The 140105-nt window shown below is 44.7% G+C and overlaps 7 protein-coding genes and 1 non-coding gene across 28 annotated transcripts; 4 read left to right on the plus strand and 4 right to left on the minus strand.

Moving 5' to 3' along the window:
• The first annotated feature begins 961 nt into the window (after window positions 1-961).
• Window positions 962-9768, plus strand: PARP2 (poly(ADP-ribose) polymerase 2). Of its 3 annotated transcripts, none has more exons than XM_019430559.2 (16): window positions 962-1086; window positions 2083-2244; window positions 2536-2606; window positions 3202-3252; window positions 3461-3557; window positions 3967-4042; window positions 4674-4776; window positions 5759-5918; window positions 6178-6316; window positions 7624-7687; window positions 7766-7900; window positions 8171-8298; window positions 8453-8552; window positions 8917-9015; window positions 9256-9380; window positions 9499-9768. In XM_019430559.2, exons 1-16 carry the CDS (start codon window positions 1056-1058, stop codon window positions 9656-9658), a joined length of 1701 nt encoding a protein of 566 aa, XP_019286104.1. In that variant the 5' UTR covers window positions 962-1055; the 3' UTR covers window positions 9659-9768. The 3 variants fall into 3 exon arrangements, with proteins under 3 accessions (XP_019286104.1, XP_019286101.1, XP_019286103.1); XM_019430556.2 differs by having other exon boundaries at window positions 967-1098; XM_019430558.2 differs by having other exon boundaries at window positions 967-1098; window positions 2536-2597.
• Window positions 9769-9872: 104 nt separating this feature from the next.
• On the minus strand, window positions 9873-54906 carry TEP1 (telomerase associated protein 1). Of its 14 annotated transcripts, none has more exons than XM_053889220.1 (55): window positions 53918-53939; window positions 50976-51563; window positions 49468-49650; window positions 49022-49156; window positions 48106-48267; window positions 47551-47712; window positions 46711-46785; window positions 45219-45340; window positions 44852-45009; window positions 41604-41713; window positions 40836-40926; window positions 40418-40604; window positions 35966-36134; window positions 35214-35372; window positions 34957-35034; window positions 34048-34178; window positions 33675-33734; window positions 32613-32771; window positions 31764-31940; window positions 31417-31537; window positions 30708-30832; window positions 30332-30445; window positions 30109-30226; window positions 29755-29949; window positions 29460-29635; window positions 29217-29373; window positions 28925-29104; window positions 28384-28476; window positions 27957-28089; window positions 27650-27800; window positions 27269-27402; window positions 26971-27059; window positions 26600-26714; window positions 25720-25963; window positions 25404-25527; window positions 24468-24592; window positions 24244-24343; window positions 23876-24031; window positions 23517-23729; window positions 23112-23265; window positions 22793-23005; window positions 22047-22207; window positions 21692-21805; window positions 20384-20491; window positions 19886-20018; window positions 19729-19805; window positions 19222-19354; window positions 18947-19083; window positions 18672-18796; window positions 17238-17381; window positions 16990-17086; window positions 15971-16076; window positions 15660-15865; window positions 15452-15556; window positions 9873-10190 (listed from the first exon to the last, which is right to left on the minus strand). In XM_053889220.1, exons 2-55 carry the CDS (start codon window positions 51537-51539, stop codon window positions 10131-10133), a joined length of 7818 nt encoding a protein of 2605 aa, XP_053745195.1. In that variant the 5' UTR covers window positions 51540-51563; window positions 53918-53939; the 3' UTR covers window positions 9873-10130. The 14 variants fall into 14 exon arrangements, with proteins under 14 accessions (XP_053745195.1, XP_053745196.1, XP_019286090.2 ...); XM_053889221.1 differs by lacking the exon at window positions 9873-10190 and adding an exon at window positions 12488-13693; XM_019430545.2 differs by lacking the exons at window positions 9873-10190; window positions 53918-53939 and adding exons at window positions 14779-14998; window positions 54773-54906.
• Window positions 54907-66794: 11888 nt separating this feature from the next.
• On the minus strand, window positions 66795-76189 carry KLHL33 (kelch like family member 33). Of its 3 annotated transcripts, none has more exons than XM_019430649.2 (5): window positions 76050-76189; window positions 74965-75738; window positions 69637-70561; window positions 69358-69525; window positions 66795-69250 (listed from the first exon to the last, which is right to left on the minus strand). In XM_019430649.2, the coding sequence occupies exons 2-5, from the start codon at window positions 75716-75718 to the stop codon at window positions 68698-68700; spliced, it is 2400 nt and encodes a 799-aa protein (XP_019286194.2). In that variant the 5' UTR covers window positions 75719-75738; window positions 76050-76189; the 3' UTR covers window positions 66795-68697. The 3 variants fall into 3 exon arrangements, with proteins under 3 accessions (XP_019286194.2, XP_019286193.2, XP_019286192.2); XM_019430648.2 differs by having other exon boundaries at window positions 76022-76189; XM_019430647.2 differs by having other exon boundaries at window positions 76009-76189.
• A 16611-nt stretch (window positions 76190-92800) lies between these two features.
• Window positions 92801-99115, minus strand: OSGEP (O-sialoglycoprotein endopeptidase). The gene is made up of 11 exons (XM_019430592.2): window positions 98792-99115; window positions 97123-97242; window positions 96772-96947; window positions 94880-94975; window positions 94707-94756; window positions 94481-94559; window positions 93848-93913; window positions 93644-93734; window positions 93342-93417; window positions 93147-93245; window positions 92801-93002 (listed from the first exon to the last, which is right to left on the minus strand). Exons 1-11 carry the CDS (start codon window positions 98904-98906, stop codon window positions 92963-92965), a joined length of 1008 nt encoding a protein of 335 aa, XP_019286137.1. The 5' UTR covers window positions 98907-99115; the 3' UTR covers window positions 92801-92962.
• A 294-nt stretch (window positions 99116-99409) lies between these two features.
• APEX1 (apurinic/apyrimidinic endodeoxyribonuclease 1) lies at window positions 99410-102075 on the plus strand. 3 transcript variants are annotated; one of them, XM_019430590.2, is made up of 5 exons: window positions 99410-99524; window positions 99863-99988; window positions 100207-100394; window positions 101012-101204; window positions 101346-102075. In XM_019430590.2, the coding sequence occupies exons 1-5, from the start codon at window positions 99434-99436 to the stop codon at window positions 101861-101863; spliced, it is 1116 nt and encodes a 371-aa protein (XP_019286135.1). In that variant the 5' UTR covers window positions 99410-99433; the 3' UTR covers window positions 101864-102075. The 3 variants fall into 3 exon arrangements, with proteins under 3 accessions (XP_019286135.1, XP_053745205.1, XP_053745206.1); XM_053889230.1 differs by having other exon boundaries at window positions 99473-99555; XM_053889231.1 differs by lacking the exon at window positions 99410-99524 and adding an exon at window positions 99562-99709.
• Window positions 102076-102229: 154 nt separating this feature from the next.
• PIP4P1 (phosphatidylinositol-4,5-bisphosphate 4-phosphatase 1) lies at window positions 102230-106096 on the minus strand. Of its 2 annotated transcripts, none has more exons than XM_019430594.2 (7): window positions 105595-106096; window positions 105053-105243; window positions 104558-104664; window positions 104014-104119; window positions 103755-103807; window positions 103564-103654; window positions 102230-103072 (listed from the first exon to the last, which is right to left on the minus strand). In XM_019430594.2, the coding sequence occupies exons 1-7, from the start codon at window positions 105734-105736 to the stop codon at window positions 102929-102931; spliced, it is 834 nt and encodes a 277-aa protein (XP_019286139.1). In that variant the 5' UTR covers window positions 105737-106096; the 3' UTR covers window positions 102230-102928. The 2 variants fall into 2 exon arrangements, with proteins under 2 accessions (XP_019286139.1, XP_019286138.1); XM_019430593.2 differs by having other exon boundaries at window positions 105574-106095.
• An 18371-nt stretch (window positions 106097-124467) lies between these two features.
• Window positions 124468-133471, plus strand: PNP (purine nucleoside phosphorylase). The gene is made up of 6 exons (XM_019430595.2): window positions 124468-124600; window positions 127948-128117; window positions 131508-131611; window positions 131805-131980; window positions 132091-132281; window positions 132847-133471. The coding sequence occupies exons 1-6, from the start codon at window positions 124590-124592 to the stop codon at window positions 133062-133064; spliced, it is 870 nt and encodes a 289-aa protein (XP_019286140.1). The 5' UTR covers window positions 124468-124589; the 3' UTR covers window positions 133065-133471.
• Window positions 128936-129086, plus strand: LOC128773381 (U12 minor spliceosomal RNA). Its single transcript, XR_008417632.1, has one exon. It is a non-coding gene; the product is annotated as a U12 minor spliceosomal RNA (small nuclear RNA).
• Window positions 133472-140105: the final 6634 nt, after the last annotated feature.

A 140105-nucleotide genomic window follows, 5' to 3' on the forward strand; every position in this document is an offset into this window, starting at 1 on the left:
TTGTAACCCCCAAACCCAGTAAGGTCCCCAATAAATATTTGTTGAAGTAATGAATATATAAATATCTCTGTATCTATACATATAATGAAAATCACCAACACCAGGGTTGCCAGGTGTTATCGGTAAGAATAAAGACCCTCACATTCAGAGCGTCTGGGATGGGGGGCAGGGATCTGAAGTCTGTTATGCTTGTTAGGTGCACTGCCCTCACCCTCTGTGGGGCGGTGGCACCCAAATATCTGAGAACTCCTAATGTCATCACCAAGTACCTTTGTAAAAGCCAAATGACCAGGTTTCTCCGGTCTTCAAAGTCTCCCTAGATCATTAGCATTCCCATAGCTCCCCTGACCCTTGTATCCCCCTTTCTTCCCCTAGCCAAAGTCAACTTTCTGAAGCTTTCACTACTCAAACTTCCACTATTAGAGCTTTCTATTCTAGGATTTGTAACTGTAACTTTCTCCTTGTCCCGCTTTATTTTTTTCAAAAGGAGGACGGGGGAGAGTAGTCTGAATTGGGTTATGAGGCCCCCCCGTTGGGGGGTACCTCACCTCAGCCATTGAACTCACTTCGCCGGCCGTGAGTCTTTTCCAAGCTCCGGCTAAGAAGGCATCCGCCAGGCCCCTCCTCGAGGGCGGGGTCCATGGCATCTCCTGCCCAGTCTGCCCTCGCGCGGAGCCCCGTTCTCTGGGAACTCACCTCCCCGAACCTCAGGGAGGACCCTGTTAGGGCCGCTTTTGGCCCTAGTCTCAGACCTTCCCAGGGGACATGGGGTAGAGTGACTTAAGGCACTCAGCGCGTAGCCCCACCGATGAGCTTCCCTCCGCCCTATGGGAAAGGGTGGCCCCGCCGAGCATTTATAAGACTCCCATACCTAAAGACATTTCTCAGTTATGGTGACTTCCCACAACGCACAGCAACATGCAAATATCGAGGGGTGTACCGCCCCTGTCCTTTGTAGACGTCTTCTCTCCAGGACGCACGCGCGCTGTATTCCCGCCTTGTGACTAGGCGGGCGATTCCTGGGAGAGGGTTGATGACGCCCAAGTTCTGGCTTCATGGCGGCCCGGCGGCGGGGAACTCGCAGCGGTAGGGCACGAGGTTCGGAGCACATTGTAGGGGGCTAATGCTGGAGGGGCGGGGAGTCTGAAGGGAACGGGGCCCTCTGCCCTAGCCCCTCCCCTTCCGTCGCCCTTTGACCCGCCCTTAGCTATCAAGCTAGTTTAGGTGTAAAACTTTTAAAATTTCGGTTCTCAGACCTTTTTGGATTACAGAATTATGAGAAGGGCTTGCTTGTAGACATCTAATAACTAACAGTGCCAGCACTATTTTAAACACCTAATGTCCAATTAAAAAAAATTGAGGTGCATCATTATGTATCACTAAGAAAGGAAAAATGCTTCCAACTAAAACGTGATTCATTGCTTATATGTCATCCACTGTAGGATGCATACCAGTTTCAGAGATAGTAAAATTCAGGTTTTAGAACTGATGAGCCATCATACTCTCTGTGTATTATGTTTTTAAGTGCGTAAGTCCATCCTACAAATTATATACTATTTTTGTTATCCTCTGGATTTTACAGTGGGGGCAACTAAAGTACAAAGAGATGAAATAACTTCTACAGGGTTTCACTGCCAGAAGAGACAGGGCTAGGCTTTAAGCTAGAGACAAACTCCAGAGCACTCTACTAACCATAATCTCATACCACCTTAGTTTGAGGATAGGTGTTGAGAAAGTTTGGGGGCACGAATAAATAGAGATAAGCAGGCTATGAGACTCTTGCCTTAGGCTATGAGCTCACAAGAGCCCGTGGGGCTCCATTTTAATTTAATTTAATTTAATTTAATTTAATTTAATTTAAGTTTAGTTTAGTTTAGTTTATTATTTGGCTAGAATAGCAGTTTAGGAAGTGATTTCTAGACTATTATCAAGAATAGTGGTTTGCAGGTATTATTTCTTTGTATATTTACAAAACCATCTTGAGCCATTTCTTTAAAAAGATGATGTTTTTTCAAACTAGGGTCGTGTTCATTGGGTACTCATTCTTTCTTTTGGTTCTTTGCCCATTCTTTGTGCCCATAGCTTCTGTAGCATTAAACAAAGCTGGAAGAGTTAATAATAGCAACGTAGCTACAGAAGACTGGCCTCCTGCAAAGAAAACTCGAAGATGCGAAAGGCAGGGGGTAAAGAAGGAGCCTGTGACTGAAGGAAAGACCAATAATGACAGGACAGAAGATAAGCAAGGTCAGCTTCAAATGGTAGGCCAGGGAGGCTAGCAAGAGTGTCTATGGGAGGCTGCGGGTGAGGGATGTCTTATTCTTTCAACTCTTCTTCCTTTCTCAGAGATATAATTAATATTCTATCCTTTGGGTGTAGTACTCATCTACTTTCTCGGAATCTTCAGTTTCATGTAGTTTAAACAGCTTGAGAACTGGGCAGATCAGGGTTGCTTGGGAAGGGCAAAGTTAATTATGACATGATAGCTATTTTCGATCCTCATGTAAGTAGCTGTAGTCTGTATCTGTCTTTCCTCAGAGTCTGTGAAGACTTTGCTGTTAAAGGGAAAAGCTCCTGTGGACCCGGAGTGCACAGCCAAAGTGGGGAAGGTGAGAGACTCCTCTGCGCATTGGTTTCTCAGAAAGCAGTTTTTCATTTGTTACTTGGATTCTTGTCCAGAACACTGCTAGGATTCATTTTAGGAGTCCTTTCCCAAATACTGCTTGTGATTAATTTTCTCTAAGGCTAAGAGATGGAAGTGGTGGAGTTTGGGGATAATAATCAGGGTATTTCTAAATTCTGGGGTTGTCATCAGCTTCCCACACCTCATTCTCTTTCTCAGTTAGAAAATTATACCATTATCAAGGAAGAACCATCTCTGTTCTAATGAGAAACTGCCCTGGTATGGCATGAGTTACTGATAAATGTGAAAAGGTTGTGAAGAATACAGAAAAAAGGCTTCCTTTGGAGGTTTTAACTGTCAGAATCATTTGTTTTTCTGTAATTACAAAAAAAGCAACGTGTTTTCATTATAGGAATAACAGGTTATGGGGAGAAGAACATACTTTGGCATTTCTTTCCTTGGAAGATGGCTGTTGGCAGTGCTGGAGAATGACATCTTGAGGCAGAAGAAAATTTAGTGTCACTTAGGATCTCATTAGGGCTGAGACTATACTGATGTCAATTTTTTCCTTCTCTCTCTAGGCCCATGTGTACTGTGAAGGGAAGGATGTCTATGATGTCATGCTAAATCAGGTAAAGGGAGGAGCCATTCTATTTATGGCAATTCTTCTTGATAATTACTGATGACAGTGTCCCAATGCCCAGATCTTTCATTCTGAAGTCCCTTATATTAGCCTTTTCCTTATAGCAATAACTGGTACCTGTGACCACGGAAGAGTCATCGGTTTATTGGCTTCCATTTGTAAACCTCTCTCTTATGTTCATATTTCTCTCATCATAGACTAATCTTCAGTTCAACAACAACAAGTACTATTTGATTCAGCTCTTAGAAGATGATGCCCAGAGGCACTTCAGTGTTTGGATGAGATGGGGCCGGGGTAATGACTTTTATTATGGATCTTCTGATTGGTCATTCAGAAACCCTGAAGCGGCTTAGTGAGTAACCAAAAGATCCCCTGGGTTTCAATTGGTAGAATGGAGGCTCTGTAACCTGGGAGGGGCTTGCAAATGGAATAGCAAGCATCCTCATTGGAAAAACCTAGGGCAGCCTATTGAGGCTGGGAGTGTCCTGCAGTTGGTCTGCTAATGCTGCTCAGGGACTGTGGCAGTTAGCAGGTAACTAGTATCAACAGGATCAGCTTCCTGGATCCATTCACCTTTCCTTCTCCCCTTCCTGCCCATTTGTCACATGATAAGCAGGGAGACCTTAGAGAGCTGGCTTGTTTCGAGAGAGAACTCTTCTTGGATTGGCAGGAAACCATCTTATGTGTGGCACTTACTTTGCAGTGGGGAAAATGGGGCAGCACAGCTTGGTGGCTTGTTCAGGGGACCTCAACAAAGCCAAGGAAATCTTTCAGAAGAAGTGAGTACCAAAAAAATACTATTCTTCTTGGATGTGTCTTCTTTAAGAATTTTATAGGAAGTGTGATTTGGCCTCACTGTTAATGTATTTCCACTGTGACATTCTGTGACTGAAACACCAAACTGCCTCTTTAGTTAGTGATTATATCACCTAATGTTGAAATTGACTAAAAATAGAAGAATCTAATATAATTAGCACATGACCAACAATTAAGGAAACTTGGGAAACCCAAGTGGGTAGGATGAGAATATTGCAGCTAGAGTTTTAAAAATTCTTTCACTATGATGTGGATGCAGAGCTTTCTGGAGTCTCTGAGAATCTTTCAGAGACAGGTTGCAGATAGGGATCTTTTGTCTAAAATCTCAATGGCTTATGTGGTATTTTGGGGCCTTTAAGAAGCTCAAGGACCCTTTTTTCCCATTTTTTTGTTCCCTTTGTCTCCAGAGCTTTTCTTTCTATTCAGGATCCTAATTTAGAGTCCAGATTTGTGGGAACTTGGGTATAAAAGAGTTCTAAGAAGTTTGGGGGTTGGGGGGAGACATAGTTTGGAGATGTTCTAAGGAAACAATTATAAGCCCATTCCTAGTAGACCCTTATTTGTAAGATATTCTCACCATCATGGATTCTACAGATTCCTTGACAAAACAAAAAACAATTGGGAGGATCGTAAGAAGTTTAAGAAGGTGCCTGGAAAATATGATATGCTAGAAATGGACTATGCCACCAATGCACAGGTAAACCGACTACACATTTGGGGAGAAAACTGCTTCCTTTTAACCAAGGTGAAGTCTAACAGAATGGCTTAGATCAGGTCCTAGACTAGAACAGACCAGGGTGTCTTGAGTCTTGCTGTTCACCACCTAACTGAAGATAACAGTTACCTCAGGGATAACTTTCACGGATCTTTGTAATCTTAAAGGGACTATAGAATGAAGATAGAAAATGCTGTCTAGTCTCTACTGTCTAGTATGGTTCTTATAAAATCTTAGGTCCTGAAGTTTAATGTATGGATCCAGAGAGGAGTAATATATAGTCACAGTGATGAAACTGCATTTAAAGTTGTCTTCACTTTTGGGGCGCCTGGGTGGCTCAGTCGGTTAAGCGGCCGACTTCGGCTCAGGTCATGATCTCGCGGTCCGTGAGTTCGAGCCCCGCGTCAGGCTCTGTGCTGACAGCTCGGAGCCTGGAGCCTGTTTCAGATTCTGTGTCTCCCTCTCTCTGACCCTCCCCCATTCATGCTCTGTCTCTCTCTGTCTCAAAAATAAATAAACGTTAAAAAAAAAAAAATTAAAAAAAAATAAAGTTGTCTTCACTTTTGGTTATATACTACCAGTATATACCATACCAATAAAGAAAATAATAATAATTTTGACAAATTGAGTTGCAACCAGGATGCTGAAAACTGTTACATACAGTATCTGAAAAATGTAAAAGTCTTAGTCATTTTAAGATGAGAAGATCTGAGACATAGTAGCTGTCTTTACATACTTACCAGCATATTAGGAGAGCCTTTTAGACTTATTCTGAGTGTTTAACTATGGGAGGCAGATGTAGGAGTCACACTGAGTACTCTAACTACATTAATAATGGAATGAACCTGTGGTCTAGCAAAGGCTGATTGATGTTCACCTGCCAGGAATATTGTAGAGCCATCCCTTGTAGGGACCTCAAAATAGATACTTTCATATTTTTCTTTTCTTTTTTTTTTGGCTGTAGAATGAAGAGAAAACAAAAAAGGAATCTCTTAAATCCCCCTTGAAACCAGAATCGCAGCTAGATCTCCGTGTACAGGAGCTGATAGAGTTGATCTGTAATGTCCAGGCCATGGAAGAGATGATGGTAGAAATGAAATATGATACCAAGAAAGCCCCTCTCGGTAGGACTTCAGATTCTATCCTACATTCCCTCTCTATATTTCCTAGTTCCTTTCATGGAATATTTAGTCACCTTCATGATTTAAAGCTTGCTGATAGTATGAATGAAGAACAGGAGATCTGGGGTAAGAGGTAGTATGAGGGGAGAGAAGCTGTTTTGAAAGTTGAGTGGTGAGAGTCTTTGTTGGGTAGGCATGTGAATACAGTTTACAGGGTAAGACTCCACGTGTGGGATCTGATGCTCTTTGGCTGGGCCTACAGGGAAGCTGACAGCGGCACAAATCAAGGCAGGCTACCAGTCTCTTAAGAAGATTGAGGATTGTATTCGGGCTGGCCAGCATGGACGAGCTCTCCTGGAAGCATGCAATGAATTCTACACAAGGATCCCACATGACTTTGGGTAAAGCCTGTGCTGTTACTTCTCTTTGGTCTTCTACCTAACCATATACCCTATATCACTCAGCAGCAACTATAATTTTTTTAATCTTTCATTTCTAATGAAATGATCATCTTGGATAAACACAGAGCCAAAATAATTTAGAGATAGCCTATTTAGTCGGCTTACAAGTTTGGAATGCAAACTCCTGACCTGATTACAACCATATTTTCTGACCAAATGGAAGTTACCCAAGAGAATATGGGTCTAGCTATCTAACCAACAAGTAAAATACCTTCAGACATATAACTCCCTAATTCAAATGATTGTAGGTATAATACATTTTATCTTTGTTGATGCTATATTCTGGTGTTGATTCTGTTTTTATTCCTTTCATTGCTTTATAGAGCTCTGTGACCTAAAAATAACCTTAAGTGGTCAACAGGTCTACTTCTGCTTCTAGACAGGACTATATCCAAATTATTCTTTATGGATATTGATATAAAGATTCATCTATTATTTAAAAAAATATGGGAAATAACAAGTGTTGGAAAAGATGTGGAGAAAAGGGAACTCTCATACACTGTTGGTAGAATTGTAAATTAGCACAGCCACTATGGAAAACAGTATGGAGATTCCTCAAAATACTAAGAATAGAACTACTATATGGACCAGCTATTCCACCTCTGGATATTTATCTGAAGAGTATGAAAACATCAATTTGAAAAGATATGTGCATCCCTGTGTTCATTGCAGCATTATTTACAATAGCCAAGATATGGAAACAACCTAAGTATCTATTGACAGATGAATGGATAACAATGTGGTATATTTATACAATGGAATACTACTCAGCCATAAAAAACAATGAAATCTTGCCATTTGCCACAACATGAATGGATGGATTATGAGACTGTTATGCTAAGCAAAATAAGTCTACAGAGAAAGACAAATACCATGTGATTTCACTTATGTGGAATCTAAAAAAAACAAAACAAAAACTAATTCACAGATACAGAGAACCAGACAGAGGAAGGTGGTTGGGGGTGGGCGAAATGGGTGAAGGAGGTCAACAGTATGGTGACGGATGGTAACTGGACTTGGGATCACTTTGTAGTGTATACAGATATCAAGGTTATGTACATAACCTCTCTTCATATATTTATATATTTGGAACCTCTCTTTATATATATACAGATTCTCCCTCGCGTGGAAAACCCCAGTTTTTTATACTTATTTTCTAAAGGACCTATCTTTAGTCTGTTACTTTCAGTCACGTGCCTTCGGTCACACATCAGAGAACTGATTATGAATTATATCTCTGTTCTTAGACTCCGTACCCCTCCATTAATCCGGACAGAAAAAGAGCTGTCAGACAAAGTACAACTACTAGAGGTGAGACATGTGTAGATTGGGAAGCATTAACTCTGTTCCCAAGTTCCTACACATTGATCCTGCGTCTCATCTTGCCAGGCTTTGGGAGACATTGAAATTGCCATTAAGCTTGTGAAGATGGAGCTGCAAAGCCCAGAACACCCATTGGACCAGCACTATAGGAAACTACATTGTGCCTTGCACCCTCTAGACCATGAAAGTTATGAGTTCAAAGTAAGAAAAATGATCATGTATTTTCCTGCCTTTAAGACCCATCCCCCTAACCCCACTGTTCTCTGAGTGCTTCTGGTTAAGAGCAAACTTTTACATAGAGCAGAGTTTTTGTGTACCAGGAACTGGGGAAAGTACAGCTCTCTCACTGCCTTGTGAGACCATTAGGGAGCAGGAAGTCTGCCGGTTTTTACCAGAAGCCCCAAGGTTCTTCAGCTCAGTCTGGTCTCTTGTACAGTCTGTATCAGCCATTTCTTTCATTTTTTTTCACAGGTGATTTCCCAGTACCTACAGTCTACTCATGCTCCCACACACAGGGACTATACCATGACCTTGCTGGATGTTTTTGAAGTAGAGAAGGAGGGTGAAAAAGAAGCCTTCAGAGAGGACCTTCATAACAGGTCTGAGTTTAGCTTTGGGTTTGGGAAAACATTCCCTTGCCTGAAGTGTGGTTATGGGACCTCTGGAAAATGGCAGAAAATGGCTTTTTTGTGCTTATGGCCTATCCCTGCTGGAGAGCAATAGAGGGCAATAATAGTAATGGCTTTTCCCTAGGATGCTGTTGTGGCATGGTTCCAGACTTACTAACTGGGTGGGAATCCTGAGCCATGGGCTTCGAATTGCCCCACCTGAGGCTCCCATCACAGGTTACATGGTGAGTAGAAATTGAATCCTGGAAGGAAGCTCAGGGTAAAGGATAACAATAATTTTCGCAGTCCTTTTTTTTCTCTTGTATTTCTAGATTAGGATTCTTCCCAAGAATTAAAACAGCTCACTAAAAACCCTAACATTTCTTACCTTTTCCCTCTTCCTTTAAATTCCTAAAGATATCCCATCTACCCCCTCAGAAAGAGAGACTCACCAATACATCTGCCTTCTCTGGAACAGAACTGCAAGGAGAAACGGAGAAGGGTCTATATAGTGTTTAAGATAATGGCAACATAGGGTCACTGGTATAGGCCTCCTTTCTAACACAGTGGGTTAAGCAGCTGACCTTCATGGCTGTTGATATATTTCAGTTTGGGAAAGGAATCTACTTTGCCGACATGTCTTCTAAGAGTGCCAATTACTGCTTTGCTTCTCGTGTGAAGGATACTGGACTGCTGCTTTTATCAGAGGTGAGATGAACATATTTATGATCTCTAGTTTGTTATGAGTTCCTATTTTTCCAAAGAGAACAGTTTGACTCCGGAACCAGGAGGTATACCTGGGAGAACCTGAGAGGGGACCAAGGGCAATTTTCATTCTGTTCCTCTGCAGGAGTAGGGGAAGAAAGTACTGATGGGATTTTCTGTTTGGCCTTAGAGCCATCCACTTCTCAGTAGGATGTGGGTGTTAAAAGATCTTTTGCTTTGCAGGTAGCTCTAGGTCAGTGTAATGAACTACTAGAGGCCAATCCTGAGGCAGAAAGATTACTTCAGGGCAAACATAGCACCAAGGGACTGGGCAAGATGGCTCCCAGTCCTGCCTCCTTCATCACTCTGTAAGTATTCAGTCTAGAGGGCCAGAAGTCTCCTTTTGGTCAGATAAGACTCTCTACTTTCTGTATTCCAACTTTTGACACTGACGCCGATGTTGACACACTTTCTTCTACTTGGCAGGAATGGGAGTACAGTACCCTTAGGACCAGCAAGTGACACAGGAATTCTGAATCCAGAGGGTTATACCCTCAACTACAATGAATTCATTGTCTATAGCCCCAACCAGGTCCGCATGCGATACCTTCTAAAGGTACGGTTTAATTTCCTGCAGCTGTGGTGAATGTCAATCGTAAATAACCCGGATAAGATGTGATCTTCAAACAAGAAAATGTGTAGTGTTGTACTTTTGACTTTTCTGATATTTTATGTAATAAAAATAGCACAAATCTACCATTGGCTTCTTTGGGCTCAACTTCTCCAAATACCTATTTCTTCTCACATTCGTACTTCTTCATTTTCAGGACAGAAAGTACCCATTGCTCTATGTATCCCACAGCTAGCTACAAATTACTCAGGATCCTGTTTCTTCACAGAAGAATAGCTTCTGTGCATTGACGATGCTAATGGATAGTGATGTTTTTCCCCCACTTAATTCAATTTTTATGCAAACTGAAGTTTGTTGGGTATTCTTACAAGAAGGGTAGAGACAACAGAGGCCAAATTGTTCCCTTGTTCCCATCCAAATCTTCTAACTTGACTTTTTCCCCCATTTACCAACTGCAGACCAGGTCTCCCACCACTTATCTTAGGATTCAGCAGATGTCCAAAAATCTGGAAGCACTTAGAGGACTTGTCACTAAGCCTAAATACATCTCAGGGAGGAAAGGAGAGAATAGAATGAATTTTGACATACCCTGTTCCATTTAAGAAGTACCAAAGTCCAGGTCAGATCCAAAGACTTCCTGATTATTTGTAAACACATGCAACACAGACACACACACACACACAAACACAGACAAAACCATACTTCACTAGATAAAAGTGAAGGTTATTTAAATGAAAACAGTAGCCTGTAACTTTTTAGAGATCAGATTACCAGTCAAAATTTAAAATGTACATACCCTTTGACCTAAAAACCACAGATCTGCATGTTTGTATAGATGATGTCAGTGTAGCGTTGTTCTATGTAAAAAAAGATCCCTAGTTAAATATATTCACTCATTGAAATACTGTGCTGCTATTAAAACTAGACTACACACTTCCCCAAAAAGTAAAAGAGAGTATTTCCCAACTCATTCTATGAGGTAACATGAAACCAAAACCAGATAAAGTTATCACCAGGAAAGAAAACTATAGATCAACTTCCCTTAAGAGTATAGATGCGCAATAAAATGCTACCGAGCCTAAACCAGTAACAAAAAGGATGATACACCATGATGAAGTGAGATTTATCAAAGGAATGCAAAGTTGGTTCAACATATGCAAATCTATCAGGGTAGGACAAAAGTCACATGACGATCTCATGAGATACAGAAAAGGCATTTGGCAAAATCCAACACCCTTTCATGATAAACATTCAGCAAAGACTGGAAAGGAATTTTTAAAAAAAATTTTTTTTAATGTTTATTTTTGAGAGAGAGGTTGAGACAGACCATGAGTGGGGGAGGGGCAGAGGGAGAGGGAGACAGAATCTGAAGCAGGCTCCAGGCTGATCTGACAGCACAGAGCCCAACGTGCGGCTCGAATTCATGAACTGCAAGATCATGACCTGAGCCAGTTGGACACTTAACCAACTAAGCCACCCAGGCGCCCCCTCAAAAAAAATTTTTTTTAAGTGATCAAAATTAACATCACCAGTAAGAAGTCATGTTGATAACATGTGCTTCAGATATGATATAACAAGAAGGACATATCATATCTTTTATTCTTCCCTTAAATCCACAATCTTAGTTCACTCATGAAAAAACATGAGACAAAACCAAACTGAAAGACATTCTACAAAACACTGAACCAGTATTCTTCAAAAGTGTCAAGGTTATAGAAAGACTGAAAAACTCACAATTGGCGGAGACTAAGGAGACAGGATGAGTAAATGCAATGTATTCTGGACTATAGAAAATGGGAAATCTAAATGTGGCTATGGAAGTTGTTAGTGTTAGAGGAAGCTTGGTGAAAAGTATATAGGAATACTCTTCTGGAAATCTTAAATGATTTAAAAAAAAAAGGATTAAGAGCCATTTTACTGGAAAAACACCAATGCCAATAGGTTCTTTAGGGGTATAACTGTGTATCTGGTTCCTGGTTCTCCCCAGTACGAGATAGGATGATACCTCTCTCCCTTTTGACAGTGGGTAGGGCTATGTGACTTGCTTTGCTCACATTTACAAAATATGAGTGGAAGTGATGTGTTTTATTTCTAGACTGAAGACTTAGAGCCCACAGATTTTGTTTGTTTGGTTGGTTTTTGCCACATTTCCTTTTTCCTGCCTTTGCAGTCACTGAAAATGTTAAGCGTGAGCAAAGTAGAGCAGAATCGCTCATGAATCCTTGCTGTGGCATGAGAAGAAATAAATCTTTGTTATTTTAAGCTGTTGAGATTCTGGAGTTGTTACCATAGCATAACCTCACTATCCTAACTGACAGAAAACACATCCATTTTCCTGGACGGAAAGATAAGGTATTTGAAAGAATATCAGCTCCACATATATAAGTTTTTTGAAAACTGAAGAATTTAGCCCAGATTTCATCTGACCAATTAAATAAATACCAGTAATGAAGACATTTTTGAGGAAGAGTAACAAGGTAATACTTGCACTATTGGGTCAGTAAAAGAACAGTCAAGCTAGACTTACTGAACACTTAGCACATCAAATGTTTCACCCACCGCGACTCATCTAATTCTTACAATATCCCCAAGAAGTAGGTCCCATTATTGTTCCTATTTAATAGACAGGGAAAGGGAGGCATGGAGATTTGAACTCAGGCAGGCTTTTTCCAAGTTTATGCTTTTAGCCACTTGGGTACCGGGTTTCTCTTAAATAGTGTTTCTCAAACTTTCTGTGATGAAGGACCAATTGTTTCTTTGTTTTAATTTCTGGTCTGTCATGGAACAACACTTTCATAAAATTTAATAAAAATGAGGAACTAGGAAAATGAAGTGAAAAGCATACAAACTACAAGCTTCAGTTTTTATTATTAAATTTGTCAGATATATAAGATTACTGTTCAAATTTCTATAACAATTTCTAAATGCTTACTCTCAATTTCTGTACTTACTGTGAACCACTAATAATTTGTAGACTGGCAGGGCACCTGGGTGGCTTAGTCAGTTAAGCGCCAGACTTCAGCTCAGGTCATGATCTCACGGTTTGTGAGTTTGAGCCCTGCGTTGGGCTGAGCCTGGAGCCTGCTTCGGATTCTGTCTCTGCCCCTCCCCCACTCATTCTCTGTCTCTCTCAAATATAAAAAATAAAACAAAAAATAATAATAATAATGATTTGTGGACCGGCACTAGTTTACAAACTAAACTTTAAGTAGCTCTGCTCTCGATTTGAAAACAGATTGTGAATAGATAGGTAGAAACATGTATAAAAATTTGGTATATGAAAAATATATTTTTGTGGATGGGTAGGAGAAGACTGCTCTGATGTCCTATGATCCCACAATCCAATAGCTATAATTGTGGAACTCATCCAGATACTAGGAGACACTGAATTTCTTCTTAATGATAAGAACTCAGAAGATGTTTAAACTAAAACCTCAACTCCCTTGGGCACATACTTACTTTTACCTAGAGTCTCTTCTTATTGTCACTCATAGCAAGTATACTCTGACCTTGCCAGATACAAGGTCTACAAGATAAAATAGGTAGAAAAACCCCTTCAAGGAGGCCTGGCCAACAAGGCTGAGTCTATTGAGCAAAGGTCAAGTTAGCCTTTTAATTTTCTTTATCTCCATTCCTCTAGCCTTCGGTGGGGTGCTTTTGTAGAATTTTTAAGCATGGAAGACAGACATCTAGGGCTTCCTCCTGTCCTTGGCCCATGCTTTCAGAGGAGGAAAAGGCCAAAGATTGAAATCAGCAACTTTTAGGATGATGCCATGCCATGGATCTCTAGCGTTTCTAGGTAGTATTATAAATCATAAATTTCAAAAAACCTTCATTTGGACTTCTAGTCACAAGGTGTATGGAGGAGGTGGTCTTGAAAGTATTTTTAGAGTCCTTGCATGAGGCACATGAGAAAAGACAGAAGCATGACCTATGATTAAGACATCAGCTGATGGCATTTCTTATGTCTTTATCCTCTGGCTGAGGGAGACCATGAGGCATTGGTAGAGGTAAGGAAAAAGTCCCTCAGGTGATTTCTCCATGTAAAACCTAGAATCAAGGTGCAATGAGAACAAAACTCAGTACCCCTCAACTCCCCAAATCCACAAAACTCATTTCTAGGTCAGAGTGCAGTGGTATTTCTTTAAGAGAACCTTACCAACCAGGACAAAATCTTGGCTTCTCATATACAAGTCCTTGAATTCTTGGGACATAGATCTTTAACCTTTCCCTAACCCTTAGAAAGGGCCTCAGGGAACTTCCTCTCCCATAAGATAGAATTACAGGAAAATAAGGTTCTAGAGCTTAGAAGGATCACAGTCCCTGGTGAGTCCATTGGTATAATTATTCTACCTTTTCATTTGTTTTAATCTGTGTGAACTTCAATTTGAGAGATACACTTTTGTGATTTCTTCCAAGAATGCAAATTACTATATTGACAAATGTATGTAAGTCAAATGGCTGCTGCTGCTCTGTCAGAGGGTGTGAAAACCAGAAGTCTCGTTGTAGTTTCAGTGGCCTGGCTTTTCATCTCTTAGCTGGGTAGGTAGTTCTGCATAGAAGACACCGTTTCTATGAGTGGAGCCTAATGTTCTCTCTAAATGCCCTAACTGGGCACTTTCAACTCACTCTTCCTTCCTTTATGCTTTCTTCTTTTAGTTTTTTTTAATGTTTTATTTATTTATTTATTTATTTATTTATTTATTTAGGGAGAGAAAGAGAGAATCCCAAGTACACCCCGCATTATCAATGTAGAGCCTGACACAGGGCTCGATCTCATGAACCGTGAGATCATGACCTCAGCTGAAATCAAGAGTCAGATGCTTACCCAACTGAGCCACTCAGGCACCCCTCTTATTCTTTGTTGACTAAGTGAGAGGTCTTCAGCTCTCTGTTCACACTAAGTGCTGTGCAACATCACTCATCCTTCCTACTGGCAGGAATGGTATCTTAGGATCCTGGGGTTAGCAAATGATAGAAGATTTCTAAAGCCTGGTTTCAAAGAATGTCTACTATAGATTTGGTTCTTTTTCTTGCAGTTCTAATAAGAATTAATGTTAAATCAGAAAAAAAAAAACATTAGAACTCCCATATTCTTGGTCCACATCCACTTCAGAGCATAGGCAAGACTGCACTTGAGGTTTTCTGACACTTTATTTTTAAAACTTAATCAAGAAAGTAGCCACTGGTATCTTCAGGCTTTGCATCTCTAGCACAGTGGTGTCTCTGCCTTCATTCCCAGGACAGAAAGTACACATTGCCCTGTGTGTCTCCCACTGCGAGCTCCAGGGTGGAGTTAGGGCCCAGCCAAGGTTCCAGGCAGCTCACAGCCCCTTCGCATTGGAACAGGCCCAGCTACAACGGGGAACAGAAAAGGGGGAGATAAGGGCTACAAGCCTAGGGCCTCCTTACTAACTTGTTTATCTCTCACATTCATGCCTTAAAAAAAAATTTTTTTAATGTTTATTTTTGAGAGAGAGAGAGAGACAGAGTACAAGCAGGGTAGGGGCAGAGAGAGAGGAAGACACAGAATCCAAAGCAGGCTCCAGGCTCTGAGTTGTCAACACAGAGCCTGACGTGGGGCTCAAACTCACAAACAGTGAGATCATGACCTGAGCTGAAGTCAGATGCCTAGATGACTGAGCCACTCTGGTGCCCCTCACATTAATGCCTTTAATCTGGAAACAGGTCAGTTGCACGTCATAGCAAAGACAGAAGAAACCAGATTTTTGATCTTTTGTACACTCTTTGCCTAAGTTTCCTCTCTTGTGACATCCTTTAGCCCTTCTTACACATATATGCACTTACCAGTTGCATACTGGGTCTCTCCCACAGCTTAACATCTCTGTCCTTTGAGGCTGTCACCAGCAGCCCTGGCAGCACATGGAGAGCCGTGACAGAGCCCGAGTGAATCTTGGAGGGAAAGGAGAAGCGGTATGGTGAGCTGTTAGGAAGCATCAGTCTGTCAGACCTAGAGCCTCCTTCCCTCTATTTGTGATCCTTCCCTCAAACTCACCTTTCTACGCTGCTGTGTCTTTAGCTGTGGGGGCGGTGACCAGCTATCTATGCTGTCATTCATAGATGGCTCTGTCCCTGGAGTTGGAGTTTCAGGCATTTCTGCTTCTTTCTGCCAGATGTCACCTGTGTCCCATTCTCCTTCCTGGGTGCATTTGGCGAGTTTCAATAGCATCCCATCAGAACTGGCACACAAATATGACGACTCTGCCATTTCAAGGGCAGAGGTTAGAGCTAGGTTTCCAGCCTTGAAGGACCTACCATCCCCCACAAGGCATCTCCAGACTCCTTCAGTCCACTCATCACACTCACCAGATTCAGGTTTGGCCTGAGTTACTAACACTAGGGTCCCATTTGGATTCTCCAAGGTCAGATCAAAGTTCAGGCTCTGTTCAAACTCTCCTGATTCCTTTTGCCTCTGTGAAAGGATGGCTCATTTTGTTTAGCCTACTTGCACTTGACCCTATCCAGCCAAAGCAACTCTTTTCAGCTCTGGGCTGTTGAGAACTTTTCTTAACTGTAATTTAGATGCAGTAAAGCATATGAATCTTACATGTATGTCTGAATGAACTTTTACACATGTACACATCCATGTAATCACTGCTCAGATCAAACTGCGGAACATTTCCATCACCCTGGAAACTTGCCTTCACGTCCCTTCCCTGTCAATGCCAGAGCACCCCCACCCCCTGTGCTAACAACATTCTGAGTTATCACTGTAAATTACCTCTGCTTGTTCTTTAACTTCATTTGAATGAAATCATGGAGCATGTACCCTTCTGTGTCTGCCCTCTTTCACCCCATGTACTGTCTATAAGATATGTCTGTTTTGTTCCAGATATTAGTACTTGCAGTGGCAAGGCAAGAGAGACATTAAAAAATGCAATTAAGAAAACTCCTATGTTGATGGTTTCCCATGATCTTTTTAAAACTAGAATCCTTTTTTGTATCAAAAAAACCTCATAGGAAAGCCGAAACCCACTATAGAATGCTCCAGTTGAAGGAAGAGAAGGGAATTTAGAACCAATGCCTTTCCCTTCCTCTTATCCTCAATCATGGTCCCAAGGTTTTAAAAATATTGGTCCTGGGGGGCACCTGTTGAGCATCTGACTTTGGCTCAGGTCAGAATCTCACAGTTCGTGAGTTCAAGCCCCACATTGGACCCTATCAGCCTGTCAGGGCAGAGCCTGCTTCAGATCCTCTATCCCTCCTCTCTCTGCCCCTCCCTCACTTGCGCCCTCCCCAAAATAAACAAATATTAAAATATATATGTATATATATATTGGCCCTGGACAAATGCTCATTTTAATACATACTCAAATAGGACTTACAATGAAATAAAGAACTCCAGAGTTCCCTAGCTGTAGGACAAACACACCATAGTCTTGATGGGTAGACAACATAATAGGATATTCTGTAAAGCCGCTCCTGGTTTATAAGAAAGAAAGAAGGCAAACCCATGAACATCTCTCTATGAGATCCCAGTATTTTGTTCTAAGTTAGACCAAACTTCAGGGTAACCACTAACCCACTTTTCCTCTTTCTGTAGCCTGAGAGGAAACAGCATTTTGGATCCTACCAGATTATAGAGGGAGCATCCCCTGGCTTCATGTGCAGCAACTCCAAATCTGCTTTGGCCAAGATGAGGGTGTGACCGTCTGGGGCCAGGGCCACACCTGTCAGGAACCCTAAGTCCTCCAGCAGAACTCGGTTCAGGTGAAGACTGGAGCGCAAAAAAGTTACATGAGACAGAAAGTTCCTATTTTAGTCCCCCTCTCTCAGGCTCCTCTGCTCCCCATGAATTCCTTAGGAGTGAAGTACAAACACAATGCATTAACTTCACTATGAATTCTCTTCCTCTTTCTGTTTTCCTTCTGTCAGTATTCATTATCACCATCTCCTTACCTGCCCAAACTAAGAATCTCTTACATGCCTGTCTTTTCCTTCCATCCTGGTTGATAAGCACTGCGGATTCTACTTGTTACAGATGCCTAAACCTCTCTCCCCACTTTGCATCCTACTGCCCAGCTCAGGGCCCACATTATTTCTTCCCTGGACTAGAACAACTAATGTAAAGGTGATCTCCCTGCCCTTCACATCTTTCTACTACTATCCATCCTCCATACTGCCACTAGAATCCTCTTCCTCAATTTCAGATCATTATTCTGTTCAAAATTCTTAGCACTGTGCTCTCCACAACCTGGCCCCAGTTTATCTTTTCAATCCAAATTCCCCGACACCCCCACCCCCACTCTCACCAAGAATCCAACATTTGGCTGTGCCCAGAATATACCATGCACTCTCATGCCTCCTTGCTTTCTGTTAATGCTACTTGCTCTTCCTGAAACATCATTCCCTTCCCTTATGGGTCTAGAAAACTCCTGCTCATCCTTTAAGCCCAACATCAAACAGCAACTCTTTTGTACACCATAAATTTCTCAAATTCTGCACCCCCAGGAATTATGTATCTCTCTCTTCATTATAGCACTAACCACTCTGCATGTTGCTGGTGGTTTACTTAAGTGCACATTCTTCCACTGTGCTTCCTTAATTAAAAGGTAATTTCAGGGGTGCCTGGGTGACTCTGTCAGTTAAGTGTCTAACTCTTGATTTCGGCTCAGGTCATGATCTCACGGTTCATGACTTCAAGCCCTGCATTTGGCTCTGCCTGACAGCGTGGAGCCTGCTTGGGATTCTGTCTCCCTCTCTCTTTGCCCCTCCCCTGCTCTCTCTCTCTCTCTCAAAATAAATAAAAATAAACTTAAAAAAAAAAAAAAGGATTTTCAATCTGGTTCATACTGCCTGGTTCAGAGCTTAGCATAAAGTAGGCACTTGGTAATTATTATTTAAATTGACATGATGAGGAACCAAAAACAATTTCCCAGGGTCTTTTCCCCACTTACTAACATCCTGTTAGTTCCTAGTTCAGAAGTAGAGGTGGAGTGATTTGCTCAAAATCCTGGGTGTGAGGAGACCACCGTGGTATCACATTAACCCAGCTGCCCCCTTTCACCTGAAATTTCTCTGTGTCGAACCCTTCTGCAATTCCACTTGCCACTCGCTGACTTTTTCATTAGCACTGAGAACAATCAAGGTGTGTGCTGAGTACCAGATCAGAGCACTGATGCTGCCTGGAGCCTTGAGAACACAACAGGTCCATTTCAGTATTCCTGAGGAGCCAGGACTAACCTTCCTTCCACTCCCAGACATCCCTCTTACCCCAGCACGTGCCACTACATGCACAGCCAGAACTCACATACACAAGGAACCAAGGTTGCCCCAACATACCTGTGCTGTGGCCACAGCCTTAGCTCCATGCCACAAGGTTAGTTCCCCAGTTTGATTCCCAGACACTGCCATAGAACCATCTGGGGCCCAGGCCAAAGCAGTGATGGCTGTAGGACTCCTGGGCATATACCTGTCATCTGGAGAAGGAAGGAAGTGATGCATTAGAAGCTGAACCACTATTGAGATGAAAGAGGAGATATCAGGCCACCCTGACCTTCATGGTCCCACGAACACACCCCTCTTTCATATGTTGCCTCGCTCCATGACTCACTCACCTGCTTCCTTAGGTACCTGCCAGAGCCGAATGGAACCATCCTCTGAGGTAGTCAACAGGAGGCCTGAGGTCTCTGAAACAGCAGCTGCACTGATTGGACCACTGTGTCCCAGGAGGGTGTGTGTTTGAAACACCTAGGAGGGGGGTGCCTGGGTGGCTCAGTCAGTTAAGTCAGTCAGACTTCAGCTCAGGTCATGATCTTATAGTTCGTGGGTTCGAGCCCTGCACAGGCTCTGTGCTGACAGCTCAGAGCCTGGAGCCTGTTTTGGATTCTGTGTCTCCCTCTCTCTGCCCCTCCCCAACTCTCTCTCTCTCTCTCTCTCTCTCTCTCTCTCTCTCAAAAATAAATAAACATTAAAAAAAAAAAAAAGTGAAACACCTAGGAGGAAAGGATGGAGGTGGGCCCAGCGGTGGGGGGAGGGGGAGGCACAGGAATGTCAACACAACAAAAGGCTGTTCCACTATACCCCCTCCACTCCGCCCACCCCCGTCCTTTCAGGGAACTCACCAAGAGTGGATGCCACAACCGTGTGGCCCCATCCAGTCCAACAGTCACCACTAGAAGCTCTGACCCAGGCTGCCCAGCTGATAAGGCACAGAGACTAAGTCAAAAGAAGGGAAGAAGCATGGGCAAAAGGGAGGGAAGGGGGCTGACAATCCCTTACCTGGCTGGGGCTCCAAGGCAGCTGCACAGTGGCTGATCGGTCCTGAGTGAGCAGGGATGCTCGTCAGCTCCACGCCCTGATGGTCCCACACTTTCAAGGTCCCATCTCGGCCCACAGACACCACATGTTCTTCCTGCCCCAGAGCACAGGATCAGTACAGAGTCCTATTGAGCAGGATATGGGGAGTGTGACTCCTACCAGGAGGTGAGGGCAGACCACTAAAGGCTTAGGCATTGTCAAAGAGTGAGGAAAACGCAGGGACAGAGTCTGGGTGGCTCAGGACTGCAATCCTGCATGAGGTCCAGATACTAAGCTGCCCTCTTCCTCCCATCACACCAACCCTCAGCCTCAATATCCTAGATCGGTTCTAATCCAGGCCCGAGTATCTCATTCTTTATACTTCTTTTACCTTTGAGATTAGATACCCAAGGCACCCAGTGTCCCAAAGCCTACTTAGCTTTCCTAGAGCCCCCACTGAGCTCTCCACTGCCTTCTCACCACGGCTACCACGGCGCTCACGGCACTCTGATGACCCAGGAACTGGCCAAGCTGCTGTTTCAGTTCTGGGTCCCACAGCCCCACAGAGCCATCACTGGAGCAGGAGACCTGCAGAGTCAGAGGTTGGAGGAATGGGATTATCAGCATGGTTCCAGCATTTTTGTGTGTTTATAATATTGGGGAGGAGCAGTAAGGCTTGTGATTAAGAACATGGGATGTCCTGGGTTCAAATCCTAGCTCTGCCACACTTTACTTTGTGACCTGGGATAAGTTCATGTCTCTAAGCCTTAGAATTCTTATCTACTCAATAAGGATAATAACAGTGTATCTATCTCATATGGCTGCTGTGGGGCTAATGCACCTGCCTGGACTTAGGACTTAGCACACTGCCTAGCACATACTAAGCACTGAATAAATAGGGGCTATTGTCCTTGTTATTAATATAATGTCAGTCAACAAACCCAGACAAAGGTGAAAAGTCTGCAATGCCAAGAAAAGATCCAGCTGCCTAAAAGGCAAGGACAGGGCAGATATGACAAGTTTATTCAACTGATACTCCTTTCTCATCTCTTCTTGAGAATAATATAGGGACTCTGCATTGGAACACTAGGTTTTACCAACCTTGAGTGCATAATTTGAGTTGGTTTTTTTTGTTTTTTTGTTTTTTGCCTTAGGACTAAAGAAATCATAGCAATAGCCTTTAACTGCAGGGACAGGGCACACTAAATCCTTAGGGAGACAGTGTGTGTTCTTGTTAACAGCATGGGCTTTCTTTTCTTCTTCTTCTTCTTTTTTTTTAATGTTTATTTATTTTGATAGAGACAGAGAGCATGAGCAGGGGAGGGGCAGAGAGGGAGACAGAGAGAATCCCAAGCAGGCTCTGCACTGTCAGCACGGAGCCCCACGTGGGGCTCAAACTCACGAACCATGAGATCATGACCTGAGCTGGAATCAAGTCAGATGCTTAACTGACAGAGCCACCCAGGTACCCCAAGTGCATGGGCTTTCTTATGTTTACTGGTTCAGTTCATAACTTACCTGACCTTAGAAATGTTCTTTAATCTATCTGAGCTCTATATCCTTGTCTGTGAAAGAGATAATAGTAGTATCTGTATCTGCTTTACAAGGAGTTGTAAAGAGTAAAAGAGGCAAGACATTCAAAGAGCTGCCTGGCACATACTAAGTGCTCAATAAATGTCAGCTATTACTATTATTATAAATGGGTGTTAGAAATAGGATGAGATGGACAGTGTTGTCCTCCCCCAGGAACCCTGCTGAGCTCTGCCCCACCCCCACCTCTTCCCTTACCAATAGATTGTCTTTGGTCCAGGCACAGCCAGTGACCCAGTCACGGTGACAAGCAGAGAAGGAGTAAATCAGAACAGGGGCTTTGGGCATCCGCACATCCCAGCAGAAGAGATTCTGGATAGGTCCCAAGAGAGGGGGCAGTCAGGACCACAGGAGGGAGGCAGGAATACCAGGGCCATTTGGGGCAAGAAATTTTAAAGGGAAAGGGGATATCAAGGAAGGGATGGTGGGCAGATGCGGCAAAGGAGATATGGCAAAACAAAATGCCTTAGGGAGCAATGGGAAATGGGCTGTTGAGGAATCCAGGGACCAGAGGGGCTGTGGGGCCCAAGGCGGGAGGACCCCTGTGGCTCACCCGGTCCCTGCCCCCAGTGGCCAGCCTGCCTCCATCAGTGTTGAAGCTACAGCAGTTTACAGGCCCCTCATGTCCCCGGAGCTCAGTGCCACAGGGAAAGTCTTCTGCCTTTTGGGGCAGTGTCAGCAACTGCTTTGGCCAGAGCCGCACTGTGAAATCTTCTGCATTGGAAATAGGGAGAAGGGAAGATTCTCTGAAAGAGGAAGTGTGACAGGACCCCAAAGACAAAGGCAATCATGCGGGGCGAGGGCGATGTCCCACGGCACAGCTCCAGGGAGAAAAGCAGTGAGTCATAGGCTGTGGAAAGCCTGAATAGGGGGTTAGTCATCATATGAGTTCAGCTGTCTAACTCCCTGCTACACCTCCAGACCCTCCTCTTCTCAAGTGCCCACTATTACTTGGACCAAGCTTCCTACCTAGAGAGGACTAAGGCCTCTCTCCTCATTTTCACCTCAACATCTCTCCTCATAAGGGAATATCATTCCTATACAAAGCAAAGTGTCCCACTGGGCAGAAACTCAAAGAATTATAGGGATTACAAAGAGGTCCCAGAATCAGGGCTAGGAAATAAGAAGAAATAGTCTAGACTGCTTATGTAAGATAAATGCATTTAAAACCACTTTCAAAGTTGTAAAAAAAAAAAAAAAAAGTATGTGTGTGTATTTTCTTGTATGCATACACATATAAATTGAGGGAAACTATTAGCATCTTTAAAAGAAAGCTGCTCACTGCCCACCCAGCAGTACCTGATGCAGAAGCTAAGAGTTCGTTGGAGGTGGCCAGTCCCAACACGGGTTTCTGGTATCTGGACAAGAGCCAGAGGGACTGAAGGGAACTTTCCGTGAGATGCCAGCCTTGCAGGGACCCATCTTCTGCACCACTCACCAACACCTTAGGGCTGAGCCAGGCCAGTGCCGACACTGCCACATCTAGTGTTTGACACTGAGCCCCCTGGGAACCTAGAGAATGACCAGAAAACATAGAGTAACACATTCCAAAAGGGAATTCAGGGTAGGGATGTTCTTTCCAAAGGCCCAAACACCCCATCCTCTCTCTCTTCAGTACCTGAAGCAACTTTATAGATCCTAATGCCATCTGCTCGGTACCCAACAGCCACTCGATCGCCATCTGGGTTGAGAGCCACAGAGAGGGCAGGAGAGAGGGGAAGGGAACCAAGGCATCCCCGGGGCCGACCCAGAGATCCGGACCACACCTGAACCTGAGGGCCAAGAACAGGACTTAAAGATACACCACTTCCACCCCCAGAGTGACAGCCACCCCCATGAAAGTCCTCCTTCCAAAGAGTCTTCTCTGGAGAGCTGCTCGCACACACACCTGCACCCCTCTCCCTGTAGCTTGCACCAGCTAAGCTCCTCCCGTCTCCCCGACAAAGGCTCCACCCTTACCCAAATATTCCCTGCCTTTTGTACCCCCTCCTCAGAACCCACCACCAGCCCTCTGCAACCTGACCTTGCCATCCTCTCCGGCTGTCAGTAACTGGCACCCAGCGCGCAGGAAAAGGGCAGCGGCCACTGTGCCATGGTGGGCAGGGAAGGCAGCCAGCCGTGCCCCCTCATGCCAGGACCACAGCTCCACCGTCCCGTCCAGCCGACCCACAGCCACAACCCTCCCAGGCACATTGAAAGTCAAGGTACGGACGGAGGCTCCTGGGGTTCCCAGTTCCTACACGAGGAGGTAGAAATGGAAATGTCGGGAACTGCTCTCAACACAAGCCCAAAGTGAAACAGAACGTGGGTGTCTGTCGCTCCACATCTTCTGCTCCCACCCTCTTGAGCTTCCTCCCCCAGGGCTACACAGGACCATCTCACCTTGATAGCTTTGAGCCCGTCCACATGGAAGAAGCTGAAACTGCCAGCCCAGCTGCCTATAGCTATCACCTGCCCTTCTGGGTGGAAAGTAATGCAGTTCAGGGGCCTGGGACATGTATGTTCGAAGGCCAGCTGCCAGCGGACTGTGTCCCACAGCTGAAGGAGAGAGAAGGAGAGGAGTCTAGATGCTGAGTACAGATGCCTGAGCATCACAGTCCCAGAAGCCACCTTATCCAGTCCCCTGCCCTCAGCAGGGAAGGCTTCCCCCAGCTAAGCAGTCAGCAGCTCTGCCTCACAAAGAAAACAACTTCACGGGGCTGACTTGGCAGTTAAGGCCACTTTGACTACCACAGCCCCTTGGTCATTACCTTCAGACATCCTCCCAGGCACACAGTGGCCAGCAGTCGGCGGTCTGGGCTGAGGCAGCAGCCAGTGATTTGATACTGGTGAGCCTTGGTCTGGAGCACCCTATCCCAGGGAGACAAAGTCAGGCTCCTGGGGCCCCTGGCCTCCCTCCTCTTTCTTCTCCCCTGGGGGCTCCCAACAAGCAGGGAAGGCCCTCACTCCCAGACATGAGGGAGGGACCCCTTACCGACAACCTTGCTTCAGGTCCCAGAGCTCCAAAAGCCCATCAAAGGCAGTGAGAAAGAGGGCACTGTCCGAGAGGAATGAGCAAGAGGATACCCCATCACAGCCGCTCACCAAAGACTTCTCCTCCTGTGAGAACGAGCAGGAAAGCATGCTCAGGACATTCCCTTGACCCCCCAATGTCCAGCACTCCAAGCCCCAATCAAAAAGGAGGCCAAGGCAAGAAGGGATGGAGAAAGTGTGGCCCTTTGTCCCCACACCAGGAATGCTTGTTAAAAGTAAAAAGCATTGGGCCCAACTCCAGATGTTGGCCAAGCTCAAGTTCAAGTGGGGCCACAAAGTCTCCCCCTACTCCAAACCCCATAAGTATCCCCAAGTCACAGAAGATTTTAATGGGTCTGAGGAGGGAATGGTGTTACATGCATGCATGCTATGGGGGTGGGGGGGTGATATGGGTGGGAAGCAGAGAGAGGTTGTGGCTGTGGGACCCACCTCTGCAGCCTAATCTGCTGTTACTATCCCTTAAGCACCCTCTACTCATTCCAGCAATTTCCAGGAAACATTCTCCCCTATGCCTTTCACTCAACTGGAATGCCTGCCCTTGTCTGTCCCTGTTCTCCGGTAAGTACCGGCTATGTTTTGGTTCCTTTTCCCCTTGTATGTCATATCTTTCAACAAAACTGACCACTTGGTGGGCAAAGACAATGTCCTACCCCTGTTTTCCTTGTGATGCTTAGTACAGTACAGCCTCAGTACAACTTTGAAGGGAAGGTGTGATGCAAATATTTGGAAAGCATGATTGATTTTGTGACCAAGCTTTCGATCTGATGTGAGGAAATAAAAGTTGCTGAATCAAACAGGGTGAAAACAGGTGGGGTTGGCTTGCCTAGTCTGTGAGGCTTTTTCTGGAGGCAAACTCTGCCCGCCTTGAGCATCATACCTGCCAGGTTTTCAGGTCCAACAGGTAAACCATCCCACTGGCTGTGCCCACAGCAGCTCTTTGCCCCCTGGGGCACAAGGTCACTGCAGTGGGGGATGAGGAAACTGTCAGAGACAGGCTGGAGCTAGAGAGAGTAGCAAGAAAGGGAGGAAATGAGGAATCAGGGAAGGAAGCAAATGGAAACTCGTGTTTGCATTTCTGTCCCTGAATCCCCCTCTCCACAGTGACTTTGGTCTGTCCTTTTTTCTCCAGTTTCAAAAAGGACTGTAGCTTGCTCTCTGGTGGGCTTACCAGCATCTGGGGCCAAGGGCCTTACCTCTGCCGGCCCCCCACGGTGTGGGGCTTATTCAACCATCGTAGCATGTGCTGGAGGCGCCAACGCCGCTGGGAAAGCTGGGGTGCCTGGTGGCAAAGAGGCGAGTCCAGAGGCTGGTTGGCTGCCTGCTGGGGCAGGAGCAGGGGGTACTGGTTGAGGATTGGAGCCTGCTGCCTCAGGAATGTGTGAAACACAGCAGTGTCAGTCTCAAGAAGACTTGGTTCCTCTTCGGGGACTGAGGAAGCTGTGGAAAAGAAGCACTGTGTCACTGGGGGGGCTAGCCTAGACCCCCATTAACCCCATTAGCCAAGTATGTCAGGCAGTGTCTAAAATGTCGTCTCACAAAACATAAGAGACTCTTAAATATAGAGAACAAACAGAGGGTTGCTGGAGGGGTTGTGGGAGTGGGGATGGGCTAAATGGGTAAGGGGCAGTGAGGAATCTACTCCTAAAATCATTGTGGCACCATGTGCTAACTAACTTGGATGTAAATTATAAAAAATAAATAAATTTTAGAAAGTAAAAAAGAGAAAAATAAAATAAGATGTCGTCTCAAAGTCTTCTGACCCCACATCAGGAACACCCATTAGACGTACAAAGCCGTAGGCCCCACTCCAGACCTAGGGAAATGGAATCTGGGGACCCGGAGATCTGCAGTTTGAACAACAATCCTAGGTAATTTTATACCTATTAAATAATGTTTGGAAACCTCTGGTCTAAGAGATCTGGGCAGAAGGTCCCCTGCAAATTACTTGCTTACCCCTTTGGCATTTTTAACCTAGAAGAGAAATTTAACTGTTCTTTGCATTATACCTCCCCCAGAGCAGACCCCCCATGAACACACCCAGGAGGCCCAGATCTCAGAGAAGCCACCTCTCACCATAGAGGGCATGGGCCTCCAAGAGCCGAGAGACCAGACCCAGTTCCAGATGTGCAGCCACCACGTGGAGATTGGTGAGGAATTTTGCAAGAAGGTCACGGTTCCCGCTCTGGAGCTGGGAAGGTCATTGGATTCATTAGGATATGAAGAGGCAGGTGAGGAGGAATAGTCTAGTTTTAGACCTTGTCTGTGCAGCCAGGACCTCAACCTAGGAGCTGGGACAAAGGACCTCAAGGAAGAGGGCAGGAAAACTGAAAGGAGAAAGGTAGAGGGGCATCATGGTAGTGGTGATGGTGCAGTCAAGAGGGAGTGGGGTCTCAGAACAGTCAAAGCAGCTGCTTGGGAGGTGTCTATGGGATCTCGAGACTAACCAGGTGGTGAGGCAAGTCTCCCAGAGCCTCAGGAAGGCAACTTCGGAAGATGCCCGAGGCATCGGGGTCACATGTCTTCCAGAGCTGAGCTGCAGGTGTGGATCACAGAACAGACGTTGAGATGGGCTCAGCCCTAAAGCATCTCCAAAGATCGTATTCCATAGGCTACCGCAAAAGCCATTCGCTCACTGGGGTGGCAGGTGAGGGGCCAGCTGATGGGGAGCACCAGTAGGTGGTCCTGGCCTCCGGGTATAGGCCCTACACTCAGTGCCCCGGGGTCACTTTGGGCTCCAATCACCTGCAATGAGGGTGTGTGCTGTCTTCTCCAGCCCTGGTCTCTTCCCGTATCGACATCTGGCTGCTGTCCTCAGGGGCCCAGCAGGGAGGCAGAGCCGGGCACCGGTGCGCTCCAGGGGGCCCTCCCCTAGCAAACTGTCCTCATGTGAGGGAAACAGAGCAGGAGAGGAGGGAAGGGGGCCTGTCAGTGAGTACCTGGCACAGCTGTGGACTCCCGTTCCCATCCCATATAGTGGTAACTTGAGTGGCAACCCATTCAGGGCCTGTGTGTCAGGGCCTATACTGAGGGGAGGGTGGAATGAAGAAAGGACCACATGGGATTCTGGCTCAAAGATGTGAAGGCACAGGAGGTTGGTGGGAGCTCAGCTGGGGGCAGCTGTACCTGCGCAGACTCTGGACGAGGTAGGCGAATGGGCCCATGGGGAAGGGGTCCCTGCTGTTACCAGCAGCCACTGCTTCGTCCCAGCTCTTGGTTCCCCTGGGAAGTATCCGCCATGCACTCAGCACTCCGTACAGCTGGTCCACAGTGAGACCTGCAAACCCCAGCTCTCTGAGGCCCTCACCAAACCACACAGCATACCCATCCCATGACACCTGGCTCCTCCTCACACTGCTCACGGAGACCCCAACTGAACCAAGGTCATCCAACCCCTGAACTCTCGTTCTCCCAGCCCATCCCAACCACTGACCACTGCGTGTGGCCTCAAGGGTGGCCAAAGCTTGGGGAAGGACATCAGGGCCATGCTCTTCCTCCAGGGTGCCCAGGATGTGCTGCAGCAGCAGGGGGACAGTGGCCGGCAGGGTCCGGAGTCTGTCAGACACCTGGGAGAGGACGGAGACCGGGCTTTAGCCAGTGAGGGGAGGAGAAGAGGTGGCTTTCGTTGTGGGGAGGGGAGTGGGCAGCTGGAGAAATCATGGGAAAGGATGAGAAAAGGAAGAGAAACAGTGGGAAAGAAGTGAGGGTAGTGGTGAGTCGAGATGGGGAATGGTGATTACAAGATGACACAGGACAGGGTACGAAAAGTAGAGGAATGGGGGTGAAAGGAGCTGAATGAAGAATGGGAAGTGGATTAGGACTTAGAAAATAAGTGGTGAGGGTTTACATTCTCAACCAACCTGCTCATAAAACGTGTAGAGCCTCAGGTGATCCGTGACCAAGCGCAGGTAGAGTGGCAGGGATGATCCCCGCTTCACCAGCAGCAGCCGCATCTGACAAGACGAAGGGGACTCAGTGTGGGTAGCAGAGAGCCTGCCACAGCCAGTCCTCAACCCCCCTGAGCTCCACCCCAAGCACCCAGCCCACTGCAGGGCAGTTCCTCCTCTGAGAATCCCCAGCAGTGACCTGATGGCATCACCTCACAGCCATCCCTTTGCTATACTGCTCTGCCAGCCAGCCCTACTTTCTGGAAAGCCCCTGTGGTTCAGCCCACCCCACCCAAGAATCACAGCCTTACTCCTCCCCTCACTGGGATGGACCCCGGGAGGCTATCTCTAGGGGAAAAAGGCTGGCTGGTGTTATAAGGAATCCCGGTTATCTTATTAACAGCATCCCCTGGCACAGAGTTCCTGCAGAAACAAAGCAGTAGGGCTGCACGGGGCAGCTAGCAGCCTCAGCACCCTGGGGCCTCACACACTCCAGCCCTGGCCCACATCCAACCTGGTTGTTAAAAGGTGACTCCTCCAGCCGCTTCCCATACAGGGCCAGCTCCTCTCTCACCAGCCGGGCCCGGGCAGATAGTTTCAGAGGCCCCAGGGCCACCACATGGGCACCTTGGCTCTGCTCCAGGGTCTCCCCCAGGCCTGCGTCAGTAGACACGCTCAGTACCAAGTGCACCCGCTGTGATATTTGGGCATAAAGAGAAGAAGGTAGAAGGAAAAAGAAGGGGAGAAGGCTGGAGAGCCCCCGTCCCCACTACTGCATCCCACCCCCACCTCCTGCTCACACTCACCGGGGGAAGTGTCTTTGGGATCCAGTCTGAGACCAGCTGCCCATGCTGACCCACCAACCTGTCAGCCCCATCGATGATCAACACCAGGGTTTGGCCACTTTTCAGGGACTGAGCACACTTGGGCAGCAGTTCCTGCTGGAGCTCCCATACCAGGCCCCTGTAAGGACCAGGATCAGTGAGAGAGGGAGATACAGGGTGGGATCATGTGGAATCAACAAGGCTGGACTAATGGGGGATACACACCGGTAGGTGGTGGCGAGGGCACCTGGCTTTTGCAGTTGGCTATGCAGATAGGCACAGAGGCGTCTGAGCAGGGTGAGGGCAAGACCCTGGTCAGGGCGGGCCCCTGAAAAGTGGAAGAAGACTAACGGGGCCACCTTGGCCACATCAGGAGCCTGCAGTGCTGACACAAGGGATGCCTGCATGGACAGCAAAGAGAAAACATGGTCACATTGTTACATGCACAACTCCCTGTGCCCTGCTTCCTTAGCCTACATGGCCCTCACTTCCTCCTGCCCGGGGCTCTGAGACTATGTACCAGGAAGGCCGTCTTGCCCTGTCCTGACTGCCCGGTCACCAGGCTCAGCCTCCCTCGGTGCAGCGTTAGCTGCTTCACTGTGTCCTGAAGAAGGTGCAGTCGGGCAGGACTTGATGGATTCTGCAGCTGCTGGAAGGTGGCCTGGACCAAGTCATCATCTGGGATGGACACTGGCTGTTCCAGCTGGGCCCCAGGCTGAGGACACATGGGACAGTGACTGATAATGTTTCCATGCCCCTCAGGAACCCCAGACCTGAAAACTCACAGAGCCCCCACCAAATTACTTCCCATCCAGGACTACCCAGACCACCTTACCTTCTCTCCACTACCCTGGCCATGGGCGCCCCTGCTGACCTGTAGGTAAAGCTTCTGGATCATATTCCACACATCCTGCAGGACCAACTTTCCAAACTCCTCCAGCCCCCCAGCATAGGGCCGGCCGGCTGCCACACCCCCCCATTCACAGGGGTATCTACAGGTGAACCATGCACAAGCAGAGTCAGAGTGGGCCTGGCCCCCCTCCATATATTCCTCCATGCAGGGGCTCTCTACCCACCCCACCCCCACCCCAGCTCACCTACGACAGGTAATCCCTTGCTGTCTGCTCAGGTAGCTCTTCAGTTCTGAGATTCGATGTGCAGCCTCTTCAGACTCAGAAGTAAAGTCAGATTTCCATGCATCTGGGACACAGCTGACCACCAAAGATACCCCAAAAGTGAGGCTACACTCAGACCCCAGCCTCTCTTCAGCCCCAACCATCAGACCTGGCTGTGGTTCCCTAAAACTCTGCAAGCAGAGATCACCTGGCTTCAGTGGCAAGGCTTATTTGGTGCTGCAAGGCAAGCTTTCTGAGCCTTGTACTCTCTTCTAGCTCCCCCTCCTGTACTCTGAATCCTATGGAGAGAGAAGATCTGGCCCCTGAGCCTGCGAGGTCCAGAAGCAACAGCAGGTACCTGAGGAAGCCAGAATCCCGGAAGTAGATGAGAGCTTGTGCAGAGGGCTGCTGACGAAGGCCCCGATTCAGGAACTGCATCACCTCCATCTCTGTCACAGAGCGACCTGGAGGGTACTGCTGGGCCTGCAGGGAGAGGGCAGAGAACAGGCTGGTTCAGTCCCAGGTCACACTGACCCCTCCCTTGAGACCTACCAAGACCCTAGGGTTCCTGCATCTCAGCAATATTCCTCCCTCCCTCCAGACACAAGCCAACAAAACACAGCTAGTAGCTAACATGTACTGAATGCCTGTCACATGTTGAGCATTTTTAAAAATAGATTTCTAATCCTCATAGTAACCCTACAGTATAGACTCCACTGTTCCGCTTTAATACATGGGGAAGTTGAGGCTAGGTTAGGATAAGCCGTTTCCCACAAAGTCACACAATCTATAAATGATAGAAGGGAGATCAGAACCCAGATCCGTCTGATAGCAAACCCTAAACAGACCTACCCTCTTACCTCTCGCATCCCTTGGCCAACTGGGAGGTACTTCTCAAAGGAATTCCCTCATCTATGACTTGGCCGCTTGCAGAATCTTCTGCCTGGGTTTCACCTTCAAGTCTCAGATCTAGTCCCAAGGTTCCTGACACACTGTGGCTTCTCTCCACACTTGTCCCAACCTTTGTTTCCTCCCCAGACCCCACTCCAACCCCCAACCTGCCTTACCCAGCGGAAGTGAGGATGGTCAGGGAGGTTGTAGTTGGGGGGAACGTAGCCATAGCGGGAGCCCAGAATCCCCACAAACAGCTGCGAGTTCTCCACCTCCCCAAGGCACACTTCCAGTTGTCTGCAGACATGGTTATGGAGGCATTGGATCAGAGAATACAGGTATAAATAGGAAGATAGGGCCCTGGCTCAAAACTGAGCCAAGTAAAGGCAGACTGCTCTTGTTAGCATCCAAATAGCCCCTGCCCTAGGCCCTCAGACTCCCTTGTAGCCTCAACCCTACCCACCTCAATTCTACCACTCAAGCCCCTCATCTCTGTCCCAGCTCTTCTCTGTGGCCCCCTCACCTGTTCCTCCGGGTCTCCTCCTCAGTGACGCCCCAGCGCAGGTCAATGGCATGAAGGCTGATGTGGTGAGGGGCCGCTCGGGCCTGCAATGCTGGCAGCACAGACCTCAGCAGCAGGTCCCGCTCCCCGTGCATGTCCCGGAAAGTGGAGGAAATGAAAAGCCTGATGCTGCGCCATCTGGGGGTAAGCAGAGGCTTGGGCTCACTCTAGCAATCAGCCCCACAACCCAATTCCACAGATGCGGCTGAGCACATCCTTCAGCACAAGCCAGTACAAGTAAGGTATGACAGATGCCAGGGTGAGGTCCAGCAGGCCTCCAGAGAATAACCTGCTTATAGCCTCTCCTGCAGAGCCCTGGAACTTAAACCCTACTTGCCATTTCTCACATATCCCTCTTTGTCAGCTAATTATTATGCACTTACTATTTGCCCATTCTGTGAGGTAAGCACCATCATTATTTCCATTTTACTAATAAAAAACTAAAGTTTTTAAGAAATTAAAAACAACTAGCCCAAGATTCAAGCTACTACTTGGCAAAGCTGTGATGAGAAAGCCAGAGCCTATTCTCCTAAGCCCTCTGCCTGAGCCCTGGCTGTATGTCCACAGTGCATGCTGCCCGCTGCCTGCTGCCCGCCTCACATCTGACCCCCTGCCCAGGTAGAGAAAGTAGTATGCTCACTATCTGACAACTTCCTCCGTCAGGGAAATCCCTACCTGGGAAAGAGATGAGTTCTACTTAGTGAGTAGAACATACAGCATCTCCACAGCCAGAACTGCAGCCACCAGAATTTCTGCAGGTTTTGACCACAGTGTCTCCCGATTCACAAAGGCATAGAAACATAGACTAACCCATGCTGGGAAATCAGAGCCAAGGGGCTTAGAGTGACCTCTTCCAGTGGCCGGAGAGACAGGTCCCCAGTCTTTCCTGGGGGTGGTGGAATCTTGAATATTTTGTCCATTTGCCCCACGTGCTCTAGAAGACAGGAGACTCCACGCTCTGCAATGAACCTGACATAAATATAACAAAATAAGTAAGAGTGAATACCAGAGTCAGAATCAGGCAGGTCTTCCAAGGGGGCAGGGGACAAAGATATAGAGAGGTAGGTCACCCAGTTAACTGGAGCCCCTTAAGAAGACAACCACAAGCAGTGAATGTAGACTTAAAATAAACAGGGGTGCAGAACTACAGGGATGAAGGAACAGAGAAGACACCCAGCTCTAGCATGGTCATCATGGGCTTTCTGTTGGGCCAGGGGTAGTTAGGCTGGCAAAGGGTAAGATTAAAGATTAAAGACTAAGGCCATCCCATTCAGAGCTTGATCAGCTTTGTATCAGCTGTGAAAGCTCTCTGGAGGAGGAATGGGCCTGAGGCTTCCTACTAGCAGCTGGGGGGCGATGGAGGCATACAAAGGAAAAGGTAGGAGAGAGAAAACAAGTAAATGAGAAGGCTAAGCATAGAGACAAAGTTAAAAGATTTCTGGAAATTTGGCATCTATAAATAAATTTAGCATGAGATTTACTCTGGATCAAGAATGGAACAGAGGCGGCAAAGAATGAATAGAAATGATGTGACCAACCCTTGCGTTGTTCCCTTAAAAGAGAACAGTGCAACCTCCCCTGTCCCCTTCTCCTCTTTCCTACTAGGTGTAATGCAAAAATGATGACTGGGGCTGGAGCAGCAGTCTTGAACCGTGAGGTGAAAGCAGAGTATTTGAGGATGGTGGAACAATAAGATAGAAGGTGTCTGGGTCCCTGTAACATTCTGCTGCTGCTACATCTGGACAGTGGCAAAAGAGGAATAAACTTCTATCTTGCTTAAAAACAGAAGTAAGTGGAGTAGAAGACACAAGTAATCTCTGAAAGACGTTCTAACAAAGCCCCCAACCCCTTGTGCGTCCATTCTGTACTCACTTCAGGATCCCGTCATTACAGCCTGAGAGTGTCACGTCATTGGGATTTGAATCTGATAATCTGGCAAAGGAAGAAGCAACCATTAGAAACAGTGCCAGGAACACAGAGTCCCTGCGCTCTAGGATGGATACCCCACCTCTGCATGTTTAATTAGGGTCATGTGCTAGGTTGGGGCTGGGATGGACCCCTACAAAGGGGTATGGAGCTAGGCTAAAGACTTCAGAGAAGGTTCTAGTATTTGAAGTGCAATCAAGGTAGGAGGCAGAGATGGAAGGCATCTGGTGAGTGGGAATGCCCCAAGCGCCAGTGGGGGTAGAGAGGAAATATGAAAACCTATCTTTTGGCACTGGACAAGGAGTTTGAGCGTCCTTACGTGTCACATATCCTACTTAGGGGAACACAAACAAAGAGGCACTTGGAATTCACATGCTGCCAGAAACGCTGTTTGGCCTCATTTATCAGTTTCTCATACATATCATTGCCGAAGAGGATGACCCTGTCCACCTGTAAGATGAAAAGGGAGGGGCTGAGAACAGGGAGCACAGGGACAGAAGAGATGCTAATAAGCTTAGGACATCAAGAGAAGAGATCTCTGGGGCTGAGGGGATTAGGAGAACTCTGAAGGGAACTGAAGGGAATGGAAATTGCCTCTCATGAGAGCCCTTAGGATGGGGGAGCCACTACACCCTGACATGGAGGGGCGAGAAAGTGGGGGAGGGGCAGTGGTGTGCTGTAGCTGGCTCGCTCAGGCTCACAAGAGCTAACTGTTACATTTTTAGGAATTTTGTGATCCAGTTGTTAAATAGTGCCACTGCTAAACATTGAAGAGTATAAACTTATAATTAAATAAATTATATTAAAAACAAAGGTAATAAATACTTGAAACTCATCATTTCCTAGTTATTTTACTACATTTTACCATTATCTAGATCTTATTTACATACTCGATCTACGTTGTAGAAATACCATATAATGGTGTGCTACTGAGCATCTCTTCTCACCTCTGTTCACTGATATCATGCTGGCAGCTTGAAATCAGCCATGATTGGAGTAATTTACACCTTAGAAATTAGCAAATGCTATTAACCAAGATTCATTTTTTCCAGAGCACCGGTTGTTAAACAATTACCAGCCCACCACACAGCAGAGGGCTGCAGCCAGCAGGAAGTGGGTGTGGGTACTGCCCATCATTTGAAAGATGACCTTTGAGAAATTACACAAATCAGTTGAGGAGGGAAGGGTGAGGGCAGGGAGGGTTTCTCAGGGACTGGGGACTACTCACAGGGACCCTTTGGGCAGCCAGAGACAACAGGTACTTCCCAAAAGTGTGCAGGGACCATTCATCCTCTCCATCTGGCTCCTGAAGGAAAGAGTCTCATGTTCCTTATTTGCATGGGAGACAATCGGTAAGCAACAAACACCAAATACTGCTTGGGAATCTTCAGCACTGTATATATCCAAGCCTTTCCTGATTTTCCAGCCTGTGTCCAGGGCTGTGACCATTCATGCATTTTTGCATGGTGGGGGCAGGTGTCTGACCTGGACTTGAGCCTGGAGTATGCCGGCCGTCTTCAGGATACCTTCTTCTGCCTTAACTGTGATAGTCTTCACAGTGCCTCCTCCGCACAGTAAGAGATCCACCTGCTCCGCCCGTGCAATTACCATCCCAATCAGCAGCAGCACATAGTTTAGGTGGGGCTGATTGGACAAACATCAGGGTGAAATAAGGATCTCCTATTTTTTTAAGTAGGCTCCATGCGCAACATGGGGCTTGAACTCACCACCCTGAGATCGAAAGTCACATGCTCTACTGACTGAGCTGGCCAAGTGCCCTGGCTCCCCTATTTTGAAATCCACCCTTGCCCATCCAGCCCTGAAGGCCAAACGCCTCCAGCCTCCATTAGTTGGGGGAAAAGGACAAAATCTCCAGTTAGGAAGGGACAGCTTCAGCAGCTTTCAGTAAGAGCTGGCCAGGGTGGAGAAGGGCCAGCAGTCCTGCCCAAATTCAACATTGGGATATAGGATGTAAAAATGAAACATACTTCGGTGACAGAAATTTAGAGAGAATTAAGCACCAGCCAAATGTGGAATATAAGTATTGTAATCCATAAACAGGCTAGAGACCACATTCTAGGAACTGTCCCTAGGAACCAAGGTCTGATACCAAGAAGCAAATGTTTGCCATTTATTTCAGTTCTGAGTGCTTCCTTGGGAGAACCACATCTGGGAACAGGATAGTTCTCGGGATCCCCAGCATCCTACCAACCCCCCACCTTTTAAATTTTTTTTACCCCTTCTGGGTTGCGCTTGGGACAGAACTGGTCTGCACCGCCATCTGTCAGATAGACCAAGATGGTGCGGCCTGGCAGCGGGGGCACGTTGTGTTTCACGGAGAGGTTCACGGCTGTCTCTAGGGCCTGACGATACCGAACCAGCATCTCACCATCATATTTCCACTGTCTGCAGGCAGAAAAGACACAGAAGGGCTCAGGGGCTTCTATATTTGCCATTTCGAGGCAGATGGGAAGATGAGAACTTGCCACCCCAGAATGAAGTGTTCACACCACTTTCGCAGCCTGCCTCCATTGCCGCCATCCTATAGGACTCTTCTAACCCAGTCTCATGGCTGGAGAGGAGAAGTCATCTCCTGATCCACTCTCTGAAATCATTTGCCACACTTCCCATATCAATCTATACTTACTTCATGAGGCAAGATTTAACTTACTTTTAAATTGTATTTTAAAGAATATTAACTCCTTATTCCAAACACTGGAAATTATTTTTTAATTAATTTTTTTTTCTTAACATTTATTTATCATTGAGAGACAAAGCATGAGCATGGGAGGGGCAGAGAGAGGAGGAGACACAGAATCCGAAGCAGGCTCCAGGCTCTGAGCTGTCAGCACAGAGCCCAACGTGAGGCTCGAACCCACAAACCGCGAGATCATGACCTGAGCTGAAGTCGGACACTCAACCGAGCCAACCAGGCGCCCCCGAAAACTGGCAATTAAAGGGGACAAAAAAAAGAACATTTGTCCCACGTTTCTAGTAGAATCTTTACTTCAGGGTAACTAAACAGCTTTAGTTGATAAGGCAAGTTCTTTTTAGAATTCCAGCTAATGAATATGGGAATGGAGAAAATTCCCATTCTAGAACTGTTAATGAAACAATTGGTTCAGGAAAAGATCACCAATGGATAAACTATCAACTTCCAGTGAAGAGATCACTGGATCTCTTCATAGTTAAAAGGCTATAACCATTTAAACACATGGGTCAATCTTCGTTAACATCACACTGAGTAGGACCACAGATCTTTGGCGCCTCATGATCCTTTATCCTATGAGGAGGTTAAAAAAAAAAAGTCTGCTGGTCTCACTCATAGCATACAAAGGATCTCCTATGAAATATTCTTGCAAGGAAAAAAAAAAGTGAAATCTGAATCTGTACAAGCCTTTGGAGTTAATGCCCTCAGTACATGAAACAGAAACAAGTTAGAAGACACCATGAGGAAGTTGACAAATCCAGAATGTGGGACATTCTGCAGAGCCCTTGAACCCAGTGTCTACAGCAAGTCAATGGTATGAAGACAAAGAAAAGATTAAAAGAGATATGAGAGACTTAATAATCAAATATAATGTGTATGCCTTATTTGGATTCTGATTTGAATAAAATTGTAAAATCATACTTTTGAGATAATTGGGAAATTTGAATATGGACTAGATAATAAATGATAATACCAAGGAATTATTTTCAGTTCTATTAGGTATATTAATGACATTTTAATTACATAAGACAATATCTGTTTTAATTTCTTTTTCTTAAGTACTTACTTAAGAATAAATAAATTTTGAGAAATTTTGAGAGAGAGCTAGCATGAGCAGGGGAGGGGCAGAGGGAGAGAGGAGAGAATCCCAAGCAGGCTCTGCACTTTCAACACAGAGCCCAACTTGCGGCTCAAACTCACAAACTGTGAGATCATGACCTGAGTCAAAATCAAGAAGCTCAATCAACTGAGCCACCCAGGAGCCCCAAAAATGCCTGCTTTAAAAGACACACATGAGCGGCGCCTGGGTGGCTCAGTCAGTTAAACATCTGACTTTGGCTGAGGTCATGATCTCACAATTTTGTGCGTTTGAGCTCCACATCAGGCTCTGTGCTGACGGCTCACAGCCTGATGCCTGCTTCAGATTCTGTCTCCCTCTCTCTCTGTCCCTCCCCTACTTGTGTTCTGTCTCTCTCTCTTTCTCTCATATATAAATAAACAAAAAAAAAAATTTTAAAGAGACACACATGAAATATGAAAGGATGAAATAAAATGTATCATAATATTCAGCATTTGTTCTTAAGAACATCTTCCACCAAAAAAGAAGGGACCAAAAGAACTACAGTAAAATCTAGATAATCACTGAATATGGCTAATAGTTTTATGAGAGTCCATTATACTATTCTCATTATTTGTGTTTAAAATTTTTTCATAATAATGTTTTTAATCTAGAAAATTCAATAGTCCCTACCAGTATTATCCAACAGAATTAAATTACAATTAATGGAATGAAATGAAATGAAAATTACACATGTAATAAAAAATGTTTAGTAGCCACATTAAAAAAGTAAAAATAGGAGAAATTAACTTAATATGACATTTGATTTAACATGTTAAAATATTTTCACCTTAACACATAATTAACACAAAAGTTACGAAACAGATATTTTACATCCTTTTTCTTTAAAAAAATTTTTTTTTAACGTTTATTTTATTTTTGAGACAGAGAGAGACAGAGCATGAACAGGGGAAGGTCAGAGACAGGGAGACACAGAATCCGAAACAGGCTCCAGGCTCTGAGCTGTCAGCACAGAGTCCGACGCGGGGCTCGAACTCACAGACCGCGAGATCATGACCTGAGCTGAAGTTGGCCGCTCAACCGACTCAGCCACCCAGGCGCCCCTTTACATCCTTTTTCACACTGTCCTCAAAATCCAGCACATCTCAGGCCCAATTAGCCACATGTGGCTAGTGGCCACTATATTGGCCAGCAAAGGCACGTTGTTTGGACTGGATGCCAAGCTTGATTCTTTTTTCTTTTTTTTAAACGTTTATTTATTTTTGAGACAGAGAAAGAGCATGAACGGGGGAGGGTCAGAGAGAGAGGGAGACACAGAATCTGAAACAGGCTCCAGGCTCTGAGCTGTCAGCACAGAGCCCGATGCGGGGCTCAAACTCACGGACCATGAGATCATGACCTGAGCCGAAGTCAGATGCTTAACCAACTGAGCCACCCAGGCATCTCACAAGCTTGATTCTTAAATGGCCCTCTGTACAGCCACTGATTCACTGATTCAGGAGATAATCAGGCCACTGAGCGGCCAGGAACCTCCTAGTAGGTTAGATGAGCCCTGAATTTGTCTTGAATGAAAATGAATGAAGATACTACTGAAGCATCTAAAGCATAGAGTGCTGGGACTTCATCAAACTTACAGAACAGGGTTTATGTCTGAGTTTGAGCCTGCTTGATGTTAACTATCTTTATATATATGTAAAGACTATATATCTATATTTATAGAAATGAGAAAGTAAATGAGTCAGAAAATAAGGACAGAGAAAGAGAGAGAAACAAAAAGAACAAACAGATATCTTGGAGAAGAAAAGGAAACTGAACCAGAGCAGAAGCAGAGGACACTAGCATACACTAAGAGAAGGGAAATGTTACGCAGATTCACAGAACCCACAGAAACCAATAAAACAATCACATAATAAATAGGAGGCCCAGGGGCGCCTGGGTGGCTCAGTCAGTTGAGCATCCACCTTTGGCTCAGGTCATGATCACACAGTACCTGAGTTCAAGCCCCACATCAGGCTCTCTGCTGTCAGCATAGAGCCTGCTTGGGTTCCTCTCTTTCTCCCTCTTTCTCTGCCCCTCCCCCAACTCAAAAATAAAAAATAAACATTAAAAAAAATAAAATAAAATAAATTGGAGGCCCAGGGGCGCCTGGGTGGCTCAGTCAGTTAAGAATCCGATTTCAGGGGCGCCTGGGTGGCGCAGTCGGTTAAGCGTCCGACTTCAGCCAGGTCACGATCTCGCAGTCTGTGAGTTCGAGCCCCGCGTCAGGCTCTGGGCTGATGGCTCGGAGCCTGGAGCCTGTTTCTGATTCTGTGTCTCCCTCTCTCTCTGCCCCTCCCCCGTTCATGCTCTGTCTCTCTCTGTCCCAAAAATAAAATAAAAAAAAACGTTGAAAAAAAAAAAAATTAAAAAAAAAAAAAAAAAAAAAAGAATCCGATTTCAGCTCGTGTCATGATCTCAGTCTGTGAGTTCGAGTCCCGCGTCGGGCTCTGTGCTGACAGTTCAGAGCCTGGAGCCTGCTTCAGATTCTGTGTCTCCCTCTCTCTCTGCCCCTCCCCTGCTCATACTCTGTCTCTCTCTGTCTCAAAAATAACTAAAAACATTTAGAAAAAATTTAAAAAATAAAATAAAATAAAATAAATTGGAGGCCCACAGTTTTGGTTTTTTTCCATGATCTCACCACAGGACAATGTTAAAGACAAGGTTTGCTATGCAAGAGACAATTGGAACCAGGCAAGTCTGAGCCACTGGGACAAGTATGTCTTACAGGATAAAATTTGGGGTTGTCAGATGACTCCCAAGCCCTGTAAGGGTGCCTCTTGTTGCCCAGCCTTTGCTCCCAGATAGCACATGCACATATGCACATTTGTGTACGTGCGCGCGCACACACACACACACACACACCTGGCCTTTTGTATTTTCAGCTTTTCCCGCTTAAGCTGCTCATATATCACAGGTATCATCATTGTTGTCCGAAGTTCCCGACGACTTGGGTTGCGAGGATACCTCCGATAGGTCCAATTCTTGTTCTTTCTCGCATTTCTAATCATTATTGAATGCATCAGTTTTGTGTTGGAAGGAAGTGGCAATGCTGTGTAAAGACAGGTAAGCATCTGAGTCAAGCAGCTTCTAGTCCCTCCTCTTGTCCTCCCACCAATACCGGTCCTGAGCCTGGACCCTTGGGCTGGCAAGTGTCTCACCTCTGCCCACCCTACACTCTGAGACTAGAAAGCAAGAGGCTGACACATATGAAGGCTCCTGTTTCACCTACTCTCAGACATGAGAAACAAATGGGATTCAGAAGAAGACAGATAATAAATACCTTTATTTCTGAGTTGAGTCTCAAGGTTACTGATGGAATCATGGGCATTAAGGAATCTGAATGGAAACTGCCGACTGTGGATCACCGATTTCTGGAAAGCAAAGGAGGGGTCATCACGTTGGGCTCTGTGCTGACAGCTCAGAGCCTGGAGCCTGCTTTATATTGTGTGCCCTCCCCCCGCCCTGCCCCCGCTCACGCTCTGTCTCGCTCTGTCTCTCAAAAATAAATAAATGTGAAAACAAAACAAAACAAACAAACAAACAAAAACAAACAAAGGAGGGGTCATGAGCAAAGTATCAGGGAGTATGGAGTGGGGAGGTAATCAGGGGCCTTAGGAGCCAGGAATCTGAGATAACTACTCTATTAGACTTGTGGGCAAGTGAGGACATATAAAATGGATATTACAGAAGAGATACAGAGAAAGCTGGAGAAGAATAAAGAAAAAAGAAAGTTGTCAAGTGAGAAAATGAGAAGAGGTAAAGAAAAATGGAGAAGTAACAGAAGGAGCCTTGTTTCTTTTATATCAGACTCCCTCTGAAGTCAGTTACATCACAAAAGTGCTTCTTCTTGGTAAATCAGTGATCCCAGAAAATAAAAAGGAAAAGTTTTTATACTTGAATCTCTGGGGGTTGTCTCCCTAGATCTGTCTCCCCATGTACCTGTGTATAGCTCATGTGGAATTAGCTTGGTGGCCATGACCTTCCCCAGCCACAAGGAAGATGTGCCAGCATCTCCACACCCACTAGTCCTCCTGAGCCTCACACATACCTCATGCTGGAGTTTCTGGAGCACAAGCTCATGGTGGCGGGCACTGATTCCAACCCGCAGCAGGTTGCACAGATTCCGAAGCATGGCCATGAAGGGTAGCTTCCCATTCTCTGTGGAGGGTCAGCACAGGGTGAGGAAAGCAAACAAAGGACAAGTAAGAGAGGTCACAGACCAGAGCAAGAAGTCATGTAGAAAATTCAGGATGGAGAGAGTGAGGTACTATAACATGTGATCTATCCTACTCAAAATGTTTTAGAGGTCTGGAAAGATAACAACAGGATTGGCCTGAAGTGTGGAGCAAGATTTATACAATACTGTTTATGGAATGTCTGTTTGAATAAACAACGTCTATTATTACTTTGTCTGCTGGCTCTAGCCCTAAGATTGGACTTAACTGGCAAAACATATTCTCTTAATCTAGAGTAATGATTTCCAAGGGCGCCTGGGTAACTCAGTCGGTTGAGCATCCATCTTCAGCTCAGGTCATGATCTCACAGTTCGTGAGTTCAACTCCGAGTGGGGCTCTGTGCTGACAGCTCAGATCCTGGAGCCTGTTTCGGACTCTGTGTCTCCCTCTCTCTCTCTGCCCCTCCCCTACTCACACGCGCGTGCAAGCACTCTCTCTCTCAAAAATAAACAAACATTAAAAAAATAAATTTGTTAATGATTTATAAACAGTATAGATGGTGAAATGTGAAATTTCCTAGTGTAAGTTTGTTTATTAATAAATACATATGTACTGCAATCAGTAGTTAATATTTCTAGGTACAATATACACCTAAGGTAAGGTTCACCTTCAATTATAGTGAATGTAAGTTCATATTTCAAGTAATCTTCCTGCTTATTTCTAAGTTCTCTGGCAAACTTCTTGTGAAATATGATTAAATAGTCATTGCTTTTCATTTAAATGCAGGTGAAAAAGATTTGCACTGAAGCAGAATTTCGCCCCATCACTTTCTTATCATCCATTTGTTTTGTAATACTAGTATCATCTTCAAGTCACAGTTTCTCAATAATCTTTTTAAGGCTTATGCCTATTCTATTTTATTTTATTTTTGATGCTTATTTTTGAGAGAGATAGAGTGCAAGTAGGGAAGGGATGGAGAAAGAGGGGGACAGAGGAACCGAAGCCAGCTCTGCAGTGACAGCAGTGAGCCCTCATATGGGGCCTGAATTCACATGAGATCATGACCTGAGCCAAAGTCAGATGCTCAACTGACCGAGCCACCCACATGCCCCAAGGCTTATGTCAATTTTAGATGGTTAGTTTGGTTAAGGCTGAATAATAATTCTAAATCCACTTACAATTCAAGGATAAATACTGATAAGTCATTATGCAGAAACCAAAAAAGAGTGAGGGGATTTCATGGATGCACATTGTGAAACCCCTACTCTTCCTCAATAAACTTGAACTCTCATATGGGACATGTACCATAGAACACATGGACTGAGTGATGATAGGGGTTTGATTCATATGGTAAATAGTGGGAAAATTCTTTCTTTTAGATAAGGGTAAACATAAGGAGGAGGTGTGATAGTTTTCCTGGGTACCCCCAGAGGTGTATTCAGACCACTTTAGAGACATGACCTGTCAGCCCCTGCTCCCACCCCAGGCTCTTCCAGCAGCTTTCATCAAGAGAGTGGTGGTGCCTTTTTTTAAGGTGAAGTAAGTCTCTTTGAATTATAGGGAGAAGCTTTCAGCCTTCTCGAAGTCCTGGGGTTCTCAAGTTCATAATTCTGGTTCACAAACTGTATAGAACAATTAGGTTGATATATACCATGTAAACTATGTGTGACAACTGGTAAACTATTACATCCTTCATCAACTCATAAAGTGTTCTCAACTATTGCTGTGTATGAAAGGCTTTCTAGATCACTCAGATAAGAAATTAAGTCAAATATCATATTTATGATACTAGAAAATAAATTGAACATTTATCCTTTACACTGAGAAATTCACCGATTGCATTCCAAAAAACTGTTAGTGTGTTATTAATGAGCCCTGTGTTCTCCAAAGAGGGGTCTGTCTATGTAATTACACTTAATCTTATATTTTATTCTTATTCTTATAATTATTTACATTTTTTGTATTTTATTTATTTATACTTACTTTCAGATCTGTATTTACATAATTATATTTTATGTATTTCCTAAAGTACATAATTTATTCGTACATATATCAGACTGTTTTAATTATATATACATATATTCTGGTATATTCCAAAACTTTTTGTGTAATATAAGATCAAAAAACTCTGGAGACCACCAGATTAGACTATGGGCATTAGTCTCAGCCTAGATAAATGACAGTTTTAATTTTCAGGGGCAGAGGGAGGAAGTGGAGATGACACATACCAGAATCATCTACACATCCTGGATGCCATCCTTCAGGACAGACTTCATCCTATTCCACTCAAAGTATCAAATGTTGGGGAAGAGGCTATCAGGCATGTGTGTATGCATGTGTGTATTCAATTCCCATGTGATTCTGATGGCTACACCACCACAGTGAGAGCAGGGACAGATAAACAGCTAAGCAATTTGGGCTGCCGTGAGTATAATCTGTACTTGGCAGTTCACTGAGAAACAGGTCAAAACAAATGGGGCTTCTGAAGCTCCAAAATATGAAGTCTCCAAAACTCAAGCAGTCAAAAGATCTACAGCAAGATATTTTTCAACAGATAGAAACTGACTTGAAATTTTCCAAGATGAAAGAGGAAGTAAAAAAAGACAAAATCGCATAGAAAGAGCCTTCTATAGTTAAAAATAGGCTAAAAGAGACAAACAGAAGACTGAAAGTAACTTGGGCCTCCCAATTTAAAATGTTTTTTTTTCTTTATCAGTATGGGCAAATGACCTAAATAGTCCATGTCCTAAATATGGGTTTCTGTGGAGATTCCAATATGCCGTGTGCCAGTCCTATCTTGTTTGGATGGCTTACCCAGTATGATACAAGTGAAATCAGAGAGAAGGTACCACTTTTGTCATGTGTCGGTAGAGGCTGGTGCATCACCTAGCCACATCTGGAAGAATGATCTCCCTTATGATGCCAATGCTACTAAAAGCAGGTACCGCTGGTCCACTTTGGTACGGTCAGTGGCAAACCTCATAAATCCGATCACTTTCAGTGATGCAACCACCAGGCAAGAGAATAACTGTACCATGCCATGGAAATTAAGTCAGGGTCCAAAATGTAGAGGTATGCACGGGGAAGAGAGGAAGGGCATATAGGGTCAAAGTTACTCTACCAATGAGTTCCTCCCAGACAGAAGCTTTGTTTCCCCGCAAGCTCAGCTCCCGCTCCCAGGTCTCCGGCCGAGGGAGCTTCATCCGCTTCCCAGCTCTGCTAGAATCCCATGGCCCAGGGAGGCGACTTCGAGAAAACTTTTGTAGGGTGGATGGGTATCTGCAACAGAGGAAGAAAAGCTTATTATTTCCAGGCCAGCTGAAAATAACTCAGAAAAGAAAATGTCAGTCAGTCAAAGTCACGTTTACAGGCCATGTCTGCCTAAACTAATGTTGCCGGGGTCAGAACTACAGGCGCTGGGACCATGGATGTTGAAAAAGCCATGGCGTTACCCAGGTGGAAGGTATGCTCAGGGTGTGTCTTCTCACCTGTAGCCCAGCAGAGCTTGGACATGCTGAGCAGGCTCCTGGATATGCAGTCGCCGTACTAACTTCTTCAGGGTGAATCTCGGCTGAATTTTCTTTGGCACTGCATTGTAGGTCTCCTCAAACTGTGGAAATATCCCTCAAGTCACACAGGGGTCATTTAATCTATGACCATAGTCACTTGCTTCAGAAATCAGAACCTCAGACCTCCTATAGCTATGAGGTCATTTCTTTCCCCAAAGTAGATCTAGGTAAAGAGTAGGAATGGGGGCAAAAATCTCCAGCAACAAGAGTTTCTGCAGAGAACACATGATAGTAGCTCTTTGGGGTCACTGTGTTTATTTATACAAGATTGAGCTATCAGTAGTTACCGTGAAATAATTGGCTTGTGAAAAACAAGATTGGGATAAAATGAACAGAGAACATCTTATTCTTAGAAGGAGGGAAAGGAAAAAAGCAGCTCTTATTTAAATCACTGAGACTTGGAGGAGGAGGTAAATGGAGGTATCAGCACAATGCAAGCTGTGAGGAATGAATAAACTGAAAGAAGTGGCTTCCAGAATCATCTGTGGTAGAAAAGCCAAGTTTGGGATGTATTAGGATAAAGAGACAAAATCAGTTGACCAACTGAAAATGTATTCTCTTATAACACTACCATACATTTTCCTAACAATCAATTTTAACGATGATTGGTGATAGCTAACACTTATTCAGTGCCATGTACTGTTAGTATGTATGTATGTATGTATGTATGTATTTATTTATTTAGAGAGGGAGAGACTGCAAGCCGGGGAGAAGGGCATAGGGAAAAAGAATCCCAAGCAGGCTCCACACTCAGCACAAAGCATGATGCGGGGCTCAATCTCAAGACCCTGGGATCACAATCTGAGCAGAAATCAAGAGTTGGATGCTCAACCAACTGAGCCACCCAGGTATCCCAGAAATACTTCAAATTCAGTAACTGATTTAATCTTCACAAAACCCCAATGAAGCACCCAATGAGGTGCTATTATTATCCCCATTTTACATCTGAGAAAACTGAGGGAAAACAGGGTAAGTCATTTGGCTAATGTCACATAGCCCACAAGTGGTGGTGGTGGTGGTGGGATTGAAACCCAGGACTAAGTCCTGATTCTATGATCTTAACCACTAAGTGCAGTGCCTTATTTGTCATTAACGCAAAAAGGTTTTGTTTGGTTTGTTTTTCAAACATCCCATGAAAGGCAGATGTTTCACACATTTTAAAGTCACTTATCCCGCTAGACATACCACCTGTCAGTAAATACCAAGGGGGGCAAACTGAAAAATAAAAGGAGCCTTTCCCTGTGCTCTCAAAATCTGACCCTATTACCATGACCGAGAAGTGACCAGGTAGGAAATTGATATGTGCCTACCACACCATTAGTATTTCTAAACTAAATGGAATTCCATTTCAAAATATTAGTTGAGAAAAAGTTGAACATGCACATATAGAACCCCAGAACAAGGTACTCACCTTCTTCTGTTCATCTTTAAGAGGCTTAAGGTACCTTGGCAAACGTTGTGTCTCAGAAAATGGGCACCCTGTCTTCTGCAGGGACAGAAAAGCAATTTCATTTTATTATTTATTATTTATTTTTTTAATGTTTATTTGAGAGAGAGAGAGAGCGAGCACGCATGCGTGCACAAGCTGGAGAGGGGCAGAGAGAGAAGGACAGAGAAAATCCCAAGCAGGCTCTATGCTTAGTGCAGAGCATGACACGGGGCTCAATCTCACGACTGTGCGCAATCATGACCTAAGCCGATATCAAGAGTCAGATGCTTAACTGACTGAGCCACCCAGGGGCCGCAATTTTTATTTATTTTTTTAATTTGAGAGAAAGAGAGTGAGTGAGGGAGGGAGGAAGAGGGAAAGAGACAATCTTAAGCAGGCTCCACACTCAGCGTGGAGCCCAATGTGGGGCCTGATCCCATGACCCTAGGATCATGACTTGAGCCGAAACCAAGTCAGATGTTCAACTGACTGAACCACCAGGTGCCCCAGAAGAAGCAAGTTCAAAAAGGGAAATGGAGCTTGTCCCTAGAGAGGTTCATTCCAATAGTTCCAAAAGCCCCTCTACCAAAAAAGAAGCCACTCTGGAAAGAGGTAAGCCCTGCCCTCTCTGCCCCTGAGCTCTGCTCGGCTCTTCTGCCTTTCTCTGACTCCTTTCATTTCTGGTAGTAGGAACATCCCAGATGCTCAGTGTGGGACCTCCCAGAGTCAGCATGTTCCTTCAAACCGCACCCCCCCAACCCCTGCCACCTTCCAGAAAAAAGGGGCCTGGGCTGTGAATGACCAGGTTGACCAGGGACTGACTGGAGGGAGGGGGCGCCGGTGGGGGCGTCTCTTGGCCCGGTGCTTCCAAGGGTTGTACTTAGCCAGCTGGTACTCATCAAACTGGGCAAATTTGTCAGTCATAGCTGCACGCAGGCAGGCAGGCAGGGGCACCAGCTTGTCCTCCTCTCCTTTAGCCAGGTCCTATCAGAGAGGGAGGAGAGGCCATCAGAAGTAAGACACAAACCAACCCTCTAAAACAGGGGAAGACCACTTCATGGGGTTAAGTGAGAGCACATAATTCGGAGGTGGTTCCGAGCCCCAGCTCTAAAGTGACAACTTCTATGATACTAGGCCAGTCATAAACACGAAGTCCAGAATCAGACCAATTTTCTCAAACTGTGGTCCAGCCCTTCTCAATCATCTTCCCCCTGTTGGGCAACCCAACCCAGTCCAGGGAGAAGCTGTCCTGCCTGGGCTGTAGGGTTGAAGACAGCTGAGGGAAGGTAAAACTGGCTGAGAATTTTCTACAGGGATGCAATGAGCAAAGGAGAAGGAACCAGTAAGAGCCAAAGCTCAGGAAACTGAGTGCCATACCTGGTAGAACTCAGCTACCTGGATCCAATCAGAAGGCAGCTGGACAATGGCACAGAAATATCGTCGCAGGTGAGGGCGGCAGACGGGCAAGAAGGCAGCAATGGCTAACATTTTGTTGGCCACATCCCGGATGTTCAGCTGCTGCCTAGTGTACAGACATGCCTAGGGCACAGGGTGGGGAAGGCAGGCATCTTGGCCTCTTGTCCCACAACGTCATGCCCAAAACTAACTTGTGACCCTAATCTGCCTTCATAAAACCTTTCCTGAGCCCTTTACATGGTCTATAAAATAGAAAGTCCAAGCCTCCGGGCTTGGCATTCTACATCTCCATAATCTAGACCTTATCCACCTTTGCAGCATGGCTTCTTTGGAGTCTACTGATCACCTCCCAAGTCAACCAGGCACTTAGAAGGCTTCCCACCATCAAGTTCTATGGAAATTTCACCCAGGGTTCAAACTGCTGATTAAACCTGATGTCTTCCAAAGCCTCATAGAAAAACACTTTCTCCCCCTCTCCTCTGCTTCTGAAGCATTCACTACCTATTACTCCATTTGCATTTATATAATACTTGGTAGTGTTCAGCTTCCCTAACAATATCATAAGCTCCTTAACAGCCAGATTCAAGTTTAATTACATCTGTTAGAATGACCCTCAAGGCATAGCACTGTGTACTTAGCCTGTGTACTTACTAAACAAATGAACCCTAGTATACTCTTTCCCAATCTCATCCTCCCCTGCTCCTCAGAGAACCCCAGGGACTAGCTCGCAGACTCACCCAAAGATCGTCTTCCCTTCCCAAGTGAACTTCCTCCTTTCCACCCCCGGTACCAAGCTGGCCACCGACCCATCACACACCACGGCCACAGTTCCCACCTCCCTGCTTCCCGCTCCCATCCTCTCCCTCACAGCAAGTACCTTGAGGATGAACTCAGGCTCCAAGGGGGCAAGTTCACTACAGATTTCGAAGAGGGACACCGAGGTAGGGTCATGTGCATCTTTTATGTTTACATTTGATGCCAGCGTGGAGCACAGCAAGCTCATGAGAACCATCTGAGAATCAGGAAAGAGAGGGGAGAAGGGAAAAAAGAGGGAATGAGGACCAACTCAAGCACCCGCACAGGCCAACTTAGGAAATCTAGAACAGAGAGAAACAACTCCACATTCAGGAAGATGTTTGTCCAACTTGAGAGGTTTGAAAAGGGGATTAGGGAGTGAGAAATAAGAGCTGGGCAATGCCCCCTCTCTTTCCCCTTCCATCTGTGGAGGGGATCTGGCTCGGCCTTTGGTCACCACCCCTCCCATGCCACCCCACACCCACCCCTCCACCATCATCAACTTCTCTCCAGCTCTGGAACTGTTACCTTCTTTTCCTTAATGGCCCGGTCAGTGGGCTTAGAACAAGATCCAGAGTCCCCAGCAGTGAGCTTTAGGACCGGCTCCTCGACTTTCTCCTCCTCTCCCAAGCTTAGATTATAAAAAGGCATTTGAACCTCTGCCCGTTCCTTCTCTTCTGGCATTTTCTCTTCTGAAGAGGAACAATGATCCTGGGGATAGTGGCACTTGTTAATCACAGCATGCACCCACAGTCCCTCAAAGACTGATCTGAAGGCAGCTCCCAGGGACAGGAAGAGTCTACATCTATCTTCTATCATCTAAACTCCTCCCCCTCTCCCTTTACTCCCCAGCACGGATCTGTCTTGTCTGAGGTAGTGACCCCTCACTGTTACACACACCATCTTTCCTGACTCAAGCTTCTGATGCTTTGGGATCTCCCCCTGCTTTCTTCTCCTTGTTGATGCCACAGCTTAGGAGCCTGGGGCCCTTCACAACACACCTCCTAGGGTACTATTAAGGTATTTTGCATTCAGAAGAAAAAGGGCCAAGTCCCAGATCAATCCCCCAGCAACCTTGAGCTGCTTGACCTCAGAGCCTCAGCTTTTTCATTCCCTACCACCACCTACCTGATGGTACCATTAGATTAAATGGGATAATATATGTACGGCTCTTTGCAAATTGCAAAGCCTCAAATAAATGTAAGATGGCAACAGTAATCCTGAAAATGACCCTATGAAGTAGATTTTCATTGACCATATTTTTTAAATAAATTAAGTAATTAATTTTTTTTGAGAGAGTGCGTGTAAATGGGGGAAAAGGACAGAGGGAGAGAGTGAGAGAATCCCAAGCAGGATCCACGCTCAGTGTGGATCTTCAAGTGGGGCTCTATCCCACGACCCTGATCTCACAACCCAAGCCAAAATCAAGTGTTGGACGCTCAACTGACTGAGCCACCCAGGAACCCCTCATTGAACGCATTTTAAAGAGGAAGAAATTAAAGCTTCAAAAAGTTAAATCTTGGCCAAGGTTGTATGGCTTGTAATTGGCAGAGATAGTACAGCCTTTGCCTCAGTCTGAACCCCAAGTCCAACAGAAGGAATATGTGTTTATCTACCGATTCTGCCCTATATGTTAAATGTGCTTGTATAGATGTGTACAAGTGGATGTACCTTTACACATATACATACAGGAAAGTGGACCCCGGTATAGCAGATGTGTCTCATGCCTGATGTAAAATCTCATAAGCACTTAATTGACTGTTCCTGCAATATCACTACCTCTCCTCCTGAGCAGAGGCTTTCTCAGGACTGAGCCTGTTTTGGCTCTGTTGTCTAGAATATCTGAACCAGATATGCAATAAAACTAATGATGCTGAATAACACAGTCCAAGGGTAAAGGTCACCTCAGGAAGAGGCTCTGAGGGCAGAAGGTACACAGGCACAGAGCAGCACAGAGGGAAACTGGCATCAAAATCTAGGGACTACAGCATCCAACAGACATGGGTGGATTCAACATGAGTGCCTGGAGCTATTACCAAAGCTGTTTCAGGAGATCTCTCTGTGGCAGAGATGGATTTAAAGGCCCCGGGACAGGTCAGATGGCCTAGCCCCTCAGAAAGGCACTGGGCCCTCCAAGTTGGAGGCTCAGAGAGCAGGCAGTTGTTGATGTTCAGGCTATGATCAGCTTTCACCAAATCAGCTCTCTGGAGACAGTGGAGCAAGGGGCTGGCAGACACAGTACTTTTTAGAATGGGGAGTGTGGCCAGGCACTGATTCTCCAAGGAGAGGATGTCTGGGTGGGCAGACACATGCCCATGTGGTTTCTCTATGGTCTTCAGGTCAGGAAGGGTGGCCAGGCACCGGTTTTCTAAGGAGAGGATGTCTGGGTGGGTAGACACATGCCCACATGGTTTCTCCATGGTCTTCAGGTCAGGAAGTGTGGCCAGGCACCGGTTTTCTAAGGAGAGGATGTCTGGGTGGGCAGACACATGCCCATGTGGTTTCTCCATGGGCTGCAGGTCAGGGAGTGTGGCCAGGCACCGGTTCTCCAAGGACAGAATGTCCAGGTGGGTAGACACATGTCGATGGAGTTTCTCCATAGCTGGAGCCCAACCAGTATATGCCTAGAAGGAAAGAAAGACAGGTGATGAGCTCCTGGCTTCACTGGAGTGCATTTGCACCGGGAATATGTCTTTTCAATAGTCCTCCTGGCAATGCCAGTGATGTGCAGGCAGAGAACAAGCAAGGACTGGGTTCATTCTAAGGATGCATTCAGAGATTATTATACAGAGAGAATACAAGGAGTACTCTAAGTGAGAAGAGTAGGGAAAAGGTAAGGCAGTAGCTTAAGAGCAGGGAAGTTTAAAAAAAAAAAAATGTCTGGAGATGAAAAGGACATGTCTTCTCATGAAAGAGCCCCTTACAGCTTGAGTGTGATCCCAGCTAAATATAGGGATCACACTCATAATCTGAACTCTAGATTCTTAGCTCTAGAGGAACAAACATTTTGATCAAGATGTCTATATCCACCAACCTCAACTTCCTTGCCTCCTACTCACTGTTCAACCAACTAAATGGGATTCTGTGGCCCCTATTCCTCCAAAGCTATGCTATTGGTTAACCAATGGAATCCTTGTTACTACAAGAACAGACACATCTTGGTCCTTATTTTACTTCATCTCTCAAGCAGAATATGACCCTGTTGCTTACTCTGTCATTAAAACTCTACTTTCCTCTGGCTGCCTTGGTGCTACTGTCCTGGTTGTCTTCTCACATCTCTGATCTCCTCCTTATGAAGATCCTTTCTCTGTCATCCCCTGAATGGTGAAGCTCCTTAGAATTCTATTCTAATCCTTCTATATATTTTCCCAGGGAAGTCTCACCTACTCTGGCTCCATATAACATTTTCATGCTGGCAACTCACAAATTCATTCCTTGACCTAGATCTCATCTGAGTTTCATATCCATTTATCCATTTGCCTGCTGGACATCTCCACTTGGATGACTCAAAGGTACCCAAAACTCCATACCCCAAATGTATCACCTTTCTCCCACTCATCCCCATATCCAATCCCTCTCCTTTTCCCCCCTCTGCTTACAGGGGTATGGAGTGAAATAGACTTGAGTTTGAATCCTGATGGAACCATGAATCTACTTGGGCTAGTTACTTCAACTCTCCGTGCCTCAGTTTCCTCATCTACAAAAACTGAGCTAAATGCCTACCTCACAGAGTTATTATGGCAATAAATAAAAAATATTAAGCATTTAGAGCAGTGCCTGGTAATTAGTAAGTGTTCAATAAATGGAAGCTTTTATTATTTGTTATTATCATCATCCAGTAAGCTACTAAATCCTATTGATTTAGAATCCTATTGATTCTACTCCCTCAGCGTCTGTCAAATCTATCTAATTCTCTCCATTCTACCCACCACCACCTTTGCTGAAACCCTCCTAGCTACATGGCACACAATATGTAGATCTGTCTAAAGGAGCTCCTCAGTACATACCCCAGCCACTATTTACTACATCACCTTGTTTATTTTACCATGAATAAAAAGTGATTTTGTTTGCTTACATGCCTACTTGTACATTGTTTCTCCTTACTAAAATAAAACTCCCTGAGGGTCAAGGAGCTCCTCTTTCTTGTTCACATATGCATAACCAGCATTGTACACATAACCTGGCTTCTGATGCTCTCCCAGACTCATCTCTTACTGCTACTTACATCTAAGATGCAACCATACAAACTCTTTTAAGCTTATGAATTGCCCAGGTATCTCTTGACCTTGGATCTTTACACAGGCAGACGCCTAAAACACTCTTCCTTGTGCCAAGACCACTCCCTTCCCCAGCCCCTCCTTTACCAGTCCAAATTCTACTTTCCTGTCACTCTGCAGGCCTCAATCTAATAGTTCTTCTAAGGAACCTTTGCTGACAGCCAGCGCCGTCTGATGTCGATAGCTCTATGTTCTCACAACAGCAAATTTTCTCTATCATAGACACACCCTTATGTTGTAATTGCCTGTTTGTCTTCCCCCCTACTAGACTATAAGTTCCTGAGGACAGAGACCCCTTTAGCCTTGTTCACCATTGTTTCTACAATGCCTAGTCAGTGGGATTCAGAGGCTTTTGAGAATCTAGTGAAAGCTATGTAGATTTTTCACAGAAAAACATGAGTATATTCTATTTTGAACTTAACTGTCAGGGAGCCCATTCATGGATCTCCTAGAATCCCCATTAACAGCAATTTTAAAACCTCTGCCTGAGAAAATGCTTGAATTTATACCATTACGTGTGTATTTACTTATTTGGACAAGTGCTTATCTCCTATTTACATTTAAGTACTTTAGGAATAAGTATGCTGTTAAGTCTATCACTTAGATCTTAATATACAAGAGCTTAGGGACAGGAATGCAGAATACTTCCAAGACTTGAAGGGATTGTCAAACCAGAACTAGAAAAGACAGTGATATCTCACCAGATACCAGTGTGAGCAAATCACATCAAGAATGTCGGCCTCTGTGCCCTGTACACTTCCGTCATGTCTTTGCATTATATAAGCCCCTAGGGAAAGGAGTGGGGGAATCTCGGAACTGACTCAAGATTGAAAACAAACAAACAAAAAACTTACAATAAAAAGTAAGTTAAAAGAAAAATAGAGTTAAATATTTTTTGCACCCTGGAGTTTGTGACGGGAATTCAGCTGGACTACCAATGAAAAGTAAAATCCCATCTCTAGCTCCGTTCTCCAGAGATCACCACGGCTAACAGTTTGCACGGTTTCAGACACTTTTCTATGCATATACAAATACGTTTCTCCACCCCACCTCCCCCCGCCCCTCTTCTTCTTCCTGTCCACAAACAGGAGCATTTTCCACACTTAGTGTGTCTTGGAGACCTTGCCATGTTAACACATGAATACCCACTTTTAAGTGAGCTGCCAGTCTCTCCTGTTCCAGCACACCTCCTTATTAGAGGCAGTGCTCGCACCACCTACGGTTCACTAGCGGCAGCTACTCTCCCTTCCGAGGAGCACTCGGGGCGGAGGAGTGAACACTTATCTCACCTGGCCTCTTCCCGGGGCCTTCCATCCCCTGCCCCTCCCTCCTCCTCACGCTCCCAGCCGGCTTTCCCCCACTTCCCTTTCACACCCACAATCCCTCCCGGAGTTCCGGGAGGGCGCGGCGGGCAGACTCCACCCCCGCCCCCCCAACCTGTCGGCGCTGGCCCTCCGCGCTCCTGGGCGCTTTCTAAGTGGCGGCGCTGGGCCCTTCCCGCCGGCTTCCGGCTGCCGAGCCCAGCCTCGGGTCCCAGGGCCCGGGCCGGCTTCTACCTGCGCCTGGACCGCCCCCGGAGCCAGTGGGGCCGGAGACCCTGGCTGTCGGACGCGGGGCCTCTCGGTTCTCGGCGGCCGGAAGCGGGAGCTGGGCTCTTGGCTCCACTGTTGGGAGGAGTGGAAGCCGGAGGAGGAGCTGGCGGGGAGCGGGGAGGGAAAGCGCCCGGGCGGGGTGTGGCAGCCCTGGTGCAGGCCTGCGAGCCCAGCGCCGCTGGGAAGTGAGGTGCCCGTAGGGGATCTGAACACGTGAAGGACCCTGCAGCCTCCTCTGGGACCCGAGTTTACCAACCCCCCCCCCCCCCCTCCCATTTCCTGGTATTTTTTCTCCTGACCAAATCCCAGTTTCGCTAAATTTCCTCTCCTTTCTCCTGTTACATCTTCAAACTCCGTTTCCTGGGAAGGATTTTGGCATGTTCTCTGCCTATCTGGACTCCTTTTCTCTTGGTATCAAAGAGAGTTGGACTCTTAATTCATTGTCAAGTTACTTGGTGAAAATGGAAATAAAAGGTGAGGGAAAGTCTAAAGGCAATGAATGGCCTGTAACCAGATGTAGATATGGAATAATTAAGGCGGAGTGAACTGAGAGCGTGCCAATGTCCATCTGAGAGAGATCCGTGGATTACAAAGAATCTATTTGGAACCATCCTGAAAGGCTAAGCAGAACTCTTCCCAGAAGGTGGGGCCAGGGGGAGGAAAAAGACAGTGACCTCTAGGATGCTAATTCTAGGGCCATTTCATAAAGAGCAGAGCCAAACAGATAATAACAGAAGAAATGTGTTTACATTGGGTAAGACAGATTATCTGTCTTCTGGAAGATATCCCCTTCTTTAGGGAGGTACCCTTCATTCTCAGATAAACACCTGAGCTTCAGCTCAGATTTGGGTGCCCCCAAATCCTATCTTCTCAATTTATTGAGCCAGATTCGTTTCTTTCCTTAGATGCTTCCCTTACTACCTACCCTAGCAGTCCCAACACTCCCTTCTTATAACAAATGTTTTTATGCCCCCTTTATAACTCTGAACTACAATTTATAAATAATGTATTATACCTACATAAACAATTTAAAAATTTATAAAATGTCTAAAGAGATATAAAAGGGTAAAAGGAAGATGATTTTTTATATAACACTATGTGTTTATGTATGTAAATGTTTGGGAGGGCCCTGCTTGGCTCAGTCCGTTAAGCATCTGACTCTTGATTTTGGCTCAGGTCATGATCTCATGGTTCATGAGACAGAGCCCTGTGGCAGGCTCTGCACTGTCAGCAAGGAGCCTACTTGGGATTCTCTCTCCCTCTTTCTCTGTCCCACCCCTGCTCATGTGCACACATTCTCTCTCTCTCTCTCTCTCTCTCTCTCTCTCTCTCTCTCTTTTTCTCTCTCAATAAATAAATAAACTTAAAAAATATGTTTGGGCACAATATTCAAGAAGACACAATATAGTCCTCAGATGCATGCAGCTCTATATAGAATCACCTTGAATGTAACAGCCACAACTCTAGCATGATATGGGGATGTTATGGTGGTGATTCAAATACCATGAATAGAGGTGCTGATGTGGCATGATTTTCCAAAATGACAAATAATCTCTGGCAAATTTTTGAACAAAACAAGGCGTGATCATCCCATGATATTTATAGCAGTGGCACTCCGGAAAGTTCAGGATATATTAAACCAAATATGAAATGCCTGTGTTTATATTTAAAATAAATTCAGGTCCTAATTTCAATGGCTTTTCAACTACACAAATGACTGGCAAGTCATTCAAAGTTGTCAGTGATGCAGGCATGTTCCTCATTATGTGGGAGGGCCCTGCACAGTTGCTGAATGTCTACCAATCTTGGCTAGATGTTAATCCTACTCATTAAATGTCTATGGATAACTCTAATGATTATGAGAGCAAAAAAAGCTTCCATGAATTCCTGAACCCACCCCCCAGGCACGTTACTGCCCATTGGAAGTCTGCCTATAGGGGAAGGGGAGGAGTTTGGTGAAAGAACACAGATATAGGGAACCCCCGAGAAAGAGGCTGTGCAAGGAGACAGGAGTGGTGGCGTATCTAGAAGATGGAAGGAAGAAGAGTCTACCCAAGACTTCCTTCTGAAGGCCTAAATCTACAAGACCTCTTCCCCTTGGAATAAGGGAGGTACTGTAGGTAATTGTCCCAACCTCAAGGTGTCCTCCTCTGTAGCTCTCTGTAGGAAATGTCTGCCTGCCCTACCAGTGAAAGAACAGCACATGCAAGCCCTTCCAGCTTAGTCCAGTGAGCACTGAAGCCTCAGATCTGAGGACACTAGGGATGCAGGAAGAATAGTAACTGGGGACTACCACTTCCTAATTTACTACAAAGATCTAGAGTTTACTTTCTGATTAGTTGCAGCAGCAAAGGAATTCAAGGCCAGCAAAGCCTAAACACTGGAACCACTGGAGAACTTTTAAAAATTCCCAATCCCAGGCCACACCCTAGACTAATTAAATCACAGTCTCCAGAGTAGGACCCGGGCATCAGCAGTTTTTGAAACTCCCTCAATGATACTAATGTGCAGACAAGTTTGGGAACCTCTGCCCCAGGGTCTTGCTAATTTAACAGTGGGCTGTGGACCACCATCAGCAGCAGCACCTTGTTAGAAATGCAAACTCTTGGCCTACATCCCTGATCTGTGAATCACAAACTATAATTTAACAAGATTCCCAGATTATTCCCACTCACATTGAACTTTGCGAAGCACTAATCTTAGCAAGAGGAGTGCACCCTTAACAGCATTTCCAAATGCTGGAGGCCGAGCCTGGCGACTGGTGTTTTAACAGGTTCTTTGGGCAATTTTGACATATGCTGAAGTTTAATAACCCCTGATTAAAACTAGGATTGTTGCTTACCATCCTCCATTACCCACCCCCCACCTTGAAAATTTCTGATTCAGTAGATCTGGGATAGGACCCCAGAATTTGTATTTCTAACAAGTATTGCTCAGGTAATATTGATTCTGATCTCTGATCCCAGGACCACATTTTGGAAACCACTGGTCTAGAGTGATTCCCCAAAGAGATAGTCACTACCTACCCCAGTGAAGCTTAATAAGGAATGCCCTTTGCCACATCTGAATTTCATATATATATATTTCATATATATTGGGCCCAATTTGATTCCATCTCAGTTAGAGAGCCACTGACTGATCCCTAAAGGATATTTCAGCTGGACTTCAAGAGAGCCAGATAAACTCTCTCTGCGTTGCAACAGAGAAAATCTCTCAACTGGCAAAAAGTTTACAAAGTCCAAGCTTAGCTTTTCTTTCAGGTGGACAATGCTAAAGGCATCTTGCCAATATTTGTTCTTTTGAGTTCTGCTTTTCTAAATTAGCCACCCTCTTGAGGAGAAGCAACCTTTCTTCAGATTACTATCATTGATTAAAGCAGGGAGTGTTGCCAAACAAATAACTATACCAGAGCTGAGGAGGCATTGCGTTCTCCACTGTGTTAACTCTCATAGACTGATCTTATTTGCCTCATTTCCTAGTTCTTAGAGGATACCACTCCGTTTTTCCTTTATATCCAGCCTACACCACTAATTGCTCATCAGTGGCACTGAGCTACATGTCTAAGTGATGAGTGTGGTGTCCAGGCTGATTCCTTTCTGGGGTAAAGGAGCACTATCCTCTCAGCCCTTAGAAGTCCCTTTATTTTTTTTAATGTTTATTTTTGAGAGAGAGAGAGAGAGAGAGAGAGAGATGGGGGTGGGGAGGGGCAGAGAGAGAGGAGGACAGAGGATCTGAAGCAGGCTCTGTGCTGACAGCAGTGAGTGGGGCTCAGATTCACAAACCATGGGATCACAGCCTGAGCAGAAGTCTGACACTCAACTGACTGAGCCACCCAGGCACTCCTAGAAGCCCCTTTATTTAGGGCCTTACCACCTATGAACATTGCTCATCTCTTCTCGTCAGTTTTATTGCACATTTCTTGTCCTCCCTCATTTTGATTCAACAAACACCTGTTCACTAATATAACATAATAAAGTGTCAACTACACTTCAAATAAATATATTGTTTAGTCTGTTAAGCATCTATCAAGTGCAAATGATAGCATGTAAATTGTATAAAACATGAGTTCTTCTCAAGGCTTCATGGTCTCATGAAGGAGATAGATACATGCAGAAGTCACAAAAATACCAGGCAGATTACGAGAAATGCTATATTCCACTAAGAAACAAACTATAGGGTTATGTGGGGAAGGGACTTTGAGCAATTACCTGGAGGGATAGGACTTTGAACTGGGAAGGGCAGGCCTCCGATAAGAATGTAAAGGCCAGCGCCCTGGGTAGCTCAGTCTGTTAAGTGCACAACTCTTGCTTTGGCTCAGGTCATGATCCACCGAGCCCCTGGTGGAGCCCCAGTCACACTCAGTGTGGAGCCTACTTGGGATTGTATCTCTCCCTCTCTCTCTCTGCCCCTCCCCCACATGTGTGCATGTGCACTTTCTCTCTCACTCAAAATAAATAAACAAACCTTAAAAAAAAGATTGTAAAGACCACTGGTTTCAGTGGATTTTTCCTCATTTTAAATAATTGCCTTTAGATTTACAACTTGTGTTTCTGTTCAGTCTAACCACTGCCAACTTTAAAATATCGCACAAATTGTGATATATGTGATATCCTACTACAGTAGTACTTGGCATCCCAAAGGAGCCCTTCTGGGCCATCTGAAAGCCACAGAAGCCAATCAGTAGGTTACAAGAACTTCAGGGCCTTCTTTCTTCTGACTCCTCTGACTCAAAGCAACCTCGCGACTGGTCTCCAGCCTGTTGACATTTACCAACACCTCTCTTCATCCTCCTTCAATGAGCGTTTCCCACTATGAGCCCTCCTTCCCTGCCTAGTCTCCTTTACCAGGTATGGCAGATTAAAGAAGACCACATATTTTTTGCTTCTCCTGCCACTGAGAAATGGAGTCTGATTTTTCCCTTCTTGATTCTGGGCTGACCTGGTGACTTGCTTGACCGAGATACATGGCAGAAGTGTCAGTCTGTGACTTCCGAGGCCAGGTCAAAGGAACTTCACACCTTCTACCCAGGACTCTTGGAATACTACCTCTGGGGGCTGCCACATAAGTTCAACCACCCTTAGACTGCCACATGGAAGAGCCACATACAGGTGCTTCAGTTAACAATCTCGGCTGAACTTAGTTTTCCAGACATCATCACCAAACATGTGAACCAAGCTGGCTTGGGCACTCCAGACTAGTCCACTTGCAGCAAATACAACCAAGTAACTTCTATCAATGAAAATAGGACAGAAGAATCATCTAGCTAAACCCTGTCCAAATTTAAGTGAAACCAATGACACACAAAGTCATGAGAAATATAGTAAAATAGTTTTTGTTTTAAGTCACTAAAAGTTTTGGGTAGTTTGTTATGTATCATTACATCATTGGAACACTAGACCTGCAACATTTAAGGCTAGTTTACATCAGATTACATTGTAGTGAACTCATTGTCCTAAAATCTTGGGGTTTTTTTTCAAGTTTATTCACTTTGAAAGAGACAGAGAGCACAGGCAGGGGATGCGCAGAACGAGAGGGAGAGAGAGAATCCCAAGCAGGCTCCTCAAGGTCAGTGTGCAGAGCCCAATGTGGGGCTCAAACTCACAATACCGTGAGATCATGACCTGTGCCGAAATCAAGAGTCGGATGCTCAACTCACTGACCCGCCCAAGAGTCCCTCCTTAAATCTTCTAAATCACTTAATTCCCCATACATTGGTTTGTGCAATAGTTCCTTGTAATAGAATTGCTTATCATGGAGGTAGGTTAGCTAAAGTAGATGCCAATCCATGTGGCAAGCAGATCTGACTGGACAAGGAGCCTCATATTTACAGAATAGGTTACACTCCCTCATCATTCATTCAACAAATATTTATTCATTGATATCAAATTAATCAACATCCAAACCAGCCTCTGGGATGTATGCAGTGAAGTCATGTTTTTCTAATAGCTGTACGGCCCATAGTTAGAGTCAACAAGTACAAGGAGACACTGGATCTATCAGATCCAGCACTCCTTCCTACCCTTGATCTAGTCTTTGTAGTGAGGGAAGTGGCCCTGTTTCTCAGCTTACAGAGAGGTATTGGGAAGAGGTCTCGACAGAAGACAATGAATAGATTTAATATACTGTTCACATATATTCTTCTGCCTTTTGCATAAAAATTTAGTATCAATTTCCATACCCTCTTGGGATACTGGTTTTTAAAGAGTATCAGCACTAAATGATCCCTGTTGTCTAAAACCTAACAAACAGGTAACTTTGGCACCTTCTCCTTGCATATTAGCAAACACGTGTTTAAACAGACTATGCAAGTAGTCAGAGGTCATTTGGGATAGCCACATTCTAGGTATGTAGCCGCAATAAAAACTTACCAAAATTCACTTCAGAAGTTACTATGGCCAGGTACTCTAGCACTTAGCATCATATCCCTTAGCACTGCCTCTTGTAAGGACCTGGAAAGAGGAGTCCATGCTGTGGATTAGTGATCCTGGAGGCTGTAAACAGGGCTTGGACAATCTTACCTCTTGCTTGCTAGCCACATTTTAACAGTTGGAGAAAAACAGGTCTTAACACTTTCCTAACTCTCACTTGACAGTCCAAAGGGTTCAAATGACTTGCCCAGGTTGAAATAGTTGGTCAGAGAAGGAGCCAGGACTAGAACACCAGTCCCTTGATTCACAGTCCAGCCCTTGGCCACAGTAGCACCTGCTTCCTTTGACATGTCTTTAGCATTATTGTCTATAGAAGGTCACTGCTAAAATGAACCATTGCCCTGAAGGCCTTTTACATAAACACATTAAAAGAGTATATGGGGGACGACTGGGTAGCTCAGTCAGGTAAACATCCAACTCTTGATTTCAGCTCAGTTCATGATGTCTTGATCGTACCATCAAGCCCCACATGGGGCTCTGCATTGAGCAGAGCCTGCTTAGGATTTTCTCTCTCACTCTCTGTCTGCCCCTCCCCTTCTCACTCTCACACTCTCCCTCTCTCTTCCAAAATAAATAAATAAACGTTTGTTTTTTTTTTAAAGACTATGTCAGCAGTCCATAAGTCTTGGAAAATGGGACCTGCCTGAGAAGTACAGACTCATGTCAAGAAAGTAATCATATTGGGGGTGCCTGGGCACTCAGTCTGTTAAGCATCTGACTTCGGCTCAGGTCATGATCTCAAGGTTCGTGAGTTTGAGCCCCATCTGTGCTACAGCTCAGAGCCTGGAGCCTGCTTCAGATTCTGTGTCTCCCTCTCTCTCTGACCCTCTCCTGATCATGTTCTGTTTCTCTCTCTCTCTCTCTCTCACTCTCTCTCAAAAATAAATAAACAAAAATTTTATTAAAAATATTTTTAAAAAGTAATCACATTAAAAATATGATCAGGACACCTGATCTCATATAGGACTTGAATGCTGTTACTGGGTGGGCAGGGCATTTCAAAGTAAACTTGTATGTTAAAATAGTGGACTTGGGGGCATCTTTTAATGGCTTATAGGAACAATGAAACAAAACATGGGAATTAGGATGGTCCCAGGAGGACTGGAATACTTGGCCACCATGTTAGAGTAATCTAAGATGGGTGGAAATGGTATAAAATTGTATAAATTTGCACTCTGGAGTCCAACAGATCTGTGTTTAAATTCAACTTTGCTATTGATGGGCTGTGTGACCTAGGCCACAGAAAAAAATAAGATAAATAATCTCATAAACCCTGAATGGCATAAGAGACCGGCCCTTGAGTCGGCATAAGACCAGATGATGCTGATATGGTAACAGGGCCAGTCAGGGTCCTCTATTTGAAAAGTTTCACCCGGTATATTGTACTCATAACAATCCCTGACTCAACACATCTTAATAAATGAAACAAACTATTGGAAGAAGAGCCCCTTGCTCTAGCTGAGCTTTGAAATTCATAGTATGTGTTATAGTAGTTGGATGTCAGATTCTTCAAGATTACGTCTCTAAGCCTCCAATACCATGTATACCCTTTAATTTCTCCCATTTGTAGAGTCCAACGATGAGTTTCATGAATAAATCCTGCCCCTCCGTGGAGATGGATCTACGTCGGAGAGATGGCACAATAAAGAAAGCAGGCTCGAAATCCTTCTACTTGAGTTTAAATACACGCTCTACACTTACAAACTGTGTAACCTTGGCTAAAAAAATTCACTGCTCTAAGCTTTAGTTGCCTTATCTGTAAAATGGGGGATAATAACAGCATCCACTTTTGATGGGTTGCATTGACATTTAAACGAGATCATGTATATAAAGCATTTAGCACACCGCCTGGTACAGAGCAAGCATTTAAACAATGTTAGCTATAATCTCCAACAAGTGGTTTTTACTTTGTTATGAGAGAGTTGGCTTTCATCAATGACACTTTGCTTGAAAAGTATGTATTGGGGATCAAATTGCCTATCTGATGATTAGTCAGGCTGGTATATAGTTAGAAGAACCTTAACCCCCAAAATGCTTTTGCCTTAGCTAGAATCCCGATGAACCCACATCCCTATCTTGGGAGCAATGTTAGACCAGAGTAGCTGGGGATAAACTTTGTAACCCTTTGTGTGGCACTCATGGTCTCAGGGGCCTATCTTGTTTGACATCATCTAGCTCACTGACCTAAAAGGATGTGGCCTGGGAATGCAAGCTGGTGCAGCCACTCTGGAAGACAGTATGGAGGTTCCTCAACAAACTAAAAATAGAACTATCCTACAACCCAGCAATTGCACTACTAGGCATGTATCCAAGGGATACAGGTGTGCTGTTTCGAAGGGACACATGCACCCCCATGTTCATAGCAGCACTATCAATAATAGCCAAATTATGGAAAGAGCCCAAATGTCCATCAATGGATGAATGAATAAAGAAGATGTGGTATATATATGTATATATATAATGGAGTATTACTCGGCAATCAAAAAGAATGAAATCTTGCCATTTGCAACTATGTGGATGGAACTGGAGGGTATTACACTAAGTGAAATTAGTCAGGCAGAGAAAGACAAATATTGTGACTTCACTCATATGAGGACTTTAAGAGACAAAACAGATGAACGTAAGGGAAGCGAAACAAAAATAATATAAAAACCAGGAGGGGGACAAAACAGAAGAGACTCATAAATATGGAGAACAAACTGAGGGCTACTGGAGGGGTTGTGGGAAGGGGGATGGGCTAAATGGGTAAGGGGCACTAAGGAATCTCTTCCTGAAATCATTGTTGCACTATATGCTAACTAATTTGGATGTAAATTAAAAAAAATAAAATGTAAAAAAATAAATAAAAATAAAAATGCAACATATTTTTGTATATTGAAAAAATAAAATAAAATAAAGAAATAAAAGGATGTGGCCTTGGAACTATCAAGGCACACTTAAGGACTACCAGAGCATACTTTTCTAAATGTGCCTAGAATTCCTTAAGACTGTCCCAGGCTCTGGGGCTCACAACTATAACAGCACTCTGATGTTTATAGTACAGCTAGTCTTCCTGTTTTATGGATTAAGATACTGGCATTCAAAGTGATTAAGGGATTTACGATTACCAAAACAGTAATTGATTTGGGGCTCGAACCCAAGTTACTGATTCTAATTCAATGTGCTTTCAAGCTGTACCTTTTTTCCATCATTCTAATCACAAATACAGATGATTATATCTTGAATCATCAACTATAACAATAATACCATGAACATCTATCTCTGAGGAAAAAAAGACTATAATCTCATGGCTAATGACATATACTTTATCCCTGCATATATGTATTTTTTTTGTATTGCTAGTACCTGTGATAAATTCATACTTTTCCACCTATAGCCCCTTGATCCCAAAGGCTAGCCAGGATTTCGAATATAAATAGCCTGTGGCCCTGAAAGAGTGTTAGGACTTTCCTGACTATAGACCTAAATCATGATGCTTGTTCAAGCCATCCACTTGATTCTTAGGTAAAGATATGTCACATGGAAACTGCTCTCACAAAAGACTTTCCTCTTCATTATCCAGACTGTGCCACATTCCTTGGCTCTTTGCACTTTACAAAGAAGGGTTTGAATTACATGATTTCTAAAATCTCTTCATTCCATGATTCTATTAAATAATCTTTCTGTGCGGTATTTCACTCTTCTGGTTGGACACTGTTGCTTCTACAGTCCAGACCATCTGGGTAAATAAGGATACATGGTTTTGTAGCTAGTAGGATCTTTCACCCTCCCCTTTTTTTTTTTTTTTTTTTCATTTTTAACCCTTTGCTGCCTTCAACTTTCCAGGTGTCCAAAGCATCATACATGTCGTGTATTTGACAGAGAAAACATTGGGACAAGAAACCAGTTACGTTTCTATTTCAGCAGTTCAAAATCACATATGAGTCAAGTGAAGAAGAAAGATAAGGGGAAAACAAGCCTAAATGACTTCAAAGCTTTGTGTCTAGGAAAAAGGGCAAATGAGAGTGTCAACGAAGCCTGATGAGTCTGAAGTCATGATAGGGGTACATCCAAGTAGAGGTGAAGAATGCTGAAAAAAACAATAGTCTAGAACCCAGGTGAGTTATTACGACTTTAGATGGAGGTGAGCTTTCTGAAGAGGAACATAAAACAAGGTAAGAGGAACATGGGCAATCTATAATGAGGCACAGGAGACAAAGGACTCAGGTAGTCCAATGCATTTACTGGTACATCAGCCCACATGCTCAATCCTATTCAGTCCCTGAGTCAGTCTTGAAAAGATGTGAGCAATAGTAGAAATCCCTCCCTCACTCACAAAGGAGGTTGAAAGAAGAGCATAGAGGGAACTAGTAGGGGGAATATCTAAAACACCTTGCCTCTGGGGCGCCTGGGTGGCTCAGTTGGTTGAGCGTCAGATTTCAGATCAGGTTGGTTGTGATCTTGCAGTTTGTGGGTTCGAGCCCCGTGTTGGGCTCTGTGCTGAGAAGTTCAGAGCCTGGAGCCTGCTTCAGATTCTGCATCTCTCTCTCTGTCCCTTCCCCGCTCGTGCTCTGTCTCTCAAAAATAAAGAAACGTTAAAAAAATTAAAAAAAAAAAAAAAAACCAAAACACCTTGCCTATCATCTGATGTACCAAAGGTAAGAATCCTGGGCCTCTATACACTCACCAGACTGTAGCCTAATCCCTGGATGGCCATGATTGCCCACTCTGTGTGAATGTTTTCCAGCCTAATTCCTGTTTCTCCTTCCTCTTCTGTTCTGGGGTTGCAATACTACCTTGAATCTCAGACCACTTGGCTAGGGCCCCAACCTGTTACTTGCCCTATATCAGTCCTCTCTCACAGAAGAGTGGACTGTTGACTGGTGTCCTGCTACAAATCAGAGGCCTCCTTCTGTCTTCTCACTCTAACCCTATTTTAAAAACTAAATAATGAGGGGCACCTGAGTGGCTCAGTCGGTTGCGCATCTGGCTTTAGCTCAGGTCATGATCTCACGTCCATGGGTTTGAGCCCTGCATCGGGCTCTGTGCTGACAGCTCAGAGTCTGGAGGCTGCTTTGGATTCTGCATCTCTCTCTCTCTCTGTGTCCCTCCCCTGCTCATGCTCTGTCTCCGTCTCTCAAAAATTTTTTTAAAAAGTTAAAAAATAAACCCTAAAAACTAAATAATGAGAGCTAGAGACTTCTATAACTAATTACCTCCATCTGTATACTTTTGGACCCTCAAGTTGTCACCTCCACCTGGGATGGAGCCATTCCTTTGGACAATATTATTTGGTTTTTTTTGATACCTGTTTGGATTGGTGAAATAAGAGAAGGCCCAGGAGAGTGTGCTCTCTGGAGCCAGGGGAGGAGAAATTTTTTAGGGTAAGAGTCAGTTTTCAAGCCAGTTGATACCTGCAGAAAGATGAAGGAGAATGAGGATGGCCTTAGATTATTTGGTGAGAAGTAGGTCATGGTGACGACGAGGCAGGGTAGTTTCAGTACTGTGGTGGAGATAGGAACCAAATTACAGGGGATTTTTAAAAACTTTTTGTATTAGAGAAACTCAGACGAGAATCATTCAACAATGATGAAACCTTTATTTAAGGCTGTTTTTGCCTCCAAACCACAAAGAACATGTTCATAGAAGTTAATCTTAAAGACTGCATATTCATAGTGTCTCAGTACCTTCAATTTCCTTCTTTCCTGGTTCTTCAATTTTTCTTCCCTTTTCTCAAATACATCCTATATATCCCTCCTCATTTTCATCTATGCTCCGAAACAGAGATATAGGGGAAAAAAGAACTCAATAATGAAATCTCAAAAAAATAAACAAAGCATGTGAACACCTCTAGGCCAGGATGAAGAAACGTAGAAAGGAGTCTCCTTTATCTCACCCTTAGGAATATGAGAATCTTAACAAACAATGGTAATAGAAAATTGACCTATACAAAGAACTGGCCCTTCTTTGCCCTGAGCTGCTCAGGGGTCAGAAATGGAAATACCAAGCAGGAAAGACTTAGAGGAGTTGTGGAGGGAGGGAATATACAATTAAGTGAAAGCTATTGTCTTCAGAAAAGCTCCAGAGTAAAAGATGGGCTGGTAACAGCAGCAGAATTCTCTAAAGAACCCTCTGGAATACTGACTTCCCCTTTGCTATAGAGACACAGGGCACTACATGACCCATGTGCTTCTTTTCTCTGACTGGAGTGCCTTCCTCCTGCTCTGACTGGTGAGTTTCCAAGTAGTCTTCAAAATCCAACCCCAACTATACCCATTTGATGATGCCTTCCTTAAAAGGAGCCTTCCCTGGGCAGAGTTCACTCCTCCAGTGTCTGGGCTGTCATACCTCTAAGTGCCTGGTGTGAGAGCGACAAGGTAAGTGTCCATACCCCTAAGTCCACTACAAAACCTGCATTAGTTTACAAGTCTACCTGCTGGTCAGGACCTCTCTGATCTTTGTATCCTTAGAGCCTCATTTAGTGCTGGCACCTAGTAGGTGATTGATCACTGTGTGGGAGAAGGGAGAAAAGAAAGAAGGGGGGAAAGAAAAGGAAGGAAGAGCAGGGTGGAAGAAGGAAGAGAGGAAGCGTCTGATTTAACTTTGCCTGGCCAAAAAAAAAAAAAAAAAAAAAGGGGAAATGGATTTTTAAAACTCTAGAGAAAAGGGAAAGAAAGGGGGGAAACCACTTTTCTGAGTCTTCTCTGCCTCTCACTTTTCTCTCTGCCACTTCCTCTCACAACTTAGCAGCTCACACCATAGCTGTCCTGTTGTCATTCCTGATCCTTGACTACACCCCAAAGGGAAGGAAAGAAGGCAGTCAGGCTTCTGTCTTCTTCCACCCCACCCCTCAAACCTCATGCCATCCCTTCCCCACTCCAGGCGCCTGGCTCCTTCACCTCCGCCCTCCTCATCTTCCCCACACACAGCACTCGCGCCTCATCAGCCGGCACCCTGTGCAGCGCCAGGTCCAGGCAAGGACTTCCGCCTCAGAATGAAAACCCAGAGGCTCTTAGGGGCTGCAGGCTGAGGCAATGCTGGACTGAGCCTGCAAGTTACCTGAGAAAGAATATAGTTCATGGTTGGCCTTTCCACATTTTTCATCTTGATCCATGGGTCAGAATCATCATTTTTCTGACTCTCCTCTCTTGGCCCCTACACATTGGCTACTGGAGCGTCTTGACTGTCTTCCCAGCCAAATGCACTTTCCCCACCAAGAATGGTGTCAGGGTCCCTAAACCTTGTGGAGTTGTTCCTGGGCCTCCTCTCCTTCCCTTCTCCAACAGCGTTTTCCAGGAATTCTGGAGCCACCTTTTCCTCAATGAAGACCATATATACAAAAGCGGTTTGTGAGTTGTAAAACACTGTGCTGGAATAAGATGCTATCATGAATCAAGCCTTCTCTTTCTCCCCCCATAATCTCTGTCCTTCTCTCATGACGTTTCTCATCCCTTCCTCCCTCCATGCACCTCCACTCCCCACTCACCCAGCAGGTTTTGTTTGGTGCCGTGTGGGAACCAAAGCTACGTGCTGCACAGTGGGCAGGGTCAGGATGCAGGCAGGCATCTCAGCCCGAGGCCTTGGCAGAGTTCCCAGGCAGAGCCATCGGCCCAGGCCGGGAGAGTAAGCATGGATAAGGTGGGAGAGGGCGTAAGTACGGTGGCTGTAGCCCCCCAGCACCAGAAGCTCTCCCTGCAGCGCAGCCCCTGCGGCCCCCACATGGGGGGAGGGCAAGGGTGCCAGGTGAGTCCAGCTATCAGTCCTTGGTTCATAGGCCTCGAAGCTCAGCAGGTCCCCAGTCTCACCTAGCCCACCCGCGACGTACAGCCGTCCACCCAGAGCGGCCATGACGTGGCCAGCCCGAGGTACCCCCATGGCGCTCAGAAGCACCCCTGGCTTCTCAAGTTTGGGGTCATAGTGCAGCAATGAGGCCAGGTATTGGCCAGCCCCGCTGCAGCCACCGCTCACGTACAATCGGCCCTCCAGAACCGCAGCTGCGTGGGCAAAGCGTGGTGCTGGAAGAGCAGGTGCCGGCCTAAGGGAGAACAGGGCACACGATCAGGCAAAAATCTTCTTCAACTCTCCTCCTCCGAGTCCTCTAGGCTTCCCCTGATGTCTAGAAACAGCCCCTTCCCTGCTCACCTCCAGACATTGAGCTCGGGGTGATAGGTCTCCACAGAGTTGAGGGCGACGCCACCGTTTCGGCCGCCCAGAGCATAAAGTAGTCCGTCCAGCGCCACCAGGGGAAAAAAGCTCCGAGCCTGGCACAAAGGCGCCATCTCCTCCCAGTCTTCTTGACTGGGGCCCCACCTGGACACAGCGGGACCAAAGAAGAGTGACCCCGGGCCCCCGTGGCTGTCTGGGCCAACAATTCCCCCTCAGCTGCCCACCTCGGGGCCTGCTATTCCGTGGGGCCCCTACCTGAGAGTCGAAGCCAGGGTGTTGGAGTGGCTGTAGAAATCCTGTCCCCCACACACGTAGAGCTCACTTCCTGCGAGGCTCGCAGCCCCGTGCCGGAAGCGCCCCGGGGCAGGCAGGGCAGGCAGCCTCCCCCACTCCACGGTTCGCACCAGTCCCGTGCCGCAGCAGAAGGCGCGCGCCCACCACACTCCTCGCGACGGCTGTCTTATGGCCATGTCTGCTCTGAGCCCGTCGCCGCCGATCACTACCAGTGCCTGGTCGGGCTCCCTGCGCCGCTCTTGACCTGGAACGGCAGCCTCTACCAGGAGCTGATACAGCAAGTCTGCGGTCAGGGGTGGAGGCAGCCCCGCGGCCCGCACCCTCCTCAGCTCTCTGGTGGACATACGGCCGAAGCGAACACATCGAAGCAGGGCCTTGGCCTCTGACTCTTGGGTCTCAGGGTTGGCAGCTAACCAACGCCACGCAGCCATGAAGGCCTCGAACTCCTCTTGCACGTGTAGTTCGTCGCTATCCAGGAGCTCAGCCAGGCAGGCAGCCGGCAGAGAAGGGAAAGTGGGGCACAAAGCCACAGCAGGCAGGTGGGTGAGGAGGTAGTGACGGGCTTTGCTCCAGAGCCTCTCTAAGCCCGGGGCTTCCGCTATGGGGAACAGGGCCAGGCAACGTGCGGGGCTGAGGCCCCGTGCCAAGGCGCTCTGGCACAGAGCAAGGCAGGAAGAGCTCTGGTACTGGAGAGCAGCCTGGGCAGCTCTCAGCAGTCCTGGCCACCTTGCCCGCACAACCCCGGAGTAGGCGAAGGAGACGAGGAGTCGCAGGTCCTGGGCAGAGATAGTGTGCAGAGACACCTCTGTGCCCTGGGATTCCCTCATCCCGCTCAGGAGCATGGCACCAAAGAACTCGCTGCCACAGGCCAGGGCTGCTCGGTGCACTGCAAGGAGAAGCAGAGGGGAATCCAGAGTGTTGCTGATTGCCAGGCACCCTGCTGACTCCACGTCCCGACTTTGGGCCAACCACCCGAGGCCACAGGCTAAACCATGGTGTGCATCAGAATACCGTGCGGTGCTTGTTAAACTGCGGGTTTCAGGGACCCACCCCCAGAGATTCTGATTCAGTAGGTCTGGATGGAGACCCTAGGAATTTGTATTTCAACATTTTCAAGCACCCTGCATGATTCTCATGTTAGTGGCCTGAAGACACTGTGATAAAAATTGCTTTAGTTTTTTGATCCAGGTCAATTAGAAAAAGAGTCTTGATTGATCAAGTTGAGTAGATGCTATAGACAGCTTTTGCTAAAAGGGGGCACAAAATAAACTGCAAAGACCAATGGTGCAAATTACATAGGTCTCTATCATGCACACACAAAAAAGTTCTTTCCTTTACAATTGTAAGAGCCACTGACATCGGCCAGGATTTTACTTAGAAAATGGTACCACACGGGGTGTTTGGGTGGCTCAGTCAGTTAAGCGCCCCACTTTGGCTCAGGTCATGATCTCACAGTTCATGGGTTTGAGCCCTGCATCAGGCTCTGTGCTGACAGCTCAGAGCTTGAAGTCTGCTTCAGATTCTGGGTCTCCCTCTCTCTCTGGCTCTCCCCTACTCATGCTCTGTCTCTGTCTCTCAAAAATAAATAAATGTTAAAAATTTTGCTTAAAAAAAAATTGTACCACACTTACGAATCTCTGTGACCTAACCTAATCTAACTGCCATCTCCTGCTTAAGATTTCCCATGTGCAGCTTTTCTTTGCACACCCCATCTTCATCTCAGTACATTTCAGGTAATCGTGACATTTTAAGCTGGAAACCTTCAAAATCATCCAGTTCGATTGCTCCTTTTAACAGAAGGAAACTGAAAGAGAGGAAGTGATTTATTTTCTATTCCATGTAATGGCTGCCCGAGCAGATCTTCACCCCCCAACGCCACTGATGTCAGGCTGCAGTGAGCATACTTGTGTATCGGTACCCTTCTTACCTGCATGGCCCTCACGCCACTGAAACTATTCTGTTACCAGATGCTATTAAATATAAATGTAAATAAATGCTTTCTAATGTAATGCAATTTGAGATACTTGGCATCAGGTATGGAGTATTCTGACTAAACTGTTGAACCTAAATCTAATTGAACCCTTAGATCTAAATTCAAATTTATAGGAAATTGAGAAGCTAAAGGAACAAGCTAAACAAAACCATAATGGAAAACACACACAAATCTAGAAAATGGAGCATTCTATAAGATAACTAATCTTATTTCTTCAGTAAGTCAAGTCATAAAAAAGGAGAGGACTGTACAGTAAAGGAAGCTTAAAAGACATGTATCTGAGTACAGCATAGTCCTTGATTGACTCCTGGGTTGGATAAGCCAGCTCTACAAGACATTTTTTGGACAAGTGGGAAAATTTCAACTTGGACGAGGTGATACTAAGGAATTATTGTTAATTTTGTTAGACATGAGTAAGGTATTGTGGTTATATGTCCTCTTTTAAAGAGACATGTACCCAAGTATTTGTAAGGGAAATGTCACAGATTTACTTTAAACTTCAGTGATAAGTAAAATAAAGAGATGAGACAAATATCATAAAATGTTAATTGTTAAGTCTGAGATATGGGTGTTTGAGTGTTCATGTTAATATTTTCTTGGGGCGCCTGGGTGGCTCAGTCAGTGAAGCATCCGACTCTTGATTTCAGCTCAGGTCGTGATCTCACAGTTTGTGGGTTTGAGCCTTGCGTTGCAGAGTCTGCTTGGGATTTTCTCTCTCTCTCCCTCTCTCTCTCTCTCTCTGCTACTCCTCTGCTTGTGTTCTCTCTCGCTCTCTCAAAATAAATAAACTTAAAAAATATTTTCTTAATTTGCTATGTGTTTGAAATGCTTCATAATAAAAAAGGGAGAAAATGCTGCCAGAAGTCCTCTTAGGCAGGTACCAGGGCCAAACACCCAGTGAAGCTATGAACATGAGGCTGCTTTGACCGACTGTGGCACGTTTGCCTCTCTCAAAGGACATGTGATGTTAATGTGGCTTTCCATTGTCTTTTTAAAAAAAATCTTAAATGTTTATTTTTGAGAGAGAGAGAGAGAGAGAGAGAGAGAGAGCAGGGGAGGGGCAGAGAAAGAGGGAGACAGAGTATCTGAAGCAGGTTTTGTGTTGAGAGCAGAAAGCCCAATGTAGGGCTTGAACTGACAAACCATGAGATCATGACCTGAGCTGAAGTCAGATGCTTAACCCCCTGAGTCATTCAGGTGCTCCTCCATTGTCATTTTAAGCAGCAGGTAGTGCCTACATGCTTCCCAAATAGTAACTATCAGTGACAGTTTTCAGATACATATTGCCTGAGAAAACCTGCATTCCTTGAAGCAGGTAAGCCATTTCATTTTCCATGTAATCAACCAACCTATAGCTCAGAGTCACTGTGAAAGGGTCACACCTACTTACATTCTCCCTCCTCCTCATCATTATTCCCTAGAATTTTAAGTGACAGGTTTCCACCATTACGTTGGAATGTTTCTTAGGAAAATGAAGGTAAGGACAGAAGTATGTTTAAATTTGAAACTCTAGTGAGAATTTTATAACTATGAAATTTTATTTTATCTATTTTTTAAGTAATTTATTATTGTTTATTTGTTTTTGAGAGGGACAGAGTGTGAGCAGGGGAGGGGCAGAGAGAGAGGAAGACATAGAATCCGAAGCAGGCTCCAGGCTTGGAGCTGTCAGCACAGAGCTTGATGTGGGGCTCGAACTCACCACAAGATCATGACTTGAGCCAAAGTCGGATGCTTAACCGACTGAGCCACCCAAGTGCCCCATAACTATGAAATTTTAAATCCCCCCTCAATCTACTACTATCAGAAATAATAACAAACACTTTAGAGACCTGCTATGGATTGAATGTTTATGTCTTCCTCCCTCCTTCCTGTGTTGAAGCCCTACTCCCCAGTGTGGTGATATTTGCAGGTGGAGCCTTTGGGAGGTAATTAGGTATGAGAGTAGAACCCTCCTGAATGGAATTACTGCCCTATATAAGAGATATGACTGAGATAATCTCTCCCTCCACCAAGTGAAGAGGATACAGTGAGAAGGTGGCCCTCTGCAAGCCAGGAAGAGAGTCCTAATCATAACCTGACCATACCAGAACCCTGACCTTGGACTTCCAGGCTTCAGAACTGTAAGAAATAAATTTCATCACTGGGTTCTACTCCTGAAACCAATACTACACTGTATGTTAACTAACTTGAATTTAAATAAATACATTTTTCTAAAAAAGAAATAAATTTCCGTTGTCAAGCCACCCAGTCTATGGTATTTTTGTTAATGCAGTTCAAGTTAAGACAGGATGCTTTTTCATTTGGGGGTCCCAGAAACACTGTGGGTTCCAGTCATTCTAATGAGCAGTAGCTATGTGACTTTGGACATGTCTTGAAGTCTGATTTCTTTGTCAATAAAGTATAAAAGCTGAACTAGATACTCTCTAAAGCAATACCTTTGAACATTTTTATGTGCCTGCATTCCAACTCCATTTGTCAGATCCTGCGTCTTTGGTTTGGTTGCACAGGAGGCAATGCATGGCCTAGTGAAAACAGACTGGGCTAGTGAATACTGGGCTTATATCCTGGTTCTCACCAGTTAACATTTCTGAGTTTAATGTTCTTTCCTTACACCTAGGGATAGTGGCATCCACCTCACTAGTTTTCAGCGAGAATGAAAAGACATGGCATGTGTAAAAATTCCTGGACCCCAGTACCTCACTCAGTACTGATAGAATCTGAATAACACTCAACTTATTCAACCCTCCTTAGCTTTCCTAGTAATGAGCCTAGTTAACTTCAAAGTGCCAGGTCCTGGTAGCTTTAAGATTATGGCAAAAGAAAACCAGACCTTGCTTGTTAGCTGTAGAACCCGTATCTACCATGGAGTCAAGGACACTTAGGTGAGAGGACACACTGAGAGTTATTCCACCATATTCATCTGGCTTTCCTGTGTCCTAAATAGAAGATGCCAAGAAGGGCCTTTGGTTAATTCCCGTTTAAGTCAATCACTTTCTACTTGTTCCCCTGGCTCAGACTGTACTCATGACACCAGCCAACTGGCTGGAAATTCTTTGGTACTGGCCACAGGGAAAGCCACAGGTTGAAGGGTCAGCTTAAGTCTGCCTGGTGCTTCTGGGTAAACAACTCAACTGCTCATGCCTTGCTCTCCGTGGGTCAGGAAAGGCACCAAAGGCCAACCCCAAGGAAATTCTGCCTGCAGCTGGGATCAAAACCACAATGGAAGGGATCAAACCACCTGCAGCTTGCACACACATAAATGAACCTGCAGTAATGTAATGCCAAAAGGCCCTCACCCCACAGCCTGCAGCCGCCTGCCTCCAGCTCCAGGTCACACCCGATGCCCTCTTGGTATAGGAGCTCGATGCTCCGCAGGTTCTCCCTCAGCTCCTCTGCCTGGCTGGGCTGCTTTTCATCTTCCCTGGCGCTTCCAGCCCCTTTGCATCTCCACTGGGCCACGGCCTTCACCCGGGGCGCTCCCAGGGCCTCTGCCACGACCAGCACATCTCCAGGCCGAGCAGGGCCCAGCACCCCCTCATAGGCAAATGTCAGTACGGCCTCCCAGGCCCCGGCGGCCACGTCCAGGCTGAGGGGGGGTCGTGGACCTCTGCCACCCAGCAGCCTGTCACGGAAGAGGCTGCTAACTGCAGCCAAGATTACCCGATGCACCCCATATACTCGCCCCTCAACTGACACCTCTTCGTCCAACAACAACCTCTGCTCCCGCAGCCGCTGTGCCTCCGCGAAAAACTGGCTGGGATGCTCCTCGCTGCGCAGCTCCTCGGGCTGTGCCGCCTCTTGTTCGTCTTGGTCGTCTTCCTCCTCTTCTTCCTCAAGGGACAAGACTGGAGAGGGAAGGCTCCCTGGGGCCATGGGCCTGGGGACAGGCTCTTCCAAAGGAAAGGGGGGCAAACTGGGATCCTCATCTGGGGAAGGTGGCCAGGAGGGGGTTCTCGGGTCGGGCAAAGGTAGGTCAAGGCGATCCTTCTGGGCGGGAGCAGAGACGCTCCCAGGGTCCGAAGGACGATGTGAGGAGTCCGAGACGCTCATCGTCCAGGTTCGCTGTTTTGCTACAGGTGAACAGAGGGAAGGGGTGGGGGGTTCAGAGCTGGACCCACAGAGGCCGGAGGAACCCCTATCTCTAGCCCGGCGACATGGCAGTCCCTCTCCCTACTTCAAAGCCCATTCCCCACCCCCTTCCCAAGGCTCGAGCAGCTAGGCTATACTGCCCAACACTGGGGTTCACGAAGAGCACCGAAGCGTGCCAGAAGCATGTGTACCGATCCAGTACCCGGGACCGTATGCCACCCGGCTTGCCCCCATCCCACCCGGATAGTCACCCTCCCGAGACACCAGCGTTCCTCCTGGCTCTCCCTTGAACCTTCTCAGCTTCGCTTTGGACCCTGTGACAGAGGAAACTTGCCCCTCAATCGGGTCAGCGGCCCCACCCGACTAATTATAGCCGGCGCTGACCGGCTAGGGGGCTGGGCTCCGGGAGCCCAGACTCTGACACCCAATCCCCCGGGCTCCGTCCCGAGATGACCTCCTCCCCCCTTCCACCTGTAGGTCACGTCCTTGTGCTGAGCGAGGCAAATTCAGAAGCCAGGGAGGATGTGGGGATCGGGTGGAGTGCGCCAGGCCGGAAAGGCTGCGTTCACAAGACGGGTCTGGCGGAGCGGGGGGAGGGAGAAGAGAGTCTGGACTGCGCAGACCCTCCGGAACGTAGGGCCAGAAGAGGGAAGGGTGTGCTTGGAGTCAGTTCTAGGCTTTGACTGTTGGTTTTTCTGTGCACGATAAAGCTACCGACCCTGGAGCGAACAATACCTACATGAAATGCACACATAACGCAGTTGAGTCCACCGAGGGCGAGCGGGAAGGGGAAGGGATCAGGGCTATGTACGGTAGGTAATCCACCCCCGGCTCAGAATTTCCTCCCTGTCCCCAGGTGGGGTCGGTGGTGAGCTAGAAAGGCCCAACCCTGTGTGTTCAGGAATTCTGGAGGAGTCTCTCACCTAGATGAGAACGGATCAGTGGAAAGTGGGGTGACCGAGGCTGCGGGGACCAAAATCCTGGACTGGATGGGCCGGGGCGGGGGTGGGGGTGGGGCGAGTAAGCACTCTCACTTAGGTAGGACACCAACAGCCACTCCCTCTGCCCAGGATAACACCTCTTTCCTATCCTGAGACACACCCCGCCCCAAATCTGGGCATTTTTCGCTGCATTTCTAGGTATCTTCGTGGGGGAAGAAACTTAGGGAATGGGACAGCGATGCCACTTCCCTCCCCTCTCCTGGGAAGGTGGGACAGGCCCAGGGGGCTGCTGGGGGTGAATTCTCTGGCCTATAAAAAAATTGGTCCAGTCTGGATGGATTGACCCGACAAGCTGACTTAACCGGGGAGCAAACGATTATTCCTTAGGACTCTGTGAGAGGGTGGTGTTCACATGAGGGAGGGGTGAGACTTGACCGGCTCCTCTTTCCTCTCCTCTCAGGTGGTACGCACTTCCTTATTTCGCGCAGCCTGAGTCCAAAGCTTGGCGTTTCCATCAGGATCATCTTCAGTTTCGCCAATGCCTTAGTCATGGCTGTGCACACGGTGGGCTTCACAGAAGTCCTTTCAAACTTGCTCAGGGCAATGCCCATCCCCTCCCTTGATATGCCCTTTTCCCAAGTTGGCTCACCACCAGCCTGCACTTTTTGTGACTCCAGCCTGGGCAAGTCATTTTACTGAGGGCTGATGGGGGGTGGGAGGGAGGGGAGGGTGGGTGATGGGTATTGAAGAGGGCATCTTTTGGGATGAGCACTGGGTGTTGTATGGAAACCAATTTGACAATAAATTTCATATATTAAAAAAAAAAAAATGAATCAGATGGGGGAGCCTGGGTGGCTCAGTCGGTTGAGTGTCCCACTTCGGCTCAGGTCATGAGCTCACACTCCTGAGTTTCCACCAGGTATTGGCTCCGTGCTGATAGCTCAGAGCCTGGAGCCTGCTTCAGATTCTGTGTCTCCCTCTCTCTCTGCCTTCCCCTTGCTCAAGCTCTCTGTAAAATGAATAAATGTTAATAATTTTTTTTTTTAAATCAGATGGAAGGATCAAATCAGTCAATAAAGTCTCTCTGACCCACTGCCTCTATGTTCTGCCCTTCCAGGAGCATGGGTGCAGCTGCCTAAGGTGGATCTAGCAAATGAGTTGTTTGGTGGGCATGGTGACCATGACCATCCCTCTGTGCCTGGCAATGGCTAGTGTGGAATGGATGTCTAAGGCAGGGGGCAGGGAGTTAAGGTAGGGGTAAGAACTTTGGGGATGGGGGAGAGAGCTGGACATATCTGGAAGAGGCCAGCGTGGGGAGATGTGGAAGTGTGTGTGTGTGTGTGTGTGTGTGTGTGTGTGTGCGCGCGCACTTGTGTGCACACACGCTCCTGCTGGCAGAGCAGATTCTCAGGGACCCAACCTGAAACGACAAATTTGCTGGGACAGACTCCATATACCAACTCTTCAAGGGAAAAACAAGGACGTATTCTAGGGATCTGTTGGGACAAGCACTAGACAAGACTACCAGATGAGAAATGCCATTTCCTGCTCCCAGATAGTTACAATCTTGAGAGCCATCCCTCTGGCAAGGGAAGGGACACTTTGTAGTTTGCGGCAAGAAGGAAAAGGACACCCATTTACCCTTTTAGCTAGACTCCGTTATGGGAAGAGGCTCATGGGAAAGGGAACTGGAGGATGGGAAAGGAGAGTGAGGAGGAGGAGGAGTTATTCCTCCCCTTACATTTGTACTTCTCCTCCCCCTCTCCCCCATGGTATTCCCAGCCCAAATGATCTTAATGGTCTTCCTGATCCTCTCTTTTATCAACTATCTGCCACAAACCCCCCATTCCTCCCCACAAACCCCAGCCTACAAGCCACTTGTTTCTTTAGGTGAACTCAATGGGAAGCTCGCTGAGAAATGTATTAAGGGGAAGGCATGCCTCTGAATGTCACCTCCCCCTGGAGCAGGGTACGTCATTACCCCAAGCCTCCTCAGAAAAGACACACATTCTGTATGACATTTGCAAGTTGACCATCACACTCAGAAACCTATAAGTCCCTGGGCTGGCCAGTTTACAATCTTGCCTTATTTGTCCCAGCCTAACCTAAGTCATTGACACTAAACTGGGTAAAGGGGTAATGATCTTGGCTGAATGAAGGCAAGCTAGGAGGTGCCCCTCAAAAACTTAATTTTTCTCTGTTCTTTTACATAAATAGTATTTTCTTTGAAAATATGGTCCCACGGCGGTGAGGTCCAGAGGGTAGTTGCTTTGGCATGTTTTCCATCTTCTCCTCAGCCACTGGGGTACTCAGAGAGACCAGGATCTCTGGAGACCTCAAGGTGAGAACCATGTTCAGGCACAGAGCACACTTGTTATCTCCCCACCTTGTCTTGCCACTAATGGTTCAACTTCTGTTTCCGGGACCCTGCTACAGCTATCCTTGCCTTCCTGTGGACATACTTTCCTACCTGTGCATTTCTGCCACAATTGGCGAGGCCCTCTACTCCAGCCTTCTGTGCAGAATGACCTAGAGCCCTGGTTTCTGCCTGAGGGCCTAGGGCATAGGTAATGAAATGGCAAGAGGCTTCACCAATCACATCAAGAGTAGATTACACATAGGTAATCTCACATCTCACCTTCCTTCACCATTTCTCCCCATCCCTCATTTCACTGACAAATTGTATGATGTTCTTTGGTTATCAAATTTGGTATTTCCACCCCCCCTCCCCCAACTTACACACAAACTTCCATTCCCCTCTTTGGCACTGGTGGTACCTAGATAGTCCTACTGCTTTGGGATGGGGTTCTCTCCCCACGAAGAATGTGTGTTCCCAATCTCATTTCCAGGCTCCTGTATGACTGGAGATGCTCCAGGAAATAGGACTGGCATGGGTGTGCGGAATGGGAGCTGCCTGGGGCCAGAGTGTCAATATGGCTAGGATTTATGCAGTTGTCAAGGGCAAGGGTCTTGCCTGTATGGGCTCCCTAATCACTACTAGGTGAGTGAACAGAGGGGCAAGATCAGTGAGATAAACTTTACCTAGCCCACTGTCTGGCATAGAGGAGATGCTCAAAAACCAATAATGACTTAAGGGGATTCATGTGGGTGGGGTAAAACCTTCAAAGAATAGGATAAAACTTAATATGCCCAGCAACCTCTAGGAAAGGTAGGTGAAAATATGAGTGGAATGCATTGCTTCTGAAATGCATTGATTTCTGCCTCTGCCTGCTCTTCTCCTCAAGCCATGAGCATGGTGTCTGCCTTTATCCCCCTGAAGTCTACTGGAATCTTCGGTGCCATTCTGTCCTCTGCCCTTTTCTGTTTTGCTTCAACCCCCAAAGTCTTCTAGGTTAGTTGGTATCTTACCAAGAGGCTTGGGGGAAAAGGAGAAAATGCAATAGAGTCTAGGGCCATCTTAAGAGTATATTTTTGAGGAGGAGTACAAGAGGGCTCCGTCTCAGCAACCAGGAGTTAGATGATGATTTAGGGAGGTGGAGAGGACTGTGGTTGGCTGGTGTTTAGGAGACAATCCAAGCTCACATAGCAAAATTCAAAGTCTGCCTGTATATCAAGGCAAAGTTTGGGGAGGGGATCAATCTTCCATCTGCCTCCTGTTTTCCCTCCCCACATTACCAGGAATCTCACCACACTCTACTCTCATCCTTTCTTCATGTTAAGACCTGTAAGCTCCCTCAACTCTTTCCTCTGTGCTCCTCACTTGCTCCTGCCTCCCTATAGGAGTAGGGGATATCATTCCCCCTCTTCCTGGAACCATCCTCCAATGACCACCATGCCTTCTTATAGTGGTTGTGCCAGAATAAACTGTACCCAGTAGTTGGCTTTTTTAGGAAAAGCTATGGCAGGAGCCATGAACCTATGTGAGGCTATCTGCTCACGTTCTGTATTGCGATAGCTTTCATCCTTACTGGTGAGTACTTCTTCTCCACCCTCACACAGGGCTTCATTAATCACCTTTCCCCTCATGGCCCTCACTGCCCTACCTCTGACTTTTAGGGCTTGACCCTAAAGCCTCTTTTCTAGATCTCTAGTCCTGAAAGTGGAAGTCTGTTAACTTGGTGATGGTATGCATGGAAATTGGAGGGGGGAGTAGGGAATAGGGAGCATGGGGGAAGGAAGCCAGAATATGATGATGTCCTTGTCTCTCTAGACTTCAATCCCATGACTCATTTGGAGACCAACCTCCTGACCTTGCATCTCTTCCAAAGCTGATGTGAACACCACCCTATCATCTCCAACTTTTTCCTTTGCTCCTATCCCCTTGTCAACTTTGGTAGTTTTCATGCCTCCCTTAACTGGGAGCCTGGGTGCCTGGATAGTATGGGCACGTATTAGTATGCAGTTATACTAACAGGGCTGGGAGGACCTGAGAGACAGGAGCATCCTTGGGGTGCAAGAGTGGGTGGTACTGAGGCTAGGACAAAGGATTGGCTGCATTTACTCTCCCCTGCAGTCTAGTGCCCTTCTTTTCACAAGTACAGCCCCTGGCTCACCCTCCTGGGCTTTCTGCTCTGCCTGCTTATCACATTCCTTCTCACCTGGTGGGCAGCACTCACTGCTATGTTGCTTATCCTTTGGCTACTGCTCTTTATATTCTACAAGAAACCTGGTGAATAAGTGGGCAGGTGGGTAAGGGAGTGAGGGAGTGTGATATGGCACGAGGTTGACACCCATAAGAAGCCCAGAATTACCAACAGTAACTCATTTCCTTTCCTACCTGAGAAATGAGGCCCCACCTCTAATCATTCTGCACCACCCCTTCCTCAGCAGATGTGAACTGGAGCTCTTCAGTCCAGGTGAGCATCTATCACATGGCACTATCCTATTCAGTGAACTTGACCAACGTGCAGGACCATGTCAAGAACTTCTGGTGAGATTGAACACTGGTGTCCTCCGAAATGGATCTTACCTGCGTGAGTTTAGATGGTACAACGTTTATAATTTTTAAAATTAATTGCCAATATTTAACATGCATCTGGTAATTTGGGGCCTCCATCCCACATGAGCTGGAGCTGAGTAGCTGCTGTCCCGTGGGATAGGGCACTGATTCTTCAGTTTGCCACAGTTCCCACCTGGTCCACTTTATTCTTTGATATTATATAATGACTGGTTCTTAAAGGCTTCTGAGATTTCAATCCCTGCTCTAGCCATAAAAGGAAACCAGCTTCCCAAAATCTAGGAGGGGCCGTGAGGAAAAGGAAGGAAACAGAATTCTAGCAGGGTAGATGGAGTAAGCCTCCCTGAGGAAGGATGCTCCATGGCAGAGCAGATGCCACAGGAATCACAGTTACCAGCTTCCCTTGTGCTCTGAGATGGAAAAGCCTAATACTCTTGGTTTCTCTCTAAAATCCCCCAGCAGGTGGGGAGGAGCTGTTCTCTATTCCTTGCTGAAACTGGAATTCTTTTTTCTATAGCTAAAAGGCTTTTGAAGACTTAGTAGCCTTATACCAGGTACAACAGCTACCACCAAAGGGGGAACCTGAAATGTACTTTTCTCAACACTCCTGTTCCTTCAGGCTACACCTCTGAGCAGGACTTACAGGCAAATAAAAAGCAGGTATATAGGAACAGGGCCAGCAAATGGGGAAATAGTCTCAGAGTAGGAACTGACCATGGTGCTCTCCTGTCCTCTGCTCATTCTTCCTAATCATGTAGTCAGAGTGGCACATATCTTCATGAAGTCCTGTGGCAATATTCCCAGGATGCTGCCCTCATAGACATGTGAGTCTGGGGAAATTCCAAACCACAGAGTAAAGGCCCCAAGGGTAGGGCTCATCTGATGATTAGGTAAACTGAGGAACAGGTTCCCTTCCTCACACTGCCTTTTGTTAACAGGAGCCTACCTTTGATCCCTCAGTCACCCTGCCTTGGGGCCCTATACATGACTTGATTGGATGCTATCCAGGGGCCTGACAACCCCCCCACTGCCTTCATCTGTGGAAATCAGCAGGACACAATGATCTTGTATACTGTCAATAAGAGACTCAGGAGAGACTGAGCTAGGAAGAGGACTTTAAAAGTTAGGACCCAAGGAGCCATGATTTTAGTCTCTTGGTTCTATAAACTGTGAGACTATCTTGGGAAGCCTCAGCCAAGAGCCCAAAGCTCCCTAAGGAAAGAAGTCTCCTAATAAGCAGTACCAGCTGGGTCTACAGTGCTAAATGTCTTCCCTCTAGGATCCACTCCATCCTATAATAGTAATAAAAACTTATAAATAAATACCCAAAGCTACTGTATAACATACTTGATTCCTATTTATAAAATTAACTCCCCAAGCCTAGAGGGAACAGATCATTCTTGTACTCAAATATATTCAAGGAGAGGAATTTATCTTTCTACTTGTGTCCCACTCTATCTTCCACTGTCAAATTTCTGATTTTAAATGTCCATGTTTTAGTGTATTTTCAACCCTCTATGGGTCTTTGTCCATGAAAATGTCTTTATCAGCACTTTCTACTTAGTAAGTAACTGAAAACATATTCTTTTCCTAAGCGCATATAATCCCAATTCTTTTTATCTTTTGGCCCAAGTCTTACATTTATAGTCTTTGATTATCTCTTTGGTTTACCTCTGCATCAATTTATTCATTCATTCAGCAAATGCTGAGTGTCCACCCTATTCTAAGTACTGGGAGATGACATGGCAATGAATCAAACAAGATAAAAATCCCTTCCGCTCAGGGAATTTGTACTCTAACAGGAGGAGTCAAACAACAAACATAAATAAAACTATTAGATTAGAAGGTGGTAAGTGCTAATAATAAAGCAGAAAAAAGGAGGGAAACAAAGGCAAAACATCATAATGCAAGACTTAGAGAACTCAGTGACTTATAAAAAGGAATAAAATTGGAATCATAGGAGTCCCAGAAGATGAAGAGAGAGAAAAAGGGGCAGAAGGTTTATGTGAGCAAATTACAGCAGAAAACTTTCCTAGTCTGGGGAAGGACACAGACATCAAAATCCAAGCACAGAGAACTCTCAGTAGATTCAATGAAAACCAACCATCACCAAGGCATACTGTAGTCAAATTCACAAAATACACAGATGATGAAAGAATTATGAAAGCAACAAGGGTAAAAAGTCCTTAACCTATAAGGGAAGACAGATCAGGTTTGCAGCAGACCTATCCACAGAAACTTGGCAGGCCAGAAAGGAGTGGCAGGATATTTTCAATGTGCTGAATCAGAAAAATATGCAGCCAAGAATTCTTTATCCAGCAAGGCTGCCATTCAAAATAGAAGGAGAGATAAACCATTTTCCAGACAAACGAAAATTAACCATCCCTGCAAGAAATTTTAAGGGGAACCCTTTGAGTGGAGAAGACAAAACAAAACAAAAAAGACCAAAACCAACAAAGACTAAGGATGAGTACTCACTCTAAATGTCAACAGACTAAACACTTCAATCAAAAGATATAGGATATCAGAATGGATAAGAAAACAAGACCCATCTACATGCTGCTTACAAGAGATTCATTTTAGACACAAAGACACCAGCAGATTGAAAGTAAGGGGAGGGAGAACCATCTATCATGCTATTGGTGGTCAAAAGAAAGCTGAAGTAGCCATACTTATATCAGACAAACTAGATTTTAAAATAAAGACTATGACAAGAGATGAATAAGGGCATTATATTGTAATTAAGGGGTCTATCCCCCAAGAAGATCTAACAATTGTAAATATGTATGCTCCCAACGTGGAAGAACCCAAATATATAAATCAATTAACCACAAACATAAAGAAACTCATTGATAATAATACCATAACAGTAGGGGACAGATGGACAGATCATCCAAGCAGATATCTACAAGGAAACAATAGTTCTGAATGACACACTGGACCATATGGACTTAACAGATATATTCAGAACATTTCATCCTAAAGCAGCAGAATACACATTCTTCTTGAGTGTACATGGAACATTCTTCAGAACAGATCACATACTGGGTCACAAATCAGTCTTCGACAGGTACAAAAAGATCAAGATCATACCTTGCATATTTTCAGACCACAACGCTATGACTCAAGAAACCAACCACAAGAAAAGTTTGGAAAGACCATGAATACTTGGAGATTAAAGAACATCCTACTAAAGAATGAATGGGTGAACCAAGAAATTAAAGAGGAAATTAAAAAGTACATGGAAACCAATGAAAATAAAAACACGATCAAAACTAAGAGGCAACTGACAGAATGGGAGAAGATATTTGCAAACAACATACCAGATGAAGGGTTAGTATCCAAAATCTATAAAGAACTTATCAAACTCAACACCCAAAAAATAATCCAGTGAAGAAATGGGCAAAAGACATGAATATACACTTCTCCAAGGGAGACATCCAGACGGCCAACCGACACGTGAAAAAATGCTCAACATCACTCATCATCAGGGAAATACAAATCAAAACCACAATGAGATACCACTGCACACCTGTCAGAATGGCTAACATTAACAACTCAGGCAACAACAGATGTTGGCAAGGATGTGGAGAAAGAGGAACCCTTTTGCACTGAATGCAGACTGGTGCAGCCACTCTAGAAAACAGTATGGAGGTTCTTCAAAAAGTTAAAAATACAACTACCCTACAACCCAGCAATTGCACTACTAAATATATATCTAAGGATACAGGTATGCTGTTTCAGAGGCACACATGCACCCCAGTGTTTATAGCAGCACTATCAACAATAGCCAAAGTATGAAAAGAGCCCAAATATCCATCAATGGATGAATGGGTAAAGAAGATGTGGTATACATATACAATGGAGTATTACTCGGCAATCAAAAAGAATGAAATCTTGCAACTACGTGGGTGGAACCAGAGGGTGTTATGCTAAGCAAAATTAGTCAAAGAAAGACAAATATCATATGACTTCACTCATATGAGGACTTTAAAATATAAAACAGATGAACATAAGGAAAGGGAAGCAAAAATAATATAGAAACTGGGAGGGGGACAAAACATAAGAGATTTTTAAATATGCAGAACAGAGAGTTACTGGAGAGGTTGTGGGAGGGGGGATAGGCGAAATGGGTAAGGGGCATTAAGGAATCTAGTCCTGAAATCATTGTTGGAATATATGCTAACTAACTTGGATATAAATTAAAAAAACTTAGGGGAAAAAAAAAAAGAAAAACACAACAACCAAAAACCTCTGGGATGCAGCAAAGCAGTCAGAAGAGAGGAGTATGTAGCAATCCAGACCTTCCTAAAGAAAGAAGAAAGGTCACAAATATACAACCTAACCTTACACCTAGAAGAGCTGGAAAAAGAACAGCAAATAAGGCCCAAAACTAGCAAATAAGGGAAATAATAAAGATTAGAACAGAAATCAATGCTATTGAAATAAAAAAAAAACAAAAAACAAATAAGCAAAAACAAACAAACAAACAAACAGTAGAGCAGATCAATGAAACCAGGAGCTGATTCTTTGAAAGAATTAACAAAATTGATAAACCCCTAGCCAGATTGATCAAAAAGAAAATGGAAAGGACCCAAATAAATAAAATGATGAATGAAAGAGGAGAGATCACAACCAACACCACAGAAATACAAATAATAAGAGAATATTATGAACAATTATATGCCAACAAATTGGGCAATCTGGTAGAAATGGACAAATTCCTAGAAACATAAACTACCAAAACTAAAACAGGAAGAAACAGAATTTGGAACAAACCCATAACTAGTAAAGAAATTGAATCACCAATCAAAAATCTCCTAACAAACAAGAGTCCAGGGCCAGATGGCTTTCCAGGGGAATTGTACCAAACACTTAAAGAAGGATTAACACCTATTCTTTTGAAGCTATTCCAAAAAATAGAAATGGAAGGAAAACTTCCAAAGTCATTCTACAAGGCTAGCATTACCTTGAGTCCAAATCAGACAAAGACTCCAATAAAAAGGAGAATTACAGACCAATTTCCCGATGAACATGGATGCAAAAATCTCAATAAGGCACTAGCAAACCAGATCCAACAATACATTAAAAGAATTATTCACCACGATCAAGTGGGATTTATTCCTGGGATACAGGGCTGATTCAATATCTGCAAACCAATCAATGTGATACATCACATTAATAAAAGAAAGGACAAGAATCACATGATCCTCTCAATAGATGCAGAGAAAGCATTTGACAAAATACAGCATCCTTTCTTGATAAAAACCCTCAAGAAAGTAGGGATAGAAGGATCATACCTCAAGATCATACAGGCCATATATTAAAGACCCACTGCTAATATCATCCTCAATGGGGAAAAACTGAGAGCTTTCCCCCTAAGGTCAGTAACACGACAAGGATGTACACTCTCACCACTGTTATCCAACATAGAATTGGAAGTCCTAGCCTGAGCAATCAGACAACGCAAAGAAATAAAAGGCATCCAAATCAGCCAGGAGGAGGTCAAATTTTCACTCTTTGCAGACAACGCGATACTCTGTGGAAAACCAAAAAGACTCCCCTAAAAAGCTGCTAGAACTGATACATTCAGCAAAGTTGCAGGATATAAAATCAATGTACAGAAATTGGTTGCATTTCTATATACCAATAATAAAGCAGCAGGAAGAGAAATCAAGGAATCGATCCCATTTACAATTTCATTGAAAACCATAAAATACCTAGGAATAAACCAAACCAGAAAGGTGAGAAGTCTATACACTGAAAACTATTGAAAGTTTATGAAAAAAATTGAAGAAGACACACTAAAAAAATGGAAATAAACATTCCATCCTCATGGATTAGAGGAACAACTATTGTTAAAATGCCGATACCACCCAAAGCAATCTACATATTCAATACAATTCCTATCAAAACAACACCAGCATTTTTCACAGAGCTAGAACAAACAATCCTAAAATTTGTGAAACCAGAAAAGACCCCGAATAGCCAAAGAAATCCTGAAAAAGAAAACCAAAGCTGGAGGCATCACAATTCCAGACTTCAAGCTGTATTATAAAGTTGTCATCATCAAGACAGTATGGTACTAGCACAAGAACAGACACATAGATCAATGGAACAGAAAAGAGAACCCAGAAATGGACCCACAAACGTATGGCCAACTAATCTTTGACCAAGCAGGAAAGAATATCCAATGGAAAAAAGACAGTCTCTTCAGCGAATGGTGTTGGGAAAACTGGACAGAGACATGAAGAATGAACTTGAACCACTCTCTTAAACCATACACAAAAATAAACTCAAAATGGATGAAAGACCTAAATGTAACACAGGATGTAAGACATCATAATCCTGGAGGAGAAAACAGGCAACAACCTCTTTGATCTTGGGTGCAGCAATTTTTTACTTGACATAAGGAAAACAAAAGCAAAAGTGAACTATTGGGACATCATCAAAATAAAAAGCTTCTGCACAGTGAAGGAAACAATGAGTAAAACTAAAAGGCAACCAACAGCATGGGAGAAGATATTTGTAATATAATATAGATGTATCTATGTTATATCTATCTATAAAGAACTTATCAAACTCAACACCCAAAAAAGAAATAATCCAGTAAAGAAATGGGCAAAAGACATGAATAGACACCTCCAAAGACATCCAGATGGCTAACAGACACATGAAAAAATGCTCAACATCACTCCTCATTCGGGAAATACAAATCAAAACCACAATGAGATACCACTTCACACCTGTTAGAATGGGTAAAATTAACTCAGGCAACAAGGATGTTGGCAAGGATGTGGAGAAAGAGGAACCCTTTTGCACTGCTGGTGGGAATGCAAACTGGTGGAGCCACTCTGGAAAACAGTATGGAGGTCCCTCAAAAAATTAAAAATACAACTACCCTATGACCCAGCAATTGTACTACTAGGTATTTATCCAAAGGATACAGGAGTGCTGATTCAAAGGGGCACATGCACCCCAATGTTTACAGCAGCACTATCAACAATAGCCTAAGTATGGAAAGAGCCCAAATGTCCATCAATAGATGAATGGATAAAGAAGATATTACTCAGATAATATATATGGAATGGAATATTACTTGGCAATCAAAAAGAATGAAATCTTGCCATTTGCAACAACGTGGACAGAACTAGAGTGTAGTACATTAAAGGAAACAAGTCAGAGAAAGTCAAATACGAGATGATTTCACTCAAATATGGAATTTAAGATACAAAACAGATGAACATAGGGAAGGGAAGCAAAAATAAAACAAGGAGGGAGAAAAACCCTAAGAGACTCTTAAATACATATAACAAACTGAGGGCTGCTGGTGGGGTTTTGAGTGGGCGGATGGGCTAAAGGGCAAGGGGCATTAAGGAGGAGACTTGGGATAAGCACTGGGTGTTATATGTAAGTGATGAATCACTAAATTCTATTCCTGAAATTAAAATAAAGAAATAAAAAAAAAAAAAAAAAAGGTGGTTAAGTACTATAAAGATAAATAACAGAGAAGGGGGATAGAAAGTGCTGGAGGGGTGCAATTTTAAGTAGGGTTGTCAGAAAGACCTCACTAAAAGAAGAAAAGTTGACCAAAGACGTAAGATTATGGGACTGATGGAGCAAGCTATAGCTGAGGGAAGAACTTTCTAGGCAGAGAAAGCAACAAGTATGAAGACCTTGAGGGACTGGTACACCTTCAGTGTTGAAGGAAAAACAAAAAGGCCAATGTTGCTGGAGCAGGGTGAACAAGGTGAGTAGCAGGAAATGAGGTCAAAGCAGTAAGTGGGGAGAGGAGGGCAGATCCTGGAGGGTCTCACTTGCCTTTAAAGGACTCTAGTTTTTACTCCAATATAGGAAGACATAGAGGATTTTGAGCAGAAGAGTCACATAACTTGGCTTCTATGTTAACACTATTCAGTCTGGCTGCTGTGTTAAAAATGGACTGTTAAGTGGGCAGTTGTGGAAGCAGATACATCAGCTACTGCAGAAGTCTTGGAGATAGAGAATTCTGGCTTGCTCTAGGGTGGAAGCAGTGGAAGTAAGAAGAAACAGGATTCTGGATACATTCTGAAGTTAAAGTCTATGTGATTTGATGAACCGGAGATGGAAAAGAGGTGTCAGGTAACATCAGGGTGCTTTGACATGGACAATTATTAGGACGGGGTTGTCATTCACTGAAATAGGGAAGACAGCAGCAGTTAAAGGGGAGCAAAAAAGTCCAGCGTTTTGTATGTTAAATTTGAGATATCTATTAGGTATCCAAGTTGAAATGCCGATTGGCAGCTAGATATTCAGAACAGACTTCCAGTTTGGAGCTAAAAATTGGGAGTCATCCACACTGACATGGTTTTAATGTGTAAGACTGGATGAGCTCACTGTAAGTGTGTGTGTGTGTAAATAAATACAGAAGCGGTCCAAGGACTGGATTCTAGAGTTACTAGGTTGTAGAAATGAGGAGAAACCAGCAAAGGAAACAAAGGGCAGTCAGTAAACTAGAAGGCAAACCAGAGAACATGTCCTAAAGCCAAGTAAAGAAGGGCTTTCAAAGAGGGAGTGTCGAATGTTGCTATGCGGGATGAAGGTGAATACGCCATCAGATATGTGAAGTCATTGGTGACCTTGATAAGAACAGTCTTGGTGGAGCGAACTTACAAGGAATTGATTGTGAGGGAGTAGAAACAACTCTTTTAAGATGTTTTGCTATAAAACGGAACAGAAAAACGGGAAGCAACTGAAAGGTGAAATGGGGTCAAGAGGCGTTCATGTATTTGTAAGATGAGGAAAATGACAGCATATTTGTGTGCTGAGAGGAAGATCTAGGAAAGAAAGGCAAATGTTGACTCTAAAAAAATGAGAGAGGCGACTGGGTGGCTCAGTCAGTTAGGCCTCCAACTGTGGCTCTGGTCATGATCTCATAGTCGGTGGGTTTGAGCCCCACATAGGGCTCTGTGCTGACAGTTCAGAGCCTGGAGCCTGCTTTGGATTCTGTGTCTCCCTCTCTCTCTGCCCCTCCTTACTCACCTTCTGTCTCTCTCTCAAAAATAAACAAATATTTAAAAAATTTAAATAAATAAATAAAAATGAGAGGGAACTGCTGAGAGATGTCCTGAAAGGTTAGAGGATGGAATCTACCATTAAGTAGTTAGACAGGAGCATGGATAGTTTGTTCATAGCAGTTTCTCAACCTTGGTTTCAAGCCTAGATAATTCTTTGTGTGGGGAGCTGTTCTGTGCACTGCAGGATATTTTGCAGCATCTCTGGTTTCTACCCAGTAGTCCTGCGTTCCAGTTGTGACAACCAAACCTCTGGGGAGCAAATTCAATCCCAGCTGAGTATACAGTAAGAGTTATTAATAGTATACTGGTATATACTAGCAGGAGGGAAAGCGGAGTACATGCGTATAAATACTGGAAGGTGATTAGATGTAGTGGTGGGAGCTTGTGAACATTTTCTAATTGCTTTTTTTTTCTAATTTTTTTAATGTTTATTTATTTTTGAGAGAGAGAGCAAGACAGCACGAGCAGGGAAGGCGCAGAGAGAGACAGAGACAGAATCCAAAGCAGATTCCAGGCTCTGAGCTGTCAGCACAGACAGAGCCTGACATGGGCTTGAACTCACAAACCGTGAGATCATGACCTGAGTCAAAGTCGGATGCTCAACCGACTGAGCTACCCAGGCACCCGTACATTTTCTGATTGCTTCTATTTTCTCACTAACATAGCAGCCAACGTAGAGTGAGAATGGGGGGGAAGATATGGGAGATTTGAGGTGTCAGCAGGCATAATAAAACAGTTACCAGAAACAAGGCAAGCGAAAGGACTAGGGAACATAAAGGACCCGCTTGAGTGTCAGGGTTGAATTTAAAGTAAGACAGGTCAACCTGGCTGTTTTTTTGCTGGCCCGTTTAGCTGCATGGGTCTAGGAATCAAGTAGGTGAAGAGGTGAGGCTGATGAAAGCCAGAGAGGTGAGGGAGGCGAGGTGTTTGCAGTGAAGTGCTCATGACTGGAGTTTAGCTGGAGGGAAATGAAGACTTGTAGGGGATGAGGTCAGTGGAAAGGAAGAGCAACAGATTGTAGGGCCTGATGAAGAGATGAATTGTTGGATTCAGTGCACTAAAGGGAATGAGCTACAAAAATAGGAGGGATGTCTCAGAATGAAATATGGAGGAGCTGTAGGCCTCCACTAGGACCAAGGGAATGAGTGGCTGAAGTGGGGGTGGAGGACACGATCACGGGAGGAGCACAGGGCTGAGGCCAGAGCATTAGAAGGATCACCTACACAGGTACTAAAATCATCAGGATTTGACAGGAGTGGTTGCGGCACTGTATAGTTAACGGATGACATGTGTTTCAAAGCTCAGATGTGTTAGGGATGAGAGGGAATAGATCAAACATAGTATGAGGAGAAAAGAGGTCACCCACACCATCCTCTCCAGGGCCAATGGATGTGGGTGAGAAAATACCATGATTAGACACAGTAGGAGAAGCAGAGTTCTCAGGGGGAAACCAGGGTCCTGAACAGGAACGTAAAGAGAACACTCAGAAAACAGGATGAGGATGTAGGTAATTTTACTACTAATCAGTTTAGTTCCAGAGAGCACAAAAGAATTTCAGGAGGAACAAATAAGGGGCGGAGAGTAACAGTTATTAGAGTGCAAAGCTGAGAGGAGACTTGCTGGTTTGGGTCTCCTCGTGGTGCTGGACAAACAAGATAAAGGGCAGGATGTTAGTTCCAGAGGGCTGTGGTAGGGAGGGAGGTGGATCTGGGGCAACCCTTCAAATCCACCAGGGGAAGTATATGTAGGAGCATGTGGGAGTAAGTGCAAGGAGGAGGGACAGCTTTGCTCTTGAGTTACAAATTCGTACAAAATTAGACCTGGCCCCAGGCTATTCTGAGACAAGTCCTGAGTACCTACTCCAAAGAATTTAAATGGGGTGACAAACACAAAGCACTCAGCATAGAGCCTGACACTGAAATAGTATTAGTTACGACAATGCTGTTATTAAGGAGATGTCAGAAGATGAGCTGAGATATCCCCTCAATCTCAGCTCCACAGCAGCAGCCTTGCAGTCAGCCAAGGCACTGCTCTGACCCCTGCCTCCTTATCCATTCACCCCATCAACAAGAATTTATCCAGTGCCAACTCTGTATTGTTCCTGATTAACACAAGCCAATTACCAACATACAAAACCAACAATATTTTATTGCTGAATCAACTTGAGGTTCAAATTATGGGAGACAGGAGTCCACAGCCTCACCAGGGTGCCCAGATCAGACAGAGATTAAGGTCCAAGTTCCTGTAGGCTCTACTTAGGGCACTATCTACTCTGATCATGTAAAAGTTGTTAGTCCCTCCAGGTCACTTCTACTTCATCTGTCCGATACCTGTGAAAAAACAGGAAAAAATTGATGGATAGCTATCCCTTAGAATCTTCCATTCTTCCCTGCCTTCACGATCCTGGACCCTCTTCCCTGCTGATTTTTGCCTACTTCCCATATAATCCTATCTACCCTCCAAGAGGTACACACCTCTGTGTGATTCCAGAATCACTGAGGGGGGTCCTATGCCCGGCCCGAAACATCTCCCAACCAGCCTGGGCTATCATGGCTCCATTGTCAATGCAGAATCTGGGAAGGAAAAGAGATATGAAATTTGGAATCTAAAGGTGAAAAATCACAGTAATTAAAGAAAAAAAGAAATCAAGAAAGAGAAAGGGCCTTTACCTCTCATCTGTGGCAAAAAGCCGGGCTCCACGTTCCTGGCACATTGTCTCCATCATTTCCTGTAGCCTCAAATTACCTATGAAGGGGCAGGGGGTAGGGCTGGCTTAGTTTCAGCCATTTCTGCATGGTCCAGCTGTACACCTCATGTGTATTTACTTACAAAAATGAAGTAGGGGTTTAGGGGGCAGGCATTGGGAAGCGGAAACTAGCAATTTCCCCAAACTCTTAGGGATTAAGACTATCGGGAGGAAGATGCAAATGCCCAAGAACAGCAAAGAGGGGCACAGTTGACTGATACATACACCCCACACCTCCCACGATGAGGGCCTCCTGGGAGCCACAATGTGCCATGGCTCGCTCTGTGATCTCTACCAGCATTGCAAACACGGTTTCCTGTGGGGGACAAATAAGGTGTCAACACCAGAGGGGATCCCAGCTTAGTTCTGCTGCACTATATAAAAGGTCTTCCGGTCCCAACGTTCAGTCCCAGCTTTTTATCCCATTACCTGCAGAGAGAAGCATAAATCCTCAGGAGTACACTCGCCTGTAGCCAGCATCCGTTGGGCTACATCCTATCATTAAAAAAAATACACAAAACAATGAATTGTGGTTTGGGGATGACAGGAGAGCAAAAATTAGTGAACTTGGAGGATCATCATGTTTCACGACAACTCATCTCGCCAGCATATCTACAGCATGCTTTTGCCTTTCACTGGCATTAAGCTACAGAACAGGCAACACTGATTCAGGATTCAATAATTACAAATGCCTGCCCTGGCACCCCCAACCTCCCCCCCGACCCCTTACTCTGCTTAACTTTTCTCCATAAGGCTTATCATCATCTGGCTCTTTTTATTATCTGCCCCTTCTTTGCTTCTTCATCTTGTTGCCCCCCTCCCCCATTACAATGTAAGCTCCAAGTAGGCAGGGACTTTGATTTTGTTCCATCCTGTGTTGCTATTGCCTAGAAGAGTGCCTGGCACACAGAAGATGCTTAATACATATTTGCTAAATGAATTTATTCAGCATCTAATATGGCCCAGAACTATGCTATAGGCAGGAAATACAATGGTGAGCAAAACGGATATGCCTCATATAAAAGCATGAAAGTGATCTCTCCTCACCTGTCCCACACTCACCTCAATGAAAGACAGGATCCCCGAGAATGAGACGTCCATCCCCTTTACAGTATACGGCAGCTCAACTAGTTTCTTGCCTCTGTGTGGGAGGGAGTATACGATGTCCTCAACCTGTAGTTAGTTGGCTGCTTACCCTCCAAAGCCCCTCCAAAGCCTTCTTAATGTACATACAGGGAAATCACTGAAGCCCCGCCAGGCAGCCTCCTCCCACCTCATGTCCCCTTACCGCTTTGCCATCTGTTCGATGTTGTAGCCCGGACTTGGGTCATTGGAAATCTAGCAGAAGGAAAAAGAGGATAGAGCCAGATATCCAGGAGGCATAAGAAACTAATTTATGACCTTCTCCCTCCATTTCTAATTCATCCATATCTCATGTTTTCTCCAGCCCCAGTGGCTTACCTTTAGCACTCGAGCAAAACGATCCAGACAATTACCCACAGCAATATCGATGGTTTCCCCAAAGATGCGGTAACGATGTTCTGAATATGCAATCACCTAAGGGTGATGAGGATGTCCATGAAACCTCAAGTCTGTAAAGAGGAGTATTTGGCTTTGGGGAAGAGCATAAGAGAGGATCAACATGGCCACTGCAGCTTCCAATGACAAACAGAACAAAAGAACTTACCCAAACCTCGAATAGGTACTTTCTCATAGCTCTTATTTCAGAAGCCTATATGTACCCTGAGGATTCCTAGAGCAGATTTCTCATCTACAGAAGGTAGCCTAGGTCAGGCAGAAGCAATTCTCGTTTTGAATACATTTTTCTAGATTGGAGGTTCCTAATATATCCTTTAAATGCAGTCTTGACAATATGGATTAGGAACAGGCTTTCCTGCTTGGAAGCAGGGAACCAGAGTCCTTCTAGATTATCCCACCAGGACAGTGTTATTTGGAAACAAAACAAGAGGTAGAGTTGAAAAACTCAAAAATCCCATATTGGGTCACACTAATGACTCACCCAACTCAACACTGGCAATCGACTTATGTCCATTCTTCACATGTGACTAGCTTCTAGCACAGAGAATATTTATCACCCACTCACACATATACTCCTGACAATGAGTGCTTCATTAAGACTATAAGAAGTCCATGGGGCACCTGGGTGGCTCAGTCGGTTAAGCGTCCGACTTTGGCTCAGGTCACGATCTCACGGTATGTGAGTTCGAGCCCCGCGTCGGGCTCTGTGCTGACTGCTCAGAGCCTGGAGCCTGTTTCGGATTCTGTGTCTCCCTCTCTCTCTGTCTCAAAAATAAATAAACGTTAAAAAAAAAAAAAATTAAAAAAAAAAAAAGACTATAAGAAGTCCTTTTCCCTTTTCGATGCTACTAAAGGTTTCTTTCCATTCTGATGTAGATCATACTCTGCTGTTAAAAGGCTGGCCACAAAAGGGGAAGGAAAAAAATCCTGCCTTTCTACTTCTGTTATCTACTCCTCTCTACCAATCATCTTCCCTGTTTTTCCCACCTAACCAAGTTTCAAGAGGGAAGAGAAAAACTATCACTGCTCCTCTTCGTTAACTCTTGCAAGCCTCCATTGCTACTTTTCACACCCTAAGTCCCTAATTTTGTATGTCACCCTTCAGGCCCCAACCTGCTACTTGCCCTCTACCTGTAAAAGTTCCCATGTCATTTTCATAGGAATGTGTACTTTATTTTAAATGACTATTTCACAAAACGAAGTTTTAAGCCTTTCATAAGCTGGGGACAATGACTTTTTCTGACAATAACCCCATCAGGTGCTCTGTGGGAAAGGAAGGCTAGAGTTCTCCAATCCCAACCTAAAAAGGTCTCATAAGGTACCCCAAACAACTCTGGTTTAGCTTATAAACTTAAAATACCTTCTACCTTATAAAATGTTTTAAAAATTACTTATATTTTCACTCTTAGAATAACAACTTCTATTTACTGCCAATAACATAAAACAAAATATGAAATTACTGTAAAGAAACAAATTACATGGTATCCCTCGGTTTTAGTTGCCAAGGTACAGGGGAAAAAAAGCTTCAAAATAATAAAAGTAAAAACACTTTCATTACTTTGAAGACCTCAATCCTTACCCTTCTTTCCTTTTCTAAATGGAAATTTTTTATCTTTATAACCACGTATACGAAAGTCATCTAATGTTCTGATCATGCTGTCTAAATCTACAATGTTGTAAACTTTCTTGTGGTTTTCTAGCGTGTCTTAGACAGCCCAGCTTTGTTCTTGAGTTGCTGCCATTCAGGTACAACAAGAAAGTTGCTGATACACTGCCTTAGAAATTATGAAGCAATGATGGAATACTCCAAATACCTGTGTATTTCCTCCACTGACATACAGCACGGTAGGGCTGGTGGCTCCAGTAATGAGGCGGCCCATCTCAATGTGGCCTATGCAATGGTTCACGCCCAGCAAAGGCTTATTCCACAGTTGGGCCACAGTACGGGCCACAACAGCCACAGAAACCAGTGGGGCACCCATGCCAGGGCCTAGGGGGATAGAAATGGGAGTTAGAATCCTACAGACACTGGGAAAAACCGAGCTGGGGAAAGTAAGGGATGTGAAAGGTGGGGTAGGAGTAGTGGTGGTAGCAGAGAGCAGCAGGCCATTCTGACCTAGCCAGGCTCCAGGTATGTTCTTCTATCGTCAGTCTCCCAGCTATACCTTTGGTGTAGGCAATGCAATCAATATCCTGGGAGGTTAATCCAGCCTCTGTTAGTGCCTCCTGTAGCAGGTCCAGGATAACAGCTCGGTGATGCCTGGCAGTATCACCTGGAAGGAATCCTAGGAGATGGACACAGGTCAGAGATCATAGGATTTTTCTATAGCAAAGGTTGGTAGAAGTCATAAACGAGTGTTTTAGTTGTTGTGAAACAGAATGAAAGAAATCTCACTTAAAACAGAGTCAGGAGGCTGTAAGGGGAAGCTTTCACACCCCACCACTCCTTCTCAATTGCAGCCCCAATGAGAAAAGAACATACCTTGCATTCCCAACAGGAAGAAGCCTATTATTTACCACCCCATCAAGAGGAAGAGATTTTCCAGCCAATGAAAAGCCACTACACTTGGATCTCTCAGTTTACTTCAATGGACTAATTTAAAATTAAGAGTCCCTCCCAACTACCCCCACTTCCCTATAAAAGATTAATCCTTTCATTTGGTCTCTAGATTTGCCTATGGTTTTGCCAAAGCTTCCCTGATCTGAATCACAATTCTCTACTATTCCTAAATGAGCCCATTTTACTGGTAAAACAACTGGTTGTTTTATTTTTAAGGTTTACACAGTGTAGGAAGAGTCTCTTTCATTCTCCTCAAGTATCTTATCTTCCAGGTTTTCAGATATACTCTTTCTGGCCTGTTCAGCTAGGCTGACCAGCTCTCAGAAATGCCTTTCTTCATACCCAACTCCTACTCAGCCTCAGGACTTAATTCAAGGGATAACTAACTCAAACCGTTTAGTGATCTTCTCTGTGACCCTACCAGCCCTGTGCACGATCATATCATTGTACTTTACACACTGTGTCATATATCAATTATAGCATTATAATCACCTGTAGTTTTCCCCAATTTAACCATGAGCACCTCAAAGCATTGGCTATTTTATTTATCCTTGCATTCCTGGTGCCAAAATGCCTAGAAGAGTGAGTGCTAAACACAGATATGTATTTTCTAACGAAAGAGCTGTCACAACATCACCTGTTCAGGGAGTCTTTTCAGGTATATACAAGTCAGTGGTCTTCCCCTACATATGCAGAAGTTTTAGGGGTGGGCAGACAAAATACAACACAGTAACAAGTAACATACAAATAACATTCATTAAAAGTAATACGTCTAACAATTTCTTTCTTTCTCAAGACTCAATAATGCAGGTATGACTATTCCCATTTTAAGAGTAAGGAACATAAATCCAGAAACAAATACTGAAATGAATACTGCTGTTCCTAACACCCAAGCTGCAACTCTACACTCCTTCTCATTCTAGGAAGTTCTGACTGCATCTGCGTTACACTCACTGTTCATCTTACCATAAACTTTTGTTTATATGTCCCACTCCACAGAAGCTCAAAACATCTATTTTTTGCTTCCGGCTGACGATAAGCACATAAAAAGCGCTCAACGAAAGCTAAACGAACCCAGAAGATCCAGGTCGAAGGCTGTGACTCTTCTATCAGCCTAGTGAGGTTAATCTTGCCCCACGAATCTCAGAGACTCGGATCAACCGCTCTGTGAGGGGACAACGCGCTCCACGCCCTACTTTGCTAGCGTTTGGGCGGATGGAAGGCGCGGCCGCGCGAGAAGGGCGCTATGAACTGTCAATCCCGCACACACGCACCTGTGCCGGGAGGCGTGACGTAAGTCCGCCGCGGGTTCGCCAACACCGCGCCATCCCGCACCACTCCCACGCCAATCTTGTTAGCGCTGCCTTCAAACCCCAGCACCGCCGGCATGGTCGAGCCTGGGAGAAAACGCCAACAGGGCTGGCTACCACCGGAACCGTGTAGCCCTCAGCAGGCCGTGCTGGGTCGCTGATCCCGAAGCGCACGGGAAGACTACGTACCCAGGGGCCGGGTACCAGCGTGCACCAAGAGACGCCAAAGAACTCCCGCGGAGGGCGCCCCCACGGCAGCCCCGCCCCCGTCATCACAGCGGCCCATCAAGGCCCCTTCAAGGACCTGTCCTCCTAACTGCCAGGGACGCTGAGCCGGCATCTGCTCCTTACATTCCTATCCATCTCTTTACTTCTCTTCCGTTGTCCAGCCAGCCTTCTCCACTGACTTTTTTCCCCTCTCTTGCACAGCATTGGGATCTTCGGTCAGGGTGATAGAATGAATCCTGCATCTGGCACGCCGATAAACAGCCCAAGAATGGAAGGCCGGGGCCTTCAGTCCCCTGGAGAGTTGCAGAAGGGGGTGGGGGGTGGGGGGAGTAGGGCGAGCCTTCCCGTCACGTGGTTCCAGACAGACCAATCACGCGCATGCCCCCGCCTCAGGCTGCACATCTCAGATCACCTGACCACTCCAGATACCCACGTGGGGGTACGGCGTGCACGAATTCTTTGTGCTCGGGTAAGGAGGAGCCAGGCTGGGAGCCGAGCAGGTCAGATGCAGGGTTGCTCTTATTTTGCCTAGCAGTGGGGTTTCTTGATCGTCTGATCTGCAAGCTAAGTCGGGACCCTTAATTAAGGCCCTCGATCGGCCGGAGGGCAGATCTCGCGAGTACGGCACAAAGCATAATGAAATGATCTAGTTTGGTGGGTGAGGGGCTGAAGGGCCTAGGTTGCATGGAGGCGGAGAAAGGATTCAGAGAGAGTTTGATTTGAAAGGCGGTACCTAGTGCGGGGGCGCTCGAGGAAGTCGTTTTTTCCCCAGCCTTAGCTGGTTTCACGACCTCTTCTCGTCTGCAGGTAACGCGGTAAAAATACTGCTTCGGTGGGCGACGTGGTACAGGTTCAGAAGGGCGTTCGCTACAGTGATGCCGAAGCGTGGGAAAAAGGGAGCTGTGGCAGAAGACGGGGAAGAGCCCAAGATTGGTAAGAGAATGAAATGAGGCCCTCTCCCTAGGGGCTGCCGTGAGGGGGTTTCTAACCCCGGTGAACAGGAAGTGCGGACCTGCTGACTGCGTTTTTGCAGGCTGAAGAAGTCGCAGCAACTGCAAGCTTTCAATGGGGGGGGGGGGGGGGTCTGTAGTCCAATCCGGATCGGAGTTGGATACTGCCAACTTTATCATTGTATATTGCTTATTTTATAGAGCCAGAAGCCAAGAAGAGTAAGGTTGGAGCAAAGAAAAACGAAAAAGAGGCAGCAGGAGAGGGGCCGGTCCTGTATGAGGACCCCCCAGATCAGAAAACCTCGCCCAGTGGTAAATCGGCCACACTCAAGATCTGCTCCTGGAATGTGGATGGGCTTCGAGCCTGGATTAAAAAGAAAGGTTTAGATGTGAGTGGAATTCAAGGAGGGTTCCAGAAGAGACATTCTTTAGTATTGAATGATTTGGGGATTTAATCACCTTTCCCTAATCTGTAGGTTTTTTCCCCTTGTCTGTAGTTTTTTTGTGCAGGAGTTAAAAGGAGGGGCTTCACCAACTCTTAACCTTTTTATTTCCAAATGTCTTTTTCAACTTATTTCCATTGTTTTAATGGCTTCATCCCTTCCCCTGTATGTTGCAAAAACCTTGTTACTGGACTTGCTCCATTTCATTTCCAGTTTATCCTCCGTTTAAATACTACTGCTTAGGCTCAGTCTACCAGTTGGTGAATTTAAGCTCCATGTGTGGCAGAGTGTAGAGTTTACTTAAAATTAAATAATCACTGCTTAAAAATCTTAGATGGCTATCTTCTGCCTGTGGAAGAAATATAATCTCTTCAGTGTTGCATGTAACACTCTTTTTACCTCTCAGTTGCCAGTTACATAATTTAGAAGTGTTAAAATCTCGTGCGACTCTCTAAGCAGTGTGTCTCTAGTACTTGGCACAGTCTTTAGTAAATGTTTGATTGATAATCAAACGTTGCTATCTGAATTGATAGTATTTTTCTTACCTTTCATCTCTCTCACAGTGGGTAAAGGAAGAAGCCCCAGATATCCTGTGCCTCCAAGAGACCAAATGTTCAGAGAACAAACTACCAGCTGAACTTCAAGAGTTGCCTGGACTATCCCATCAATACTGGTCAGCTCCTTCAGACAAGGAAGGGTACAGTGGTGTGGGCCTGCTCTCCCGCCAGTGCCCACTCAAAGTCTCCTATGGCATTGGTGAGACCCTGTTAATTCCTAACCCCTGAGGTCTTTCAAACCAATTGCTAATACCCGTCCCAGCTCCTAATGGGAGTTACTTTCTTTGCTTTCCCATTCTGTACACTTTTTTATGCTGATCTTGTTTCATTGTTTCTGTAGGTGAGGAGGAACACGATCAGGAAGGCCGGGTGATTGTGGCTGAATTTGACTCATTTGTGCTGGTAACAGCCTATGTACCTAACGCAGGCCGAGGTCTGGTCCGCTTGGAGTACCGGCAGCGCTGGGATGAGGCCTTCCGCAAGTTCCTAAAGGGCTTGGCTTCCCGCAAGCCCCTTGTGCTCTGTGGGGACCTCAATGTGGCCCATGAAGAAATCGACCTTCGCAACCCCAAGGGAAACAAAAAGAATGCTGGCTTCACTCCACAAGAGCGTCAAGGCTTTGGGGAATTACTAGAGGCTGTGCCTCTGGCTGACAGCTTCCGGCACCTCTACCCCAACACGGCCTATGCATATACCTTTTGGACCTACATGATGAATGCTCGATCCAAAAATGTTGGTTGGCGCCTTGATTACTTTTTGTTGTCACACTCTCTGTTACCCGCGTTATGTGACAGCAAGATCCGTTCCAAGGCCCTGGGCAGTGACCACTGTCCCATCACCCTGTACCTAGCACTGTGACACCTTCCTTAAATTACTTTAAGCTGGGGAAATTAGCCCCCCAAGCTAGCTTTAAAACTTAACCTCCCCAAACTTCTTTAAAAACTGCTCTCTAAAGAAATCTGCACTGTTACTTCCCTTCTAAAAATACGAGTCCTTCAACCAGGCTCCTAGTGACACTTAGGTTTCCTTTAAACCCCAATTTTTTTGTGCTTTTCTTTTTTTTTTTTTTTTACATTAAACAAAAGCTACTGATGACTTTCTCTGAACTGTCCACATGAAAATAAAGAGCCATAGTTTCAGCCTTGCTGTCTTTGTATTCTACCCCTTTGTGGGGCTACAAATTCTTATCTTTTCATATATAAAGATAAACAACTTGGAAAAGGATAGTCATGACCTTATTTATTTACAAGCACAGGATGAATCCCTAGCTTCCCCCAAGACAGAGCAACCTTATCCAGCTCAGTTAAATACTGCAACTGGGGGGTAAGGTTGGAAGGAGGAGTTAAGGGAAATTCAGGACTAGGGGAACATACCCCACATTAAATAGTTATATACACATCAGTTCCTGTGGTCTGTACAGAGCAGCGGCTGACCCCATCCCCACCCCCAGGACACAGAATGGGGGGACAGGGGACTGAGGGGACTGAGGTCAGAGCCAGCCCCTGGTGAAGTGCAATAGCAGCAGCAAGGTCCTAATGGTGCACAAAAGGGAGGGAACCCCCAGGGCTACCCACCCCCACCCTGCCCTGGAATGTTTAAGGGACAGGAATGGCTCTCAGGGAGCATATAGGAAGGACAAGGCTAGAACCCTCTTTTAGGACCCAGGTTTAGGGGCAACATTTTGCCTATTTCACCCTAAACACAGCAGCCCTTGGAGGAAAGCAGATGGCCAGCAGTGGTCTTATCTACCCCTCCAAACCTAAGTGAGGGCCTGGTTCCTTCCTACCTCTCCCCAGGGAAAAGGAAGGCAGCTGCTTGGCTCCCCTTACAGAAGCCAAGGGAGCCTTTTACCACGGTTCCCTTTGTAGTGTCACTGTCCCCACCAGGAAGGGGCCAGACACAGTCTGTGGGTTGTTGTGGAGCTCAGGAGAAGTTCTGGACAGGGTGGCTGACCTTCATACAAGCCCAGTAGAGGGCCCGGCCCAAACACAGCACAGCCAACAGGATGACAAATGCCCAGGCCGCGTAGATGCCTCCATATCGCCGAGCATGCTTCCATGTCCCAAACTGATGAAGAAGAAGGAAGATGGGGTTACTGTTGATCTCTCACCACTTTCTAAAAGCCCTAGTAACAGCAACACAGAATGGAAGCTTCAGTGCCTGGTTGCCTAACCACGTGTATCCACCTTCAGGGACCTTCTTAAAGGCCCAATTGTGCTCTCTTCCCCTAGGCAGGTACATAACTTGTACAATCCCAGACATCTGTCAGTGTTTCTTAGTGTTGGACAAGGGACCCAATTCTAACAGCAACTCTTAATTTAAGCCACTTCTTCATTGCCCTGTCTTTTGCATAAAGAAGATGGCTGTTTTTCACTCCCATAATAACAATGGAGATTGTTTATCAGTTACCTTCAACTTCAGCTCATGTGTACATTAAAACAAGGCGAAACAAACAAAAACCCCTCGGTTTCTTTCACTTTTTTTAGGTTAGCCATTTCCCAAATTGTAGGCTATGGAGATGAGGCTGAAGAACGAAGGGCCGGATCAAGGTTACTCACAGCAAGGCCAGTGGCAGTGACTGCCAAGAGTAAGCCAAGCAAGAAACAGCAGATACATCTCTTTCGTGGATATCTGCGCCCAATAGATGACCTGTGAGGAGGCAAACAAATTGATGCTTGCAATGGCCCTGCAGGTTTTACTGTACGTTACAAAATTACCAGTTCAACAATGCCACTCTCCAGTCACTTACACTTTCCTGCAGTGAGGGCAACGGGCCAAGGTTCGGTCTGTGAACTCTGTCCACTATGGAGAACAAAAAAGGGAGAACCCAATTAATAGAAGCAGGGTCATGTCCAGTGAAGGCTCTGGGGCACGGGAGGGTGGGAAAAGGAACAGAAGGGAAATTAAAACAGACCTTCTCAGTATTCATTATCATAACTCAGAAATATATTCATGATTACTTCTGTTTCTCCCGCTTCCTCCCAAGGCTTCCCAATGCTCCTCCTCACCAGGAAAGTATTCTTGCAATGTCCACAGATGACCCTGACACCTACAGGCTGTGGTTCTGGACTCAGAGGTCCTGGATGCACAGGCCCCAGGTTGATGATTCTTTTGCTGTAATGGAGAAAAAGGCTACGTTTAAATCATTTTTAATCCTAAAATGCCCACACTAGCCTTCCTTCATAGCTCCCAATCCCTGCCTTTCTAAATTCCTCTACTTCTCTATACACGGCATATACTCTGCCCCACCCAACCCTAGCCCGAGGGAAGGTTGAGAAATAGCACTTCTTAAACTTCAGGTCTCTAACTTCCATTATACCTGAGGATAATTCACCCAGTCCCCTAGACTCCCTATTTCCCTAACGGACATAAATTTCATCCCAGTCTTTTTACTGAGATTTGAACAAGATGGCTGTAAAATTCTAACGGTACAACAGTCCTTAACTTTTTCTCCTTCTAAATAAACACCTTTACATGCTCTGCAAACATTCATCCTTTTTAGGGCTTTCCAATTATTTTCACTGATGCCCTTCCCCACCTTATGCCTCTTACCAGTAGGGCCGAGGGCAGGCAATCCTCTGGGAAGTCACTTTGCAGATAAGGAGACAGTTACAGGGGCACCGAACATATTTTTTCCCTGGAGGTGCATTCTTGATTGGCTAGAGAACAATGAGGACATCGGTAAGCAAACCTCTAATTCCAATCCCTTCCATTTCCTCCAAAAACACCTTCTGAGGAGAGATCAGAGAGATAAGGTCTTAGCCAGATAAGGTCTTAGCCAGATCAGAGAAATGAAAGAAAAACATAGCAGAAGATTTGCAAATAAAGACTAGGCTTAAGTATCCAGAATAGAAATGAAGGTGCAGGATGGTAAACATCAGCTCTGGTGAGTGGCTGCTGGGGAAATGGTGATGCGAGACTCCTGGAACTGAAACCTGGGTTTCAGGATTACCATTCGGCTAACACCTGAACATCAAGGTCTAGAATCAAGAGATCAGAAAGAGGATCCAGGAAACAGGGCCCATTTCATAGATGTGTGTAACTCACAGTGGCTTCATTGCAGACGCCACATTTGACTACATGCTGATGCATCTTGCCTTCCACGTTGATGAGAGACTGGCAGACTCGGCAGGTGATCATGGGGGCACTCCCACTGTCCGGGCTGGTCAGGGGTGAGTAGGGGGGTGGGTCCTCCCCAGGCAACACGGCTGGGTGTCCCTCAGGGAACGGGGGAAACGCTGGAGAGGAAAGTAAAAAGAAGGGTGGCATCACTTGTAGACACCCCTACTGATGCTTCACAGGGTCAAGGGACTCTTTTTGGTCCTCAACCCTTCTGATCTAGCTGGGCGGGCTTCTTATAATCCGTGCTTCAGTCAGCTTCCTCAGACCCCCCTTCGGTTCCCAAGTTCCGGTAACAATTGCGGAAAGAAGAGCTTCACCCAGTCACAGGTGCAACTGCTCCGCACCTGGCGCCTGGGCCCCGCCTCCGCCCTCGGCCCCGCCCCCTCCCGCCTCTCAGCGTACCCCCCCCCCCCCCCCGGGAACATCTTGGACCCACCCCGGCTTACCCTGGGGCGGGGCATGTTTACCGGCTCCGTACGGTGGTGCGGAGGGGGTCAGGCCTCCCCCGGGCCCAGCCCCACTCCCGCCCGGCCCCACTAATCCGTTGCCGCCGGCGCCACCGTCGATGGGCTCGGAGAGCAGCGGGGATCGCTCTCCGTCTGCCGCCATGGCCGCCACCACCGCCTACTGCTTCGGCCAAGGACCCGGCTCTATTCGCCGCCGCCGTCTCCGCAGCCACCGCCGCCGCCGCTACCGGGTCCCCAGGGCGCCTGCGCGCCGCGCGCCCAGCTCGCCCCGCAACCAGTGGCCTGCCCCGCCCGATTCCGTCCCGCAAGCACGTGATAGGCTGTCCCCGCCCCCGCCGTGCTATTATTCGTGGAGATAAATCAATTCTTGGTCCTGCGAAGGCAGCTCTTTTTTTCCATTGGGGAGCGTCGCGGTAACGTCAACTGTCACATGACCTCCCGGAGGCCGCTGGGCCCGCAAAAACTGCACGTGACGAGAGGTTCTGCGAGCCATTGGAAGCGTGGCCCATCGCGTTACCTCCAGACCAGGAGGTGGGACTAGGCTGCTTCAGCTCACTGGTCACCTGTTTCAGGAAGCCTGGCTTCCTCTGTTACGCGCGCAGAGCGAGTGCATAATCATTGCTCCTCATTGGTCCAAAGATACCACTAAAAGACATCTCCTCTTTGCGGTTATAATTGGTCTCCTATTGGCTGGCCTCTCGGTCTTGTGACTCGTGAGGTGCAACTGTATTGGTCCGAACTTAGGTCCCGAACTCGGGGGCGTGGCTCTAGTGAAAGTGCTGGAGCTTGGGCTGAGTAGCCAGAGGAGGAAAGGCTGGCGACAGCCGCTCTGCTCAATGAAATAACCTGTAGAAAGTCGGAATAAAGATGTACCAGTAGGAAATGCATTAAAATGTTAAGGTAATCATCCAGGCTTTCCCGCTGGAGTTACTTCTGGAACAGAACACAAGACTGGCTTCTCCAGGGACCAGCCTTGCAGACCCCACCCTCTCACTCCGCATCCCTGATTATGAAACTACCTTTTATGAATCTGGATCTATCACTACAAGGATATTTCATATTTCACTCAGTTTCATGACCCCTCCCAGTCCTAAATACATATGCATCATAAGTGTTTTTTGATTGAGTTAACCAATTAAGTACAAGGATGTTTTAGTAACCTTGCTGACAAGATGAGACAGTCTTGAGACTAGTCTCAACTTAGTCCCAGCGAGGAGACTGCCAATGGAGGTTATTCTGACAAGTACTGGAGAATCTCGTGAGCCCCTCAGACGTTTCAACATACAGCCAATCCTACTCACTCTCCTGTTCATCCCTATACATCCTCCATACTAAACTTGCATAGCAGATGACACTACAAGTTTACCCAGCCATATCCGAAAGTAGAGTCCTATGAAACCTTTCCTCAGCCGAAGTGAAAAAAACGAAGACAATTACCATTATTATGGAAAAAAATTTGAGTAGTCCCGAATCCCCAAAATAATCTCTTAGGGTTTTCAGATACCTTAGGACACATCTTGCTAACGGATGCACAAAATATATGGAGAAAAAAGCACAGATGCTCAAAGACAATTCAAATCTATGGCGGCTTAATGCTGAGTGTAGTTCCCAGGGAAGGAGCTTGGTGGTGCCACTTTTCCTTCTGTGCCAACGGCCTCCACCACCGCTAGCTGCAAAACAGTGAAAGCTATTTTGCTTTTCTGGTAAAAGTGAAAATCCTCTTTTGGATTTCTTAAGCTTAGGGAAACCAGGTGTAGTCATACCACGTTTCGGTGCACTTCGCTTTAATGCTCCTCGCAGATATTGTGGGTTTTGTTTTGTTTTGTTTTTTTAAACAAACTGAATGCTGTGGCAACCCTGTGTCAAGTAAATTTATCAGTGCCATTTTTCCAACAGCATCTGTTCACTTTGTGTCTCCGAGTCTCATTTTGGTAATTCTTGAAGTACTTCAAACTTTTTCATTATTATTAGTATATTGGTTATAGTGATCTGTGATCAGTGATTACAACTTGTTGAAAGCTCAGATGATTGGTTAGCCTTTTCTTCACCAGTGAAATTTTATTTCATAATCAGATGCCTCATGCAATCTATCCTTCCAAAAAGCAACACTAATAAATTATAAGATTCTGAGATTTTCAAAGATATGAGTTACTTGCTAACAAATGTGAGTAAGCTTCATTACAGAAATTTCTTGGGTCAGTATACCAAGGGCTTTTCCCTTCTCAGATACCTGTTAAGTGAAAACAGATCCAAGAATATTGAATTATTTCTTTAGACCCCTTCTTGAATGCACATCTGAGTTGGTTTCGCCTCCTTTGAATTATATCCTCCTAGCTCCAACTAGGCCGTATTTTCCAGAAATTTTTCACATTAAAATTTTTATGTCCATCTGTATTTTCTTTTGTGGGTTATGATGACAAGGTGTATATCTTTGGGGTTTTTTTAATTTATTTTTAATTAATGGTTAGCATTTTTTAGCAGTAAAATATTAAGATACATACTTTTTTCAAACATAATGCTATTGCACACTTAATAGACTACAGCATTGTGTAAACATAACTTTTATATGCATTGGGAAACCAAAAAAAAATTTATTTGAATTGCTTTATTGTGATATTGGCATTGTTTCAGTGGTCTGGAACTGAGCACGCAATATTTCTGAGGTATGCCTGTACTAATGAAGCTCTTTCATACAAGCAAAGTGGCATAACTTGAACTTACAAAAAGTAGGGAATACCTGCAATTTTCAAACCTATTGAAGTGCTCTACTAAATGGGTACCTAGACAGAGATAACATATGTAGGATTCCCCCCACCCTTAGGGAACTTTTTACTTTGTTCTTTCAACTTTGTTGGGAGTTTCAAGATAGAGCAGGGGCAAAAGTCAAGGTGAACAGCCCCTTGTTATGTAAAGAATAATAGGTTAAACTTCCGGCTCTCGCTCAGGTCGTAATCTCCAGATTTGTGAGTTCTGGCTCTGTGTCGGGCTCTGGGCTGACAGCGCCGAGGAGCCTGCTTGGAATCCTCTCTCTCTCTGCCTCTATCCCATTTATGCTCTCTCTCTCTCTCTCCAAATAAATAAATGTTTAAAAAAAAGAACAGGGGCGCCTGGGTGGCTCAGTCAGTTAAGTGGCCGACTTCTGCTCAGGTCAGGCTCAGTCAGTTAAGCGGCCGACTTCTGCTCAGGTCATGATCTCCCGGTCCGTGAGTTCGAGCCCCGCATCGGGCTCTGTGCTGACAGCTCAGAGTCTGGAGCCTGTTTCAGATTCTGTGTCTCCCTCTCTCTAACCCTCCCCCGTTCATGCTCTGTCTCTCTCTGTCACAAAAATAAATAAACGTTAAAAAAAAAATAATTTAGGAGAATTTCCTTAATCATATAAGTGTAGGGTGAATAGACCATTATTTGGGGATTAATGATGGATGATAGAGAAAAAGTGAGTCACCTTAAAGAGATCTTCCTTGTTTTAGGTGTTACTGACATAATTCCCTCTAATTAAGCAAGTGCAAATGGAAAGGACCCCATTGTCATAGGAGAAGGAAATACTAGGAGGTCAAGGGAGATGGTTCCAGTTCATGGTCATGGTAAAAATCTGATTGGTACAGATGTGACATTTTAGCTCAGGTCTATTTAATGTAGAGGCTCCTTAACTGAAAATAATGCTAGCATGGCTGCCTTTTCCTGAAGAACCCTTTAGCTGAGGGTTCTACCTCACCCTTCCCAGAAACCAAAGGAGAACTCTGAGGTCTATTAGTATCCACTGGACCCAACCATTGGGGATAGTGCCCCCACCAGCCTCCTCCTCCAAACTCATGTGGTCTCTATGAGAGCCCGAATGGCACCTGGGTTTTCCCCTTGTCATAGCTCAAATTGTAACTGCCTTACAACTGGGAAGCAACAAGGAATTGAAAAAATAACTCTAAGGACCATGGCCAGTTTGGCCAGAAGCCTCTCCACTAAGCCTAACACTGAAGGGAGTACAACCTACCCCACATATTTAATAATAAAGGAACTGCTGCTGTCCCAGCATTTGTGACTGCTACAGGAACTGGAGACTTTACTTGGGTTCTGATTTTTAGACACAACTTTCCCAGGTTGTGGATACCAGCTTCTACTTAGACACTGGTATCCATCCACCAGTTGGGTCCCACGGGCGTTTAATGAACCAAGGAACCTCTGGATACAAAAGAGGAAGGGCTTGTGGCTCTACAGGGGGACAGGCCAGTTTACTGCTCTTTCTGGTGTTTCTGACACGGAAGTTCAAGTGTTTACTCTAGAATGGAGCAGCACTCATTATTTGTACATTGTACATTTGTACATTATTTATACATATATTCCCAAATCTGTCCTTTTATGACTCTCCACTGTTGACAAAACCATATTTGGTGCCTTTTTAAATCTAGTTTTATCTTTATAAAAAAAGTGGGAGAGAGGGATAATTGGATACATTACCAAGGATCTTAAAGGGATGGAATAGTAAAATGGCTTATTCATTTAGTAGTTTGGGCTCCTGGTGATGTTTTCATTATAGGTTAAATATAGGGGTGTGTGGCTAGAGAAGCAAAAGGAGAAGTAAATATTAACCAATATAAAGCATGTTCTGACAGGTATAGGGGGCACTGAAGGAAGGTGTGATGGAATAATCCCTGAATAATGTCCTGTTAAATCTCCCTTTCCATGCCATACTAACCTCTACCCACACACTAACCACCCCTATAAAGCTGTGGGACAGAGTTAAGACAGTGGCTGTCTAAGTGCTCTCATAATGAAAACCACTTTATAATAAACTCCTCTGGGACTTGAATTTCAAGACTCCCTTGGAAGGAGCCATTACTTATTCTGCAAATGGACTCATCACCTACTACCTACAGTTCTGGGTATAGTATTTTAGGAGAAATCTAAAACCAATAAGTTGTTTCACCCTCAATGACATTACCATCTGGTAGTGGTCAGAAGGTAATTACCCAGAAAGCAAGGTAGTAATTTGTGAGAAGGGCCATAAAAGAGATAGGAGAAAAATCCTACCTACCTGGAGGGAAGAAATACTTCTGCTCTTCAGCTGTCTGTTGCTGCACAACAAACAGCACCAAACAAAGTGATGTATGTTTTTAACTTCTGATTCTGCGTGTTGGCTGGATGGTTCTTTCATTGGTTTTACCCAGGCTCATTCATGAGTGTGCAGTGTTGACTGGTAACAACAGAATGGTCCAAGATGGCCTTACTTACATGTCTGGCAACTGAATGTGCTGGCCTGATGGGGCTTCTTTATGGCATGGCGGTGCTTAGGGCAATGGTCCAACAGGGTGAAAGGAGAAGCTCTAAGACATCTTTATGCCTAGCTCCAGCATTAGCACAACTTCATCCCTACTACATCTAATGGTTTGAGCAAGTCATAAGGCTGCCCAGGTTCAAGGCATGGGGAAATGGACTTCACACCTTGATGGGAGGAGCTGTGAAATATGGTGGCCATGCTTTTTGACCTACTACAGATGGTAAAATTGAAACGATTGATACATCTACACATATTTGTTAAATATCTACTCTTTGTGAAAGACACTCCTTAAGAAACGCACACTCTTGTTAGGGAGACATAATGTGAAAAGTCACCGTACAAAATATCAACATGAGTATCTTTTATTATGTGGAAAAATATGAATACGAGAAATTCATGATGCAAAATGTGCTCCACACCAAATGAGTTAAACAGTATCATCCAAGTTCAGGGAAAGAAGAAATCACTTCCAGCCAGAGCAGCCAGAGAAAACTTTAGAACTATAAAGAAGGATTATTATATTATTGTGCATGGATAACTTGGATTTGAGCTCTGTCTCGAGTAGATCAACAGGCAGAGAATTACAAAAAGTAATGATACTATCTGTAACTTGCTCCCAGTTAATAAAGCACTTTTATATTTTGATTTCAAAACCCACTACAAGATGGACAGGGGAGGCAAGACTATATTTTATAGATACAGAAACGGAGGCTCTGTAAGCTATAGTTACTTAAACTAAGTGAGAGATTGAAACGGCGCGAAAAGTCCAGTTCTTCTGACTTACGGTTTAATGCTTCTACACTCACATCATTTGCCAGCCAGAATGAAAAAGGAAGAAGCACAGAGGTGGCAGAATACACGATATTTGGGATGGAGTCTTTTTTTATGCTCAATGCCTGGCACATGGAAGTTGCTATATAAATGGCTATTAAATTAATGAATGAACAAACTTAAGCACCATCTTGAGGTGAATTTGTGTACTGAGTAATACTGTCACCTGCGGTCCCAACCAGGGTGAATATCCAGCTGAGGTACTCCAGTGTGGCTGGCATCAGGTGTTTATGGCTGGTGTTGGCTGCTTGGTTGATTCCTGTGTGATCCAGGTGAATAGTGTCAATATTATCCCTGGTAGGTGCCATCTTACTTGTGGGCTGGGGTCTTCTCACTTACACTAGAGAGGTGTATTAGTTTGCCAGGGCTGCCATAACAAAATACAACAGACCAGTGGCTTAAACAACAGAAATTTATTTTCTTACAGTTCTGGAGGCTTGAAGTCCAAGATATAGGTGTCTACAGGCCTCTCTCCTTGGCTTGCAAATAGCTGCCTTGTCCACTGTGTCCTCACATGGCCTTTTGTCTGTGCACACATATACCTGGTGTCTCTTCCTTTTTTTATATGACACCAGTCATACTGGATTAGGGTCCCTTATGACCTTATTTAACCTTAATTACCTCTTTAAAGTCCCTATCCCCAAATAGTCACAGTGGGATTACAAGGTAAAAGCTTTAACGTAATGAATTTTGAGGGGAATATTTCATAAAAGTCTATGACCGGAGAATATAAAGAAACTGTAAAGATTTGGAAGCATTTTTTCTTCAGGCTTTCAGCCAAGTAGTAACCTTCCAACCTTCCAAGTTGTTGCTAAATAGATGGTGGAGAATAGGGTGAGAAACATCGGCCTAGCTTCTGTGACCCACAGTGTCCCAATTTGATTTCTCTTCTTCATATACCCTGTTTCTTCTTTCCCCTTTCCTGAAGTGGTAGTTTACACTTGTGTGAAAAGAGCACAGTTCCTGACTCCATTTCCAGGGCAAAGAATGTTTTCAGTTATACCCAGAGTGAGTGAGTTAATCAAGATGCAGGGTAGTATGGGAGTTTGGGTGAGGTGGGAGAGGGTAAAGTCTAGTTGTTTATTGTTGTTCTTGTTTAAGTAGGCTCCGTGCTGGGTGTGGAGCCCAATGCAGGACTTGAACTCATGACCTCATGGACATAGTTCTAGCTTCTTTTAGGTACATACAGGGTAGCAGTGTCTAGAAAAGATAAGAACAATGCTGTGCAATAAAAATTTCTGTGATGATGGAAATGTTTCTCTACCATGGATAATGGTAGCCACTAGCCTCATCTGGCTGTTGAGCAGTTGCAGTGTGGCTAGTATAACTAAGGAACTGAATTTTTGTTTTTATTTCATCTTAATGTTCTTACATTTACATAGCCACATTTGGCTAGTGGTTACTGTTTTGAACAGTGCACAATAAGAGTTGATGTTGATGGGCTGGGTGCACCTCTGGTTGTTCTTCTTACCCCATTTATGGTTAGGCGGACCTAGAGAAACCAGAAAGAAAAGAGACAATGGGGAATAATAATAGCCAACATTTACTATAATTTACTATAATTATAATTACTATAATTCCAGGCACTTATCTAAACACTTAACAAGCATTTTATACACTTCTTGCAACAATAGTAAGTACTGTTATTATCACTACCTTACAGATGAGAATACTGAGGCAGAATGAGACTTTCACTTGCCTTGGATCACACAGCCAGTAAGTAAGGGGTGGAGAAGGAATTCATACACAGGTAGTTTGATTACAGAGTCTACTCATCTATACTACATAAACTCGGGAATGGAAGTGGCATGGAGTGACTGGAGCCATAGTTTCCAAACTCAGTGCCCCGGTACAAATTCTCAGGGGTACCATGGGATATTTAAAGATTTTAAGGGAAACACAGCCATATTCAATATCTCTGTATACTCTGCAAACTACCAGTTCAAAGTAACTCATAATATGAACATTAGATTGTTGCAACATTCCTTTTGATGACAAAATATCTTTGTGAAGTTGGGTTTTAGGAGGTCCCTCTGATAAAAAAAATAAGTACTGCATGAAAATTATCCCAGAACAGGAAATGAGGGTAGCAGTATTGGATTCCAAGGTTTGAGAAGTTGTTCAATGCCCAACAGGCACACACATCCCCTTAGGGATTATTTGCAGTTATCTAAGAAATATAAACAAATATTTTTTTTCATTCAGTGTGTGTATTATTTTTTCTAAATGGTTGCTAAGTTGTTAGGAACCAACTACTTAAAAAGTAAATGTGTTAAGTATTTATTTTGAACTAAGGGGGCTATAAAAAATTGCTGAGATACTAAGTGCACTGTAAACTGAGAAACTGGGAACCTCTTGACTGGGATGTTGAAAACAGATCAAAATGGTCATAAATGATTAGAGTATGGGGACTTGGCTTGAGATGGCTTAAAGAGAAATAATAAACATTTCATATATTTGACCGTTAAGTATCTGCTGTATACAGTGTTCACAGTGCAGCAGATATACACACTCAAAATGCCTGAGTCTGTGCCCTTTAGAGGTCAAAAACTTGTGAGGTAGGCAGTAAGAGATGTAAACTAGCCAAGGTTAGGGGTAGGATGGGATTCAAGGTAGGGTCTGATGTGACCTGGACCCTGAGCCCTCTTGTTGGATAGGCCACAAGATAAAGATGTGGTCTGAGGAGGCCTGCTGAGTCTCATAGGGTAGACTCTTCTCTGGGCCATGGGTGAAACCAATGAGATTGGGGGTCTAAGTGATTGTGCTGGAGGTGGGTTGCTGAACTTGAATTCAGAATAAAGTATGTTGTGAAGTTCTAAAGGTAATGTCACCCTGGCCAAGGAGCAGTCTGGTAAACTGTCTTTGCCTGTCACATAACAGTACATTTCTTTGGTGACCAGAATGTTTATATGTTTATGTCTCTCTCTCTCTCTCTCTCTCTCTCTCTCTCTCTCTCTCTCAAAAATAAATAAATATAAAAAAATTTTTTAATGATAAATATAGTTCATTGCAATATACTGCTTCTTGCAGCCCCAGATGGAAAGCTGGAATTCAACAGGAATTAGACTCTTTTAGCCAATTATAATTTTGCAAAACAATTTATGTAAGCCATCTTGGAATGCTCTTTTTTTGCCATTAGAGACCCACTGCTTTTACCCATCAGCAGAGCACAATTTGGATTTTCTCCCAATCTGTGTCTCCCAAATTGCAATTCTTAAGTCCCCAAATAAATTTTTGTTTGCCTTGCAGCTTCACTGCAAATTTTGTTTGACATTACATGATGTCAGAAGTGGGACCAGAGAGCATCTCATCTCCTTCCTCTGGCTATCTCATAGATTCAAATGAGGTACTTACAAGGGTCCGTTGTGCCCTGTCATCTCCCCAGTGGTCCCAGTCAGAGTCTGATGAGTCTTCTTGTAATCCAAATTTCCCAGTCTGAGGTTCTGCTTTGAGTGTCCTCTGTTGCCACTTTTGTTCTCAGGACTTCACTTCCTGTCTGTTGCCCTGGTGAGTACTTAGTTCCTCTTGAAAATGCAGTTTGCTTTTTGAGAGATAGGCTGCTGGGCAGCCTTCGTCTGGAAATCCTACTGGTTTTATGTATAAGAATTATGGGCCCTCATCCTGCAAATTCCTGTCTCTCTGGACAATGATTACCTGGGATGATTTAAAATTTAATTGGCCAACCTGGGGCTCTTTCAAAATTCCTATGTTAGTTTATATGTGCAATCAATTAGAGAAAGAATAGAAGACTAAATAATCCATATGAGGAATTTGTTTGTGTGAAAGAGAGAGAGTGAGCAGGGGAGAGGGGCAGAGGAAGAGAGAGAGAGAGAGAGAGAGAGAGAGAGAGAGAGAATCAGAAGCAGGTTCCACACTCAGCAAGGAACCTGATGTGGAGCTTGATCCCATGACCCTGGGATCATGACCTGAGCTGAAATCAAGAGTCGGGTGCTCAACCGAATGGAGCCACCAAGGTGCCCCATGGGAAGCTTATTTTAATTATCATTTCAAGTCTTCAAAATGTGTTCATGACTCAAAAATTGCTTCCTTCCAGGATACTAATTCTAAACTAAGGCAAATTCTGAATTGTCTCAGAGACTTACTAAACTCGAAGAGTCTTCTGCTGCTCCATCACTCCCTCCATTTGCTCCCCACTGCTTATCTGTCCACCATCCCTCTCTCATTTTCTTGCTGAACTTCCTTTCTATGATTATCTGGAGACTTCTCAGGACCCACCCCTACCTGTAGCATCTTTTATAGTTAAGCCAGGAGATGATATTTTAGGATCCCAGCTCTCTCGTTCTCCTTGGAGTAAAGCTGAACTATGAGCTATTAGCAAGGAGTTTCCTAACCCTAGAGAAAACCCTATTGGGTTTGCTAGACAATTCTTGATTGTAGTCCAAATTTATAAGCCAGGATTCTCTGATCTTTATCAGCTCATTCTCATGTTAGTAGATGAAAGACTTGCTAGAGAATGGATGCAAAAAGGGGTATGGACAGATCTTTTATTGGACTTCCCCACAAAAAGGCTGTAGACATGAAAGAAGCCTCAAAATTAGCTACAAGCCTCCACAAAGAGATTCTTGATGGTTTTCCCCATACTATTGACTGGGAAAAAAAAATCCAAAAAATGTGTCCAAAGATCTGATGAATGGGTTTTGTATGATTTTGAAAGATGTGAGAACATTTTTAAGCAATCATCTGGCATTGAAAAAGTTGACCATCACACCTCCACCTTGTTAAATTGTGCTTTTATTGAAGGTTTGCAAGAGGAACCTGCAACTCAGATTTAAAAATTTTTAATTAATTAATTAATTTTTCAAAACCTGCAACTTAAACCAAACAAAAACAAAAACCACCCCTGCAACTTAACTGGGTTACTATGAAACTCCATGACCTAGTCAATTACTGCTGGGCAGCTCTCCAAAGCTATTCAAAAAGATACAAAAAAGAAACCCACACAAGCCCTAAATATTCAAGTATAAGCAACCCAAATTAGGAACATGCAATTACAACAATTGACACACATCTTTTTTCCAAAAAAAGGAAATATTTTTAAATTTTAACCTGATGAAAAATCTCAAGATGATTTCTTGGTTACTGTCCCTGTGTTCTTTATCTTTTTTTTTTTTTTTTAAGATTTTTTTTTTTTTTAAATGTTTAGGTAATCTCTACACTCAACCTGGGGCTCAAACTCACAACCCTGAGATCAAGAGTTGCATGCTCCATGGACTGAGTCAGCCAGGCATCCCCTGTCCCTGTGTTCTTTAATAACATAGCTCATACACCCATCTGTCTCCAAGATTCTATCCATGAGAAACTTTTGGCAAAAAAAATGCCACTGATAGAGGCCACATCCACTCTGCACCACCTATAAAAATTCTAGTGGATGAAAGAAAGCCTCTGACAAATATTTACCAACATCCATTTTAAAAAATATTTTTATTTATTTATTTTTGAAGGAGAGACAGACAGAGCATGAGAGGGGAGGAGCAGAGAGAGAGGGAGACACAGAATCCAAAGCAGGCTCCAGGCTCTAAGCTGTCAGCACAGAGCCTGATGCGGGGCTCAAACTCACAAACTGTGAGATCATGACCCGAGCTGAAGTCAGACACTTAACCGACTGAGCCACCCAGGTGCCCCTGCCAACATCCATTATATACAGAGGCTGTTCAAGGAATCAAGCCCATAATTGAGGAATATATTAAATAAGGCCAAAAAAAATTTTTTTAAAACACACACAAAGCCTAACTGTTCAATATACAAGCCCTTGTAATATCCCCTTCCTTCCTGTACAAAAATCCCATGGAAGAGAATGGAGGTTTGTTCAGGAGTTAAGAGTTATCAACAATATCGTTATTCTTCAGCACCCAGTTGTGCCAAATCTTCATACTCTACTTTCAGTCTTATCTCCAGAAAGCACAACCTTCACTGTCATAGATCTTTGTACCGACCCTGAAAGCCAATACCTGTTTGCCTTTACATGGGAAAATCAACAATTTACCTGGACTGTTATGCCTCAGGGCTCTGCCAAAAGCCCTACCTATTTTTCTCAAATTCTGAAGGCTGATTTGCTGATATCATTTTTTTTTTCAGAATTCTTCCTTTTTGCAATATGTGTATGATCTCCTCCTCTGTTCCCCCTCAGAAGAGACATCCTTGGAAGACACTGTCCATCTCCTCTGAGAATTAGCAAAAAAAAAAAAAAAAAAAAAAAGGACATAAAATGTCAAAAGAGAAACTCCAGAGTTGCAAATTCAAGTTAAATACTGGGGCATCTAATTATTGATCATGGCCTCCATCTAGATCCAGACAGGAGTCAGGGCATTTTATCCTTCCCTTGCCGTAGCACAAAAAGCTCAGAGGATCGGGGAGACTAGCAGTGTAGTGTAGGAACTGGATTTCACTGTTTTTGGTGTTTTTTTTTTTTTTTTTTTTGCCATAGCCCAGTGTTTATACTCTTCCTAAAGCTGATCGGACTAAACTTCTCATCTGGTCAAAAAGGCTCAAGATTCCTCATTAAAGACAGCCTTCATGGGGGCGCCTGGGTGGCGCAGTCGGTTAAGCGTCCGACTTCAGCCAGGTCACGATCTCGCGGTCCATGAGTTCGAGCCCCGCGTCAGGCTCTGGGCTGATGGACGGCGCGGAGCCTGGAGCCTATTTCCGATTCTGTGTCTCCCTCTCTCTCTGCCCCTCCCCTGTTCATGCTATGTCTCTCTCTGTCCCAAAAATAAATAAAAAAACGTTGAAAAAAAAATTAAAAAAAAAAAAAAAGACAGCCTTCATGACTTACCTGCACTGGGTCATCTTAATTACAAGTTGCTTTTTTCCTTTTTTTCCACAAAATTATGGGAAATGCCATATGTGTACTTACTCAATGCCATGGGGATCAACATAGGCCCATAGGTTATTAGAGCCAACAATTAGATCTAGTAGCTAAGGTCCTCCCTCCTCATATGAGGCCAACAGCAGCTACTGCCAACTTGCCGCAACGCATAAAAGAAAGAGTGATGGGTTCTCTAGTTACCATCCACTCAGTAGAAGCTTTGCTTCACTCTCCTCACATTCAGCTCTTATCTACCAGCAGGCTAACCTCCAATGAAGGACTTTTGCTCCCCACCCCCTCACCATGACCATTGCTTCCTGTAACACCTTAAACCCAGCCACACTTCTTCCTCTGCCAACTGATGAAACCTCTCATGACCGTTTAAGGCTGACTAATCAACTTTTAACCCCTTGGATTGATTTATAGGAAATTTATCTCAAGAATGCTGAATTGATCTGGCTTACTGACAGATCCTATTTAAAGGATAAAACCGGTCTCTATCTAGACGCTTATGCTATAATATCTAACTGAAACCGCTGAAGCTAAACCCATACCAACGGCCACTTCTGTTCAGCAGGCAGAAGTCTTTGCCTTAACTAGAGCCTATTTTCTAGGTAAAGATAAAGCTGCTAACATCTATTCCAATAGTACATACGCCTTTGGTGTTGCTCATGATTTTGGTATGCTCTGGAAACAAAGAGGTTTCTTGACTTCTTCTGAACAGAAAATAAAAAATAGTTCTTATGTATTAGATCTATTAAATGGTATCTGGGGTGCCTGGTGGCTCAGCCGGCTGAGTGTCCAACTTCAGCTCAGGTTATAATCTCACAGCTCATGAGTTTGAGCCCCACGTTGGGCTTTGTGCTAACAGCTCAGAGCCTGGAGCCTACTTTGGATTCTGTGTCTCCCTCTCTCTCTGCCTCCCCACCCCCCAAATAAATAAACATTACAAATTTTTTAAATGTTATTCAACTACCCAGATTTGGTGATCATTAAAATTCTAGGACACTCTATGGCAAACAGAGAAAAGCAAAGGAAGTCATTTGCCTGATGCAATTACTAACTCAGCAGCTTTAAGTCAGCCCTCACCTTTAATAAAGGCACCTGAAACTTCCATGTCTCCTGAATTTGCTGACAATCAAAAACGTAAAATAACAGAAGCCCAACAGTTAACTGTTTGGCAAAATAGAAAGAAATGGACGGAACAAGGTTATAAATCTGACCTCAGATAAAATCAATGGATAAATCCTATCAACCCATCCTCCGATTGCCTACAGAGACATGTCCCGCAATATATACATGATTTGACACATTAGAATACTGATAAGATGGTCTCATTGGGAAGACAATACTACTAGAAGCCATCACCAAAAATCATCTCACAGGTATACCCTAGTTGTCAGATTTACCCAAAACAGAATTCTGGAAAGCCTATTCATACTTGTATGGGACATTCCCCTTTGCCTTCTGGACCTTTCACGCTATGGCAAATGGATTTCATCCTGTTGCTGCCCTGCCAAGGATATAAATATATACTAGCAATGATTTATATGTTTTCTCAGTAGGTAGGTTGAGTTCATTTCCATGTTGGAAACCCACCACCAGAGCAGCAGGCAAGACATTGTTAGAAAAGATTATTCCTACCTGGAGAGTTCCCTCTGAACTTCATAGCGATTTGGGATCTCATTTTACTAGCTGAGTAATCCAATCTATCTGCAAAATGTGGCCCATTCTGCAGCATTTCCATTGTGCTTATCAGCCCCAATCTTTAGGATTGATAGAATGTATTAATGGAATCATTAAATTAGCTAAACTAATAGAGTCTTTTAAACTGCCTTGGCCTAAAGTTCTGCAACTGGTCTTGCTTAACTTGTCCTGGAAAGAACAGATAATCTCTTATTGAACTTACTACTGGCAGGCTTATGAGGCTAGATAAAAGCATGTATCAACTAGTTTTGCTTAAAGGAAATTCCTAATGTAGTGCAAGGAACTTGTTAAAGCTTTAAAGGCTAACACCCAGCTTCTTGGGGTGCCTGGGTGGCTCAGTCAGTTAAGCCTCTGACTTCGGCCCAGGTCATGATTTCACGGTTCATAGGTTGGAGCCACACGTTGGGCTCTGTGCTGACAGCTTGGAGCCTGGAGCCTGCTTGGGATTCTGTGTCTCCCTCTCTCTCTGCCCCTCCCCTGCTAGCACTCTGTCTCTCTCTCTCAAAAATAAATACACATTAAATTTTTTTTTTGAAAATAAAGGCTAACTCCCAGCTTCTAGAACAATCTTTATATAACTTGCCCTGGGGAAACAAAGACATACACCATCATGACCTCCAACCTGGAGATTATGTTCGCTGAAAAAGACACCTTCATAAGGATGCTCTAAAGCCCTGATGGAAGGGGACATACCAGGTATTAATTAACCAGTCCTTATGCTGCCAAGCTGAGGAAACACTGACTCATGGATTCATATTTCTCATTTAGAAAAGGCTCCTCCTCCTAAATGGTCTTCTCTACCTACCAGAGGCAGCCAACTAAGAATTTCCAGAAAACTTAAACTTATTCCAAATGACTCTTTGAGTCCTGGACTGGAAGCCACCGGCATCTGATGTAAACTGCTTTTGCAAGAGTCAGGACCAGACCAGTGTATCAATCCTTTGTCATAGTTATTACCCACTGTTTAGCTCTTTGATTTCCCTTTACTGCTGAAAGCTCTTTGATTACGTTATTCTAATTACATTATTGTTTGCCACTTCCCAAAACAAAACAAAATCCAGAGATGCCAGTTATTGCAATGATATATGAAGACAATTAAGCTGGTTGAAATTCTTAGATTATTGTTCCTTCTAAGAATCCTTATGATCTTTGCTCTTTCACACAAAGTTGGGATTCTCCACTGGTGGTAAAAATCCCTCCTTTGGCTAAAAACCCATTCTACTACTATAGTATCTTCTTACTCTTAAATTGGTGCTGCTATTATCCTCCTTTAGTTTCTTTTCCTTTATTTCATTTAAAGAAATTATTTTCCTGACTTGATGCCTCCTCCCTGTTTTGTCACAGAGGAAAAACAGTCACACAAATATCCCAGAGTTTAGCACAGGCAGGAAATCTTTCTGACTGTTGGATCTGCCACCATCAGGCCACTACAGGCTATGGAGGATACAGTGCCCCTTTGGTCATCCCTGTTTACAACCTCTCTTTTCTCTCCAATGTCACCATAAATCAGACAGCCCCTTTTGACCTTACTTACCATGTTAAAATAGCCTTACCTCCTTCGAAAGGGAAACTCTCCTTGCTTTACCCTAATCCCTGCCCAAGAACTGACCTGGGCAACATCTCCCATGGATAGTCACCCTCCAATCTTGTTCTAAACTTCATGAAGAATTACCTGCCAGGGGTGCCTGGGTGGAACAGTCGGTTAAGCAACTGACTTTTGACCAGGTCATAATCTCACCGTTTGGTTTGTGAGTTTGAGCTCCAGTCCAGCTTCGTGCTGATGGCAAGGAGCCGGCTTGGGATTCTGTCTCTCCTTATCTCTGCCCTCCCCCGCTTGTGCTCTCTCTCTCTCTTTCTCAAAATAAGTAAATAAACTTAAAAAAAAAGATTAAAAAAAAAAAGAATTATCTGCCACTAGCCCTTGCCTCATAAAAACACATTGGAGCCTGACTAGTTTTCCAACAGACTCTTCTGGCTGTAAGACCCTCTTTTGCACAAGGTTCTTTCAACTAAGCTATGATATCAAAAGAAGCATTTATCTGGCTGCTTGAATAAAACAGACCCCTGGTTTTGTCCTGTCTTACCCTCCATACCTACAAATGAGTCTGTTGATAATCAGACTTAAAAAGGAATATTTTGCACTCCCACAGAATATATTTTTGCCCATGCCTATAAGTGACAACCTTGGACATTTACCTGCCTAGACAGTCAGAAAAGAATGGGACAATATCTCCTAGGTTATTCAATTTCTCCCTTCACTATACTTCAATTGGTCACAGGGATCTTTCCTGCCCTAAACACTTACCATAGAAACAAGAGAGTTTTCTATCCATTATAAATGACTACCCAGATGACAACTCCTCCAAATAGGAAGACAATGGCTACACACATTCTCAGGACTGTGACCTCCCACAGGGTACAACCCTAATGAAAGAATGGATTTGGGGATCCATTTTGGGATCCTTTTTTGGAATCCTTTTTCCTGGCAGGATCTGCTGCAAATGAGGCCATGGTTAAGAATCTGCCCTAGACTGTTAATAGAATAGCCAGATCTGGGGGTGGGGTGGGGGGGCTGGGTGGCTCAGCTGGTTAAGCATCTGACTCTTGATCTCAGCTCAGGTCTTGATCTAGGGTTGTGACCCTGCTGGGCTTGGAGCCTACTTTAAAAAGAAAAAAAAAGAATAGCCTGATCCACTGCTAGGGCCATTAGAGCTCAGTGGTCTCTAGATTCCCTTGCCTGAGTTGTACAAGACAACAAAAGAGATTTGGATTACTTCCTGGCTGTTGACTGAGTCTGTGCCATCGCTAATACTTCCTGCTGCGCAACTAGATTAACACCTCATAGCAGGCTGAATTGGAAACTTAAACTGGCCATCATTAAAAGGAGTTTCTTTCAGCCCTCTAACTCAGTTTAATTTTAAGTTTTCAGACTTTTTCAGTTGACTCCCCACAGGACTCCCCTTCTAAGATCTGGATTACAAATAATCATACTTATTATTGTTCTTATGTGTTCCTTTTTAATTATAATTACATTACTGATGCTTTGTATGTCTCACTGTTGTTTGACCATCTAAAATGTCAAAATTATGGACACACTAAGGCTTAAAATAAAATGATCAACCATGGCTATCCATTGGCAACCCCTGAAGACAAGTCAACTATCAACTTCATGGACTTTTAAGATGAGGACAATGCCCAAGACTTGCTTCCTGAAAACCTCTTTGTTGCTGAGACTGTATGGTCTTAGTGACATTCTTTATAACATTTCATTTTCCCTCCTCTGTGGGACATGACCTTCTAGGAATGAACCTTCCTAGATAAGTAGACAACAGATGATCCAATGGTTGATCATTAATGCTTTCCAAGGAAAAATCTTGGTCAAAAGGGGAAAACATGAAAAGAAAAAATTGAAATGGAATTACTCCTGTCAGGAAAAATGGAGCCAGAGGGCCATTAGGGAAGTGGGGCTTATGCAAGTCCACCTCTGCAGGGAACATGAACTTTAAGTATAGTTCACTGCCAAACTGCAACATCTTGGCTTCCTGCAGTCCCAGAAAGCAAGCTGGAAATTTAACAGAAATTAGACTGTTTTAGCTAATCATTGTATGTAAGTTACATCATATGTAAGTCTTCTTGGAATCCCCCCTCTGCACCCCCCCCTTTTTTTTTTTTTTTTGCCTTTAAAGACCCTCTGCTTCCCCCCCCCCCCCCCCCCCCCCCCGTCAGTGGAGCACTGTTTGGTTTTCCTCCCAAATCTAAGTCTTCCAAATTGCAGTTCCTAGGACTGCAAAAAAAAATTTGCCGCCTTGATGCAAATTTTGTTTGACACATCTCAGACACAGGCTCATTTAATTTTCTTCTGGAGTTGCAGGATACAAGGTTTAAATATTTCTCTTTTCAAATCCCTCATGGTTTGCTCTAGACACAATCGGGAATGAGGTTCCAGATAAAAGGTTTTCGGGGCCCTCTTCCGGGTTCCAGCCCTCATCTCGAATAGGCTTCCTTGAGGGAAACTTCGGCCCTGAGGACGAAAGTGGGTGCAGGGATGCTTTGGTAGACTTCCCCAGGGAGTAGGGTGCGGCGCGAGTCAGGTTCCAGCTCTGCAAAGAATGCAGATTAAGTTGTTAGCCTAGCCTCGGGCGATTGAATCTGGGTGTGTCGCCATGGAAATGGGGGCCGGCCTGCGTGTTCGGCTGCTATTGGCTGGGGACTCCAGGCTGGGATATAAGCCAGCTGCGAGTAACAGTACACTCACAGTATACACCGCACCCGGCGAGGACAGCTCAGCGCAGGGCGGCGCAGCTCAGCAGACCGGATCCGAGCGGAGAAGGGCGGGCTCCTCGAGAGGGCGGCGGTGGCACCATGGAGAACGGGTGAGACGAGCACCAGGCCCGGGCAACCCGGGAAGGGGAATGGCTGTCACTGAGACCTGGAAGCCCGGCACCTGGGCCCCGAGAGGGCCAGGAGAGAGAGCGAATGCTCTGGAGATGTAGAGACCGCTGGCGGGGGAGCCCGTGTCGCGGCAGGGCGGCAGAGCAGTGAGGCGGCCAGCGACAGCCGGGGCGCACGCGGGAATCGGGTAGTGATGGCCCCACCGGAGCAGGAAGGGGACACGGTGTGGTACCGTGCACTCTACTTGGGAAAGGGGGCGGGTGTGTTTATGTGCGTGTGCGCCGGCACTGAGGTGCAAGTTGTAGGGGAAGCGTACTCTCTCTCCCCCAGCCACCCCGACCGGCATACTGGGAAGAGGTCAACCCACCCCTTGTGCTTTTCACTCCCTTTGCAGAGTCTAGGTAAAGCTGCGAGGCTCTTTTGGTGCCCGTATCTGGAGTTCCTCCTTCAGAGGAGAGATGTCTGAAGTTCTCTCAACACCTTTCTTCCCACCAAATTGGAGATCCAATTAAAATAAGTTGGGGACTGGGCGGCTGGCTGTGATTCTTGATCTCAGAGTATGTGACTCTTGATCTCAGAGTCGTGAGTTCAAGCCTCACGTTGGGCGTGGAGCCTACTCACAATTTAAAAGAAAAATTTATTTTTTTTATTTAGGAAAAAATTTTTAATGTTTATTTTTGAGAGAAACGTAACGTGAGCGGGGGAGGGGCAGAAAGAGGGAGACACAGACTCCCAAGCAGGCTCCAGGCTCTGAGCTGTCAGCACAGAGACCAGCACGGGCTCGAACTCATGAACCGTGAGATCATGACCTGTGCGGAAGTCCCAAGCTTAACCGACTGAGCCACCCAGGCGCCCCTAAAAGAAAAGTTTTAGGGGCACCTGGATGGCTCAGTTGGTTGGGTGTCCGACTTCGGCTGAGGTCATGATCTCACAGTTCGTAGGTTGGAGTCACACGTCGGGATCTGTGCTGACAGCTCAGAGCCTGGAGCCTGCTTTGGATTCTGTGTCTCCTCTTTCTCTGCCCCTCCCCTGCTCACGCTCTGTCTCTCTCTCTCTCTTTCAAAAATAAATAAGCATTAAAAAAATTTAAAAAAAAAAGAAAAAGAAACATTTTAAATAAGTTGGGGATGAAGTCTCCAAGGAGAGAAGGAAATCCTTATTAATTGAACTGAACAATAGACTCTGCCCTTTCCTCCTACCTCCCACCTCTGAAAATTCTTCTGTCTGCTTTGGCCCCAGAAATCCCAGTCCAAGTCACCAGAATCAGGGACCACAGTGGCTTTTGGATGCACAGGGATCCAGGGTGTTCTTGGGGAACTGATGGCCCATTGAAGAAGTCCTATAAGTCGTTGCTAGATATGCTAGGTGGCCAGGGCTTCATACTTCTTTCTTTCTTTCTTTCTTTTTTTTTTTTTTTGCACCTCTTGGGGATGCCATTTGATTAACTTTTAATCATTTCATTGCTTCTCTCTCCATCATCCTGTGATTCCATCTCCCCTGTCCCTTACCCAGCTACTTCCCTGAGGGTAGCCTGTTGTAGAGTCATCTGGTTTCAAAGGCTCTGCTTTTGAAGAGAAGGATTTCCTTTGGAGGCTTGGTTAGCTGTGTTCAGCTCTGTCATACCTCAGTTCCACTTGTCCCCCACTTCAACATTTCATTTTTCCAGATAGGGGTTTGAGAATTGGACTGGAATTGTGAGAAAAATTCTGGGTTGGTTCTTGGGGATGTATGGGCACGGTAAGTGTATGTGGTTAAGATGTATGGGTATGACAAGTGTATGTGGTTAGGTCTCTGAAGGGCAAAGAACCTTGGTGAAGAGAAGGGAGATGGGAGAGGGCAGGGAGGAGAACAAAGGCAGGGAGGAAGATTCAAGTGCTTTGGACTCAAACCCTGACATAATAGAGTCTTAACTGGTAAGGTTTTGGAACTTACTGATAAGTTTTTAATTAATTTTAAAACTGTACCTATAAGACAGGCGGGGTCAAGACAGGTGCTGCCAATTACTTCCTTTTTACCCGAGGAAAGAATTTGAAACACATTTATTTGCTTAAAAAGACAGAATTGAGACTAGAACCCAGGTTGAGTTCTGCCTTCCTCTTGACCAGAAATAAGTAAGCCTGGTTTTTGAATGAGAATTACCTAGGACACTATTGTGGATCCCCAGAATTATGGATCTCTAGGATTGGGCTCCAGAATTTGTATTTTCTTTCTTTCTTTTAAAAAAATTTTTTTTAATGTTTATTTTTGACAGAGACAGAACATGAGCGGGGGAGGGGCAGAGAGAGAGGGAGACACAGAATCTGAAACAGGCTCCAGGCTCTGAGCTGTCAGCATAGAGCCCAACGGGGGCTGGAACTCACAGACCATGAGATCATGACATGAGCCGAAGTCGGACGCTCAACCGACTGAGCCACCCGGGCGCCCCTAGAATTTGTATTTTCAAGCAGATGCTGAAATAGTTCTGTTTCAGCCACTGACCACCAAAGTTGTGGACTACTCCATCTGCTTTTTTATGCTTGTCTAGTCACTGGTCTTGAATTACTGCTTGCAATTTCATTTGACAGGGATCTGTATTTTATTGGTCTGGGTATCCCAGAATAGGGATCTGGGGGAACTAACTGGCACATAGATTTCTACTCTGGAGTGTTCCCATTGCCTTTTTTTTTTTTTTTTTTTTTTTTTGGTCAACCAATAAAAGTGTCTGAGGGAGGAATTGGAGGGCAAGGGTCCAAAAGGAAATTGGGTTTATCCCTGCCCTCAGGGTAGTGTTAATCACATTTTGAGTGTCCTTACTGATAAGTAGGGTAGGAGGATTATATTGGGTTTGTCACTGCCCTAAGGAAGGTCTTAATGCCATTTTGAATATACTCTTTAGCCTTCATCCTCAAATCCAGCCCTTTTACTTCTTTGATTCGATTATTTCCCTGTACTTCTATGTAGACTTATCATCCCTTCCTCTCTAAATCTTTGTCATAAAGAGAGATAATTAAACCTGCTAGTGGTAGCAAAACTGAAGTTGGGGTTGGGGGTGGAAACATAGGCACCATTAGCTTTTGCCAGGCTATAGAATGAGGAGGGACTTTCCCATCAGACTTTCAGTGGGTCTGATTCAGAAAGTGGGTCTGATTCAGAAAGAGGAGTGGGTAGGTGGATGAGCTTAGCGTGGACCCTGCTGAGAGAGGATCCTCCCTTCTGGGGCAGCTCTTTGGCCCCTTCTGTGTCCCTTCCCACCCCAGCACTCCTAGCAGCCTTTCTGCACTGAAGGTCATTAGTCTATGATGCCCTTGGGAGGGGAGAAAAACTTAACTTTCATTTTCCTTTTTCCTAGATTTACATATGAAGATTATCAGAACACTGCAAAATGGCTTCTGTGCCGCACCAACCACCGACCTCAAGTGGCAGTGATCTGTGGTTCTGGGTTAGGAAATCTGGTCAATAAATTAACTGAGGCCGAGAGCTTTGACTACAGTGAGATACCAAACTTTTCCCAAAGTACAGGTACTGGCAAAGGGGAGTGAGGGATTGAACTGAGGGATACTGATGGGATTCTGATGAGAAGGTCTGCTTTCACCAGGCCTGCACCTGATTATCCTATATAGCATTTGACTAAAGACAACTTGTTTAAGAGAGGGAAAAAGACCACTATGAATCAGAATGACTTTAGAAGGAAACTCCCCCAGTAGAAATTTCATGATAGATTGGGCATGTGTGTGGCAATGATACCATATGATGACATATTTCCTATGCTGTAATGATCCAGAACCCCTTAAAGCTTTACAGCACCTCACTCACACTCTCCTCCCCCATCCACACCAGGATACCCACCACTTGCACATATCCCTCCCATTTCTTTCAGTCTGCAGGTTAAATGGACAAAGTAGTGCCTATAACTTCCCGGGACAAAGTCAGGCGACCCCTGTCCTATGTCTTCCTGCCATTCCCAATCTCCCCAGCTCTAGCTCTTGTCCCATGATAAGGCACTCACTGGTGCGCAGCAACAAATGAACACTGCCATGTTCTTGCAGACAAAATACACAGATAACACATGAACACACAAGACCTGATTCACACTGACCCTTTGAAGGAGGGAAGGAAGCAGGTGTTACCTGTGCACTGTGGAGCAATGATGGATCTGAGGGTAGCATATCCAGCATCCTAATAGCTGCCAGAAAACTCTAAAGCTGTGGTTTAGAAAAGAGCCAGGTGTGGGGTACCTGGCTGGCTCAGTGGGTAAAGCATGCAACTCTTGGTCTCAGGTCATGAGTTCGAGTCCCATTTTGGGGGTAGCCTTTATTTAAAAAAAAAAGGGAAAGGCCATGCCTTAAACTTCATGAGTAAGGAAAATAACAATTCAGGGTGACACCTGAATCCTCCCAGCTAATGTGAGATGGATTTTTGAGCAAGTAAAGGTTGCCCCTAATGTGAGTCACCTACTTTGTGAGATGTTTGAGAGTCACGATCTGTCCATCCCCTTTTAATACTGAAAAAGTAGACTGGTATGAAAGAAAAATGAGGTTGAGAAGGTGCTTGTTTCCTATAAGTGATAACTTGGATTAACCCTGAGGGTTTATGGGTCCACTGTGGGCAACTCCTGGAGTGGCCCTGCACTTTCCTTCACTACTCTCCACTTCCCTTCACTATTAGCCATGTTGGCTGAATCTTTTTTTTTATATATAATTTTTTTAATGTTTATTATTTTTGAGAGAGAGAGAGACAAAGCACAAGTGGGGGAAGGGCAGAGAGAGGGGGAGGCCCAGAATCCCCAGCAAGCTCCAGGCTCTGAGCTGTCAGCACAGAGTCCTTGTGGGGCTTGAACCCACAAACTGAGATCATATCCTGAGCCGAAGTCGGTCACTTAACCGAGACCCCCAGGTGTCCCCTTCTTTTTTTTTTTTTTTTAAGTTATTTTGAGAGAGCAGGGGAGGGGTAGAGAGGGAGAGAGACTCTCAAGCAGGCTCTGATACGCTCAGCGAGGAGCCTGACTCAGGGCTGGATCCCAGGACCTGTGACATCATGACCTGAGCCAAAATCAAGAGTCAGATGCCTAACTCACTGAGCCACCCAGGCACCTCCGCCACTGCCCCCCACCCCTCCCATGTTGGCTGAATCTTCTAGATTTACTGAAATTTTCTAATGGCCTGTGAAACTGTTTTCACCTATGATTCATGAACGTTAGGTTAACAACCTTAGCCAGTTCTCTGGAAAAAAGGGGTGGGAGGGACCAAGTAAATTAAGGAGAAGGGTAGTTTATTTGGTTTACTTATTAATTCTCAGATAACTAACTTCCCATGATTTATTAATTTTATAAATTTCTACCTTCTGTCCTCTTTTCCCCAGAGAGTTAAGACTTTGCACATATATTTTTCCAAACCCGTTGGAGCAAGATTGGAAGACCAAAGCAGGGAGGTGGGGGTGGGGGTTGGGTAAAGAAATATTAAACCGAGAGGGAGGGCAAAGGGCAAAAAGTTTCCTAAGGGAAAGAGCAATGACATTGACCCCACCTGCCACTCCTTCTTCCCACTGAGAAGGGCACTGCAGTAAGTGATTAGTGGATTAATTTTTAAACTTTATTAGCCTATTTTTTATACTCAGGTTTTCCTAACTCTGCCACCTCTGCTCTATTACTGGAATTTTTTTTTTTAAATAAGCTCTTTTGTCTCTGACTCTCCCTGAACTCTTCCTCTTGATTTTGGTCCCTCTCTCTTGGACCACCCATTCCCTAGGGGATAGGTTGGCTGCCTCCATTAGAGGAGAAATGCTAGATAAGGGAAATGGTAATAATGGTTATTATGTCTGTGTGGGGAGTTATTTTTGCATTCCCACACCCCTGCAGGGCCCATTTGGGCTATGTATTACCACGGGACTGTTTTGTGGGTCATAATGGAGAAGCCTTGTAGGGGTCCAAACTCAGCCCCTCCCCCTGTTGTTCAGTAATCTCTTCAGGACCCTCATATACTATGAACTCCCTTTCAAGAGTGAGGAGGCACATGGTTTAGTTAGGGTAATAAATATGGAGACATATTTGGAGAATTTAAAAATTTTGGAAAAGTCTATAAGGACTGCATTTGCTACATTTATTATTACCCACTTTTTCTTTTTTCTTTTTTTTTTTTTTTTTGCTCACTTTTATTCTCTTACAATATGGCTTTCTCATTCTTTTGAAGTTTCTTAAAAAGAAAAAAAACCTTTCCTTAAGGCACCTGGGTGGTTCAGTTGAGCCAACTTGATATTGGCTCAGGTCATGATCCCAGGGTTGTGGGATCGACCCCCGTGTCAGGCTCCATGCTTAGCATGGAGAATCTTTAGTTTAAGCTTAAGAGAATTTTAGCTTAAGATTTCTCTCTCTCCCTCTGTTCCCCTCCCCCACTCACACACTCTCTCTCTGTAAAAACAATTAAGGGGTGCCTGGGTGGCTCAGTTGGTTAAGCATGTGACTTCAGCTTAGGTCATGATCTCACGGTTTGTGAGTTCGAGCCCCACATTGGGCTTGGCACTGACAGCTCCGAGCCTGGAGCCTGCTTCAGAGTCTGTGTCTCCTCTCTCTACCCTTCCCCTGCTATGCTCTCTCTCTCTCTCTCAAAAATAAATAAACATTAAAAAAATAATAAAATAACAAAAAATCTTTCTTTTGATATGTGGTTCACATTGAGCATCCTTATCCATTAGCTCTAATCTCAGGATGTACTTATATACTCATTTGTAAGCTTATGATTTGTTCCTGTCTCCACCAGACTTCAGCTTTCTGAAAGTGGAGTTAGTAATGTCATCCTTTGCTTAATTATACCCTCTCATGTTGAGCACCATGAGTTGGCTTGTACTAGGTGCTCAGTGGATATGTGTTGTATGAAAACATCATCCTGTTCTTCTTTCTTTCTATTTTGTACACAGTGCCAGGTCATGTTGGTCGACTGGTGTTTGGGTTCCTGAATGGCAGAGCCTGTGTGATGATGCAGGGCAGGTTCCACATGTATGAAGGCTACCCACTCTCAAAGGTAATTCAGGGGCATAAGCCTGGTCTGGAAGAAGGGGGAGAGAGTTCTCAGTCTCATTTTATGACCTATCTACCTGGGCTAGGTTGACTTTGGTCCCCTCCTTTCTCTTTCGTGGTGTGTATCATGCATGTCTGTGGGTAGATTGGTGAAATTTTAAAGAACTCTTTCTGATCTTTTATGTTTTGTTTGTAAGGTGACATTCCCAGTGAGGGTTTTCTACCTTCTGGGTGTGGACACCCTAGTGGTCACCAATGCAGCTGGAGGACTCAACCCCAAATTTGAGGTTGGAGATATCATGCTGATCCGCGACCACATCAACCTACCTGGTTTCTGTGGTTTGAACCCTCTCAGAGGGCCCAATGAGGATAGGTATGTATCTTGCAAATTTTTTTTTTAATAGCTGGGTACAGTTTAAGGACTTGTCTGGGGGTCAGAACTCATTATGTTCCAGTAATCTGAGATTCCAACCTGTGCCCTAGGTTCGGAGTTCGTTTCCCTGCCATGTCTGATGCCTATGACCGGGATATGAGACAGAAGGCTCACAGTGTCTGGAAACAAATGGGGGAGCAGAGAGAGCTTCAGGAAGGCACCTATGTGATGTTGGCAGGCCCCTCCTTTGAGACTGTGGCCGAGTGTCGGCTGCTGCAGAAGCTGGGGGCAGATGCTGTTGGTGAGAAGGGGAACCGACTGGAGGCTTGAACAGGGAGGGATCTGGTAAAATAGGGATGGAAAGGTGTAAGATTGTAGACCTAGACCGTAAAGTGAGAGATCTGACTTAAGGGAAGATTGAGTTAAACTGACTTTAAAGGTGTTGGGGTTTGGTGTGTTATAGCATTAAACCTCCCTACCTAGCACCTAGGGCTTTAACAGCTATAATGCTAACGACCCATCCATGATTTGATGTTTCTGAAGATTGTTCTAAAAAATATAGCCGCTTTCTGTACCTCTGGCTGGAAGATGGAACCGCATCATTAGAACTGACTTCAAAATGACCACAAACAGAAATAAAGCATTGCAGTGGTAATACTTATAAGAAATGTGTAAGGTCCTCTGAGGCCCCACTCTTTTAAGCAATACAGAATAACCTAAGCTAGACAAGAAATCAGCTGTTTCTTTGGATGTTTTTTTGAGATGTGGAATTGTCAATGAGGTAATGAATGGCGATGAGGGCAGAGGGTAAAGAAAAGAGTCATTTGAGGGTCCTGACAGTTGTTTTCCCTCTCTCTCCTCATCAGGCATGAGCACAGTACCAGAAGTTATAGTTGCAAGGCACTGTGGACTTCGAGTCTTTGGCTTCTCCCTCATCACTAACAAAGTCATCCAGGATTATGAAACCAAGGAGAAGGCCAATCATGAGGAAGTATTAGAGTCCGGGAAAAAAGCTGCACAGAAATTGGAACAGTTCGTCTCTATTCTTATGGCTAGTATTCCACTGCCTGGCAAAGGCAATTAACCAGCCCTGGAGTGGTCTGGCCTCTCCCTAATAGGATCCAAGTAGCTACTACCTGCTTTGGCCCCTTGCTGGGGTCATGTGCCTCTGCCCTTAAGTAGTAGGAGAAAGGAGAGGAAGATCCACCATTTCTCCCACCAGACTCTTCTGTGCTGGCTCCTCTTTTGCTCAGTTGTCTCAATAGTTTCCACCCCTGTTCTTCCTCAAGAGCTGGGGCCCAAGCCCTATCACACAGCCATGTATATGCCCTAGGTGTGATTTGGGCTGTTGAACTTGGCACAGGTACCTACTACTATCTTTCTGAGATAAGATGATTTCACATTCCTGAAGACTCAGTCTGCCTCGCACAAGTCCAATACCTCTTGGACTCGAATACTATTCATATTTTGAGAATAAAAAAGATGAAATAATTTAATGTTTAGTGCATTTTGGGATAAGGCTTGGAGCACAGGCCAAGTTTGGCATGAAAGACTGAGATCACATGTCCAGTGTGATCTGCTTCTGAGACGAGCTACTAAAAACTGAGATGAGGTGGTGTGTAAATGCAGGAAAGGATGAAGGAAAGCCAAAGATGAGAGATAAAGATGTCAGAAGATGAATAAGGAAGAGCTAACACCTGGCACAAGACGGCAGCTTTCCTCAGACCAGTCTTGCCTCTGACCTTAGCCTTCTGATTGTGCTGCTCCCTGTCTATGCCCTCATGAATATCTGAACCGTCTCACTGGTCTCACTGTTCCACAGTGGCTACTTCTTAAGCCTTAACTGTTTCCTGTTGTTTTCTTTCTCCTCCCTACCCTAACTTCTGCCATAATTAAGGACAACCCAACATTCCTTCTCTGCATTCTGACAATGCTGTAGCAAATACTGAATACTAGAATACTACATCTCTCTCTGCCAGCAGCCACTCCATGCAGATTAGAGTCCTGCCAGCCCCAGGCAAACCTGTGAAGTTGACTCATACTTCACTTCTTAGAGCACTTCCTTTCCTTCCCTCCTCGTTTCCTTTCTGGGTTCTAGTCTTTTGACTTTTGCTCAGTCAGAACCCCCCTGTCACACAGCATCTAGGTGTTGCCCTTTGTTGGTTCACTGCACTATTTTTCACTTACCAGTTTGCATTCAGCTGACTGGATGGCATGTTTCAAAACCACACTACCCTCCCAGGCCTCTTTACCTTTTGATAAAAGATCTAGCTGGATGAGCCTCTAATAGTAATGGCATTTCAATAGAAATTTACAATAGAAAGCTTTTAAAACCTCTTTTAAATCCTTTGGTAACTAACCAACTTACCTGAGCCTAACACAAAAAGCATTCTGGAGTGGCGCTGTCACCACCCCCACCAGCTCTAAAACCCTACCTGGACCTTGAGACAAACTGCTAGCATCTGCCATTTGTCCATAAGCAAGATGGTTTAGAGGAAAGTACTGTGTCCTTCAGATATATATGCAACTTGTTCATCTAATGAGATGGTTTATAAACATTTCTTTTAATCAAGTTATTGAATTACCTCTATAACACTCAGCTAAGAATGTTAAATTGAGAATATAACAAAGGTTCTCTTTAACTGCCCTTTAATCTTAAGAGATATATTTGTGAAACCATTAACTGTTACTATAAGACAGTATAGGATATTCTACACATTACATACAATGGGAGCCCAAAGGATAGACCAGTTGTATACACTGGACCTTGAGAATTGGGTTGGGTAAGGGAAGTTTCATAGAAAACTTTTGAGTTCAGTCCTAAAGGACGGAAGTCAGGAAAAGGATTTCACACCAGGTGAGTGAAAGCACAGAGCTATAAAATGTAGTCATGTTCCATGGGTCATTATCACAACAGGTGTGATTAGAACAGAGGACATGCAGGGCTCTAATGAGATATGGGCAAATACTTGGAAGTTACAAGAGAGTGCATGTGGTGCTCAGCTTTCTCACCCTGATCTGGCTCTTGGTGAGATGGCTCAGGAATGAGAATGGTGCCATCTGAAAAACATGTCCCAGAGAGACTCAGGTGGAATATTTAAGCACATCTTTGGTGTTTAGACTTAGTATATGGGTTTGCCCATTTACCCTGTAAAGGGCATCATAAATTTTGTGATAGAATACTAGATTCATGAAGAATATTCATTTGTTGTCCTCATGCAAGAGTCTAATTTTTTAGTTCTAAGTATGAAGAATAAGGCTTACTGACTTTACAGAAGTGTTTATTATTATACTCATGTTAGGACATTGAATATCTCCTGTAGTAACAAAATTGTACATTCTTTATAGGAAAACTAAGATATGACAAGGAAAGTAGCTACAGGCAAGTACTATTTAATTATAGGTAATGAGTATCCTAAATGCACTGGAATACTAGGTTCAAGGCCATATGGGCTGGAGAAAGAAAACACAAACACATAGCCTTTGATTTCTCTTTTAAAGTTTATTTTGAGAGAGAGAGAGAGCACAAACGGGGGGCAGGGGGGGAGGGCAGAGAGAAGGGGGAAATCCCAAGCAGGCTTCTTACCATCAGCACAGAGCCAGGTCAGGTGTGGGACTTAAACTCATGAACTTGAGATTATGACCTGAGCCGAGATCAAGAGTAGGACGCTTAATTGACTGAGCCACCCAGGCACCCCTTTAATTTCTTTTTTGAAGGCTTATTTAATGAGATAATTTACATACAATAAAATTCACACATTTAAAGTGTGCAGCTCAATGGCTTTTAGTATTTTCACACATAAGTGCAATCATCCCCACAGTCCATTTTGGAACATTTTCATCAACTCAAAAGAAAACCTTGTACCTTTTAGTTATTCTGCTCCCAACCCTCCTGAAAACCACTAATCTACTCTCTGCTCTGTAAGATAGAACTATTTTGGGCCTTCATATGAAGGGAATTGTAAATAGGATCATATGGACTTTAACTGGCTTCTTTCTCTTAGTATAATGTTTTCAAGGTTCATCCAAGTTGTAGCATGTATCAGTACTTCATTTATTTTCATAATTGAGTACTATTCCACTGTATGGATACACTACATTTTGCTTATCAAGCGTCTTCAAAGTGCCAACCAACTCAACCAAAATGAATGTACCAGTTTAGATGAGCAAGAAAATAAAAGCAAAAGTCAAGGGAGATGGGTCTGGGAGGAGGACCCAGAAAAGGGTAGTTCTTGAAAACAACTGGTGATGACACTATTGCTCTCTAGAGGGGCCTACAAAATGGACATTTTCCTGCATCTCAGGATAGGTGGCAAAAAACACACACACTTCAAGTTAGGGCTTTCTACCCTGGCCCTGTCATGGTCATCATTATCAATACCAATAATGTTTATTAATCATATACATTGCATACAACATTGTCTTAAAGCCATAAAATAAACTGCTAATAAGACAAAGAGCTTCCAATCTAAGGGGGAGACAGGATATATGCATTAAAAGCTGAATTAGTTGTGCCCTCTATGCCTACTTTTAGTCTTTTCCTATGTTATATTGTCACCATTTGGGAAATTTTTGAAAAAGGAATAATGTGTGAGAAGTAGCACATGCTAAGTGCCAATGATAAAATATGCTATGGGTATTCAAAGGGAACCAACCTGGGATGGGGAGTAGGAAGGACCGGTGAGACTGAGTTAGACCTTACAGAAAACATTGGTGAAGAGGACATGGCAGAAGTTACTGCATGCAGGCAAATTCGAGAATGTTTGATCATTGAACAGAACAAAATGGTGAAATTAAAGACATTGTGAATAGGAGCACTGGGAAATAAGGTGGACAAGGCTAGATTGTTCGGGGGTCTCTTTTCAGGCTGAGGAGTAAGAACCTTCTCTAGGCAATATGACAAGCCATTTAAGGCTTTTTAAGTAGGAATTGATGGGTGAAAATCATGTTACTATTTTGATGGATTGAAGCCTAACGAGAAGCAGAAAGAGTTGTTCTGATGGTAGAAGTACTTTCACCCCAAACTAGCCGTATAGAATAACAGAACCGGTGTTTAGAATTTTTTAATCAGGTTGGAGACTTTTGCAGTATTTAAAAGAATATGCTGTTATAAAGCAAAACGTAAAGGCAAAAGCGCAAGCAATTTAGAAATGAAAAATACATACACTTAAGTCAAATTAGTAGTTTTCTCCTTTTTCAGATTAAAATTTTGAACACATACTTAAAAACTTACTCAACATAAAATGTGTAAAGTTTTAACTCCATCCTGTCCTTCATCTGCCTTTCCTTCCCCACCCCACTGGTAACGACTTAATAGTTTCTCACACATTCTTCCAGTATCTATAAAAATATTAACAAATACAAATACACGTTATTTTTTTCTCTTCCTCTTATGGTCCACAGAAGTTAATACATTATATGTGTTCTGCATCATGCTATTTTCTTTAATGCCTTAGAGATGTTTTTGCATCATAATTAGTGTGTTTTTTTATTGACTTAGGTCAGTGCTCTCAAGGACACATGTCTATCACCTCAACATTTTTAGAAGCAAAGGAAGAATATGGCTTTAATGTTTTTTGTTTTTAGCCAATTCCCAGTCCATTTGTTGGTTGCCTTTAGGAATAGAGACAAAGAGGGGTACCTGGGTGGCTCAGTAGTTGGTTGAGTGTCCAATTCTTAATTTCAACTCAGGTCATGATCTCTGGGTTTGTGAGACAGAGCCCCACACTGAACTCTGAGCTGAGTGTGGAGCCTGCTTAAGAGCCTCTCTCTTCCCCCGCCTCTTTCTACCCCTCCTCCCCACTCTCTTTCTCTGTCTCTCTCTTTCTTCCCCTCCCCCATAAATAAGTAAGTAAGTAAGTAAGTAAGTAAGTAAATAAATAAATAAATAAAAGTGTATGGAAGGGATAGACATTAGGACTTTAAAAAAATAAAGGACTAGAGACAGAGATAATACCATTGCTGGACATTAGGACTTTGAAAAAATAAAGGAATAGAGACAAAGAGATAATACCACTGCTGTCCCTTTAAAAGAAGAAGGTGGGAGAGACCACAATTGTTCTTCCTCTGCTGTGCCCTCTGGTCTAAATCTGATTTGGCTTAGATTTGCATTCATTTTTCCTTTGTAAACATGCAACTGCTTTTCATAACTACTTTGTGTTTCTAAAGGATATCTTTTGAACAAACACTGGCTCTCTGCCTGGTTTTTCTGTTATTGTAAACTTGAACTTTAATGAAAATGGAAAATTTCCAGTCCTTAATCTTTTTGTCAGAATTTAGGTTTGGAAGAAATCAGATCTGATATTGTTTGGAGTGAATCCTTAGTCTCTGGTTTTCAGGTCAAAACCCCCTACTCTTCTATTTGTTTTTCATTTTCACTTCCGTTCTGAGTTTTTTCATCTTAGGAAATTTATGATCTCTCTTGCCAATCTCTCTTTTTTTCTTGTTTTCTTTCTTTTCTCTCTGTTATTCGTGTTTTTTTTTTTTAATATTTATTTTTGAGAGAGAGAGAGCGTGAGCAGGGTGGGAGGGGTAGAGAGAGAGGGACACACAATCTGTAGCAGGCTCCAGGCTCAGAGCTCTGGGCTGACAGCCCAGAGGCCCTTGTGGGGCTCTAACTCACAAACCCTGAGGTCATGACCTGAGCCAAAGTCGGACACTTAAGCAACTGAGACACTCAGGCACCCCTCATATTTTTTAAAATGCCATTTCGCTTGTTGGCTATTTGATTTTTGGCCTTAGTCTTCCTTTTTCCTATTTTATTTGGAACTATTTCTACCTGAGCTCCTGCTATAAAAGATTAGTAGGAATATAGTACTACACTATGTGTAGCCTGATCTGCTCTAGTTCTATCAATGCAAACCATCAAAGGTTGCCTGGGGTCAATTCCAGCTCTCAATATCTCACTGCTCCCCTCCCCCCAATCATAATATACAGTTACCATCATTGTTAGTATCCCACTCAGTCCATCAAACAAAGTATGAAAACAATTTGATTGCTGTCAGGGGATGATGTCAATACTTGGCACAGTGTTGTTGTTAATATACTTGTTTTGGAGTGGAAAGGTTCTCACTCTGGACCCATGGATAGGATGTAAGGGAGCCTGTGAAGCTCCTGAAATGCAAAATTATGTGACTTTCTGAATTTGGGGCCCAGGAGAGGGTCATTTCCTTGGATGCTTACTCTGCCAACTCTTCCTCCTCCTTCATAAATGGATAGGAACCACTAGTGCTTAAAAAAAACTAGGATAGAGTTATGGTACAAGTAATTTTGGATATTTTCTGCTACTCTGTCATTCTTTTTGACTGTCTGTCTTCTAGAATATTTCCTACCTACTGATACTTCATTTCAAGATAGCTCTATGGCTGGTCTAAAGACTTGTTAGCAGGATTCCCAAGATCTAGGAAACTGATCCCTGTTATGGTTCCAAAATACTCAATTCAGGAATGTTCTCAGACCAGGATCTACTAGCTTGGAGAGTCCAAGAGAGATGCCTTAAAGAACCAAACTGCATTCTGCAGTAGTATTATGTATCATATGACTCTTAGCCACATGAAGTGCCTCCAGCCAAGGAGGGGCTTTGGGCATATTCACACTCACTTATGAGTACAACTAGGCTGGACTGAGAGATACTGCTATATTTTCCATAGAGTCTAATGTGGCCTTCATTTACTTAGAGTTTCAGTGATAATACACCCTTCTGGTAAAGGTATTGGAGTCAAGATGTTTGTAGTCCTGTCTGAGTTGGAAAATATGTTCATCTCTCTGAGTTATTTTGCAACCTTTAGATAAATAATCCTGCTCAGTTTTTATTCGGAGTATGTCTGTGTCAGGTCTTGTCATCAGTCTGCACCTAGTATTGACATTTAGCAACATAATGGCCACTCAGATAACCATAGCTTTTACCTGACCACCCTGTATTGCTTTTGTCCATTTTTTCCCCTCCATTTATTTTGAAATTTGTCTTTTTGATAATCAGATGTATTATGCCATACACAGAAATACTGGTATGTGTGTGTGTGTGTGTGTGCATGTGCATGTATGCACATGTATGCAAAAACCAAAATTATTAACTTATAAACTGTTGCCTGCCCATTGAAGCCTTGAAGAAGCTTGAAGCTTTTCA

This window comes from Panthera pardus, unplaced genomic scaffold (genome assembly GCF_024362965.1).
Source record: "Panthera pardus isolate Hobbes unplaced genomic scaffold, ASM2436296v1 HiC_scaffold_24, whole genome shotgun sequence".
In the NCBI taxonomy this organism is placed as follows: Eukaryota; Metazoa; Chordata; class Mammalia; order Carnivora; family Felidae; genus Panthera; species Panthera pardus.

Coding starts and splice junctions, on each gene's coding strand:
- PARP2 (XM_019430556.2), top strand. CDS start 1,056: ATGGCGGCCCGGCGGCGGGGAACTCGCAGCGGTAGGGCACGAG. Junction 4,043..4,673: donor AAGGAAATCTTTCAGAAGAA/GTGAGTACCAAA, acceptor TGGATTCTACAG/ATTCCTTGACAAAACAAAAA. Junction 8,299..8,452: donor AGAGAGGACCTTCATAACAG/GTCTGAGTTTAG, acceptor GCTTTTCCCTAG/GATGCTGTTGTGGCATGGTT.
- TEP1 (XM_019430545.2), bottom strand. CDS start 51,539: ATGGAGAAACTCCATCGACATGTGTCTACCCACCTGGACATTCTGTCC. Junction 29,636..29,754: donor AGGGCAAGACGGCCTTCCTG/GTACATAGTCTC, acceptor CTGTCCATGCAG/GCATCCCTTGTGTCAGCACT. Junction 15,557..15,659: donor AGACACAGCAGCGTAGAAAG/GTGAGTTTGAGG, acceptor TTTCCCTCCAAG/ATTCACTCGGGCTCTGTCAC.
- KLHL33 (XM_019430649.2), bottom strand. CDS start 75,718: ATGAGCGTCTCGGACTCCTCACATCGTCCTTCGGACCCTGGGAGCGTC. Junction 70,562..74,964: donor AGGCGGCTGCAGGCTGTGGG/GTGAGGGCCTTT, acceptor TTCTCCTTGCAG/TGCACCGAGCAGCCCTGGCC. Junction 69,526..69,636: donor ACCCTGGCTTCGACTCTCAG/GTAGGGGCCCCA, acceptor CGCTGTGTCCAG/GTGGGGCCCCAGTCAAGAAG.
- OSGEP (XM_019430592.2), bottom strand. CDS start 98,906: ATGCCGGCGGTGCTGGGGTTTGAAGGCAGCGCTAACAAGATTGGCGTG. Junction 93,914..94,480: donor GGATCCTGTCTTTCATTGAG/GTGAGTGTGGGA, acceptor TTTTAATGATAG/GATGTAGCCCAACGGATGCT. Junction 93,246..93,341: donor CTTTTTGCCACAGATGAGAG/GTAAAGGCCCTT, acceptor TTTCCTTCCCAG/ATTCTGCATTGACAATGGAG.
- APEX1 (XM_019430590.2), top strand. CDS start 99,434: ATGCCCCCGCCTCAGGCTGCACATCTCAGATCACCTGACCACTCCAGA. Junction 99,989..100,206: donor CGGGGAAGAGCCCAAGATTG/GTAAGAGAATGA, acceptor CTTATTTTATAG/AGCCAGAAGCCAAGAAGAGT. Junction 100,395..101,011: donor TTAAAAAGAAAGGTTTAGAT/GTGAGTGGAATT, acceptor TCTCTCTCACAG/TGGGTAAAGGAAGAAGCCCC.
- PIP4P1 (XM_019430593.2), bottom strand. CDS start 105,736: ATGGCGGCAGACGGAGAGCGATCCCCGCTGCTCTCCGAGCCCATCGAC. Junction 105,244..105,573: donor TAAACATGCCCCGCCCCAGG/GTAAGCCGGGGT, acceptor TTTCCTCTCCAG/CGTTTCCCCCGTTCCCTGAG. Junction 103,655..103,754: donor TGCCCTCACTGCAGGAAAGT/GTAAGTGACTGG, acceptor GCCTCCTCACAG/GTCATCTATTGGGCGCAGAT.
- PNP (XM_019430595.2), top strand. Junction 131,981..132,090: donor AGAGGGCCCAATGAGGATAG/GTATGTATCTTG, acceptor CCTGTGCCCTAG/GTTCGGAGTTCGTTTCCCTG. Junction 132,282..132,846: donor GCTGGGGGCAGATGCTGTTG/GTGAGAAGGGGA, acceptor TCTCCTCATCAG/GCATGAGCACAGTACCAGAA.